Genomic DNA, 144,179 nt, shown 5'->3' with positions numbered 1-144,179 from the left:
ATGATGAATCGTGGTCAGCAGCATGTCGGAAGTTCCAAAAACAAATTGTAATGTCCATTGACCACAATATACTGGTCCTCTCTTCTAGGAGAGATTGAGAAATGTATTGGCGTTAAATTGGTAATGGATCCAACCCCAGATGTGTTAAACGAGTGGTCCCCCCTTAGTACATATTTTGGTTATGATTGGCCAGCAATAACATGTATTGGAGTAGATTGTGCTGAATAGCTTAGCATTCTATGTCATTTTAAAGTTCTCCCCAAATATGTTATATTTTTTCTTTATTTTCTTTTAGTCATTTTTTATTTACTTTATTTAATTTTTTCTGTTTTTGTCAAGGATATATGTGTCTATGCTGGATCAACATTCCAAGAAAATGTTTGATGTTTAATGTTTAATTTGACCGTTTGAAGAAAAGCACAAACAGCGGTCTGGGTGAAAGTCCTGTGTTTGTTTGACCCATCCACCACCACTCCTCCGACTCGCCTGTTATACTTAAGCAATAGCTCACGCATCAGATAGTGTCTGAATCATGGTGCTGCTGAGGTAGTTGTAAGTGTACATCTGCTGCATTCCTACTTGCATGCATATTCTGGGCAACATTGTGGAACCTCCTCTTTAAGCAGCACTGCATGTCATTTAGCAGGTTTTTTCGGGAGATGGGTACTGCTCAAGTTTAAAACTTCAATGTCAACATTTTGTAGCCTGTTATAGCAGCTAACTTATCTGTAACCTGTTCCACTGTTGGTGGAAGTGATCCCCCTTGACCCTGTTGCTAAGCAACCATTACAACACATTAGTCTACCGTATCTTTCTCAGACGCGGAGTGATACTGAAAGTGTAAAGACGTCACAGCAGTGGTATGTGGGAATGCTGTCACGGCTATGTACCAATGACATTGCTTCATTTAAGCTATCGGTATTATAGCCAATTCAATTTTCAATTAAATTTATTTTGTATAGCCCAAGATCACAAATCACAAATTTGCCTCAGAGGGCTTTACAATCTGTACACATCCTCTGTCCCGGGACCCTCACATCGGTACAGGAAGAACTCCCCCAAAAAAACCTTTAACGGAAGAAGCCAAGTGGCATTTAATAATAGTCACTGAATATACTACGTCACTTGCTCTGCGCGTATTTGTATCCGCAGTTTGCACATCACCAACATTCTTTCCTGGTGACGGTGCACAGTTTTTCTCACCTATGTCCTTTCATCTGTCTATTCTCAACTTCTTCTCTCAAACGGAGGAGGATGGCCCTGCCTGCGTCTTTGGTTATCTGTCTTATTTACCTATCGCTCATTCTTGGTGTCTACACAGAGCAGACTACAACGAAAAAATATATCAATTCCTCTCCAGAAAAGGATTTAACTGTGCTCCTGCATGAGGGTGTTGAATTTTAACCTTAAAAACCTATGCTGGTGGGGACACAAATTGTTTTTCTACACTAGACCGGAACAGTAAAACTAAAATGTCACTTTACAGTATTTGGTAATCATGGATGGATGTGCCTTTCATTTATCAGTATTATAGTTGCTATTTTCTGCGTAGCTGCTACTTAAAATAAAAGTGTAGTGTTGCTGTAGTGTAACTTAAATACCTCCCAATGAAAAGTAACATAAAGCTCCACTAGCAGCTGTTTCGAAGTAGCATCCCCAACATTGGAAAAAAGCGTTTTCAAAATAAGCTCAGCATAGTTTCAGTCCAACTGCAGCAGTGGCCAGCTGTCTGCATTATCTGTGGTTGAGGCTTCATCTTTCTGGAGTTACCCTGGTAAAGATGTCAGCAGGCCTCACAACACACAGGATCAGGACCAAACCCAGCCAGATGTCTGGCTCTGCTTTACTATTTATCATTACTTTCCATCTGCCTTTATGCCTCACTTCTTCTTTCGGCCCCTGCTAAAGCTCCGTACATGCATTCTTCTGTATGAAACAGTTTTTCTGCCTCCTAGCTATCCTTATCATTTGGCACAATGAATGCAATAAGTCACCTTTCCAATGTTAAGACAAAGTTCTTGAGTCAGGGATATATCAATGATATATCAATATACTTATGATTACTGTCATATCGATATACAGAGATTAGTTCCCTTCACTTCTCTCTCTATCTTTCTGTGCCAGCTATTTTTTCCTCCTTACAGCAGTATTGTGATGGTAGAAAGCTCTGTGGTTTTTGATGAGTATCTACTTTAAAGGGAGGCTCTGGCTTCACACACCATTTCAGATGAGACATGCCTTCCAAAATAAAACTGACTGCATCCAGAACACATTGTGACCACAGTCTGCTCAACCATTTCAATAAAACCTCCATTCTCCACTGAGGCAAACCCATCTAAGGCTTATAACTGCTCTTTAACGCATATTGAATTGCTTGCATTATCCCCTCCACCCTAGTGCTTTTAAGCGGTATTATTGTTGGCACTGCTGTTGATTGTAGATTATCAAAGGGATAATGAATCATAACAGATCATAACAGCATGGAACCAATGTGTTTTTAACTGAATGGTTATGGTGAAGCGCTGACTGAAGATTTGAAGTTGCCGTGGCCCACTCTTACTCTCACTTAGTTAGCATAAACCAATCATAAATGTTGAATGGACTTGGTCTATCGCACCTTTCTAGTCTTCCGACCACTCAAAGCGTTTTTACACTACATGTCATTCTCCGAGGTACACCCACTGATGGCAGGCTAGAGTACAAGGTGCCACTATCCATCTAACTAAGCATTCACAACCATTCACACCGATGGCACAGCCCTTGGGAGTTGTTTGGCACTTAAACCCAAAAAGTTAAAGTGCAACTAACATCAACATGGACTATAGCGGAGCCGGGGATGGAAACGGCGATGTTCTGATTGATGGATGACCCACTCTATCAATGAGCCACATTCACCCCAAACCAAGATTCCTTAAGAAGCCTACCTCTTTATTGCAAGTTGTACTAGCTTACAGTATATGCCAGAAATTGATTGAATTCCAATACAAAAATGGAAATATAATCCACTATACATACTGGTATAGAGCAGCTACAGATATAAAAATACACCGGTGCTAGTCAACCCAAGTTCTCATTCCCATCACACCTTATTTCCTCTCTTGTAATACAGCTGTGAAATAAATATGTCCACATATCCTGCATTCATTGAGACCAGGGACACGTGATCATGTGGCTGGTTGTCAGAAACTGTCAACCTCCATGAGCAACCTGTTCTAAATCCCAACTCCTCAAATACCTACACTTGGTCATCACCCCTCAGCATCTAAAACCAACGTGCCGAGGTACCCTTTATGTTCTGTATGAGGCGCACCTGGCTTTCAACTAATTCCAATGTTAACCCATTCATGTCATTCAAAAATGGGCAGAGAAGCTAGTTGTGTAAGAGTGTAAAGTCCTCAAAGCATGGCTTGCCTCAAATTATGACCAAGCTTCTCTCTTTGAGGAGCTCGGCGTGAGAATGTGTCGCTATTGGGAACATCATCTTATACACTTACAAAATGTTCTGGATTCTGCCTCACTTGCCCTCTCTCCTCACCTCGTACAAGTCTTTCATATTACAATAGGCGGTCAATGTTTTATGTCCATATTAAGAGTGTATGCATTTCTCTTTTTTTCTTTCTTTTAAGATGTAGATGTAAACAAATGTAGCAAACTGCAGTCTAATTTACTCAAATATTGTGCTTTGTTAGCTTTTGAATGTAATTTGAACAGTTTTTATAACAGCATATAAACATGTGCAAACACACAGATGTTTAGTGATGGTTGAGTTTGAGTGAGAAAACAGTTTGTTGAATGCATTAAGTGTCAAAGCCACATGCTTCCAATGTTGTCAGGCGATTGAATGGTTATCAGCGGTTATGGGTTAGAAGGGGTCTGCTACACCTACTAGTAGGTTCAGAAGGCCGTTATCATCTATTCACATGATTGATACTACTGTGGCTGCCTGACACCCACTGCTAATCCTAATATTATTGGTCACATTTCTATTACTATAACTGCTTTTATTATGTCCAAGCACCGGACATGGGTTCCCTCTGGAACTCTCTCCCCAAACACATCCGAGACTGCACCGACCTCTCCATCTTCAAATCACAAATCAAAACCCACCTTTTCAGAACTGCTTTTAGTGTGTGACCAATATTGTGTGTTTGATGTTTTTAATGTAAAGTGTCTTTAAGTATTCTGAAAAGCGCTATATAAATAAAATGTATTGTTATTATTATTATTATTAATCTTATATATCCACTGCTGATTTCTTCTGCTATTCTTAGTATTACTACTACTATCATTTCTGTCATATGACTATGTTTTAATTCTATAATGATGTTCATTCTGTACCCATGACATCTTTTGCACTTTTGGCCATCCTGATGGAGGGATCCCTCCTCAGTTGCTCTCCCAAAGATTGATTCCGTTTTATTTTTGCTGTTACATTTTCCAAGGAAGGAGAATGTTGTCTGCTGTACAGATTGTAAAGCCCCCTGAGGCAAATTCGTGATTTGTGACTGGGCTATACAAAATAAATGTAATTGATCACTAATACGCATACAAGTCTTCTTGTGGATGTAGTAATTATGAAGGGTGCGAAGGTGAAAGGCAGCTGGCATAATATAAAGAGCGACGAATCCCACAAACAAACACGGGACAGACTGGTGTGAAACGTGCCCCGTGTGAAACAAAAAGTTATTTGACCATACTCCTGTTACGTAATGTTAACACCAAATTACATAGGTTACGTAATAAGCATACTCAAACCACAATCTTATCCAAAACATAACTCCAAGTAGTTTTGCTGCCTAAACCTGAAGTTATTTTGTTTCAATTCACAGCGTTAAGTGTCACTTTCACAGTGCGGTTAGGTACAGTTTGGCCCGTCTGAGGTATTAGAAAGGAGTGATAACCACTGATAATGCCCATTCAACTGGCTGATAACATTCAAAATGGGTGTCAAAGCAATGACAAATGATCAACAGTTTAGTCAATATTTACTTCTGTTGCGTTGACTGTGTCAAGAGTTTTGAAAACCTTAAAACAATTACCTTTTAAACCATACCTCCTAATTTATTTTGTTAGCCGACAGTTTCACGTGTAATAGCGGAGCAGGCTTGATTTCTGTTCTCATCATCACACATGCAGATGGAATCCTCCTCTCTTTTTTCTACGTTTAGAGGGAAGCATAGGCCGAGAAGCCTGTATCACTGCACGTGAGGCAGAAAATCCAGGTCTCAGAAGTTACTCAGGTACTGTAACACTATGCTGGTATGGAAGCTCACCTCTCCTCTGTGGCTCATCGTATTCCCTTTTGTCACTTACTCCACTGGCTGTACACAATCAGTACTTCACAATTGGAAGGGTAGACAAGCCCGTCAGCTGGACTGACGTCAGTGGGTTGTTCCTCCATTTCACTCCTGCAGCTCCACACCCACTTCAGTTGAATGCAGGTGTTGAAAACAGGCCTGTCTGGAAATACAGCATCATCCCTCTAGGCGTCAAACACTGCGGATCAATGCTTTTTTAGTTTCAGCTGAGATGCCGGTTTGGCTGGGTGGAATGTTGACAGGGATGATTTTACAGCCCCAGAATGTGAAGAGGGAGTATTTATGGTCATGCTGACAATTCAGTCTATTTGAGTCCCAAAACAGAAGTAATTTATAGAAGACTAAACAGCAAGTGTTCCCTTTAAAATATAACCATAAATCACATAGAAACAGGCATTAGTGAGTCACAGTAGTGTCCAGTCGGCCCTCAGTCCAAGAAGTAGACCTGCACCAAGGGCTTGTCAATAATACATCCATTGTCTGTGCGTGTTTTGACAGCTTGCTTATTAGATTCAACTTTAAGAAAAGTTACAAACTTAAGAAAGTTGATGTCACCTTGAATGTGATTTGCCTGTCTGCAGGAAAACAGCTCCACTCTCAACGCATCTGAATCCTCAGGGAGACCTAAGAAACTGTTTTCAACTGCCCCATCGCTGCTGTTGACTGAGTAACAGTTATCAGTGTCAACACAAGAATCTCACAACAATGACTTCTTTTTAGACCTTTTGATTTACAACTAGAAAGGTGCACTCAGTAGACTGCAGATCTTCACCAGGTGTGTCTGCATCAACCACTTTAAATTAAATGAATACAAGCCAAAATTGAGTAAACTTTCTGTAAACTTGTGTCTCAGATGCGTCTTACGGGCTTAATATATGTGCTCTTGTGTTCTTGGGTTGCAGATTTATCAAATTTTTTAATCTGAAAAGCACTTTGAAAAAGGCCTATATAAATACAATGATCATTATTACTACACTAGTTTGCCACTTTGAGAAATTGTGAGTCACTGCAATCACGAGAGGACCTTGAGCATGCAGTCATCAATGAGCACCCACAATATTATGCAGTTTGGTGCAGCAGTTTGCAAGATTAGCCGTGGACAGACACAGTGATGCACACAATCATACTCACTCACAAACTCACACACACACACAACCATCGTCTACAGAATTAGAACCAACCATTACAGCGAGTGGAAGGCTGTGTGAGCAAAAATGCTTTAATGTGGATTTGCCTCATCTCTGTTTGCCAGCTGTTTGGAAAAAGATGGTCAGAACTCCACATACACATGCACACAGGCTTCTTATGTGAAAAACAGATGTTGAGGCCTCTAGGTGATGATGTAACTGTCGAGAATTAAAGCTGAACTCTTATGTGTGGCAATATGTGTTTGAGTGCTTGATTGTTCAGCCAGGTAAACTGATGATTTGTTTTACAGCTGTTAGCCCTATGGCAGTGTATACGCCCTGTATGTGTGTGTGTGTATGCATTTGGAGCGGTTTCAAAAATACTCGACACTGACAAGTCATCAAACTGAGATATTGTTATGCATGCATGTGTTTGCTCATAGCGTCCATGACATTTGCAAGCAGGACTTTGTGTGTGTGTTCAAGAAAAAGATGAGTCAGACAGCCTGAGCAGAACAAAATAAAGGGCTCCAGCCTTGGAGGGATGGAGAAAAACACAGATATAAACCACAGTGTATATACTGTATGTGAGTGTGAGTGTGTGTGTGTCTTGCTCAGATGAAAAAGCTGCATGATAAATTAAAAAAAAGGTGTCAGGACTTCCGGTGGTGAAGGATATGGAGTAGTCGCACTCTCCCGTAACTTTTTCAATTATCCCTCTTTTTAGACCCAAAAAGTAAATTAACAGCTTGCGCAAAGGCAGGTACTGTCCTTCTGCACCATGACCAGCAGAACTAAACTGAACAAGAGGGAAGATGCTACAAAAGACGAGCCGGCGCCCCAAGCTAGTCAGGTTAGCATGTCTGACCTGACTAACCTGCTGGAGGAACACCGCAAGTCCATATCATCGGCCCTCTCTACAGAACTCAAAACTGCGTTCGCATCTCTCGAAACCAAACTAGATGTGACTAGTGACTGAAAATGGCGAGCGAATTGCAAGCCTTGAGACCAACGCCAACTTAAACGAGGATCGCTTTCAGGCCCTCGAAACCTCGTGCTCTATGCTAACCGAGCTATGTGCTAAGCTCAAAGCTAAAAATACCGACTTGGAGGGACGAAGCCGACGAAACAACCTCAGAATTATCTGGCTGCCGGAATCCAGTGACGGTCCCAGACCCACAAACTTCTTTTCTGATGCCCTGGTGGAAATACTCGGCGACAAAGTGCTTGAGGCCCCCCCAGAGTTGGACCGGGCACACCGCACATTTGCAGCTACACCACGGCAAGGAGACAGACCCAGACCGGTGATTGTGTGCTTTTATCGACATCAAACCAAGGACCTGGTGATCCGAGAAGCCCGAAAGCGAAGGAACGACCTCAAATACAAGGACATTCCGGTACGCATCTATGAGGACTACTGCCCCGACGTCCTGGAACAGCGTGCGGCCTACCGCGACATCATGGCGGAGCTATACAACTTGGGCCTGCGACCAGCTCTGCTGTACCCGGCAAGACATCAAATTACTGACAAAGAGGGTAATAAGAGACGTTTTTCATCAGCCGAAGAAGTCACCACCTTTGTCAGAACACGACTGGACTCATAATGGTGTAAAAACCCACCAGAGCGAGGCGCAGACCTCGGTTTGTTGGAGCAGCTAGTTAGCCGGTGAAAGTTAAACTCAATCAAGCCCGGGTTATGGCGGTAAGAGTTTTGTTATTATAAATGTGTTCGGTAATTAGAGGCAAGTTGTCCTCCAAACTTAAGCTCTGATTTTTGCTCTGTTATTACTTTACACTGTTGTTATTAAACCGTTAATCACTCCAGCACGTCATGACACTTTGAAACTTTCATTTTGTTTATACCAATACTTTGCCTACAATCTATGCCTGCACCTGCTCAGGGTAACACTGTGAACTATGGGAATTGCGACCAAAGAGACAGGTAGTATTATAAAAACAGGTAGCCTTAGAGGATCTGGGAATTGTTACTGTTCCCTTATTTTATGGGTGTGTTTTATTTTATTTAATTTTTTTATTTTTTATTTTTGTGTCCCCTCCCCCCCCCCCCCTCCGGCGTCTCCGTCACACAATTGTCATGACCCATGTGTAGCGCCATTACATCTACAAACAGGGGCTGTCATCTTGTCTCATGGAATGTTAAGGGAGTCAATGGCGCTGTCAAAAGAGGCCAGGTGTTGTCACACATTCAACAGCTTAAAGGGGACATTATCTTTCTTCAAGAAACTCATCTTAAACCTTCCGATATCTCGCGCATCAGGAGACAGTGGATGAATCTCATATTTCACTCCAAGTTTTCAAATAGATCAAGAGGGGCAGCTATTATTATCGGTAAAAATGTAACATTTGAACTTTCAAAATGAGTCAAAGACCCTAATGGTCGCTTTGTAGCAGTCTTAGGTAGGCTATTTAATACCCCTGTGATATTAGCAAGTATTTATGCACCTGTCTGGGACAACGTTATATTCATCACCCACCTCTTCTCATCTCTCCCCGACATAGACAGCTGTTACGTGCCGTGCCGTGTTTGTGCTCTCCCTCTGTTTATCCTTAGTGTCCTCTCGGGTTCCACCTTCTGTCCCGGATGCCAGCTGCAGCGGCTGATTGGACACGGCTGCGGACAATCGCGATTAGCGGTGGCTAAAAGGAGAGGAGCTCCTCATGGACAATCCCTTGGGCAGACCACAGTAGTGAAGCTGTGTGTGTGAGAGTCGGTGTGCAGCTGAGAACCTTGGGCCGAACCTGCAGCTGAGACGCTGAGAGGAGTGTGCTGTGGATCACTCCGAGTACAGCCGTGTGGGCTGGTGTCACCATTGTACTTTATCACTTTGTGTCGCCCTCTGATTAGCAGAGGGTAGTTTTCTTTTGCTGCCGTGCGAGCTGCTAACTATTTATCCAGAATTCAGAACTCACTCTCTCTTCCCCGGGAACATTAACACCATTACTCCCTGCATCCCTTAGATGCCAAAACGGGGAACGTAACAGTTGGGGGCTCGTCCGGGATCTGAAAGAGCTGATTGGGTAATTGTTAAGCGTCTGTTTTTTAGGTGCTGAGTGCCTCGTGGTAAGTGTTGATGTCTGGTTGTCTGGTATATTGTCTCTTTTAAGCAAAATATTCCGCAGCTTCCTCCGGATAGACAGGTGAGTGTCCAGCTGGGCTTAACGGTCTTTCCTTCGGGCACTCTTTTATTATTTTGCCTTTCTTATTTTCGGAGTAATCCTGGGTGGGGATCAGTCCCTGGTGGAGGTAGGCGTTTCAGGGTTTCGGCCGCTGATGTTTGCCTTTAAAGTCGCCTCGAGCCCGGCACGCTCCAGAAGATAGACAGGTAAAGGTTTGGTTAGGCAGGATCTGAGGAAGTTTGTTGTTTTTGCTGAGAGGGCAGTGAACACTGTGTACTGGTTGTGTATGGCATCTGGTATCAACATTTATCATGTTGGTCACTTGTGAGTATAGCCTACTTGTGTGTACAGGTCAGCTGTTTGTAGCTTGTGTGCTGTGGATCACTCCGAGTACAGCCGTGTGGGCTGGTGTCACCATTGTACTTGTCACTTTGTGTCGCCCTCTGATTAGCAGAGGGTAGTTTTCTTTTGCTGCCGTGCGAGCTGCTAACTATTTATCCAATAAACCATCCTTTGTTAAAACCTCTTCAGAACTCACTCTCTCTTCCCCGGGAACATTAACACCGTTACTCCCCGCATCCCTTAGATGCCAAAACGGGGAACGTAACAACAGCCATTACTTGATCCTGGGAGGTGACTTTAATCTTACTCAGGATCCCAATCTTGACAGATCTTCCTCCAGACCATACACCATCTCAAATTCTGCAACAGCAGTGAAGACATTTACAGAAAAACTTGGCCTCAGTGATCCATGGCGATCCGCTAATCCATCGCCAAGGGCCTTTTCCTTTTTCTCCCACGTTCATCACACGTACTCAAGAATTGACTTCTTCCTCATTGACAATAGACTTTTACACTGGACCAACTCCAGTACATACATACCAGTTGCTATCATATGTGACTATTATATTATATTATATTGCAGACTAGTATCCATGACTAGTAGGGACATGGTCTGTGATCTCAGACCATGTCCCTACTTCAATTGACATGTTTTCTTAATCATAGCTTTTTATCAAGACAGTGGAGGCTATCTCCCACAATGCTATCTAACACACAATTTAAAAGACTCTTTGCAGAAGAAATTTCAAACTTTTTACAGATCAATGACACCCCCGACATCGCTAGAGGAGTTCTCTGGGAGGCATGTAAAGCGTACCTACGGGGCCAAGCTATCTCTTACACCTCATACCTGAAAAGATCACAATCGGCTAAGCTGGTAGAGATATCAGACCGACTACAGGAGGTTGATGTGGAATATGCTAACACTCCTACCCTGCACTTTACAATCAACGCCTCAAGCTCCAGGCTGAGTATGACCTGTCAACAGCTAAGATCAAAAAGCAATTGCTACACTCAAAGCAACATTATTGTGAAATGAGAGATAAGGCAGGTAAACCTTTGGCTCACCAGACCAGGGCTAGGGTGCTGTCGAGACTGATGCCTAGGATTAAGTCCCCCTCAGGAAATGTGGTTACTGATCCTAAGATCGTGAATGATGTTTTTTTGAGTTATTATTCAGATCTTTACTCATCAGACTGCCCACCTGAAGTGTGGAGGGGGCATAACCCTTTGGAATCGATCCCGTTCCCCAAAATCAGTGAGGACATACCTAATAATCTTGGAGCTCCGAACTCGACTACGGAAGTGCAAGAGGCAATTAAACTATTACAGAATGGCAAATCACCAGGCCCGGATGGGTTCATAGTAGAATTTTACAAAACATACTCCAACCTAGTCTCCCCACTGCTGACAAAAGTATATAATGAATCATTTACAAAAGACGGCCTACCCCCAACACTATCTGAAGCCACCATTTGTCTCCTACTGAAAAAAGACAAAGACCCTCTATTATGCAACAACTACAGGCCCATATCCCTTCTGAATGTTGACCAGAAGATCTTAGCCAAGGTTCTATCTACACGTCCGCAGAAAGCTCTACCATCTCTGATCTCTGCAGACCAAACAGGCTTCATGGCAGGACGGAGTTCCTCATTTAACACTAGGCGGCTGCTTAACATAATCAGCTCCCCAAATCAAGACACCCCTGACACAATATTATCTTTAGATGCTGAGAAGGCCTTCGACAGGGTCGAATGGAAGTATCTATACTATATTTTGGGAAGATTTGTCTTTAGCTCAGACTTTATAGCCTGGATTGAGTTGCTCTATAATTCTCTGACTGCTTCCATTCTCACTAACGGTGTAAAATCCCGCCCTTTCACTTTATGCCGTGGCACCAGACAAGGTTGTCCCCTCTCACCCCTTCTGTTTGCTTTGGCCATTGAGCCTTTAGCCATCTGGCTCCGGGAGGAAGGGGGATTCGAGGGTATATCCAGTGTAGTGACCGTTGCTTCCCAATAAAAAGTCACTACGGTTGCTGAAATGTTTGTTCTGACGCGTGCCATAAATAACGAATTCCAGTTTCCAATATAGGCATTTTATTTCTCACATAATCAGAGTTCCACCACTTTCTCTTCAGTTATCCATTTTCTCCATAAACCAATAAATCATAACATTTACATTCGTTAAATGTGTACAGTCAAAAACTGTTTGCTTCTACCTATTAGCAACAACCTGTATCCAATGACCCCACTGATTATATTACCTGTGCTGGGATTTACACTGGCACTACGCCCCCATGTGGTGGGAGGTTGTACAAAAACAACAAAATGGCTCTTACACACCGGCCCCTAATTGGTTCTGGCAGCAGACAATTATTTATACGTTTTACGTAAGGAGCCATTACATTAGAAACAAAAAATGTACTGTTTTAAACAGTCAATTTCATAAAAACGTCCTACAATCGATAAAGTATGTTTCCATGTCTTGAAAACATGGTTGTGGGTTTTCACCATTATTCTTACACGTCAGTCGCTTCACAATGCAGACAAATCTTTGTCACTGGTCTTTCAATTATGCTGGTCTTGGTTTGCAGACGAGCACAACGCACTAGTCCTTTCCTATCAGGAAATGTCTGTAGTATCTTTCCAAGTATCCAGGATCCACGAGGCGCTGTTGAATCAACGACGATATGTCCAGGTAAAAAAAATATTTTTTCCTCGTTCCATCTTTGCCTTTCTTGCAGCAATGATATGTATTCTTGTGTCCATCTTTTCCAAAACAGATCAGCCAAATACTGAGTCTGTCTCCATCTCCTTTTTATATACAGATCCCTTTTTTCAAAATCCAGGTGGCAAAACTGGGTTTCCTTTCATCAAGAGAATGTGATTTGGCGTCAATGGCTCAAGGTCATTAGGATCATCAGATAACTGTGTAATAGGCTGATCATTCAGTATGGCCTCCAGTTCACATAACATAGTGTGAAATCCTTCCTCATCCAAACATTGCTGATGAAGAACAGTGCTTAAAATCCTCCTGACGATACGTATGATGCGTTCCCACACACCACTATGATGGGATCCAGCAGGAGGGTTGAAACTCCATCTAATAGCTTCCTGTGCCATAGTATTTTGTATTTTACTGTGATCTAATGAAGCTAGAGCTTCTCTAAGTTCTCTTTCAGCTCCCACAAAGTTAGTTCCGTTGTCTGATCGCATTGTAGAAACTTGTCCTCTCCTGCAGATGAATCTTCTCAACGCATTAACACACGAGTCTGTATCAAGCGAGTAAGCAACTTCCAGATGGACTGCTCTACTTGCCATGCAAGTGAAAAGTACTCCATAGAGCTTTAGGATGATACGACCTCTCTTCACTTCAATTGGACCAAAATAATCCACACCAACATTTGTGAATGGTGGGAGATCAGGAACAACTCTTTCAGAGGGTAAATCTGCCATTTTCTGCTCCCCCACCTTTCCTCTGTGACGCGTACAGAAGTAGCATTCAGTTATTACCTTTCTCACTGCTGAATTGGCGCTTGTAATCCAATACCTTTTCCTTAGTTTGGAGAGTATATGATTTCTGCCACCATGGCCCAGTTGTTCATGAATATGACGGAGTATAAGAGTCGAGATATGTTGGTCCTTGGCTAGAATGAGCGGGTGTTTTCTTTCTTCATGCATGGAAGCTTTGTTCAGTCTTCCTCCAACTCTCAAAAGACCTTCATGACTTGGGTTCAGTTTGTAGATGGTGCTGTCTTTTTTTACTTTAGATTTCCCAGATGCTAGCGCAACAATTTCATTGTGGAATCTTTCCCATTGGCTGAAGCGAACAATAGATGTCTCAGCTTTGAAGAGGTCATCTACAGACAACCTTTGTCCTCCTAATGTGGCTTTGAATTTTTGCATCTCCAAATTGACATCTACTATTTGACGTCCATTGCCACTGGCATTTGCAGAAATCAGCTGCTTCCTTTTCTTACTTAAAGTCAGCAAATTCATCTTCAACATGAGAATCCAACCTACTGCAACTTTCAGTCTTTTCCAACTGGAAAAGTGAGTAATCAGTTTATGCGTGGGACTTGAATCATCTTCAGTGACAATTGCATTTACTGTGAAGTTCCTTTTAACTTCCGGGTACTCGGCAATCCAAATCCAAGAAGTGTGCTGGCCACTCATTTTCTGGTTTCCACAGAAACTTTGGACTTTCAATCCATCTCTTTTGAACCAAATGTTCAATTTTCAGTCCCCTTGAGGCGTCATCTGCTGGATTTTGTGCTGTAGGAATGTATCTCCACTGTGAAGTGTGAGATGCCTCTCTAATGGTTGATATTCTGTTTGCAACGAATGTTTGGAACCTTTTGTCCTCATTTTTGATGTATTTTAGTTCTGATGTACTGTCGGTCCAGAATTGTGACTGCTCCAAAGGAAGCTGTAGCTCTGATTGTAGCTTTTTGTCCACTTTAACAGCAAGAGCAGTTCCAAGCGAGGGATAATCACTTGTTTTAGTGGAGACACCCTGGCTTTGCCAAGCATGAAAGCAACATGTACTTTGTTCTTGTTGTTTTGCAACCTGACGTATGTAACAGTTCCATATGCATCTTCACTGGCATCAGAGAAGTGATGCAATTGAGCAGATGCTGTGTATCAAAAGTCTTTCGGTTTGAAGCATCTGCTGACCTTGAAACTTTCCACTCTTTCTAGATCTTCCAACCATTTTTTCCATTTCTGTTGAAAGAATTGGGGTACTGGATCATCCCAACCACATTTCAACCGACAGGTCTTGCAAAATCATCTTAGCTGGGATTGTAAAGGGGGCTAAGAAACCCAAAGGATCATAGACGGAACTGATCATAGATAACATCTCACGTCTTGTGTGTGGCTGTTCTCGGATGTTAAATTTGAACTTGAAGGTGTCCGTCTCAATGCACCATTGTAGTCCAACGAGCAATTTGTCTCTGTCAAGATCCAACTCCTTGAAGGTCTTGGATCTATGTTCTTCTGGAATTACCAATAGCACCTCACGACTGTTGCTGATCCACTTGGTCAGATTGAAACCTCCCAACTTGCAGATAGCTGTGAGGTTCTTGACCATTAGAGTAGCATCTTCTTTGTCTTGGATCTATGTTCTTCTGGAATTACCAATAGCACCTCACGACTGTTGCTGATCCACTTGGTCAGATTGAAACCTCCCAACTTGCAGATAGCTGTGAGGTTCTTGACCATTAGAGTAGCATCTTCTTTAGAAGGCAAACTTTTCAAAAGATCATCCACATAAAAACTTCTTGTGACCGTGTCAATTACTTCTGCTGGAAATCTGTTTTGATTATCATCAGCAATTTTCCTTACAGTATAACATGCACAACTCAGAGAAGATACTGCTCCAAATAAATGGACAGTCATATGGTACTGTACAAGTTCTTGCTCCAGGTTCCCTTCTGGCCACCACAAAACCTCAAAAAGTCTGAATGTTCTTCTGCAACCTTTACTTGATGGAACATTGATTGCACATCAGCCATGATTGCTACAGGTTCCTGCCTGAACCGTGACAAAACTCCTAACAAAGAGCTTGTCAGGTTTGGTCTTTGCAGAAGCTGACTGTTACGTCCCTTCTCTGTAGTCCAGGGGAAGGATGTAGGGACTAACACAAAACAACCCAAATGAAAAACAAATAGCTCCTGTACCAAACAATTTTTATTATGCTCACTTACAGTTAAAGATGAGCGAGTCTCAACACAAGATTGGGAGAGGATGGGACAGGTGTGGTCGTGCCAAACAATTGAAACAAAGATAACAGAACTTGGCCTAACTAACTAACCTCTGAAATCAACAAACAAAATGGCTTCTCTAACTTATCTAAATGTGCTCGACCAAAACCCAAATACAGATGAGGCACCGACCAATAAACCTAGTGTATCTAGACACAGAAAATCCTACGTGTGTGCCAATGTACAGGGTACCCCAGACTCACCTACTGTCCGCAACCTCTCACCACAAATACTAACAGTTTAGTTCTCAGAATTGACAGGACCATAGAAGACCAGCCTCCGCTGAACTCCTGAGTCTCCGTTCTTATCCGTGGCTCTCCCTCCACCGATTGGCCAGCCTGCCGCTGGTGCCACCTGTTGTGGAATATTTCTTATGACTAGTCGGGAGAAGAAAGTTGAGGTTTTCTATCAATATAAAGTAAAACAGAGTTTTGATGAACGATCAAGGTTTGTAAAGTCAATTTATTTGCTTGCAAGCAAAGAGAACAGTCTCACAGACACATTGCAGTGATCTGTATGAGTGCTCTGCATAACACTCACAATGCATGGACATTTATACTCAGACAGCTTCCTGTTATCTGCTTTAGCTAACAAGAATACACAAAAAACACAGTTAAAGGCAGGTCATCCTTCGAGCCTTAGTATACTTCATTTAAGACAGTCAGGAAGATGCTTTATCTCCTGTTTGCAAATCCCTTTGTTCACAGTTTGCTTTACAATAATCAGTTTAAACTCACAACAGATGCTTCCTTTGAAGCCACTGTGACATCGTTAAAATGACCATTCCAGAGACAGAATAGACATTCTTTACCCTCACACATCATATCTGCATGCAAAGGTTTACGCCTTTACAACTTCAGATAACGCGTCACAAAGGAAGTCAAAAGTATTTCAAACAGAGGATCTCTGTTAATCAAGGCCTCTCTGTGTCTCTGTCTTACGAAGAAGAAAGAAACAGTGCACAATGATAACAGATAACAAGACACCTGGATACTAAACTAATTAAAGTCATCTACTGAAACTACAGTTTGGTGTCTGCATTTTTAGGACTTACATTCTTTAAACCTGTACATGAGACTATGACAAAAATATGTTATAAGACATTTCAATAACAACAGAAGTATTACCCCAAAATGTGAGATATCTGAAGAAAAACTGTTTTTGTGAGATAAAGGATCTCTGGTTGTTTGAAGTCAGCAATACAATTCAATAAACACAAAAGAATAAAAAGATAAAAACCCCAAAAAAACTGTCTCTAGACCTGAGCATCAAAATCATCATAGGAGTCAGTGTCGCTGTCGAAGTTGTCCGCACAGTCAGTAATAGGGAACAGGTCAAGTCGTTGGTCATTAGTTGCCACACGAGTATACATAGTCATCTGTTTGGCGAAGAGCTGAGAGATCATGTTTCTGAGCAGTGGGATGACGCAAAGTACAAATACAAAGAAAGCACATAGGATAGTGGCGGCCTGTATCAAAATCCCCTTCCATGAGTACCATAAATCTGTAAGCCAGTCTGGAGGCGGAGTACCATCTTTAACCATAGCTTCCTGTATTTCAGTGATGTTGTGAATCGCTTGTGCAATGATATGACCATCAGCGTCGTTTTCTGGAATAAAAGTACAACAGTATTCCCCAACAATAGCACAAACGCCACCCTGTGGTGCCGTCAGTTGATCTAAAACCATTCTGTTTTGCATAACCATGAGGCGCAGGCCAGTCAATTCTTCAGTGGTTCCTGTGAACGCCGCAAGAGTGTAGTTCAGGAAGCTCTTCAGTCGGTAATCAACAGTTTCTAAACGTAATATGTTCTTTGCCACGCCTACCCAAGGGAGTATTGACATGCCAACCTTGGACCCGACGTCCCAGTGTTTGAATTCGTCCGGGACGTCTGAACCCCAAATCGAGTCATGTTTTTTGAATACTAAGTTGCGAGAAAAACGTGTTTTAGGCGCAGCTGATATTATTACTGTGTGGTCGGATATTGATACTGGAGCGCAAACTCCATCCCAATCTGGAGGAAGTACAACATACACTGTGTGACCGCAGAGCCACCACCCATCTGTAACCGGATATGTTCCGTCTTTACCGGGAAGCACTGTGTAATGGGCTAGAGAGCATTTAACTCCCGCTGGGCAGTCCACTGTATCTCGTGCCACATATTTCCACCCATCGCATGAAAACCGTTTTAGGTCAAATGGAACTGGCGTGCAGCCTTTAACTAGTACGCAGTCCTCAATGTTCCCTAGTTGCATGCACCTCCTTATGGATGCAGCTGTTATATTACCTGAGCTATTTGCACACGAAAGACGGTAGAGCGCACTGTAATCGCCCTCGGGGGTGTCATCCAAGGTGGCAGCTGAATGATTGGATGTGTCGCCGAATCTGGAACAGTCTTCGTCCTGAGCAATCACTGCCCCTATGAAAGTCACGCTGCACATAGAAGGGTGAAGTTGGCCTACTGATTTTGAGCCATTACACGCAAAACAAAATGTAAAGTTCAAGTGTGGTGCATACTGTACGTGTGAAGCTTGAAATTGGGACGAAGTAGAGCTACTTCCGCGGTATCTCTGTATTGTATGTGTCTTTGCGCACATAGTACTATTTACTGAGGCCCATGCTGCATAAGGACTGTAATACCCTAAAACTGCTTGACTGACGAAACAGCCCTCTGTAGGACCTAGAGACCTAGTCGCTAATATACGAGGTTGGTGAGATGAGGCTGGCATCATTGAGCAGACATAGCAGTTAGTGCGGTTTTGTTTGCGGGCTGAATGGCGTGCGTACCGCCACCACATATTTGATGAATAGACGTGGATTAATGCATCTGGGTTGTTGTCGAGCCAATCATATTTCAAGTTTATTACTGCGGTGCGTCTGGTACGGTTATGCGTTGTTGAGTTGTCATTGTCTGGGTCAAAAGTCGTGTTGTTGCGCTGGTCGTGGTCGCTCTTCATCTGACCGTGCTCCTTTTCTTATGTTTGTTGGCATAAACACGTCGAGAGGGCTCTTCCAGCCGTCTTTCTTGCGTGGTATCAGCGTTGGGACAGTTAACACAGATCACGCAAGCGTCTGTCGGTCAACTGCCCGTTGTGATTCCGTCCGTGATCACTGCATCTCCTCTGTTGGTGGCTCCGTCTGTCCTTCCTCCCTCGGTGGTGCCTGTTGGCTGACACTTGTTGTAGGTGCGAGCTCACCTGTAGCTTCAGTTGGTGCATCTCCTGGTTCTGGAACCTTCTTGCAGTGGGACGCGTGGACCCAAGTTGCCCTCTCAGCTACTTTGACAGCCGTCTGAGTGACGAGGAGGACTTGAAATGGACCCAGCCAGCGTCGTGAGTTCCAGTGCTTCCTTCTGAAGTCTTTCACCACCACGAAATCACCAGGTTTCAGCTTGTGGAGAGGTCCTTCAGCTGGCCTCGGGAGAGCGGCAGACACCTGTTGTCTTATGTTAGATAAAGCAGAGGACAATTGTGCACAATATGTTAACATTTCATGTTCGCATAAGGCGGTTGAGGGAAGTGGTGCCCCTGGTGCTTCAGTTCCTACATGAGGAGGAAAACCAAACAGTATCTCAAAAGGACTCAGATTGCTTCGTGTTCGTTTTCTCATTCTCATGTACATCAGCACTAGAGGCAGGGCTTTTGTCCAAGGCAGACCTGTGTCAGCACAACATTTTGCTAACTTGGTCTTAAGTGTACCATTTTCTCGTTCAACAGCACCACCACTGGCTGGATGGTAAGCACAGTGTGTTCTTAAGTCGATACCCAAGTATGCGCTTAGTTCTGTAATGGCCTGATTGACAAAATGAGAACCATTGTCACTTGATATTTTAGTAGGAATGCCCCAACGGGGAATGATTTCAGAAATCAGAGCCTTTGCTACTGTTGCAGCAGTTTGTTTACTCGATGGAAAAACTTCAACCCACTTGGACCACATGTCTACCATCACTAGACAGTGTTTCTTACCTTCAGATGGAGATAGCTCAACAAAATCCATCATAATGTGCTCAAAAGGGCGTGTCGGAGGCGGATGTGCAGCCTGACTGGACACTGCCACGGGCCTGCCTACATTGTGAGTAGAGCAGGTTACACATGCAGAACAGAATTTTTGTGCATATGCTGTGAATCCCTTTGTGAACCATGTCTCATTTAATGCACTCAACATTCCCCCTTTTGACACGTGGTCTAACCCATGTGTCAACTTAGCATAATGGCTGAAATAATGCTTAGGCAGACATGGTTTAGCATCAGGCCCTAACCACAGTCCATCAGTGTATGTGCAACCTGAAGCTGACCACAGCCTACATTCTTCCGGAGTGGACAACGTCTGCATAGCTGTAAGAGAAAAGGGAGCTGAGACAAATGAGGACATGAGAGCAGAAGAAGTGGGGACTGGAAGTCGAGCAGCAGCTTTTGCAGCAGCGTCTGCACATGCATTTCCTGTTGAAATGACGTCAGTGTGTCCTGTATGAGCAGCACATTTGCAAACAGCAATTGCTGTTGGCAACAAAATGGCCTTTAACAGTTCAGCAATGAGAGTGTGATGCAAAACAGGTTTACCATCAGACTTAAGGAACTTTCTGTGTTTCCACAGACTACCAAAATCGTGGACGACGCCGAATGCATAACGAGAGTCAGTGTGAACTGTAACAGTTTTACCTTCAGCAAGTTTACATGCTTCGGTGAGCGCGATGAGCTCAGCTGCCTGGGCTGAGAGGTGACATGGCAGAGAACCTGAACACAGCACTTCTGAGTCCGAAACAACAGCAAAACCCACAAGATTAGTACCAGTATGATCGCGAGAGGCAGATCCATCCACATACATTACCATGTCGCTATTGGGCAGCGGAGTGTCCATCAAGTCAGGGCGAGGAGTGCACTGAGCTTGGAGCTCAGCTAAACAGTTGTGCTCCTCTCCGTCACCAGGAATAGGAAGTAATGATGCAGGGTTAAGATTAGTACAGCGTTTGACCATTACGTTTGGCATGACTAAGAGACATGTGTGATAACGCAAATATCGCGCTGCAGAAAGGTGAGACGATTTCTGTTCGAGGAGAATCAAAGACACCGAATGAGGAACGAGCAAAGTTAATGGAGCGTATCCTACTATGTCACGTGAGGCAGTGAGTGCCTTTTCAGCCGCGGCCACTGCACGCAAACATTGTGGCAAGCCTGAAGCGACAGGATCGAGTTTTGCGGAGAAATACGCAACAGGTTGTAGTTTATCACCATGTGATTGTAGCAACACAGAGGTCATGCAGCCCTGTCTTTCATCTACAGTCTGAGTGAACGGTTTGTTCGGATCTGGCAACCCAAGAGTTGGAGGTGTTTGCAAAGCACATTTCATTTGTGTGAAAGCCGAATGGCCTTCTTTTGTCCAAATTATTTTGTCATGTGCTGTGAGATTTTTACCGTGAATCAAACTTGATAATGGCTGCTCCATTTGTGAGTAATTAGGTATGAACGACCGACAGTATGAACACATGCCTAAAAATGACATCATCTGTTTTTTAGTGTTAGGTTTTGGTATCGACACGATTGAAGCGATTCTTTTAGGAGAGAGAGTTTTCCCTTCCCCTGAAATGTCATGACCTAAGAAATGTACATTTTGCATTACAAACTGTAATTTAGATAGGCTGGCCTTGTGGCCTTCTCGTGCTAAATGTTGTAGCAGTTTTATTGTGTCTTTCTGACACTGTGCCTGAGTAGGAGCTGCGATTAAGCAATCATCTACATATTGCAGGAGTGCAGAGCCTGGTGAGAGAGTTAGACTTTCTAAGCTTTCTCTGAGTGCATCATTGTAGATGGTTGGAGACTCGGTGTAGCCTTGACACAGACGGGTGAAAGTGTATGGCTTACCGTTGAAGTTGAACGCGAACCAAAATTGGCTGTCCTTATCGACCGGGACACTGAAAAAAGCATTTGACAGGTCAACCACAGAAAACCATTTAGCTGCAGGAGGAATCTGAGCTAGAATAGTGTAAGGATTAGGCACATTTGGTGCACGTGCATGAACTGCAGCATTTACTGCTTTCAGGTCTTGCACGAAACGCCATTCAACAGGCTTGCCTGCATCTCTGATCTTTTTAACAGGAAATATCGGTGTCCTGACTGGAGAGTCTGGACAGGGAATAATCACACCTGCTTTCAGGAGTGAATCAAACACAGGTGTAATACCGTCAATGGCCTCTTGGCGCAGAGGGTACTGGTGCTTGTGAGGCCGAAAATCAGAGCGCGGAGTGATAACGACAGGCTGACAGTTGTTGATCAGGCCCACGTCATATTTGTTCGCCGCCCAAAGTGTCTGTGGAACAAGAGTAAGGGCGGGAGAAATAGATGCAGGTTTAGTTAAAAATGTTTGAATTTCTTTGTCAAGCTCATGAAACACATAGACTGATCTGCAGGCTGGTGATAAGAGCACACAAAACGTTCTGTGGAAGCCTGTAGATTGTGATCGCAGGACAAATGGATCCAGCGTCTGTTCCCAGTCGGTAAGCGCCTCGCATTGTGCAACGAATGGACCCAAATCCCGCCACTCATCCTCGCGTCCTTTTGACAGCGAGATGTGTGGAGCTGAATCTGGAACATCAAACAGTTCTTTCTGTGATGGAGTCAGAGAAACAGATACAGCAGATCAAAACAAAACAGTGTGGAACAGGCAATTGCATCATTGAGGCCTTCAAAAAACTTGTCCTCATAGCAAACATCTTGTCCTCTAGAAATGTGTGAGGTGCAGTGTAGATGTTTGTAGTTCATGCGGTCGGCATGTGGTGAGACACGTGCGTCTACTGTGTGACAAAGTCGTTGTGCGTCATTAACAGGAAGCCACCATTGATAGGCAAAAAGTGACAGAGAGGGAGTCTGTATCATTTGGTGTACGGTCGGCATGTGGTGAGACACGTGCGTCTACTGTGTGACAAAGTCGTTGTGCGTCATTAACAGGAAACCACCATTGATAGGCAAAAAGTGACAGAGAGGGAGTTTGTATCATTTGGTGTACGACTCTACGCCTAAGCACTTTAAGGCCATCAGAGGATGACGTCAGTCCTATCCCATAAGCACACATTAAGTCTCTGCCCATTAAGTTGATTGGACAAAGCGTCGAAAGTAGAAACGAATGTTTCACTTTAATGTCAGGATCGTGGTCAGTCTGGTCGGAGTGTACACTCGTCATAGGTACAGTAAATTTTTCAGTTACAGTTACCCCAGAGGCCCCCTGTGAATATACAAAACGCCCACTCATCTTTTGATGAGGAAAATGTTTCTGTTGAATTACAGAGTGAGTAGCCCCAGAATCTACTAAAAATGTTAATTCTTTCCCTTCCACAATAACCTTTGTAGTTGGCATATTTTTGTATGACTCTGATGAAAACATTGAATAAGTGTGTGGTTGTGGTGTAGATGCATTCACTTGTTGTTGCTCTAAGTGTGAAATGACACTGAGGAGTATGGATTGTTGTTCTGCAGTGTGCGTGCGAGGAAGCGTGTGTGCGTTGCAGCAAATGTGCGCGTTGTGTGTGCGTACTGAGTCAGTGTGTGTGTGTGTGTGTGTACTTCTCTGTTCCGGAGTTGAGAGGGAGTCAGCCGTCTCCTGCCCACGTGCATTACCTCGCCTCCCCACATCGCGTCAGTCAGAAGTGCCAAATTGTTGATGAAAGTCACCCCCTCCGTCTCCTCCCTGCTGTCGGCCACGTGGCTGTCGTGATCCGTTGTGTGCATTACGATGTGGGCAATCTCTGATCCAATGTCCTGTTTCTCCACAGTAGAAGCATTCATTGTCTTGTGTCACACGTGAAACTCCTCTTTGGCGGCCATCTTGGAAACGCCCTCTTACATCTCCACGGTGTTGTCCTCTTCCACGCCCCCTTTGCTGACCCCGCCCAAAGTTGTTACGTGGTTGGGTGGGTTGTCTTTGGCCTCCCTCAACTCCTAGCGTCATCTGTTTGACAGCTTGAAGCATCGCAAGTTGAGCTCTTTCTCCAGTTTGTTTGGAGAGCTTTTCCTGTCTAGCTTGAGTGTCATTGTGCATTTTGCAGTTGTGTCGTGCGTGTTTTACCACTTCATCAAGTCTTGCGTCCTCCAGGCCAATCACGGAGCGTTCGGTGGCTGTTTTGATGTCTGGCAGCAGCCCGTTCACGAAAGCATTCTTGAGATGTGTTTCCCACACTGACATTGCTGTTTTGTCAGCCGGTTCTTCAATACCGCTGTGTGTTTGGAATGCAGACATGAGTCGTTGGTGATATGATGTCACATCTTCAGTCCTACCTTGCTTGGTGCTATTAATCAATGCCATGTTAACTTTCGAGGGGAAAGCTGTTTCTATAGCCTCGCAGACGGCTGTGATGAAAGTGACATATGGACCGTTTTCCATTGCTGTCCAGACAAGCTTGATCTGGCGGGTGTCATGGCCAGCCCCTGTAACTGTGGCCCTGATTTTGCTAAAGTCAGTTGGGCCAACATGTTTTACCAGCAATCGATGCACTTCTGGGCCGGTCGGCATAAATTCTTTACAGAATATCAGGAAGTCTTTCGCGAAAGCTGCGCCATTCTGGATGCTTGGCAGATGCAGTGAGGCCTGCATAATGTCAGCTTGAGTCCAGGCTCTGAACACGAGACCCGGGGCACCATCAGCGGGTCCTGGAACCTGAATCATGGGCCCCTGGAAAGCTTCGGATGTGTCGAGGTTGAAGGCTGGTGTGGGTGTGTCGGGGTCGAGCCAGTTGACGACAGCGCCGGCTGCACCCCGCCAGCTATGCGGGTCTGTGTAGGACCATGGTGAGGTGGCAGGTGTCGATGTTGCAGCCGTCAGAGGAGAGACAACCGGGTTGTGGTGAGGTGAGGCTGGACTCTGTCGGAGCTTCTCGTTTGCCAGGCGAGCCTGTTCTTGCTGTTGAGTGTGGAGCCGGGTTGCTGGTCTGCCCACCAGTGGTGCTTCAGCGTATGGTGGAGGAGGTGGTGCTTGTGGTGGTGGTGGTGCTTGTGGTACGCCATCCTGTGGGGAAGGTCGGCAACACGTGTCCAGGAGGGGGCCGCTCGCTCCTGTGAGACTCGGATACATAGCAGAGGGAGACAATAATGGATTATGTGTGTCTGGAATCAGTTTTTCTTCTTTTAAACACGTCAAAGATTTCATAAGTTGTTTTCTGTCCCTAGTTTCACACTCATTTTTCCACTGTGTCAAACACCTCTGGTTTTTCTCTAACATTTCCAAGTCTTTAACTTTGACTTTCTTGCCATTTTTCATCTGTTTCAATTTACCTTCTAAATCCCCTCGTAACATTTTTAGCTTAGCGGCGCTCAATGAGCCGTTTTCAGGAAACCCAAACTCCCTTGACCAGTACGTGAGGCATTCTAAACACCCGTCTCCGTGTTTCTGTCGCATCATATCCACTATCGGACCCGAGGGTTCCCTGCTTTTACTCTGCTTACCACCCATCTTTCAGGCGTGGACACGTTAACGTTATCTTAAAAACAATATAGTCGTCACTATAAAGCGTAAGTTTCTTTACCGAAGGAAAAAACTATTGCAAAAACCTTATTTGAAGTTCACGTTAAGTTAGTTTATCACGATTCTTATCCTATCAGTTTCGTTAGTAGAATTCACGTATTGGATAATTTAACAACGATCTTACATCAAACCTATAACAATTGTAGTCAAGCGATCTGTGTTACGATCTCAAAATGTTTTTATTCTGAGTTAAATCATCACCGTATAACACAATCCTGTCTCCTACGTAAAAGCGTGTAATAGTGATACGTCAGAAAACGATAAAGGGAGTCTACATAAACCATTCGTAAAACAAAACCACAAACGTCAAAAACAATTGTGTTACCCAAATAATAATGACTACTTGATCATTCATCTGTGTCTGTTAAATTATACGATCTTAGTACAATTTTACAATTACTTTTACAATTATTTTTACAATTGGAATTTTAACTTCCTTACCCGATATTGTAGAAATTAATTCTTTGTCGTTGAATTCGCGTGCCGCCAATCAGAAACTCCTCGGTTTCCGCCGGCTCTCTCTTCTCTTGTCTAAGGAGGTATTGAGACAGGAAACAGTTATTGAACCTGGAAAAGGCCTTTTCTCCGGACGGTCCCCCTGGAGCCTGATAGACGGTCAGCGACCCCAGCCGACAACGCCAAGTTGTTGTGGAATATTTCTTATGACTAGTCGGGAGAAGAAAGTTGAGGTTTTCTATCAATATAAAGTAAAACAGAGTTTTTATGAACGATCAAGGTTTGTAAAGTCAATTTATTTGCTTGCAAGCAAAGAGAACAGTCTCACAGACACATTGCAGTGATCTGTATGAGTGCTCTGCATAACACTCACAATGCATGGACATTTATACTCAGACAGCTTCCTGTTATCTGCTTTAGCTAACAAGAATACACAAAAAACACAGTTAAAGGCAGGTCATCCTTCGAGCCTTAGTATACTTCATTTAAGACAGTCAGGAAGATGCTTCATCTCCTGTTTGCAAATCCCTTTGTTCACAGTTTGCTTTACAATAATCAGTTTAAACTCACAACAGATGCTTCCTTTGAAGCCACTGTGACATCGTTAAAATGACCATTGCAGAGACAGAATAGACATTCTTTACCCTCACACATCATATCTGCATGCAAAGGTTTACGCCTTTACAACTTCAGATAACGCGTCACAAAGGAAGTCAAAAGTATTTCAAACAGAGGATCTCTGTTAATCAAGGCCTCTCTGTGTCTCTGTCTTACGAAGAAGAAAGAAACAGTGCACAATGATAACAGATAACAAGACACCTGGATACTAAACTAATTAAAGTCATCTACTGAAACTACAGTTTGGTGTCTGCATTTTTAGGACTTACATTCTTTAAACCTGTACATGAGACTATGACATATTTTCCCATTACACACCCACCAATCGGGACAACCGGCCCCCACAGGTGGAATCCAATCGCCTGATTGCCAGGATAGGAGACTGAGGGAGAGAGAAAAAAAGGAAGGGCAGGAGGGGAGAAAACACAACACATAACACTGACTGTTAAGTGAGACTCCTTTAAATTCTGCTCCACAATCAAACACAACACGTAAGCTTCTTTTATGTGGATAGTATAGACCAGAGGTAGCCAACACGGTGCCCGCGGGCACCCTGTCGCCCGCAGGGACCACGTGAGTCGCCCGCAAGGCATGTTCTAAAAATAGCACTAGTCACCATCGAGCTCCGTCTAAAATTGTAGTTTCTGTTCTTTTTGAATCAAAAACGCTTGCATTAGTGTAGATTTTAAAATGACAATATTTCTTGTCATAAGAGAGTTCGGTACCCAGAGGCGCACGGCAGACAGCCAGGACGAGACTGCTGCACCGCACTAGGTTTTCAGGTTCCGAATGGCGGGCGCTTCCCGTTGGCGCCAGACGCGCGCCGCGAGCGCACCCCGTCGTCAGGTCCGTAAATCCTCGGAACAGGCCACGGGGCAACAACTCGGGGTGGGTGGGGGGGGGGGGGGTAGAGGCGAGGCAACGCAATCCGACCGAAAAGGCCCAGACTAGAGGTTTGAACGCGGGCCCCCAAAGACGCTCGCGCGCCTCGGAGGTTTGGATCCCCCGCTCGGCTATAGACGAGACTGTTTACTAGTTTCTTCGTGGAGAAAAAGGTACCATTGGAAAAGCTGGTGTCGGTGACAACAGACGGGGCTCCCGCGATGACGGCTTCATTGCGCAATGTAAAGGTGACCCAGACTTCACAAAATTTCTACATTACCACTGGATCATTCACCAGCAGGCGCTATGTGCAAAAGTAACCGGCTTTGATGTGATGATACAAAAATATCAGAGATGTGATACCTCTGACTTTCAAATGTTGAAACAGATTAACAGAAATAAAAGTTGCATGTTTAAATATGTATGTGTAGCTATACCATCATTGTTTTGGAAATCATTATTAATAATTATTGTGAGGAATAATTAACTGACATGTGATCAAACAGTCTCTTCACATATATTATTATTATTAAAGTGATCTGTGCAACTTTGTTATTCAGGAAGTTTGTATTAAACAAGTAGCCCTTCGTACTACTCGGTACCCTTGAAGTAGCTCTCAGTTTCAAAAAGGTTGGTGACCCCTGGTATAGACCATGACCACTGTGACCCATTGTACGTAGATTAATCTTTGTTTTTCTTCCTTTGATGTTCAGCCTTTCCATTAGACTTTCAGAACAGAAAGTGTCAGTACTTTCCGGATCCAGAAATGCATATGTTTGTACAATTTTGTTTCCCTTTGTACACTTAACATTGACAGGTAAGATTGAAAGGATGCTGTTACTGCCCTCGGCCTATAGACAGCCGTGCCACTCACCGACAGTTCCTTTGGCTGATCTTCGCCTTTGCTTCTTTCCTTTTTTTCAATGTGAAGAATGCTGGGATGACTTTGGTTGCAATCTTTGCAAGATATGCGTTTATTGCAATCCTTGCTTGTGTCCTATGCGCAGGCAACCAAAGCAAACTCTTTTCTCTTTCAGAAAGTCCAATTTGTCCCGATGTGTTCTTTTTTGCAATTGTGGACAATGCTCCAATGCGTGTCCATGCATACAATACAAACAGGAAACATTTGAAATTGTAGGTGACATACTTTGTGTTTGAGTCTGAATGCTTTTCTTGATTGCATTCACAGCTGGTTCAGTAGACATAAGGACAGTGGTTGCAAAGCTGTTTCTTTTGAACTGCGATTTTTGCTCTAACTTGGCCTTGTTGCCTCCTTTAGTTACACCACCTTGAGTGTCTTGAATGTTGCCAAAGATTGGATCCGAAACGATCTTGACTTGGTACTCGAACTTGATAATGTCTTTAAAGCCAGATCTGCGACCTTCGGTCCCTCTCCATTTCTCTCTGAGCTTGTAAGGAAGTTTCTGCATTATTGTTTTCATGTTTGCAGGCATATTGAGTTCATCTACATATTGCAATTCCTTCATAGCGTTGCAACACTCTCGTAAACACAATACATATGCCTGTAGCCCTTTAATATCTTCTGCCTTAACAGCAGGCCATCCAATGATTTTATCCACATAGGCAGCTGTGACCTTTATTTCATTTCCAAAATGTTTTCCAAGAAGGTCTTTGGCCATAGCATAGCCTGTCTCTGGAGCCATGTGCTGGCAGCTACGCACCAGATCTCTAGGCTGCACCCTAGTGAATTGCTCAAGATAATACAAACAATCTCCTCTGTTGTTTGTTTTAGCTTCCACACAATGTTCAAAAGCTCTGATGAATGATCTAAACTTGAGCGGATCTCCGTCGAAAATAGGTATTTCTCTGTGTGGTAGAAACTGAGAGTTCTGTGTCTGTGTAAGGAGTGCTGTTACTTCATTTTGTCTTTGTAACAGACTGTAGAGATCTCCACTTGAGGATTGCCTTGGGATTGTTTTGCTTGCTGACCACCAGGATTTATATCTGCTTGATGTGATTTATTCTGCTCAGAAGTTTGCCACTTGAAGTTTCTCTGCATAGTCACACTTTTACTTTCATATTTGTCCGCTTCCATTAGTTTTTCCACTGTTGTCTTATGGTTGGTAGACGAATATTTCTGCCGAGATGATTCTTTTTGCAGTGGGTTGTATTGTTCAGCATGAGGATTGAGTTTTGCTCCTTTTTTGAAATAGGATTCCATTCCATCCGAATGTGCATTTGAAACACTGCCATGACACGAGGCATTCAATACTGTTGGTTTTGCTGTAGTTGCAGCTATCTCAGTGTCCATTTCGTGTTGCTCCTTTGTCCTCCTCAGCTGTTCCGCTTATGTTGTGGCAAAATGACGTTGCAACCAGCGGGGAGTCTTTTAATACACACTTGCCAACATATTACAAGTTCAACAAATCCAAATAAAATCCCAATAAAAATCCCCCGTATTACATTTCACAGATTACTTTTATAGTCAAACTTTACCCCCCTTACATCACTTTCCACCAATCAAACAAGTGGGTTGAACCACAAACAGAGCACATCTGATTTCTTCACTATGTCATGCTCTCCTGACTTCATTTGAGTCAGGATAACCTTTTGGCAGAACACACGATTCGTTTACGGGAAATGTTTGGATACAAATAGGGGTGATCGATTACAATTTGTCTGGTGCTTTAATCTCTTCCTAAGAATGTTATTATGAAACCCAGTGTGTTCAACATAACAAATTATATAAACTGTTTACTTGTGAATCCAAATGTGTTCAGTTCAATCCTGTTATATGATGATTTTCTTCAACATATCCCCCCTTTGGGAGTCACTTGACCCCCAACCTAACTTCATATAACTTTTGTCAAATAGGTGGAACTGTAACCTAAAGTTTTGATCCCTCACAGCATTGCAACAACATAAGTGATTAAATGGATTATACAGAATCAGAGAATGATCCTGCCAAATGATTATGTCAATTATATGTGCTTGATTATATACCAATACAGAACATTTGAGCTAGTAAGATAATTCAAATGATATCACTCAATACTAAGGTTCACTTCCACATAAGGGCGAAAAAACCCGCAGGTTGCATTACAGGAAAAACTCCCTTACGGTCCTTCCCCGCCGAGCGACCGCCTTTCTGGCATGAAGTGAACCTGTTCTTGATTACAAACATATATTAACTGATACATCACACATTTTAGTTTCTGCTAAATATTGAACAATATATCGGTATTCATTAGATGCAACGTCTAAGATCAAACTATGTATTTATGCTATAATACTTGTACACAGACTATATGAATCATGACTTTGAATATATGTGAATGTAGAAATATCTGATTATAATACATTCTATTTATAGTGAAACAGTTTGGACAGATAATAGAACATGTGACGTGATGTCTTTTGGACGTGTATGTACTTTCAACAAAGTTCAGGCTCTCGTTTTTATGCTGAGATGCCTCCTAGTCCTGTTTCCTCCATGTCATCTGAGTCCTCCAGATAGTCCGGAATGGGAAACAAGTCCGGAAACAGGTCCGGTCGTCCAACCACCATTTGAGTGAACTGGGCCTTTGTCCCTCGCTCAATCGTCATCATGTTCATCATCTGAGCCAGTTGGAGATTTGCCATGACAACCATCTTTTTGTCCATGCTCCTCTGGCACTGTCTCCTCAGGATGGGTACGATGCAACATGCTCATCTGATTCATGGTGTCTGGCTCTCCTCCGAAATCAGAAAGCTCATTAGTTTTAACATGTGTTCCAGGCTCACCTTGTTTGTCATTTTCTTCTGACTATACACCATCCTTGGTTTTGTCTTGGACCTTCGTGCAATGACTCAAGTGATACCACGTTGTACTTCCTTCGACCTGGACAGCTGTTGGCGTCCCTCGCACCACTCTGTATGGACCTTCTCACCTTGGCTCGTGCCACTTTCGTCTGAAGACTTTAATGTATACCTGGTCCCCTGGTACCACTGGTTTCTCGGGCTTCTGGTCGGAACCCGGCTCCTTTCCCTTCTCCTGTAAATAGATGGATCTATGTATGGCAGTTAGTTGCTTCATATAGTCCTTTAACTCTATTTGCAGTTGTTCAAGTGAGGGTCCTTTGTAGGGCCCCCTCAGTTGAGGTGCTGGCATAGGTCTGCCTGTCATGCGGTGTTAAGTGCGTGAGTTTGCATGCGATAGCTCATTAGCGCAAGTGGCAATGCATCTACCCAGTTTAGCTTAGTGCTTGCACAGATGTTATTCAACTTTGCCTTTAGCGTTCCGTTAATCCGTTCCACTAAACCTTGGCTTTGTGGATGATACACGGCCCCCAACCTCTGTTTGATTCTCAACTGTTGTAAAATCCCCTTGGCCACTTTCTGCACAAATGCTGAACCATTATCTGAACTTATTTCTGATGGTATGCCAAATCATGGGACGACTTCCTGAGTCAGAAATTTGATAACTGTGTCAGCTCCTAGGTTCTTTGATGGAGTTGCTTCCACCCAACGACTGAATCGATCAATTACCACGAGCATATATCGCTTTCCATATGCTGATTTTATCATGTCTACATAGTCTATGACTAAGTGTTTAAACGGCCCTTCTGGTACTGGGATGTGTCCCACTGGTGTTTTTATGCTTTTGCGCACATTGTTCTGAGCACAGATTTCACATTGGTTCAACACTTCATCCACCATTGCTTGCATAAATAGTGACCAGTACCCTTGTCTCCCTCTCTTGACCTCCCCCCCTCGAACAGTGATCATCAATGTGCGATTCTGAAATGAGAATAGTCAACAATGCAACAGGTGCTACCAACAATCCTTGATGTGTTCTCCACAATCCCTTACCATCAATTGTTGCCCCCCTCTGCACCCACATGTTATGTTCACTTTGGTCTGCCTTTTGTTGTATCTGGATTATGTCTTCAGGCGTGACAACAGGCTCTAATGACACCACTGGTGATAGAATAGCTACCTTACACTTGGAGGCTGCTTTTGCAGCCTCATCTGCAGCATTATTTCCCCTTATAATGTCATCATTCCCTTTCCGGTGTGCCTGACATTTAATGATCGCAAGCCTCGTCGGGCCCATCATTGCTGATATCAGGTCCATTATCTGTTTTTCATGCTGTATTGGACTTCCGTATGTTTTTCTGAAACCTCTCTCTTTCCACAATGCTCCAAAAAGTTGTGTGACGCCTAGTGCATAATGGCTGTCAGTGTAAATGTTTGTGTCAATGCCTCAGTCAATGCTTTTAATTCGGCTAGCTGTGCTGAACACGGCTGATCACAACCTTCAGCTTTCACTGTCACAAAGTCACTGCCTATTTGCTTATATCATGGCAAATCCAGCATGATTACCTAAGTAGTCCCTGTAGCAAGACCCATCCACAAAGTACGTTACATCTGCGTTCACTAATGGAGTGGACTCTAGGTCAGGTCGCAACTTGGTGTATCTCATTGGCTCTGCCACACACTCATGTGGCTCTCCTTCAAATTCAAATGGAACAACATTTGCTGGATTCATAGTTGTACATTTCTTTATTGTCACATCAGGATATGTCAAAAGTGGCGTGTACTGCAAACACCTTGCCTGTGTCACCACAAACTTTCCTTGGTTTATCAACTCAGTGATTTTATGATGTGTGTGTATGATTACAGGGTAGCACATCGTTACCGTTGCTGCTTTCTCGTATGCATAATGCACTGCTGCCAGCCCTTGATAACATGGAGGCCATCCTTGTGCAACATTGTCCAGTTTTGTACTGTAATATGCAATCTGTTGTTTTGGACGACCACTACACGTTTCTTGCATCAATGCTGCTGAGACGTACATGTCCTGTCGATTAGATACATAGAGCAGAAATGGTTTGTCATAATCAGGTGTTGCAAGAGCCGGAGCTCTCTGCATCTCTTGTTTAATTGTTTCAAACGCACATTTAACATTTACATTTGTTAAATATGCACGGTCAAAAACTGTTTGCTTCTACCTATTAGCAACAACCTGTGTCCAATGACCCCACTGATTATATTACCTGTGCTCTGATTTACATCGGCACTACGTCCCCCATGTGGTGGGAGGTTGTACAAAAACAACAAAATGGCTCTTACATCCAGGATGGGAATCACACACAAACTGTCACTTTATGCGGATGATCTCTTGTTATATGTCTCCAATCCTGTCACATCCCTTTCAGTTGTCAAAGATATTCTACTCGAATTCGGAAAATATTCTGGTTACAAATTAAACTTTCATAAAAGTGAACTTCTCCCCATTAATGCGTTAGCCAAGGCACTACCACAATCTCTCTTTCCATTCAAGGTGACCACGGAAGGATTTAGATACCTAGGGGTGGTCATCATTTAAAGATCTCTTCGCCAAGAACTTTCGTCCTCTTGTTGACAACTGTAAATCTGATATAACCTGCAGGTCCGCTCTTCCCCTGTCCCTCATTGGTCGCGTCAACCTCATAAAAATGGTAATTCTTCCCAAATTCCTATATCTGTTTCAACATATTCCAATCTTTATGAAAAAAAATTTTTCGCCAACTAGATCAGACTATCTCTTCATTTCTGTGGGTTAATAAACCCCCTCGCATTAAGAAAGCAATCTCACAATTTAGCTCTACCCAATTTAATCCAATATTACTGGGCCTGCAACATTGAAAAGCTACGTCACTGGATGGATGATGGGCTAAGAAATGGCCCCTTGTGGGCCCAAATGGAACTATCCTCTTCCAAGATTTCTCTTCAATCCGTCATCACAGCACGACTGCCACTTAAAACCCACGGGATCTCAGAAAATCCAATAGTTACTAACTCTCTCAACATCTGGATACAATTCCGTAAACATTTTGGACTGGACAAACCTTCTACTTTGGCCCCAGTCTTTAGAAACCACTTATTCTCACCTTCTGTGTCTGACCCTACCTTTTGTACGTGGCGCGACAAAGGCTTACGTAAAATGAAAGACCTTTATAATGATGGAGACTTTATTGATTTTGCAGGACTGTCATCTAGATTTGACCTGCCTAAATCAAATTTTTTCCACTTTCTTCAGATTAGACACTTCATTAAATCCGAATATCCTCAATTTCCTAATCATCCCCCTGGATTTCTGAGTGACTCCTTGCTTACTCTAGATGCTGCACAAAAACGCTCCATCTCAACTATCTATGGCCTCATTGACTCCCTTAACCCAGACCAGACATCTCATCTGAAACAGACCTGGGAAAGAGAAATTGGTAAACCAATATCCAATAACCGTTGGGTTCGCATTCTGGCCTTATCCCACTCCTCCTCTATTTGTGCGAGACACGGGCTGCTGCAAAGCAAGGTTTTGTTTCGTGTACACTACACAAATGCCCGTCTGGCTAAAATCTACCCGAATATGAATGACAGCTGCGATAGGTGCAAACAGTCGCCGGCCAACCATAACTATATGTTTTGGTCGTGCCCAAATTCTTTTTTTATTTATTGATTTTTTTTTTTATTGATTTTGCAAATACTTTAGACCAGAGGTCTGCAGTACCTAATCTGGCAGATTAGGTACTGCATTAGGTGGTCCGCAAAATTTTTGATTGATTAGACAATTAAAAAAAATTTAAAAATCTTTTTCTCTATACATGAATGTGTCCATTATTTTAATAGTTCAGTATTGTATGCAAGATAACAGGTATGTTTATGCATGGCAGTGGCACTAATAGGCCATCACTCATTTTTCGTTTCCACATTTATGTTTAAAATAAAAACGTCAATTTGAATAGCTTGTATGCATGATTATCATGCAATTAACAGACAATGTTGATATTGGCATTGGTATCAGCTGATAAGGTATGTTTATAAATGGCAGTGGCACGGCCTCCCTACTCACTGTACCATGTTTAAAATAAAAACATGAATATATGAACCTGTGTATTAATTGAATAACTTAGTATTGAATGCACAATAAAGAGGTATGTTTATACATGGTACTAGGCCCATTTAATATAAAACACAATTTTATACAATGTATATAGTCGGGGGTCCCTGCTCACTCTCTCTATCAGTTTGGGGGTCCTTGGCCTGAAAAACGTTGAAGCCCCTGCTTTAGACAGGTAGAACAGGACTACCCCCAAAAAAGTTGGGATATACAGGATATTACATTCAGTTGCAAGTCTCTTGGAGGTAGTGTAACTGTGACAAACTGCCACTGAATACAGAAATTACAAATACAACGAACAAACAAACATGTTATTATGTTATGTTTGTCTACCTGGGATGTGTTGACTGATGCAGAGCGGGCACGGACATCTGAGGCTTTGCTAGCTAAGCTGCAAAAGCAACATGCTCAGAAGATGTTGGTTCTCTTTCCAACAATCCAGATCCAGATCCTCTCTCACTGACCATTACCTGTCAGCTGTCCTTCACATCTCACCTCAGACATTCAACCTGACTTCAGTGCACTCGTTCACTGAACTGACAGAAAATGAGGTCATTGGACTACAAACAGTAATAAAATAGCTAATGTTTCAGAAACATGGTCCTTGTCAGTGTTTTACTATTATATATGGATATGAGATATGTAAATTAGTTTGGATCATTATTCCTGCTGCAGATGTTTTAGGTGGAGCTCATTTTAACAACTGTATACACTGTTGTTCAGTTTAGGTAGTTAGGAAAGGTTTGAAAAATGATATTGTGCAAAGTAACTAAAGCTGCCAGACAAATGTAGTGGAGTAAAAAGTATAATATTTCCCTCTGAGATGTAGTGGAAGTACAAAGTTGAATAAAATAGAAATACTCAGGTAAAGTACCAGCAGCCTCAGCCCGACAATCTACAAAAAGTTCCCTAATCCTTAAATCATTCTGAGCTAAACAATGACCGAAGTGATTATCTTTCTTTGATTACCCTGTTCTTCTGATCAAACTCTGTATGACATCACTAACGTTACCTGATGGCTGCTCCACAAACAGATTGATGTTCTGGTTGTTGGTCACATGTTGTGATAAACTGCTGCTGCTTCCTCTCTTACTTGTGAGGGTTTTATTGTGAAAACAGATTCATGAAAAACATGCAGACCTTAAAACATGTCCTGTGATGTGAAGGGATCATTTTATTCTACTTATCGACACTTCTAGTAAAAACAAATCTCTTTAAAAACACAAATATATAGTTTCCTTCTTTAAAAAAAGGCTCAGTTCCTTCAAAAAAAAGCTGGTCGATTTAGTTTTCATCAAACACACTTTATGTTGTGTACTGATGAGGTTCATGCAGATCCAAAGTGCTTCAACATTGTCTATGAGATCCTGTAGCTGCCGACTCATACATGTAACCACAGGTGTCCTCAGTGTTAGCCAATTAATCAACAAACAAACCAAAATACTACATATAGTAAACAACATAATTAAACTAAACAAATAACTAACAATGTTTCTGTAGTGCAGTTATGCACCAGATGAACAACGACTTCATGTACTGCAACAGGCTTGCAGTACATGAAGGCTTGCAGTATCTTGTACCGGCCACAAGGTGGCGTGGTTCAGAATCAGAATCAGCTTTATTGGCCATGTATGCTTATGCTTACATGGAATTTGTCTTCGGTTTCCACTCCGCTCTCAATGTACAAACACAAATTTACAATAAACAAGAAAAACAGGTATAAACATTTAACAGCTATATCAGAATCAGAACCGTTTATTGCCAATGTATGTAACATACAAGGAATTTGTCATGGGAGGTGGTGCATAACATTAGACAATAACATTGAACAATAAACAACAATCAACAGTGCAAGAAATAGAAACATATTAAAATTTACAATAGAATTTAAAATAATATAAAATAAAGTGCACGACAAACAGATGACAGGACTGTTAACAAGTGTAATGTAAAAGTGACAAGTGTATTTAAATATGAAGGGATGTGCAGGGGAGTAGTAGGGAGGGAAGGAAATTGTCCTGGGGATGACAGAGTCAGTGGGGGACCCGGGCTCTGTTAATGAGCCCGACTGCGGACGGGAAGAAGCTGTTCATGTGTCGTGAGGTCTTGGTCCTGATGGACCTCAGCCTCCTACCAGATGGAAGGGGCACAAACAGTTTATGTCCAGGGTGAGAGGGGTCGGCTACAATCTTTCTTGCTCGCTTCAGGGTTCTTGAAGCGAACAAGTCCTGGAGGGACGGCAGATTGCAGCCAATCACCCTCTCGGCAGAGCGAATGATGCGCTGCAGCCTGCCCTTGTCCTTGGCTGTGGCTGCAGCGTACCAGACCGTGATGGAGGAGCAGAGGATGGACTCAATGATGGCTGTGTAGAAGTGCACCATCATTGTCTTTGGCAGGTTGAATTTCTTCAGCTGCCTCAGGAAGTACATCCTCTGCTGAGCCTTCTTAGTGATGGAGCTGATGTTCAGCTCCCACTTGAGGTCCTGGGTTATGGTGGAGCCCAGGAAGCAGAAGGACTCCACAGCGTCGACGGGGGAGTCACACAGTGATGGGGGCCGGTGGGGCTGCGTTCTTCCTGAAATCCACAACCATCTCCACTGTCTTTAGAGCGTTGAGCTCTAGGTTGTTCAGACCGCACCAGGTCACCAGATGGTCAGTCTCCCACCTGTAAGCGTACTCATCCCCACCAGAGATGAGTCCAATGAGGGTGATGTCATCCGCGAACTTCAGGAGCTTAACGGACTGGTGACTGGAGGTGCAGCTGTTGGTGTAGAGGGAGAAGAGAAGAGGGGAAAGAACGCAGCCTTGAGGGGAACCGGTGCTGATGGTCCGAGAGGCTGAGACGTGTTTTCCTAGCTTCACGCGTTGCTTCCTGTCAGACAGGAAGTCTGTGATCCACTTGCAGGTGGAGTCGGGCACGTGCAGCTGGGAGAGCTTGTCGTGCAGCACAGACGGGATGATGGTGTTGAAGGCAGAGCTGAAGTCCACAAACAGGATCCTGGCGTAGGTTCCTGGGGAGTCCAGATGCTGGAGGATGAAGTGAAGGGCCAAGTTGACTGCGTCATCTACAGACCTGTTGGCTCTGTAGGCAAACAGCAGGGGGTCCAGGAGTGGGTCGTGAGGGTTTTAAGGTGGGACAGGACTAGGCGTTCAAAGGACTTCATGACCACAGAGGTCAGGGCGACGGGTCTGTAGTCATTAAGTCCTGTGATCCTAGGTTTTTTGGGGACGGGGATGATGGTGGAGACCTTGAAGCAGGCTGGTACGTGGCATGTCTATAGGGAGCTGTGGGGGATGGAGTCAGGACTGTCCCATTGTTGGTCAAAGCGACAGTAGAACTCGTTCAGCTCGTTTGCCAGGCGGAGGTCGTTCATGGAGTGGGGCGTTTTAGGTTTGTAGTTGGTGATCTGTCTGAGGCCTCTCCAGACAGAAGCAGAGTCATTTGCTGAGAGCTGGTGTTGCAGTTCGTTTAGCGTTCCTCACCGCCTTACTAAACCTGTACTTTGACTCTTTGTATAAGTCCTTGTCCCCACTCCTAAAAGCCTGATCCTTTTGCAGTCTTAGCTGTCTGAGTTCTGCTGTAAACCAGGGTTTGTCGTTGTAACACACCCTGGTGCTTGATGGAACACAGCTGTCCTCACAGAAGCTGATATATGAAGTCACAGCCTCTGCGTACTCATCCAGACTGTTGGTAGCAGCCCTGAATACATCCCAGTCTGTACAGTCTAAGCACGCCCGAAGATCCTCCAGAGCTTCACTGGTCCACTTCTTGAATGTCCTCACTACAGGTTTGCAGAGCTTGAGTTTCTGCCTGTATGCAGGAATCAGATGGACCATGACGTGGTCAGAGTGACCCAGTGCAGCACAAGGGACGGCGTGATAGGCCCCACTGATTGTTGTGTAGCAGTGATCTAGAATGTTCTCTCTAGTTGAGCATTTAATGGAACGCGGAGTCCGGTATTGATCCACAGAGCCAGGTCTCAGTATATATATATATATATATATATATATATATATATATATATATATATATATATATATATATACATACATACATACATGTGAACATAAACCTATAGACAATGGCATGAATTGAGGTGATAGTGCAATTGGTGGTAATAGTGCAGTACAAGTTATTTATTGTTCAGAGTGACGGCCAGTGGAAAGAAGCTGTTCCTGTGTCTGGTGGTTTTGGCGTACAGAGCTCTGTAGCGCCTACCAGAGGGGAGGAGATTGTGTCCAGGGTGTGAAGGGTCTGCAGTGATCTTTCCAGCCTGTTTCCTGACTCTGGTTTCCTCCAGGATGGAGGTCAGGCTGGAACCAATGATCCTCTCTGCAGACCAGACAATCCGTTGCAGTCTGTTTCGGTCCTGTTTGGTGGCCGATCCAAACCAGTACAAAGTTGAGTACAAAGTTGAATAAAATGGACACACTCAAGTAAAGTACTTTGAAGTTGTACATAATAAGTACTTAAGCAAATATACTTTTCCATTCCACCACTGGTCATAATATTCACTCTTACCACTCGCAGCTTATCAAAACCATACAATTGTATCGGTTTATAAAGAGGTGGAATAATATAGAGCAGGATTGAGTTCAGTCTATTGTCCTGCCCTCCACAACAGTCCCCGTTTCTCATGTGGGCCCCTTGGGAAAAATAATTGCCCCCCCCTGATTTAACGTGATCCTTGACAGAACTCTGTCGTTAAGATGACAATGGTTTCCAATTTGGGGAGCTCTGACTAGTAGTTCATTTTCAGGAAAAGGAACATGTTTCATTTATTTTTCCAGAACACAAGATCTTTCAGGACTTATTCTCAAATGTTTTCAATGACTTTTAAATGGAAAACGGTTTTCCAGGATGCGAGAACCCTGAAATCGTTCAGAGATGAGGAAATCGTCACTGCGCTACAACGTCCTTTGAGGCGTCTTTACCTCAACAGCAGCTTGTGGATTTCTGCTGCCCATTGAAGTCATTTCATCATTATATCCAACAAAAAGCTTGTGAGTGAACCGTGAGGAGATAACTGAACAAAAGCACAACACCGTGTTGATTATGGAACCTTTTATTTGAAACAAAAGCATAAGAAAACACATTTCACTGGGGTGACAGTAGTCTCTTTTCCTTATTAAAATCCTTTGTTAAAAACATCAATAACAATACTTCACTGCATCAACAGAGCGCAGAGGTCGAGAGGACATCAACCAATCACACGGGTGGAGGGAGGAAGAAGGCTAGGCTAACACGATTGCTAGCCTTAGAAAAACAATGCATCACCTACGTGCAGACAGTAAATGTCAGAAAATTAAATACGCGCCGATTTTAAAAACGAGCACAAGTATTTACACCAAGACCCACTGAGAGAGAAAGCAGGACAGCACCAGTTCACCTGTAATTGACCCCACTAGGCCCCGATCAGCCCTCCGTGTGCTCTGATCCCTCCGCAGGAAGATACTCATTTCTGATTTCATTAAGCGAGCCTTATTAAAAATATATTGACATGGTTAAACAAAACAAAAACTAGAACATTATCTGAAACCCGCCAATATGATACACAACACTTTACATACAGAGAGAAGCCTCGACGCCGACACACCAGTTTATCGAGGGTCGTGACGACGACTTTAAAAACCGGAGTTTAAGTTCAGATTTGCTTTTGAATCCCGACTGATCATATTTAAAGGTCTCCGTCATGGTACGGCCAAAGGCAGGAGGGACACCCGGCTTCATCCAAATCAGTCTTCATTTGTTCCAAGTGGCACCTCACCAGAACGAGAGGATCATTTGTGCCTCTTCAAACGCCCATAGCAGCAGACCTCTGGCCCTCTGATGACGAGTCACTACAGCGTATTCAGGCAGAAGTTATCAGACTAACATGAAAACAGTTCATTTTTACTATTTGCGGGGCGTATTCTTGCTCTTCATTATATATTACAATGGTTTAGCAGCTGGCTAGTTTGGTTCCTCGGTGTAAAGCTGTGTTCTACCACAGGTCCAGGTTCTCAGTGATGGTGAAGCCGGGGTCTGTGTGCAGCTTGTAGTATGTTCCGTTGCTCAGCCACACCTCTCTGCCAGCCTCGTCCACAGATTTCCTGAGTTAACGGACGAGAGAGAACTGTTGCTGTCGGCAGTCAGAGGAAAAACACTTTGTTTTTGTTAGCAATATTAAAAAATTAAAAGATAGTTTGACATAAAAAAAATAAATAAATAAAAAAGATATTTTCTGAGAGTTGGATGAGAAGATATCATTCTCATGTCAGTAATGCTAACTATGAAGCATTAGCAACAGCAGCTGGTTAGCTTAGCATAAAGACAGCTAGCCTGGCTCTGATCAAAGGGTAACCCCATGTGATCAAGCTATTCTCAGACATTAAACTAACAAATGACATGTTTGGCGAAATAATCGAAGATAGTCGTTTTTTATTCTAAATGCGTTAAATAACTTGCATTAACAAAAAATAAATTAAAAAAAAATAAAAAATAAAAAAAAAAATCACAATTTCAATGACCGTCACGTTTGAATGTCTGCACAAAGATGACGCAGCGCAGTCGCTGGAATGTTGGCGTGGTGAATGTTGCCGTTTCTTAATCAAAAATGTGTTTCATATCAACATTTCTACATGTGTGTATATCAGCGTTAGTGTTGGAACCGCTTGTGCCGTACATTCATTCCCAATTGCGTTTAGGTTTCAGCAACAAACTACTTAGGTTTATTAATAAATCATGTTTTGAGTTGAAACAAGTCAACGTTATTTTTAGTTTCACACGGGATATGAACACCGGAAATATTTCACATATTTGACCCATCGACCCACCTACGCAGACTTTGATTAAATGTATTTGTGATACGTCAAATACAAATGTAATACGGGAGGGAAAAACGTTCCCTTTAAATATAATTGAAAATTGAAAAAGTGTAACGTCTACCCTCCAGTTCACCCTCAGGTTGACACTGCTCTGTCAACAGAACCGTTTTTGAAGTCGCAGCTGTTGTTCACCAGTCGCCATGTTGAGAGCCATGTGGAGACAACCCCTCAATCATAGAGAAGTGAATAAATTAAAATAAGCGAGTCGTTTTGTGGGGAGGTTATCTGCTGGACTTTCTTTTTTTTGGTTAGGCACAATTACTTCTTGAAATCTTGTAACCACCATGAGGTCCCATCACTTGAGGAACTCTAAAATATTATTGCAATAGGGGGTGAGGCAACATGCGGGTGAGTAGCAATGTGCATTGTGAAATCCTCCTCACCTGAAGAACCTGGGGATGTGCTCCTCCCCTCTCTTGGTCATCTCCTTCCTTCTCTCCCTCTGCTTCTCCTCCACTTTGTCCTTCATTTTATCTGCTTCTGCTACCTTGCCCTCCTCCAAGAGCCTGAGGGAGAGAAGAGGGGCACAGATTAAACAACTGGTCAACATGGAAGATGGCGAAGCCATAAAAAAAGATGATAACAAATGCTTCAGCTTAAATCAAGTTGGTACCTCTGGTCTGGTCTGAAGCGCGTGTCTGTAGACGGGAGGACTGCTTTCAGCTCGGGTGCCAGCTCGTTTAGTTCTCTGGCGTATTGGGAGAAACCGTAGAACTGAGCGTAGTCATCGGGCTGCACGTCTAAACAGGAAATGACATCATGCATATCAAGACTGAGGACATTAGACAATGTGGAAACGTAAGAAGAGTGATTGTAAGATGTCGTAATGTTGTACATTTACAAATACAAATCAAATCCCAGTCAGTGGTGGCCCGGGTGGAAAATCAGCATATATTTAATTACAATATGACACCGACACCAGAATTGGTCACGGCCTTTGGGGACTCGACTGGATGCTACTCACTGGGCTTCCAGATGCACTTTGGTGTCGACATGGTATCACAGAAAATGCCCTCATGCCAGAGGCCTCCAAAGCGATGAACCACCTCTCCAGTCCGGTCCAGGACCACGCCCTGCACCTCGTTCTTACCGTTGTCTGAGCTCCAGTAGCGAGACTGGAATATGTAGAGCAAAAGAAAAGGTCAAAGTTCAAGAGGTTCAACGGAGAAGGGGACAAGAAAAGTCCCATGTGCATTATTCTGACTTCTAAGTGAACTAGCAGTAACGAATGTAAACATTAGGTTAGAGGCTGGTTAAATGGGGACATCAGTGAGTGAGTGCGTGCTGACCTTGACAAAGGTGATCTTGCAGGTGCAGGCGTCGCTCTTTGTGTTTTTGATGACCACCTCACCGTAGTGCTCCAACCAGCGCTCCTGACTTAGCACGTTGTGGATACAAGTCACTGCCTTGTTCCACTCGTAGTGGTCACCGTACCTACACACAAAAACACTCAATATTCACCATCACTTCCTCATTTATGCCTGTTCTTAGACTATTTTAGCTGAAATAAGTTTAGCTCATCTCAACATGTCTACAATGTTTGCAGCTAGTTTTGGGTTGATGAACACAGTACTGAACACCTCCAGCAGGTGGCCATAGCACATTACAGAAGCAACCAGGCAGCAACCTCTGGTTCTGGAAAGTGAAGCCAATGCTTTAGTGCCTTAAACTAGCATTCTCTCTCTTGGCCATAAGAATATAGAAGTCTATGAGAAAATGACTCTACTTCTCTCTTGATTTATTACCTCAGTAAACATTGTAAACATGAGTTTATGGTCTCAATCTCTAGTTTCAAGTCTTCTTCAATACAGCATGATGTTCATTTAGTAACTTATGGTCCATTTAGAGTCAAACAGACCATAAAGCAGGGGATGCTTTAGGGCGGGGCTTACTGTGACTGACAGGTTGCTGCTGCTACCAGAGCTGAATACGGCTCTGTTGTTCACTCGCCCACAGTCCTAATATTGTCACTTCCGTTCACTGGCCAGACTCAAGGCTATAAAACAGCAGTCCACAAGCCAACGGTTCATAGAGTCACCACGACTCTATGAAAACAACGGCTCCAAGGAACAGATTCCTTCTGTGGTAACTCCATCCAGAAACACTCAACGAGCTCATGAAGTGGAAATATATAAAAAATATGAATATATATATAAATAAGATTTATACAAAAACATCACTTGATTGAAATACAGCTGATAATAGTTTCTCGGTGTGATCCGTTGACTATAGTGTGTTTGGTAGAGCACCTTGTGTCCTGTTCATAGACCGTATACAAACATGGACGTAGTCAGCCTGACGTCACCCGTTGGTTTGTGGACTGCAGGGCGGTTTGGCCGTCGCCATTTTGTTTTCTTGGAGCGAGGTACAGCTAGCGCTAGCTAGGTTAGCAAGGCGCATTGTCATTTACGTTAATTGGGATGCTAATTTTTGCTTGCAAATAAAATGTGCCCAACGTAAAAAACGCATCTTAACTTCAAGCCTTCATTTTAAATTGAACTGGCGAGTGTCACAGCGTATCCCCTGTACTGCGCTCATGAACGTGAACATCTCTTTTGTACCAGACTGTAAACATGTTTATTTCTGATGTAGAATGGAGGTTCGTGGGGATCGTCACTGCCTCAAGTTGCCATTTGAGGCAGTGCAGATTGCCACTTCCTTTGGCTTCATTTTTCAGAACTGGAAGTTACTGCTGGTTTCTGTATTGTATGAGCAGTTTTACTACTGTATGGTTCTCTAGCTGTTATCTGCTCCATGGTGTGACTGGTAGTAACTGAAGCAGTGGCTCACTTGGGTAGGGCAACATTGACCAGTCCAGAGGAGAGCATCTCCATAGACTTCCCCCAGAACTTGTTCTTCCATCTCTGATCTGAGACAGACAAACAAACGGAGCATTAGGTTCAAGTCCTCACACACAGTACAGGTGGATCCAGCACTCGTCTCCAAGCACGCAGCTCCTACCTTGCCAGAAAGTGAAGTTTTCGGACTCGGCGTGGCAGGCAGAGACGGGCGGGTGATGGCTGACCTGAAAGCAAAGCACATAACGCAGCATTGCAGTACGTTTCCAAACTCCGATATGGAGGTTTCAGCTAAATACATCTCTGCTGGTCACCTGCTCACTGGTGTAGTGGAAGGCTCGGTCTTCTCTGTGACTCTCGTACGTTTCTCCCAAAATCGGGTTGAAGGGCTTGTAGCGATTCCTCCAGGACGCCCAGGCATACCCAGAGATGGAGAATGCTGCCACGTATACCTGGGAACATGCAAGTTTGGTTCTTTAAATGAATCAAAGGACTTGCGACTGACCTCAACTGAATCTCAGCAAACTAAACTCACCATTCTCTCATACGGATCATCCGTGCGGTTGGCGATGTCCAGCAGCTCCGAGTACTCCAGCTCTTCGCTGAGCCTCTGCAGCAGCGACAGCGGCTCGTTGAGATCTACCGGCATGGAGATTCTGGACAGGTCCTTGCCGATGTTGTTGTACAGGATGCTCATGATGCCGATGTGGCTGTTGTCTGTTCCCGAGGCGGGGAGGACAGTGCGACTACCTGGAACACAGAGACACGCATCAATGCAGCTGAAGGACAGCCAGACATCCCAGAGGGACAACAAGGCAGAAAAAGTAGTCCCCAATCTGTTAAATGTGCATCGTGCCACTACTCTAACCTTTTGACCTGATGAATGTAGTTAATGTAAATGTTACCTTGTATATATGTTTTCTGTATTTACCGTGTTAAAAATCAACAATAAAAATAAATAAATAAATTAACAGATCAACCTTAAGACTCCAGAACACAATCTCATTTAGTCTTAAATCTGGCACAAACTACAACCAACCCTGGTCAGAGCACCGAGGTCCGTCGGTCTCTTCTTAGTGACATTATTAATTACATTTGCATTATTCCATCGCTCCTGAAGGAAAACAACCAATCAGAGCCAAGGAGTCTAACGCAGCAATCAGTCACTTCTCAGGAAGTTCCATCACGATGAATATGAATCAAGATTCTGTTACTGCATTTCTGTTGACATGTAAAATGAGAACGGTTGTGACCCAGCCAGCATGTTGAAAACAGTCCAAACTAAACCAAGCACAGCCTCATGTGCTGCTGTCAGGGTATAGTGACAGTTGCCAGCTGTGCTACAGGGCTGTACTACATCAACCACTTACATGCACCATCTGCAGGAATCACATTTCTAAAGAACATTAAATAGAATATTCCATAACTCAGTAAAGCCAGTTTCCATACCTGCAGTAGGAGATGAGAGAAAGCGGAGTTAACCTGCTCTCTAAAGGGATGTTTACATGCGAGCATGTGCATAAGAAAGATTGAATTTAAAATGATTTAAAGCAAAGCCCGCTTACAAAGCATTGCTAACGGGTCTAAATGATTCCGTTTGTACAGCTGAGCCATCAGGAGGCAGCGTCTCGACCCCCCCGCGGTACACTGTAAACATCACTGCACTCATTCACAGTAGAAATGGTGAACAATGGTGGTATTACCGGTATTGGAGGGCACTGGGCTGGGTACTTCAGGAACGTTGTTCAGACTGGCGCGGTAGTTGAGGGTGGCGGTGGCTGAGGGGGAGAGAGGACAACGTCAGTTCATCTGGTCGGTGGGGCGGTGCGGCCTGTACTGCCAGCTACCCACTCACCGTGTCCTTCATCCGGCTCGGAGTTGCTGGTGGTGGTGATGTCGCTCAGGCCCGACTCATCCGACGCCTCGGCCTCCGACGAGCTCTCGCACCCGATCACCTCGCTGGCGTCGAAATACTCGGCCATGGAGTCCGCCACAGAGGGCGCGCGGTGGCAGGGATGGCCCATGGACGGTGTCCTCTGAGAGGGAGCGCAGAGAAGAAATAATCAGTTTGTATAAAGGCGGTGGAGCTAGAGCGTTGGCCGGCGTGCGTGTGTCAGACGTATTGCAAAAAACACGCAGCTCTCGCCGCCCACACAGAATGTCCACACCCATTGTTGTGCTCCGTCTGAACAGCATGAAGTGACCGACCGGAGTCACGTCAACCTCATTACAGCATGGTCAGTCATGCAGATTCCCTGCTCAAGTCAAGATGTGCTCTGCTGTGATGGCGTCGGGAGAATTGTCAACATTTTCTCAGTGATTTTTAACAAATTCCATATAAAAGATGAAGATGAAGATGAATGCAAATGAGTGACAGCGGGATAATGAAGAGACTCCTTCACACACAAACAATCTGTGCATCGTTGGTTCTTTGGATTATCCGTTTCAAAACAAAAACACTGCCAATTATAGAATTTTGCAAGTTTTAAAATCGGAGTCGGTTTTCAAACTGAGCAACCAAAGAACAGACGCACAGCGCGGTACACACCTGGTCAGGACGGACAGTGCAGAAGGATTCATCAGTAGAGTCAGAGGACAGTGAAACCGAATGGACTTTGGTCAGACGGGACTGTATGTCAAGCTACACGCACACGCACACACACACACACACACACACACACACACACACACACACACACACGAGAAGAAAGAAATGGTCAAAACATGTCATGCTGACTCCAGAGCAGTCCCACGGCGTGTGGTGCTTATCAATGTGTTGCTCTATTATTTAACCGTGGACGAGGCCGGAGGCTCAACAGATATTAGTGCATCAAAATGGGCACAATAATTATTACATCGACTTATCGTACAATATATGATATGAACTGATCTATGTTTTTAGGATATTATTGTTCACATTCCAATTCAATATGTTGGAGAATTTAAAGTGAATTGCTCTTTTAAAAAGGTTCTGCTTGAGCACTTCCCATAATGCAACTTAATGGTATGTTCCATATGCATCTGTCCAATATGTCTATGTAGGCTTCCTGTTATAAATGTGTTGTGCCCAGGCTGATCCATGAACACATCATCAGGGTCACTCCTCCAGATCAACAGGTTCCACAGTTATCATCATCATACCAGAGTTATGTATTCCTGCCTTCTTTTCAATACACCAGTAATTACCAGGAATGGATTTACTTCTGGTCTGTTGTGTGTTGTAGAGGGAAAACCCAACTGCCAGACAACCAGCAACAAAATAAAGCCCGGTCACATGCAGCACCGACATAAAGGAGAAAGCTCATGCAACACCAAACAAAAAAAAGGTTTTCTCAGCGCCGGCGGTTTGACAGCAGGAATGAACGAGTTACTCGACCGACAAGACTGTTTGGTTTCAGTGTGTGACAACCATCCTGTTATTTCTGTCTTTGTGTGCGGAAACAGAGAGAAGAGACTCGAGGTGTGTTCCTGTGATAACTTGTACCTTTCCTGCCTAGAAACAGCCCAAACCTGCTGCATAGTTTCACCTCACCAACAGACTGAGGGCTGGGCTGCCGTTGTCTTTTTACAGGCCGGCGTTAATATTTTAGGTCAATCTGTGTATTAAATCTGAGACTCCGGTGGAAAAGGGTTGGGGGCGGGGCACAGAGCGGGAGGAGGGCTAGACAATACAAATAAAATAATGTCTTTGTTGTCATCCGATTTTCATATTCAGGAAGAGTGAGGATCGTTTTGTTTCTACGTAGCCCGCTCTGCTCCTAGTGCCTGTGTGTGAGGGCGCATGCACGAGGGTGTGCGTGTTACCTCAGACAGTGTGTTGCAGAGTGTAGCGAACTGCTGTGACGTGTTGTGCCTCAGGTCTGGGCCGGTCCAGGCCTGCCTCAGTCTCTCTCTCTCCAAGGTCAAAACCTCATGAATGGACTTGAGAGACGCATGAACTGTAAAACACAGCGTGCAGAGACAAAGTCATGAATACACGGTGATCTGTAATTAAGACATGTGGCAGAGCGCAGTGGGCGTTAGGCATCGCTTTCACTTTCAAATGAATTATAATTTAGAAAATGTCAGAAAACCCGGACTAACATGAATTAAAACCTTAAAAAAAAAAGCTCATTTTTGGAAGCCAACAATGTTTTGCTTCCATTAATAACGTGACCATCGAAGCTGCAACTTATTAAAGCCATTATGAGGAATTTGATATTTTGGGTTATTGTTGGGTGTTGCAGAGAATCCGACTCGATGAAAAAAATATTGACTATTTCTATTTAATTATTGTTAATGCCTGATGGCTTTGTTTACTTATGTAGGTCATGTAGAGGCATCAGCATCACATTAAGACCGTTTCACAACCAGTTACAAGTTCCTCACAGTAACTTTAAGTTAAGAAAATATTTCAGAAACTTAAACTGACAAACATCATCAAGCCAGTCTGGAAAACAGACGGCTGTCATTTGAAACCAGCTCAATTAAAGCTATAGACAGAAACACAGCTGTGAGGTGGGAGGCCGCACCCCTCTGAGAAGACGTGCAGATGTCCTGGTGGAGCTTCTTGGCCTCTGGCGAGGAGACCTGAGGGTTGGACAGCTGAGAGTAGACGTAGTCGGGGATGGACTGAACGGACGGCCCCAACCCGGAGCTGCTGTTGGTGCTCGGGTGGCTGGTGCTCAGGTGGCTGGAAGTGAACTGGAGTAGAAGAGACACGGTATGATACCGAGCTGAGGATGCAACTATTATACAAGAACATAATGAGGATGCACACAAAGCACACGTCAGTCCTACCATCCCCCCCATGGCTTCAACGCGGGACAAAGTCCTGGAGTGACCGAACCCTTTCCCCGTCTTCTTCTTGGGTTTCTCCAGGGACAGATTCTAGAACAGAGACCAACAGGGTTATGGCTTTTTTCCATAAGAGACAGCCCTTAGGGATCTACAAAGTATTACATTATCTTATTAAAATCAACATTCTGACAGTTTATTCATAAATAAAACTCATTTTTCCCCCAGTAAAGAATCCCACAGGCGCACAGTTGTTACCGGAGCGCTCACCTGCATGCTGATTCGCATCTCCAGGTCTGTGTTGGTGATGGGCAGGCCTCCCTCCAGCCAATGGAGCCGCTGGATGAGCAGGGCCAGCTCCGTCATCTCCACCTGACAGCGAGCCAGGTCTGACAAACAGAGGGTCAAAAGGTCAATCCAGTCCATTTAAGAGAGCGGTAAAAATATCACGTCAAAGTTAACGTGTCTGGGTTTTTTGTATGTCAATATATGTGACGAAATATGATGAAGACGGCTCTCACCGTTGGAGGTACCGTCGATGTCGTGGGTCTGCTGCAGCCACGCCGACACCTTGCTGGTCACCCCCGGGTGAGAGGAGACGGCGGGGGCGGGGCTTTCCATGTCTGGGTCGTACACCGACGCTAAGCTGGCGTAGTGAGCGGGCTGCGTGATCAAATACAAGGAAGGAAGGAAAGATGACTCAATCAATCACAATGCTGACAACCAGTTAAAAACACCAAACATTCTTGAACTGAAAATCTGAATTTTTTTTTGACAGAATCAAGTGATTGATCAACACTTAAAACACCAGCTATTCAAAAGCCTAGCGGTGACCCCTTGAGAATTTTACACATTCGTATGAGGAACCTGAGAAATGGCTTCTATAAGAGTTTTATATGTAGAGGGTTAGTATGAAGACTTTGGTTGTATGAGTAAGCGTACAATGTACTGCTGGTTAAAAAATAAAGAAATCTGAATAGAGCAGATGCCATGACACGATCAGGCGGATCCCGCAGTGCTTTGTGCTGGTTACCACAACAAACAGTCAGTGGAGGAGTGGCATGTGTGCTGTTGTTTTAACAACTTTACGATTATACTTGTCTTCTCAATGGAACTTTTGCTTTAGTGTTGGGATGTAGTGGTCAAAGAACGGCTATAAACGGTGGATAAGCACATTACATTTCCTATAAATTCTTCACGTTACATTTGCTGCTTACCCTTCCTGTAGTTTTACTACTTTTTTTAAATTGAAGAATAGCTGCTAACACAGCTCTGCTAACTGTGATGAACACATGCTCCTGAATTTAAGAATAAAAGTCCTCAGTTTGTTAATTAAAAGCTTTTAAGCAAAATCTAGTAAAGTTAGGTTTTTCATCAGCAGTAACTGAACACCTACATTTTTGGGATTGTGTCCACATCTAACTGAGATCAGAAGTCAACGCGAGCCAGACCAACTCAGCATGTGGTCCCAATGACAGCAATGTCCTGTCTCCGATCATGACATGGCATTGAGTGTCTAGTCTGTGCGTTCAGACGACAAAAGTCACACTGAAGTGAAGAAGGGTGTAACCGCGGCCTGTTAGAAGATGCGTGACGTTAACCTCAGCGGGAGTCTCTACTGACCATCTCTCTGTTGGTCTGGGCGAGAGTGGCCGCGGTCGGCAGGTTGCTCGGGCTCAAGGAGAGAGCGTGAAGGACGCCATGATGGACACTCATCGCCTCGTTTTTCCTGAATACACGATGGGCACACAGCTTGGTCAACCAGATGTAGAAGATGTCATGGCTCTTTGCCTAACGAGGGAAAGGAGAGAAAGAGTGTTTGGTTCACTGCAGGCTAAAGCATATCAGCATATCCACGTCTGTCTGTAAACGTCATTTTAACCCCTTAAGATTTGACTTATGAGAGTTTAGTTTTTCAGACGCCAATGACGTCTGTGTTGATAATGATTGCTGAACTCTGCTGCGTGGGTTACCTTGAGGTGGTAGATGTTGTCCCCAGCGTCCAGGTCTAAGCCTTTGGTCTTCTTGTTGATGGACATGACCGCCAGGCTGACGTCCAGAGAGCCGTGGAGCTTCCCTCTCTGAATCTAAGACACAATTTGAAATGATGCAGTTCAAACAGAGCCGTTAGCAGCACTCGGGAGTCAACAGAATGAACCCGACATGAGTTCATGGCGGTTGCTCTATCACTGCTCTGAGTGACTGACAGTGAATTGTGAAACAGCCCCATTTTTCTTTTTACAACTTACATCTTGCTGTGTCTTTGAGTACTTGAGAATTCCTTTCTCCAGCAGGAAGTATCTCTGAAAGAGCAATGACAGTGACGAATTTGAAAGAAACAGGAATTGCGTTATGCCGACGGGTAAAGACGGTCTAACCGTCACGACGATGGTTTAAACCTGGGTAAACTGAGCGGGACAAAGATCCGCGGCACCATCACTGCTCACCTTGTGCCAGCCTTTGAGCGGGTACTTCCTCTTCTTCATCAAGTAGCCCTCACAGATCCCAGGGATGCTGAGGTCCACAGAGGAGCCGGGAACAGAGTACATATCCCGCTGCTGCAGGTCGTCCATCACCTCCCAGTCACGAGACTGAGAAGAGGAAACGCGCAAATCATTACGAAATAAACCAAATGACTGATGGAAAAAGAAAAATCAAATATATCATCGGCATTTCGATCGGCAGCCGATCATTCGGTGCATCTCTAGGCTCTACTGGTCAAATCCATACCGGTGTACTTCCTACACCTCCCACCTGTGGGTCTCCTTACCTGCTTTGATTGTTTGGAGGAGCCGGTGCTGCTGGTCCGCGAGTGGCCGGGCTTGAACACGCTGGCCGGGGATTTGTCCACGCCGCTGATCACCGACAGGCTGCTACTCAGAGGCAGCGGACACACCTGAGGGTCCATTGGCAAGATGTGGTGAGGAAAGCGTTGCATGGAGCGAAAGGTGGGCGTTCACGACAAGCCGTGTCTCATGGCAGAGTGAGCGGCACTGAGGAGATCAATGAAAAAGTGTTAACGGCACGGGGACAAAACTATCGGGAAGACGCCGAGGAATAAAATAAGTGGAGAGTATTCAAAGCAAAATGATCAGCTACAGTCTGATGATCTTCTTACTCAACTCTGAGATCAGATGCACTCACTATATGGGAAGGATCGATATTTATAAAGCTTGGTCGTCTTGTAAAATTCATACGAACATTAAACAGAAAGGCCAGTTGTGTTAAACAACAACAGGATGGACACTTCACACATTTATACAACCACTCTAAGAACTACCATCAGTGGCAATGAATCTCTCTCTCTCTCTCTCTCTCTCTCTCTCTCTCTACACAGGATAGATCATTAGACCCGAGGCCCTGAATTACATTTGGACAAGGAGACTATAAATGCAATGATACGAGTTTGTCCATTCATACTGCAGTCAGTTAGGGCTTTGCTGTCAATGTTGTGTACATTTTTACATCACAATATACTGTATATCGACATATACCATGATGTGCAATTTCATATAAAATGCAGCTTTTACCCATAGCGCTCACTCCTTCACTGAACATAAACCTGCACAACTACAGCTAGTGGCAATACTGACAACAAGGTCCAAGAAGAAACCACACACCTGTGTTGGGCTGAAGTCTAACAGGCTGCTTCCCAAACAGTCCACAGGAAATTCATTAAACTTTCCACTCAAGATGAATTGTAGAGCCGCAAGAATTCCCCTAAAAAGTTCATGAAACACCAAAAGAAAGCAATGTTCCTAGGAACGATCCTTCAGCATCGAAATCCTCTGAACTGCTGTGTTGCGCTGAGACCAGTGTCACACCCGACCCGCTCGTCAGACTGGTGCATATCTAAGGCGGCGGGTATCTGGGCGGGGCTGAGAGACACTCGACGTGACCGAACAGGCCTGCCGGCTCTGTCATCACAAGATCTGCAACAGATTTGCAGTCTTCAGATGTAGCCGACAATAGAAACATAAGAGCTCTAAATTGCATTCAATTATCAGATTCTGGCCGACACTAAAGACAAACTACAGCAACTACTGGGAGGTGATTTAAAAAAAATAAATAAATAAAATAAAAAGTGTGAAATGTTTAAGATCTGGCCACTTGGGATGAAACAAAAGCTCAAACTAAAGCTATCTGTATGTAGTCTAATGGTTAAGCTTAATTTGCCAGATATTCTAAAATGATTTAGAACTCGTCTGCTGGCTGAGACACAGCAGCCGCTCTACCAGCAGCGCATGCAGGCAGTGCATCAGCAGAGGAAGGCTTGAATTCTGCATTCTTGACAAACTTCACTCGGCAATGTTACTCATTTTATTGACATTTTCATATGAATTATATGAATGACTTTATATGGTGACTTTGCAGTTGTAAACATTACTGTTGCTGCTCTAGAAACCAGAAAACATTTAGCCTCGTTATATTCCATTCTAATCCGGTTCTCACTTTAAAGAAACCAGGCCGACATGGGAAACGTCACACTTCAATGTTTGTTTATCTCCAGTCCTATGTCAGGACGTCTTTTCTTAGGGACATTGCATCAAAAGAAAAAGGGCTTAGGAAGAAGTCTGCTGGTGCAGCATTACGTCATAGTTGGCTTGCTTGATAAAGTTTCATAGTGTCCCCATAACAGTACATGAAGCAGCACCCTCTAGCAGTGACCTCCTAGTAGCCAAACATGCAGTGAACGGTTTGGTTCCCTCCTGTTGGAACCAAAGAAGAAAGGAGCAGAAAGAGCGAAGGCCACAACATTCCCTGAATGCTTTGCACTATGCATCATTGCGTGATTACAGACTCACGGTATCACATGTTCCTAACAGTGATAAGTGCTCTGGTATTGTCGCAGTACGCCCATATGAGGGACACTGTTGACGGAATTGACATGCCCTTTTTTCAATTGATGAACCATTTGTTCAATTATAATGTTAGCTGCTATGACTACATCATCACATAGAAGAAAAGCAAAACTGGTTGTCTGGTTCATTATCAATAAACACATTTACTTCTTCTAATGGTATTCAACCACACACATGGTACAGAACTATCCGAATGAGTAGACAACTAGAAGTCGGATCTAACCCTTTAACCCTCTGAACCACTAAACCTGCCAGCGGGATTGAAAAGCATACTTTCTTTCAACAATCGCCAAAACTAGTTCATCCTAACCAGAGGTTGTAGAAAGTGTCATTATCATCAGCTTTTCCTCTTTGCGACGGTCTTTGAACAGGTCAAGTGCAACAAACGCTTCTGTCAGCAAAGCAACAAAACAAAGCTTCAATTATGATATTTCATAAAAAACATTGTATTGTGAATAAACCTTTTGCTTTAACCAGATACTGTGAAAAACATTAAATTCTGCGCTCTTTAGTGCAACTAGGAAGCCATGATTGAGCCTGACACCAACAGTCACATGACAACTTCGACTGAACTGCAATCTGCTGAGCACAGAGAGGCTGTTTAGGGCATTTAGAACTCAGAAGGGCCGTAATCACCAAGGACTCAACTCTCCCAGCAGTGTTGTAGTTAAGACCACCTAAAACCAGGGGTCGGCAACCTGCGGCTCGCGAGCCTCTCTGTTGTGGCTCCCCGAGTCTACATCAGTGGTCCCCAACTGGCGCACCGGATCCGGACCCAGGAACTAAAAACCGATAGATAATTTGGAATTATACATATTGGGCACCGGGTTTAAATTTGAACCGGCGCATCTTATTCAGCCGTTACGGCACTTGTTCGGCGGTGCAGGAAACACACCGACCAATGCATTTTAAATCACATCAGGTGATCCAGCTCAGCCAATCAAATATGAGTATTCTGACAAGTTTCCTGTCTCGAGCAAGGTTTACACACACGTGACACACGGGGCTGAGACAAGGAAATAGAAAGAAGAGCAGGAATATCGCGCTAATCGAAGAAGTTCTCACATGACTCTCTCCAAAAAGAGAAACATGTTCAGAGAGAATGTAATTTATAAGCAAGAATGAACAGAATCTTATTTGTTAATTATTCCCACAGGCAGTTAAATCCTCTACTCTTGTCAAGCGCTTTTCCCTGCAGGTGGCTAATCATGATTTTCAGACCCCCGCCCTCTGTTATCCATCAACGGATAAATCCAAAAAAAGAAAAGTCACGGAGGAAAATAGAGTTTAACTCTGCGTGGACGTCTTCATTTGCTTTCACTGCCAACGATGCTGGCTTACCTCTATGCTTCCAGAACAAGCACACAGCATGTGCTGAAAAGTGTCACGCTGGAGATGAGCGACAAAGAGCGAATTCTCCTCTTCATAAGAGTTTGATATTGTTATATCTGGTAAAATTGCAAAAAAAATTCAAGAATTGTCTTTATTCTTGTTCTATATTTTCATAAACACAACAAACTATAGTTTTTGTATATATATATATATATAACTATATATACACAACTTTATAAGCTGTGATATCAAATAGCTTTTTCAGACGAATTTTATTTGGTGGAAAATAGAGCAAAATGGCTCTTTGGATAGTAAAGGTTGCCGACCCCTGACCTAAACGGAAACCAAGTCAAGACCAAGACCACTGAGAGTCCCACACTGCACTGCGACATTTTGTTGTGCAGCCGCTCTGAGCTAAAAAACGTCACCGTAGAAAATGGATGAGACAAAACACCGAAAAGTCCATTTGTGGGAGCAGATCGGCCGATCAAGCGGACACTGAATGTTGCTGGTGATTGTTGTGCTTTTACCACCGCACGCCTCCTCTCCACAAGGAATCAGCCTCCTTGCTGTTATGTTATGGCTGTCAGATTCAAAGAATGAGGTCAAACATTGATTTTAGTTGTTTAGTTTAGACAGTTGAATGTCAGCTTTAGAATTGTAAACACCGGCAGTATACAGTTGTGTGAAAAAGTGTTTACCCCCTTCCTGATTTCTTATTTTTTTGCATGTTTGTCACACTTAAATGTTTCAGATCATCAAACAAATTTAAATATTAGACAAAGATAACACAAGTAAACACAAAATGCAGTTTTTAAATGAAGGTTTTTATTATTACGGGGGAAAAAAAATCCAAACCTACATGACCCTGTGTGAAAAAGTGATTGCCCCCCCCCTGTTAAGGGGGGGGGGCAATCACTTTTGGTAGTCACTTTTGGTAGACCAAAAGATCCTCAAAAGCTAGACATCATGCTGCGATCCAAAGAAATTCAGGAACAAATGAGAAACAAAGTAATTGAGATTCATCAGTCTGGAAAAGGTTACAAAGCCTTTTCTAAAGCTTTGGGACTCCAGCGAACCACAGTGAGAGCCATTATCCACAAATGGCGAAAACATGGAACAGTGGTGAACCTTCCCAGGAGTGGCCGGCCGACCAAAATTACCCCAAGAGCGCAGCGACGACTCATCCAAGAGGTCACAAAAGACCCCAGAACAACATCCAAAGAACTGCAGGCCTCACTTGCCTCAATTAAGGTCAGTGTTCATGACCCCACCATAAGAAAGAGACTGGGCAAAAATGGCCTGCATGGCAGAGTTCCAAGACGAAAACCACTGCTGAGCAAAAAGAACAAAGGCTCGTCTCAGTTTTGCCAGAAAACATCTTGATGATCCCCAAGACTTTTGGGAAAATACTCTGTGGACTGACGAGACAAAAGTTGAACTTTTTGGAAGGTGTATGTCCCATTACATCTGGCGTAAAAGTAACACGGCATTTCAGAAAGGGAACATCACACCAACAGTAAAATATGGTGGTGGTAGTGTGATGGTCTGGGGCTGTTTTGCTGCTTCAGGACTTGCTGAATTCTGCTGTCTGCCAAAAAATCCTGAAGGAGAATGTCCGGCCATCTGTTCGTGACCTCAAGCTGAAGCGCACTTGGGTTCTGCAGCAGGACAATGATCCAAAACACACCAGCAAGTCCACCTCTGAATGGCTTAAGAAAAACAAAATGAAGACTTTGGAGTGGCCTAGTCAAAGTCCCGACCTGAATCCGATTGAGATGCTGTGGCATGACCTTAAAAAGGCGGTTCATGCTCGAAAACCCTCCAATGTGGCTGAATTACAACAATTCTGCAAAGATGAGTGGGCCAAAATTCCTCTACAGCGCTGTAAAAGACTCATTGCCAGTTATCACAAACGCTTGATTGCAGTTGTTGCTGCTAAGGGTGGCCCAACCAGTTATTAGGTTTAGGGGGCAATCACTTTTTCACACAGGGCCATGTAGGTTTGGATTTGTTTTCCCCCTTAATAATAAAAACCTTCATTTAAAAACCGCATTTTGTGTTTACTTGTGTTATCTTTGTCTAATATTTAAATTTGTTTGATGATCTGAAACATTTAAGTGTGACAAACATGCAAAAAAAGAAATCAGGAAGGGGGCAAACACTTTTTCACACAACTGTAGGTTGTCATCAATCGACAGTAGACATATGGTATATATCATGGAACCATAATCTCTAAAGGCCATTCTTGACTCAGGTATTGTTAATATAATAATGTAATATCTGTCATGGTGGCAGGTGACCCAAACGTTTACCTGTAACCTTTCCCCGTTTTTGGAAGGTGCTCATTTCATTCCAGCCGTCCTCCATCTGAAGTCATATCCCAGGTATGACACCAACATGTTGAGTCATAACTAGGACTGGGGAAGAAGTTTAGAACAACCATGAGAGGTATGTGGTCTGACCAGTAAACCAGAGAGAAAGCAGGAGCTGAGATACAGCCCTGAGAGCAGTATTTAACACCCTGCCTAGAGCAGGAAACGAGGCCATGCGTCAGTTGTAGAATTTGGTGTTTGAATTCTGTGAACGCATTCAACAACATGTTTCACGTAAGTCACTGCAGGTACGACGGTGCTGTCACAAACAACATCCTCAGCTTCAAAACCATCGCTTTAAAACATTGCTGCATCGTGGCTACAATGGCTACATATTGCGTCACTGGAACATTCCTGTTATTTATGGTCCATTGTGTTTTACCCAAGCAGCAGCTAACAAGGCCATTACCTGCAGTCTAGGTAGGCCTGTCACAGCTTCATAGTGAACCGTAGACATGTTTACACGGGTGGGCACCGTGGGGTCAGACGGCCCAGGGTGAAAGTGGCCCGAGGCTCCGGCTGTGAGAGCACCATCACTGTTTTCTGGGGTGTGGTCAGCGCTCACAGAGCCCTCTGTGGACGGGGCTCCCGGGTCTGTCGGCACTGACCCGTCTTGAAACACAGAGCCTGTGTGTCGTGGGTGTGACTTTTTTGCTTTGTCATCACCATGATTCATACAACCAATTTGTTTATGATGTTTACAAGAGAACAACATTTTTAATCTGTCCTCTTAATGTTGCTCAAATTGCATGACGCATGACCAACATTTAGGACAATTATTCCTGTCATTTTTCAAATCGCAATGTACATCACAGAAGGAAAATAGCAACGTCCATTTTTTTCAAGATTGTACAGCCCTAGAATGATGACCTAATATATTCAGGGCTGTATTGCAACATTGTGCGGAATGGACATATTCAACATGTGCACTACAGTGATAGCCACCGTGTTTGTATCACGCTACAACCAAATAGATTCATAAACAGATGCAGACTGTCGTGGTGTGGTGTGTACAAGAAGTGCTGTCCAGAACAATCTGTTCTTTCACATGCATGTCAGTGAGATGTCAACTCAAGACCTGAACAAACTGGTTATCTCGCTGTCCTCCATCTCTCCAGGAATGTGCCAGAGCAACGTACGCTGGCTGTTTGGCCACATGTGACTGACGGGAGCACTTTTTAGGTGAACAACAGTGTTTACAAACAAACGCTACAGTTGTGGGTGCAGTTTAGTCCCAATATGATGAATAAGAGGTAAAGTCAGGTTCTTAAGGCAGTCTAAAGGCCTTTACACATCGGATGCGTGGCGGATTAACAACAGGAAAATGCGTAATACTAGCTTGCAAATATTACAGGGATCAATTGACCCAGTCTGTCTAAAGGTAAACTAATGTATAGTTTAAGCTACTGTGAGCTATTTCATTAAGCTAAGCTAAGCTTCCTCTTTGCGAAATGCTCCAAGCGACTTTGAGTTCACTCTGGTTAACAGTTATGCAGCGTACATGTCCAGGGCTCTTACTGTGAAAGGTAATAAAACGAGATGAACTGGTATTAACTGCCGTTGTAAAGACTAAAAGAAATATGTCCACTCCACACATGTGATTGGTTGATGCCTTCATACGAGGTACGAAAGCTCAAGAAGAATTGACCTCATTCTGGGAAAAAAAACAAAAAGTTCAGCTTTTTTCGCCATTTAATATTTGTGTTCTGTGCTCAAGTACTCATGATTAAAGGACTTTGACAAATTGCAGCCTATTGACATGCAAACAATTTGCACAAATGAAACCCCCCAATGTGTTGGCCTTATGAATGGGGATGTACTTCTACAGCACTTGTCTAGTCTTCCGACCACTCAAAGCACTTTAACACTACATGTCATCATTCACACACCAACTCTTTGGCCCCTCTTCATCTTCCTCTTCTTCTACTCCCTCTGGTATTACAGCAAAGACAATCAACAGAAACAAACTGCCGATATGAATTCCCACAGGAGCGTAATGATGTACTGCATGTCAGCTCAATATAGAAAGAGCACTCTCCTATGTCATTCACCATTTATTTCTACGGTTTTTGTGACAGTATCGTAACTCTTTTTCTACCACCACCTACACCACAGTATGGCTTTAATTAAATGCCATTAAATGAAAACTAAAAGGTCTGATTCATAGTTTCACTTTACATCAAGTCATTAGAGCTGGGATTCAACCTCTATCTTGATGCGTGTCTTTAGTGAAAGGCTCTATGAGCAGCCTGTCTGTTCCTCTCATGTATTAACATCACATGCATCACAGAGCCAAGCATGCAATCTTCCTTCATTTAGTTTCCCCTTTGAAAAACGTAGAAGACTAACCATCTGGACAAAAGGATTTTTCACCCGTTTCCCAAGTTGCACCTGTTTTCCCTTATCGAAACAAAGATGGCAGCCATAAATGCCACAGCCCATCTCCTCACCCAGTATGTTCCACGCGAACACAACTGTACTGGTGTACATCGAGGTTTCTAGCCAAGATTATACTATTTCATACACAACAACATGTATAGTAAATACTTTGCGTTTTGGAAAAAGAAAACAAGCGTATAATTACGGGCCACCTGGATCAGAATTTTGTATTATTTATTTCCATGTTTTGAAGAGACTTTCAGGCTCCTCAGACCCCTCCACATCAGTGATACAGGTTTCAAACCACCAGCTGGGTTTTTACAAAAGGTCACTGGGTATGTATTGTCAGTCAAATGAGTCAATAACGTTAAGCTCTTTGATTCTAATGTAATGTTAGTTAAGCAGCAGCCTACAAACAAATCGGAGTAATAATAAAAAAAACGCATCAAGACAAAAACAGCATGTTTTAGTGTGAATTCAGCAGCAGTGTAGAAATGCACCAAACACGACTACACACCCACCTGCGTGCGTGCGTGTGTGCGTGTGTGTGTGAGAGACAGGTAGGAGGCTTAACAGGTTTGTGAACAACACCCTAAACACCGCCATAGGAACAGCGTGAGAAACAATGCTTCTGGACGATAAGGACATTTTACATTATTCTCCGACATAGTTCATGTTAACGTTACTACGTCACATTGTTGGCTAGTTTCACGCGTAAAAAAAACTAAAACGTTACACGCCGAAAAGGCCGCCAAAAGTCATTCCTGCGACACCCAGTCACAGTTAATTAGACGTAAAGACGAAAGCGGAAAGGTGAAAAAACATTCGTCATTTTAATTCACCTTACCTACGAAACGAACCGTAACGACGCGCGTGAACACAAAGCCCCCTTTCACCAAACGAACCGTCAAATGATTTCTTAAAAACTTCTTCCGAATGAAAACTAAAACTGTATCAAACATTTTCACTTCGGCGTCCATTGTGAAGCGATACAACAGTCAGTGTTTCTTCCGGACTCACCTGGTTTAGAAGAGGCTCGACTGGACCCCACCGGCTGAGCTGACGAGGCTTCTTCTTCTAACTTCTGGAGCTTCTTGTTATCTCTGAGCGCGCGTGGCACACACCCAACATCCAGGAGCGCACCGACGGGACAGGATGCATCATGGGAACCCTTTTTATTCTCCCTTTGATTTTCTTCTTCTTCTTTATTTTCAATTTTTAAACAGAACATTTCGAATTCAAATTTAAAAAAATGCCGGGGAACTAAAAAACACAGTGTTGCGGTTACAATAAGCTGAACCTTATATTTGGACATTCTATCTATATTAGTTTGCATTCCATTAGAAACCGTTCACCTTCTGACCCCGGAAAGCTCTTTCCTCTGTCCTCCATGTTAACCATGCTGACCCATATGAGAGAACGACCAACCATTAAGGAGACCAGGGCCCCTCAAAGATGACCCATATTCAATGGCCAGGCCTCCCAAAGACACATGGGCCTATCTTTAAAAACAGACATATCATTACAGTTACTGATTATCCTAAAAGCTAATAAACAAGGTTATCCACAACCTCAATACTTTTGGTCCCCAGAATTTATTTGAAAATAGGTGATTTTTCCCCCCCTTAAATCTTATATAATTTGCAAAAAACAGCTGACACTTGATTTTGGTGTGTCAGACGAATTAAAGGTTGAAAACGTTGTGACAATGCCATGTAAAGTAAATATGGATTGACTTTACATGGCATACGCCATTTATTGTGGAGACAGGGCCTTTCTGGGACAAGTAGCCCATTATAATCGCTGAACACCATGTTTTTTATTTTGTTATTAATTGCTTTATGCAAAGACTATTATGGTGTGTTAGCAAATACTTATAAACTCAGTGTCCATATATAAATATATATATTTATATATTTTTTACAGCAGCTATTACACAATAATTTATTCACTTCAGAGGACAACAATTTTGTTCAATAATTCAACTGCGGAATATATATATATATATTTATTTCATTTTAATTCTGTACATTTAAACTAATATACTTACTTATATTATTCTTGCATTTCTTTTACACACTTACTCATAGATGCGATTTTCAGCATTATTATTTGCTGTTATATATTGTAGTATATGCTGTATATATATACTGTACATACATATATACATTATATATACACCTGAGCGGTTTCATATAGGAACTACTGTATGTTTGAAAGAAAACGTTCCTGCATAAAACTGCTCACAACAAGGTCTGTGGATTATCTTGAGTAACCGGGTCATGGTTTCTGGAGAGAGACAATGCTGTTGTGTTTTTCATATGGATTTTTTTTGGCCCTTCAAGCACCACAACCAGAGTGCCATATAGTCCCATTATATTAGAATGCAGACCCACCAGCCCTCATCACCATGTGTGACTCCCTGGTCGCTGCTGTGGGCTCCACCATAACCCAGGACCTCAAGTGGGAGCTGAACATCAGCTCCATCACTAAGAAGGCTCAGCAGAGGATGTACTTCCTGAGGCAGCTGAAGAAGTTCAACCTGCCGAAAACAATGATGGTGCACTTCCACACAGCCATCGTTGAGTCCATCCTCTGCTCCTCCATCACGGTCTGGAACGCTGCAGCCACTACAGACAGACTGCAGCTCATCATTCGCTCTGCCGAGAAGGTGGTTGGCTGCAATCTGCGGTCCCACCATGACTTGTGTCCCACCATGACTTGTTCTCCTCCAGGACTCTGAGGCGGGCAACAAAGATTGTAGCCGACCCCTCTCACCCCGGACACAAACTGTTAGAGTCCCTTCTCTGGCAGGCGGCTGCGGTCCATCAGGAACAAGACCTCACAAAAAGTTTCTTCCCTTCTGCAGTTGGGCTCATTAACAAAGCCCGGGACCCCCACTGACTCTGACATCCTCAGGACAATCACTGCACAACTCTACTCTTTAAATACACACCTGCCACTTTAATATAATACTTGTCTTAACATACTTTTTGTCATGCAAGCCTAATTCCTTGTATGTGTAACGTACTTGGCAATAGACTGTTTCTGATTAGAGAGAAGGCAGACATCTCTACGGCAGATAGCTTCAACACTTAGCAACTCAAAATACAGCCAAGAGTAAAGAATAATTACTTTTGATTCTGGGATGAACTGTTTCTTTAGGGCACTTTTGCACTTTTCACATACCTGCAAACTCATGAGGGGTGAAAAGGGTGACAAGCCCGAAACCCTGCGGCGGGGGGGGGGGGGGGGGGGGGGGGGGGGGGTGCGCTCCAAGACTTTTATTTTAAATATGAGCTTTACAATGTAGCATTCTGGTGTACTCTGAGAAGAAAATTAAGTGATAAGACATTTACTTAAAACAAATTTATTATTCAGTTATTATTCACTATTTCCAGCTCTATTATTATTAACCTTTATTTAGACACAAACCATTGAGACCGAGGTCTCACTTTCAAAAGTTTTGCTCAAATAAAAACAAAGATAGCAAGAGTAGCGAGAACCATCGCCTGTACAAATAAAGTGATTCGTTTTCATTGATAATATTAATATTAACTTCCACTGTTACTGTAAATCTGTTAGAATTGTGGCCCATCTTCTATTTGCAATTAATATGCATTCAATCCGTTTTTTCCTTCTAAATCGCGATAATGACGAACGTTAACAGTCGACAAAGTTCCGCATGCAGTGGACGTTAACTTAACCCAGCAAGTCTGAACGGTAACGGGACATAACGTAACTTAAACTGTAACGGAGGGAAATGAAGACGCTGTACACATCTGAACGCTGATTGGCCAAGACTCGTCACATCAAAGATGTTCTATTGCGAAGATCACATCACCTTTTCTCCTCGTCTCACTCCAATCTGAGAAACGCTGGCTGGCCAGTTGACCCCCCCCGAAAAAAACTCTACGGATCTACACGATTCACGTGGATGATATATTTTGATTCAAAACGGCTAATTTCGCCGAAAAGCGACAAGTTTGCAGGCATGTTTTCAGAAGCGCAGGTTGCCGCGTCCATTTCTTCCGCACGCCGGGATACTCGCCCGCGTTCCACTGTGGGCTCTAGGAGGGAGTTTTGACTAGCCTCTGTAGTACCCGACCTGGAAGGAACCCATCCTACCAAGGAAGCATCCTAGGCTTTAAGAAACGTAGGGCTCATTCGCAAAGCCATAAAAAACAAAACAAAAAAGTCCGGTCTTTTTCTAACCACTTTTCTTTGACCTCGATGGAAAACGTCACGAGGTCGAGGACAGATGTGAAGGAGGATCTACAGAGCGGTGCTAAGAGAATCACACTGCACTTGCAAGACGGCAGATGGTATTTTATTTTTAGCAATTTTATTTATAACATAGAAGATGAGAAGGCCACAGTGACAAACTCCATGCCACCCCAGTTGATGAGGGTCCAAATGAAAAGCTGTTAGATTCCCACTGTGCTGCTTCAGCTTTTAAATAAAATAAACTGTGGAATGAAACTAAAAGCTAGTGCTGGCTAACTTCTTTTTGTATCACATGACAGTGGGTGTACAGCTACAAGAACAACAAGAACAAATAAAAGAAGAGTCACATGTATCAGGACTGAACAACATTTTATTCTGTACTTTTCCAGAATTTCTGCACAATACCGACATTTTCTCAGACCTGGAAACGATCACTTCTGTCAGTAATCCAGGCTTTTTACAGAGCCACAGAAGAACCCGCTGTAAGCACAAACACAACACAAACCAACACAGGGATACCATCGCTTCACTTCCACGCTGGGGAACGTTTGATGCAATGGAGGTTTTGGCGATCACATGTACTCTGCTGGGAGACGAGAGTATAGAACCATTCTAGAACATAATAAAACAAATAAAAAGGAATGCCCTACTTTAGTAATCCCATTCCAACGTAAAACCTCTGCCAGGTGGACCGGGGGTTTGGACAGGACAGCAGAAGCGAAGCGCTCCTCTCTTCATCCACATGGCTGTGGAGAGCTAAACACTGGAGGACGGCAGGAAGCAAACACGACAACGAAAGACAATATCTGTCCGACCCCTTGTTGAAACGATTGTTAGAAAAAAGCGTACGAGAATGGTGTCATGTGTTATTTTTATTCCCTTTCTGGCGGAGAGGTTAATGTGAACATTGATAGCACTCATGTATCAGCTAGCTTAGCTTAGCCTGCCACGGTCTAAAAGGTGACAATGTCCTTCTACCGGCACCTCTAGTGCTCACTTATTAACACGTCATGTCTTGTTTGTTTAATCAGCGCAACAACCAACATTTTTAAAAGCGGCCGATGGTTTTATCGGTGGGTTGTGTAGCGTGGCGCATAATCCCTGTAGAATGTCATTTTAAACAGAGGAGATATAGTGCGTTAGTTAGTGAGCTTCGCAGGTGCTAGTATGTGGATCTGGTCACTTTCAGACGGAGAGAGGCGAGCTGTATCACGATGGACTTGATAAAACCTGTCCTTCTGGAGTGTTTTCTCCGCTCACAGCACCCTGCTCCCTCTGTGATCACACCGTCAGCGAGTCCGCTCATTGTTACGTCCTCTTGTTGGCGAGTGAAAGCTGGCGGGCTGCAGATGGAAAAGCACGCACCGGAAAACAACAAATGAATATAGAGCGCAAAATAAGTGATGATGTATTTTTGTAGACGGGGAAGTTAGCAATCGCTCTGGTTTCCTCAACAACAAAAAATAAAATAGAATTGATTTTATTATTTATTGCAGAAAATAAGTGTTGATGATACTTACTCGTTTTGTTCAGCAATATAATCTTCACAAAGGAACACCACTTTTATGATTTTCAAAGCGTGATTGCAGTCGCCAGAAGTAAAAAGCTAACATTGGGCAATAAAAGGAACTACGCCACTACATCACATGACTCTGCGTCACCACCACTAAGCTAAAGGAGGACTAGTGTTCTCGTATAGACGTTTGTCAGCTTCCACCTGTTTTTAAGACGCAGAACAGATTCAAAAATCACGAGAGGGATATTTATTGATGTATTTCGTATCGTAGAACAAAACGGAAAAATCTCACAGACCTTATTTCGGGCATTTTAAGATTAAGAAAAGCCCATTGGCTTTGAGAGGAGGGAACAGGAAGTGCAGAAAATGCTGACTCATGTCTAGGTTGTAGGTCATTCCTGCAGCTCTCTGTAGGTCTACGGATAACCGGAGTATCGGTTTCTTTTGAACAAAATCTCAAAGTATGAAATCAATCGATGTAGAAAGCGATACTAAAGCGGAAGAGGCTTGATTTACCTTCTGTGCATACACGCGTACGAAGCATTAGAATGGAAAGTTACTTTTGCCTCCATTCCTTCCCCCCCCAGAGCCCCGGGGCGGATGTAGCTAGAGCTAGCAGGATGGTCCGGAACCACCAGAGCCAGCGACCCAATGAACGGCAGGGTTTCCAAATAAACAATGCACCCTCCATGCTGCAGAAATGAAGCATTAGTTTCAGCACAACAATGAGAGAACAGCACAACACAAAGGGGGATAAAGGTCAATGAGAGGTGACATTTCTCTCTCACAGCTTCTTTTCTGGTTAACAGGTTTACCGTCGACTCAACAGCACGATTAGAACCGAAAGCGAAGCAGAACTTGTTGTGTAACACACAGGAACTCTGCTGCTGATGTTTTAAGTGGCCTGATGATGGAGTCCTCGACCTCGGCTCTTTGTCCAACTACGCTCTGCTTGTTAAAAGGTCCTTTTTTCCCCAGGATGTAGTCCCAGGACCCGATCCCCATCAGACAGTCTTTCCTAAGTACGGAGTATGTGAAAGAAACTGACTGGGCTCGTGGGTCACGGTGGAGCAAACGCCTCTAGAACGCTGCAATATCTGCATTCAAAGGCTCGAGCCAACATCTATCAGGCTGTTTGTTTTCTATCAAACAGGACATCAACATGACAGCTGGTTAGCTACACAAGTAGCGCATCTCTCTCTCTCTCTCTCTCTCTCTCTCTCTCTCTCTCTCTCTCTCTCTCTCTCTCTCTCTCTCTCTCTCTCTCTCTCTCTCTCTCTCTCTCTCTCTCTCTCTCTCTCTCTCTCTCTCTCTCTCTCTCTCTCTCTCTCTCTCTCTCTCTCTCTCTCTCTCTCTCTCTCTCTCTCTCAAAAGGGCCCTTTTTCCTTAAGTTCTTGGCCCGGCTCTGAGTCCAGCACTGTCTGGGGGAGTCAGGGCTGGGAGCTGCCCTGGCTGTCGGGGTCCGTCCCCGTGGAGCTGGTGTCCGAGTCTGAGTCCTCGTCGTTGTGCTCGTCCTCTGCCAGGCTCTTCTCGCGTACCCGCCTGTGGGTAGCGCTGAGGCGAGCCAGCAGACCCTGGTAGTCGAAGCGGCCTCGCTTCTCCCCGAACGGGTCCTGGGCAGAAAAAACCCCAGAGAGGTGAGCCGAGTTTGGGCATGCGTGTCCCTCAGAGATAGAGCTTTTAATGGACCATGCATTTGTCCTGATGAGTAGGCTGCAGTAAAGGGTGTAACCGTCCATCTGCATCCGTTCACATCAGGGAAAACATCCGTATTCATTTTCTGTATTAAGCCGTTTTACACGTACTGAGACTTATCTTTAAATGGATATATTCCTCGACGTTTTAAACAAAAATTGTCTACACTAAAACGACTCGCCGTAGGTGGCAATAAAGACGACATCAACGACACCTGAAATACCAGAGAGGGGCGACTCCTCTGGTTGTATAGAAGTCTGTGAGAAAATGACTCTACTTCTCTCTTGATTTATTACCTCAGTAAACATTGTAAACATGAGTTTATGGTCTCAATCTCTAGTTTCAAGTCTTCTTCAATACAGCATGATGTTCATTTAGTAACTTATGGTCCATTTAGAGTTATTTTGAGACGTTTCTTGTCTACTGTCCGGTCACCGAGGGGCCATCCGGCCAGGAGGTAAGAATAAAGACTTGTGTGGGACATCTGTCAGCTTTATCCTGCTCCCAACAACAACAAATTTATTGACAATGAACCTCGCCGAGCGATTGAGCACGATTCTACCAGCAGACTGTCCACACTACGGGTTCACTGAAGTCTGCTTAATGGGTCAGCCGGGCCAAAACAACCACCAAAACTACTGCGTTTATCACAGCCAGAAGATGTAAAAACTGTCATAATCGTCGGATTTCCTTCAACACATCATGTGTGACGAACGCTTCCATCAGAAAACGCAACCAAAATTAGGCTTAAAATTGTGATATTTTATCAAAAACATTTCATTCTACAGGTTTCATTTAAAATTCCGGCCCAAATAAACTGTTTACTTTCACCAGATCCTGTGAAAAACATTAAATTCTGAGCTCCTCAGCGCAACTATGAAGCCATGACGGCACAATGTCCTTACATTCACTCAATGTCGGATCAACGTCGAGCTTTCAATTAATAAAGCTGGAGAGTTAAATGAATAATAATTTATCATATTTAACTATACAGATTTTGTGAGTAAAATCTAAATCTGCAACATCACTCCGTCAGATAAATGTATTAGTACAATGTTCTCCTCAGAAGTAAAGTACACAGTAAGTAGTATACAGCCGAGTTAAAAACTATTTAAAGATATCTTGGGGTATAATGAGTTAGATTAGTAACAGTTTTCATATCTTATAATAATACAAATGATAGCTGTTTGAGACTATTTTAGTTATTGTCCAGTTTCAAAAAAAGGATTTCCTTAAATCGCTAAACACATCATGACAACTGATCTACAAACGGACAATTTAAAATATAGATGTGCATGGATTAGAAATAACAGGAAATATAGTCACCTGCATGTTCTGTCCCTGTAAATGCAGTCTCTCCTTGCAGACGCCCTCGTAGAAATCATAGTACTCTAGGAAGGACTTCTCCATCACACTCCTACACACACACACACACACACACACACACACACACACACACACACACACACACACACACACACACACACACACACACACACACACACACACACACACACACACACACACACACACACACACACACACGAGGAGTGAGAGATGGAAGAAGAAGAGAAACAAGGCTTGGTTGAGCAGCTTCGTTGGGTCTCACCACAGAGCTTCAGGACACGGGACTTTGCCCTCCAGCATGTCACACACAGCCACCCTCATGGTTTCATGGCGGATGCACTCGTTGTAGTTCTTACTGTCCCCTGGGTGGCGCTCCTGAAAGACACAAATCAAATTTGATTCTCAAATCAGATCTTTAAGACAGACTGTCCGAACTGGAAGTGATCATATGGGATTTGTGTGTCCAGAAACTAAGTAAGAAGCTAAATAAGTTTGTCATGTTTACATCTTTCTCCTCCAGAAATGTAACAAACCACATCACAACGTGTTCTCCTCTCGTTCCCACTGCTGAGACAGTCCTGTTCAAGTTGAGAAAATTCCACAAATGTTTTGTTTGGTGCGCTGTGCTAGGTTTAGCTATCGGAGGCTCGTGCTAACGCTAAACTAGCATCTTGAACAGAAGCAGCTGCTTTATCAACACAACGTGATTAAGCGTATCTGCGGCACTCCCCCTGGTCTCAGCATATTGTAATTTTAGCGGTGGGCAGTAGGTGGACAGATAACGTCAGAGTGTCCCTGTGAGCATCTGTTTCCAGCAGCTGGGCTAACGGTAGCTAGAGTGAACGACACATCCCTCCACCATGTAGATCAGGTCCGCATATTACTTCACATCAAGGCCGTCAGACTGAAGTCCAATGTGGGGAGATTGGGGAAAACGTTTTACACTTATTCAATAACGTTACATTTTGAAGGTTACAGCAACGTTAATTAATTGTTGACTCAGACAGGTTTGTTTTCCCTAACAGGACGTGTCATGATGCCTCCTCTCCTCTTCCCTCTTGTGTGTGAGAGTGTAGCCGTACATCAAAAGGTCACATCTGTAAGCCGTCTCCCCATATCGGCAGCGATTTTGAGGCTGCCGTCTCCGCGCAGTACGCCTCCCCCAGCAGCGCCCGACACACACGATCTGGTACTTCTATCTTTGTGAGGACACAGATGTAATTCATGCCCTGGTCCATTACCCACAATTATACATGTTGCATCAGAGACACCTAGTGGTGTAGAACGTGATTGCATTGTTGTTCTTGTATTCATCCCTCCTCTCTTGACGTACTGAGGACATGCTGCAGTTACTTTACTACTTTATATCTCTGCGATATATTCTCTGTGTTTTTGCAGTTTTAGTCTAACATTTGTCTTATAGTCATAGATGCTAATCGCGATTAGCATTTCTTCATTAATGTTAAAATTAGCTTACTTGTCAGGCAAACCTCAGGATAATGACTGCTTATTTCCTCTTGCATGATGGTTTATGCTAAATGTAAGATTACATATTCATGTATATGGGCAGTTTGTAAGGCCATATTCATAGGTTTCCACAATTTTACAAAGAAAAGAAAGATCCTCACTAAAAGCCCTCCACTAAACTACGGCTTCCTGGTTCATCTGCTAAGCTTACCTGTACAAAGCAAGAGCAGAGTATTAACCATCCCAACTAAAGGCCTGCACCCAACACAACCCCTAACCATCCCAACTAAAGGCCTGCACCCAACACCACCCCTAACCATCCCAACTAAAGGCCTGCACCCAACACCACCCCTAACCATCCCAACTAAAGGCCTGCACCCAACACCACCCCTAACCATCCCAACTAAAGGCCTGCACCCAACACCACTCCTAACCATCCCAATTAAAGGCCTGCACCCAACACAACCCCTAACCATCCCAACTAAAGGCCTGCACCCAACACCTAACCATCCCAAATAAAGGCCTGCACCCAATACCTAACCATCCCAACTAAAGGCCTGCACCCAACACCTAACCATCCCAACTAAAGGCTTGCACCAAACACCTAACCATCCCAACTAAAGGCCTGCACCCAACACCACCCCTAACCATCCCAACTAAAGGCCTGCACCCAACACCACCCCTAACCATCCCAACTAAAGACCTGCACCCAACACCACCCCTAACCATCCCAACTAAAGGCCTGCACCCAACACCTAACCATCCCAACTAAAGGCCTGCACCTAACACCTAACCATCCCAACTAAAGGCCTGCACCCAACACCTAACCATCCCAACTAAAGGCCTGCACCCAACACCTAACCATCCCAACTAAAGGCTTGCACCCAACACCTAACCATCGCAACTAAAGGCCTGCACCCAACACCACCCCTAACCATCCCAACTAAAGACCTGCACCCAACACAACCCCTAACCATCCCAACTAAAGGCCTGCACCCAACACCTAACCATCCCAACTAAAGGCCTGCACCCAACACCTAACCATCCCAACTAAAGGCCTGCACCCAACACAACCCCTAACCATCCCAACTAAAGGCCTGCACCCAACACAATCCCTAACCATCCCAACTAAAGGCCTGCATCCAACACCTAACCATCCCAACTAAAGGCCTGCACCCAACACAACCCCTAACCATCCCAACTAAAGGCCTGCACCCAACACCACCCCTAACCATCCCAACTAAAGACCTGCACCCAACACAACCCCTAACCATCCCAACTAAAGGCCTGCACCCAACACAACCCCTAACCATCCCAACTAAAGGCCTGCACCCAACACAACCCCTAACCATCCCAACTAAAGGCCTGCACCCAACACCTAACCATCCCAACTAAAAGCTTTTTTGGAAGCCTTTTCGACGTCAGTCACTCGTACGTCTCACAGAACAGATACGCTTCCATGATATTAACTGTATCAATCCGCACTGACGCGCGACTGACTGACACCAACCGCGTAAGTATATTGCTGTTGCGTTTGGTGAAGCATAGACAGCTGTTTAAGTCACACTGTATGCTTGTTGTGAACCTATTAACCGTATCTACGTTGATTGTGAGCTCGCCTGTTTACTGCAGGCGGAATCCACTCACTCGCTACGTGGGAAATAAAATCAATGAGTCACTGAAAAGTACTTTGGTTCAGTAACTGTCTGAGTAAAACAGGTACACAGACAGACAGAGTACCTGTTCAAAGCCAGGTTCATTGTGATAGGGGTTCTCCGTCATCAGAGACTGGATGGAGATGAGGACAGATGAAATACTCTGGGCTGGGCTCCATGCTGGGCCTGTCCATGTCCTACACACACACACAGACACACACACACACACACACACACACACACACACACACACATACGGTAGTTTATAACTCTAAGACAGAAACACTAACTGTCTCCCACCATCCTAAACGGGTCCCTGTGCAGACAAATACAACCAAATGAGAGACGAGCATGCGACTCACCCCAGGATGCTGAGGCAGACCTTGCCGTTGCGGTAGAAGTTGGGGTTGAAGCGGACGGTGTTGTGTCCGGTGGTGATGAGCTTGACCCGCGGTGGGTGGATGGGGTAGTCGGGGGGGCAGCGGAACAGGAAGAGGAAGAAGCCGCCCTCGTATGGCGTGTCGAACGGCCCCGTGATCAGGGCGTGGATCTGCACAGGAAACGAGGGGACAGAAAGGAGGCGGCTTAGAGCAGTGGGTCTCCACCTTGTTTGGGGCCAGCGCCCCCTATCCACTGACAAGATCCATTACTGCCCCCATCAATTAAAATGGGAGGCTCCCCTTGGCTACCCTGAATATTAATGATTAGTATTTCTATATAAGTTAGAAGTTATATCATTACAAAAACATGTCATTAATTGCCAAATATTAGATTTGATTCATCTGGATAGTTGGAATATTGTCATTAGTTTCCCAGGGAGCAAAAAAGCCGTGTGAATAAAATTATATATTTCTGAGTCTGTCAGTCAATCTGGTGAATTATTATGAGCCAAATTGTGGAGGAAATGTAATGTATATTAATTAAAACACCAAATTCAGGCAGCATTTATCCATTTATCTATATTTACATACAACAGATTATAATGCAGCAAGGCTCAGGCATTCTGTGGTGCTTTCAAATATGACCTCTTTATACAGTATGTGCATCTATTTAGCACCCTATGATAAATGAATGCATTCCTTCATAAACCCATACACAGATCAGCATTCTCTGAGAAGTTAAATATAAAGCTGTAATATTACCAGAATTAAGCCATGAGGGGAAGAAACTACCTGCCCTATAGTAGTGAATAATGACTTCACCTCCTCCAATAGAGATTCAGAAAGAAAGAAAACCAAAATGTTTTTAGCAGGGATAGGTATATATACAACTGATGTTTAAGTAAGGGCTATTCATGCATTTGAGCAGGGAGGTGATCCTCTGAGTTACACACGTCTCTTTATCAATCCAAGTCTATGGGAAAACAGATTTTGTGGTCCGTCGGCATCAGGTGACTGACCCGAAAATTGTAATTCCACCTTTTGGCCACTAAGTAAAACCTGCTTCAAAGGCCGGCAATCATGAGGAGGTGCACAAAAGGGAGCGATGGATGCTTGGGGATGAAGATAATCTGACCTAGAACTCAACTGATAACATCCACATCAGAGCCCCCCCCCCCTGCCTGTGAGGAAGAAATGTACCAATGAAAACATCAGGGTTCAGCAGTTCCACGACTTAAAAACGTCTCTCCTTCCCCCTTTTGTCAATGGTGGTTCCCGGTCTGGGTTAGACTCGTGTTGGACCAGAAGCCCCATGTCAGGGTGTGAAACTAATACGCATACCGGCACACAATATTACAGCGTGTGCACAATGGAACGAGTGGATTCAACTGTATTCTGTGTGTCGCTGCCATGTAGACAGGTGGCAGATATCAGGCTGGTGTCTGCTCCATCTGTGCTGAAAGTGATTATCAAAGCCAGCTTCTCTTAGTTGAAGCAGCCAGCGACTGTCCCCGGCTGTAATAATTAAAGTAATAATTAGTGCTCCGACAGTGCTGTGAACGCTACGATTAATAAATGCATTCTTTGATTTTTTAACAGTAGCATTCCTCCGATGGTCCCGCAAATTTGGATAGTGCAACTTAGTCCACGCAGAGATTTAATCACGCACACTATGGAGATTGATTTGATTTCAAATTGTATTAACAGTATTATTAATAGGCTGGTATTTAAACCAAAACAGGCCATAAATCATGAATTATTGGGGAAAACCAAGCAATTCCATGTAACATCAGACATTCAGCAAACCCCATATAGCCCGAATGCAATGTTTCATAGCCACACTATTCCGCCTCTGGGACTGTGGTATTCGTAGTCGGATCAGGCTCCTGAGAATCAAATAGAACGATCCATTAATCAAAGTAGCGTCTCGGCCCAGATAGGACAACTATCGGATACCAAAAACAGTTACGGTCGGATTGCAGTCTCAGCGCATTCTTGCCGGAATTCTGTACAAATGACATCTATTGCACGTCTGTCCATCCTGGGAGAGGGTTCCCTCCTCTGTTGCTCTCTCTTATTGTGATTGACAAGTCACTGCCGCTACCATATACGGCGTCTCTACGTCACTCCTTTGCTTTCCAAATATGTTAACTCCCGTTCATTGCTTGCGAAAAACACAACATGGAGACGGCAGTCCACAAACCAACGGGGGACGTCACGCTGACTACGTCCACTTCTATACACAGTCTATGGCGGTTACCAAACAGCTTCCGGTACATTAGCGCCTTCTGGACTGGAGTAGAGCAGCAAAACCAACCCGCTCAGCTATCAGATTTGGTCCAAGGGGGGACATCTGTGCGTGGCTCAGTGTATTAAACCTCCTTTAGATTTTTATCTCCACACAAGACGATTTGAAATGACGAGTGTAAACGGGGTCATAGCCTTTTTTACCTTGGTCATGTCTTGAGGATCGGGGACGACAAACATCCCTGGTGGAGGTTCCTTGTAGATGGACATGATATCCCTGCAGAGACAGACGGACAGAGGGAGAAAGATGAGGTTTTAGGAAGGACACTAGAGATGGAGATAATCTTACTTTCAGCAGAGATCTGCAACAGAGATCATTTCATTCAATATGCTATATAGGCATGAATAAGGACAGTGTCAAGTAATGACTAGATTATAAAGAAAAAAGAAAAAGAAAAAAAAAGCGTACGGTGCAACTAAAAAATAAAATAGACGACAACAAATAATCCATCCCGTGTGTCCCTGGCCTACCCACAACCTTCCTGTAAACATTGTTCTGGGGATATTTTCTTTGGTGGAAAGTAGTTCCAGAGATCTGAGTATTATCTTCTGTACCAGGTAAACCCCAAACTATCTACTTGGCTAAACAACACACGGGGGAAGTGGAATATTGCAACAGTGAAAAATAATAAATAAATGAAATGTGTTTTCCATGGTTAAACACACTAAAGTGATGACCCTGACATCTCTCGCAATCATATGTTCTGCATATTGTAGTCTAAATTACAGTAACTACTTACGTTTCCGGTCATTTGTTAAGAACCCATATCTTTCCAGTGATGGTAGAACACTTTATGCAAAACTTCCACTTTCGATTTGTACTCACCTCATTGGGATTTTAGGTCTGAACATAACCTGAAGCTATACAACTGTGACAGTGACTGTTTTCATTAGGCCCACCTCTTTATCCTCAGGATGCACTGCTGGGAAGCCTTCTCGTTGTCCCAGTCCGTGCTGAGGGTCGGGTCCCAGGAAGTGGCGTGGATGTGGGACAGAAGGTCCGCTCCTGCCACCCCGCCGAGCCCGAGCCCAACACCGGGAAGAACCGAGGAGGCGTGTACAGATGGAGACACGGCCACGACCGGCAGTAAGGAGCCGGGGGTGAATGAGTTGCCAAAACCGGCTGTGGTAGCGGGGACACCGGACATGGGGGGCACCAGAGCGGTGAGGCCACTTTGCGCGGCCGCAGCGGGAGGTGGGGAGGCCGGGTTGGAGCTGGTGTGAGCACCGCTGGTTGCCGGGTGTCCCACCGGTAAAGAGTTGGCCAAAGTCGGCAGCAGCGAAGCTCCGCTACCCTGTCCGGTAACGCCTAAGCCATGGGCACCGCCACTGGACTGCTCTCCGAAGCTGTCTGCCATGACTCGCAAGCTAACGAGCGCTGAGTAAAACCGTCGGTGTTTACTAATGTATAATGCTAGCTGCTAGCTGCTAGCTGCATCGGGCAGCTGAGTGCGAAGTTACCTCTGCTTGTTTTTGTTGACCAGCGGGATCAGAGAGCAGGCGAGCGGGATTGAGGTGAGCTCAGAGGCGAGGCCAGAAAACACGGCATTTCTTCCCACGACATAGTGGCTACTTATCGTTAGCTTAACGTTATGTGTTTTCCCCGAGGCCTCCAAAAAAGTATGAAGTCGTCGGCAAAATGACCTCGTCCCCCTTCCCAAGGCGTATGAAGCCGACTCACTGTCCGTTGTTATCGGCTTAAATCAATATGGTGTCCGAATATTTGGGTTTGGAATCGACCACATCCCCTCCACTCCATTACCTCAACGCAACTTCACGATCTGATTTCTCACCAGTTAAGCTGCGCTGAAATGATAAAAAACGGGACATCCGCTGGGAACTTCAAAATAAAAGTCCTCTACGCATTTAAAAGTGGCACAATGAAAATTAAGCATTTCATTATTAAATCAAAAATATTTATGGAGGAAAAAAACTTTGAATCAATTAAAATTATTTTTTATATAGTTTTCAAGGTTACAAGGTTTTTATTTGGTTGCACAACGATATTTAGACTGTAGTCCCAATTTGCTACATAGGTTAAAAAAAGTATATATATATATTACATATGTAGGGTGGAGGATGAATAATTAGTTGATTAATCCCATTAATGAATTAATCACAGCCAGAGGAAATAAGGTGTTTTGAAGGTGGTTCGGTAGCTGATACTTCTGTACCTCTTTCCAGACGGAAGCAGGTGAACAGGTTGTGGCTGTTGTGGGTTTTTGTCCTTTAATATCCCCTTAGCTCTTCCCAGGCTCCTCTTCTCACCAATGCCACTGATGCTCAGTAGATGGGTACCAATGATGTTCTGAGCGGTTTTAATCACCCGCCGTGCACATCCCATACCAGTTTGTACTGTTTGCAGTCAGGATGCTTTCTATTGCTCCTCTGTAAATGTGGACAAGAACTTGGCACAGGAATTTTGCGTGCGTCTTCGCCTCCTTTTTTCTAAAATCAACAATAAGCTATCTTGGTTTTACTGACGTTGTGCAGCAGGTTGTTCTCTGACCTCCACTCTGTAAGGTTGTTATTTCCCTCTCCCAATGAAGTCTCATTGTTGTGTGTAACCCGGCCGATGACGGTAGTGTCATCTGCCAACTTCACAACAGAGTTCTCTTCATGTTTGGGGTAGCAGTCATGGGTGTGCAGTGTGAACAGGAGAGGGCTGAGCACACGGCCCTGGGGGGCTCCGGTGTTCAACACCAGAGTGGAGGAGGTTTGGCTGCCAATCCGAACTGCCTGGTGAGGAAGTCTATTAGCCAGCTGCAGAGTGAAGCTGCAGAGTGAAGGTCTCAAGCCCAGAGTGCTACATTTACCAATCAGTTTCATGGGGGAGATTGTGTTGAAGGCTGAGCTGAAATCGAGAAACTAAGCCACAGACCTGCTGATGTCAGACAGCGGGTCTGGGAATAACCTGTTAGTTTTCAACCAGCTTTATATTGTTACAATGTGGGTATAGTATATGCTAGTGAACGATGTTGAACTCCCCTCCATATTGACAGCACCCAAGGGTCCCTTCTCCACCCGTTACTACTGTGAATCTATCTAACAGGATTTACAAAACATACCTGTTTAAGTTTGAGTTAGTTGCTGCACCGTGTGGTAAGATTGTTAACATCAAGCATCCTAAACACCCTTTTTTGTATTTTTTTATGGAGGCCTTGAATACCAAAATTGATCTTGTGCGTTGGGACATCCAGAGCAGTAACTTTTCACTGTAAAGACCTGCACAATATTAAGTCCTAAACTAAACTTATGAGAGACAGAATCTGGTATAACCACCAATACTGTAATATAATTAGATTTGTAGTGTAAATAGTCTACGCCTTAATTCAGTGCCAGTCAGGTTACATGACTCCACAAATGTTTTTTCATGGCATACAGAAGGAAAAGCTTAACTTTAATTTGTATTTAACAGGCTAAAACATTCAAAACATGGAAGAGGGGTCCTTCTAAAATAACAGGTAAAGACATGAAAGTACATTTTGATACTAGACGATTAGATTTACATTTAGATAAGTCTTCTAGCTCATGTAAAACCCTTCAACCGTTTCATCGTTAAGTTGGGTAAACGTCATTAAGCGAACAATATAAGCCCAGGTACAACTTGAGTCAAATAAAAAACCTAAAAGATCATTTTTGCTTTGTGACTTTTCTCCAAATAAAGCAGATTTGTAACAAAGGGACACTGTGAGCCAATCTGTCAATATTCAGTTATCGAAGCACATGATTGACAGGTGCCTGCTGATCTGAAGAAATTGCAAAAAAATGTGAATTTAATATCACAAGAAACCTTTGTTGTACATTACTGATGTTGGTATACTCCATTGCTAACATTCAAGTGCTTGCTGTATTGCCAGAGATATGTCAAGACTTTAAAATAGTTTATCAGACCACATGTCCAACAACAACTTTAACTTGTTTTGGAATCGTCCCAGCCTCTACGCAAGAGACGGTTTACACTTGAACAAAGCTGGCGCTGAAGTACTAACAGCCAATATTCAGTACACTGTTCACTCCTATCCACATGATTGACTGTTTACACCTGGCACACATGATCCTGGATCCCCTGTCCTGTCCCCTGTCACTCCTCCTCTACGTTCATTCATCAGCCGCATTCATCCCCTACAAGCAACACTAGCTCCCCCTGGCGGCATGGAGAGTCTCCAACTACTCTCTCCCTAGCCTCTACCGCAACTTCCACTCCACGACCCATGAACATTCCCGTGAGAATCACAGACTCGCGCTCACGCCCTAGTTATGGTCGGGTTCGAGGTGTTGCACGAGTGATCCGTCCTATTGCACATACCCCCAAAGCTTCCTGTGCTGATGACGACACAGTGTCTTCCCCCATCAAAATGTGTCTGATTAATGCACGCTCTGTAACAAACAAGGCTCACATTTTAAATGACTTGTTCACAAGTCATAATTTGGCTTTTTTATTTCTGACTGAAACCTGGCAAAGGAATATGGAATGCATCCATTTCAATGAACTCTGCCCTGTGGACTGTTCTTATGTTGGGACACCGCGTTTGACAGGCCGCGGTGGAGGCCTCGCCGTGGTCTGGAAGAATCAGTTTTCCTGCCAATTGGGGAGCACAGAATCCTATGCTACTTTTGAACTACAGCTGACTAAAGTGGGCCGGCTAAAGCCGTTTTACTGTTTTTTAATTTACCGACCTCCAGGTCCTGCAGGTCAGTTTTTGTCAGAGTTCACAGACTTTCTCACCTCTATTATCAAGCTAGACAAAGTGCTTCTGGTTGGTGATTTCAATTTGCATATCAATGATACCACAGACTGCAGTGCCACTGAGTTTCTCAATATTACTGAATCTTTTAATTTCACGCAACATGTTTCTGGCGCCACTCACAGGGGTGGTCACACCTTGGACCTTGTGTTCTCCCTGGGTCTTGATATTGATAATACCCGTTGTGAGGACCTACTGATCAGTGACCATAAATGTATTTTCTTTGATCTTTCTGTCAATGCTGACCCCTTGTGTCTGAAACAAACATTCCACTCCCGCATTATTACTCAGCGTACAGCTGATCAGTTCTCTATGCACTTCTGCTGTGATATTAATACAAATCTCAATGATGTTGAACTCTTGATACAGTCTTTTAATGAACATTGCACCACTTTGCTGGATAAAGTGGCACCCCTTAAGGAAAGGACTAGGGCTGCCTACAACACTTCTCTGTGGATGACAGACGCTGTCTGCAGCTTGAGACGGAAGTGTCGCAGGACAGAGCGGCTATGGAAAGCCACTGGGCTAGAAGTGCATCGCTCATATCTCAAAGACCTCAGAGTTTCCTTTAATGCTGGAGTAAAGGAAGCTAGAACTGCTTATTTTGCCAACTTAATCTCTTCCTCAAAGAGAAATCCCAAGATTTTGTTTGACACAATTAAGAGAATTGTTTCACCGTCTGTCTCTACATTACCATGCTGTTCTGTTGACGATTGCAACAAATTCCTTACCTATTTCAATGATAAGGTAACAGCTATTAGGTCTGGCATTCAGCCTGGGATTTGTTCATCTACATGTAGCTCCTCGCAATCTCCTACTGTTCTGGACTCTTTCAAGCCTATCAGCCTTCATGACCTGATGGACTTAATTAACAAAACAAAGCCATCATCTTGCCCTCTGGATATAATACCATCCTCTCTATTTAAGAAAGTTCTGCTAATTATTGGCCCTGCAGTAACATCTACTGTCAATTCCTCATTGTCTACAGGAATTGTCCCTTCCTATTTTAAACATGCCACTATCCAGCCTATATTAAAGAAACCAAACTTAGATCCGGCATTGCCTATGAACTACAGGCCCATATCAAAACTGCCTTTCCTGTCCAAAATTGTAGAGAAAGTGGTGGCCAAACAACTTACTGCTGCACTGGAGAGGCACAACATGTACGACGAATTCCAGTCTGGGTTTCGCAGACAACACTCTACTGAAACCGCTCTCCTGAGGGTTTCAAATGACATGCTCATGTGTTCTGATGCAGGTGACTGCTCTGTGTTCGTTCTTCTGGACCTCAGTTCTGCATTTGACACTGTAGACCATAACATCCTGATTAAGAGGCTACGTGATTGGGTGGGCATATCTGGCATAGCGCTAGACTGGTTCACATCTTACCTCAATGACAGAAGTTTTAATGTCTCTGTGGGTGATTTTGTGTCCGTTACCTCTCCACTGTCTTGTGGCGTACCGCAGGGCTCGGTTCTGGGGCCTCTGTTATTTTCCCTTTATCTGTTACCTTTGGGACCGATTATACAAAGTTATGTGTCCTATCATTTATATGCAGATGATATCCAACTCCATCTGTCATTCAAACCCAGCGAGGCCTTCACATTAACTAGGCTCCTGGACTGTGTCGATGCCATCAGAGACTGGACTGCAGAAAACTGCTTACAACTCAACGACACTAAGACGGAGGTCCTAGTTATTGCTCCAGATGAGTTTGTCCCCATGATCAGGCAGAGTATTGCTCCACTCTCCTCTGTTGCCCATTGCAACCTGCGCAATCTAGGGATTTTCTTTGATCGATCCATGTCATTTGACCCCCATGTTAAGCAGCTGTCCAGATCATGTTTATTCCATCTAAGAAATATCAGTAAACTGAGATCTGTAGTATCAACACCTGAACTAGAGATGATCATACACACATTTATCTCCTCTCGCATTGACTACTGTAACTCACTTTTCACATCACTCAGTGTATCTGCTCTTAACCATCTGCAGGTAATCCAAAACGCTGCCGCCAGATTACTCACCAGGACAAATCGACAGTCTCACATCACCCCCGTACTCCGATCTCTCCACTGGCTCCCTGTAGCATTTAGGATACACTTCAAAATTCTCACCATCACTTACAGAGCACTTCACGGTCAGGTTCCTACTTATGTAGCTGATCTACTTCACCCATATTCACCCGCCCGCACTCTCGGGTCAAACGCTCTAGGTCTTCTGTCAGTTCCACGCACACGATTTAAGACCCGTGGTGACCGAGCCTTTGAGGCAGTGGCACCGAGGCTGTGGAATGCTCTGCCCGAGACTCTACGCCTCGCAGATTCTGTGAATACTTTTAAAAAAACAGCTCAAAACCCACCTTTTTTAGGCTGGCGTTTGAGTAAAAACCCATGTCCTAGACCTGCTCTTAAAATATGTTTTAAATTTATTTTTATTTTTTCTCCGTGTATGTAATTTATTGACCCTATGGTCACTTTGTTTTTTTATGCTTTAAAATTTCTGCTCTGTTAAAGCACTTTGATTTTTTTGTCTGTGAAAAGCACTCTATAAATAAATTTAATTATTATGTAGCATCAATACATAGTATGTTCATTATAGTCGATAGTTTGTTTGCATGCAGTGCATTATACTGTTAAAAAGAACTGTATGTTTATCTATATATTTTTTTAATCAACACTACACCTGGTGGGCTAAAAAATTAAAAGTGTGGTGTGGACATCAATCAATTCATACTTTTCATGTTATGTTAGTGCACCATATGTAGATTTATTTCATGCATTTGTAGATGAATAAAATAAGGTTTTAACCTTAAATTCACTTTAAACCACCTGCTCTCGTTAGGTCCACTTCACTGTTTCAATCCAGAGATTTCACTTTGGAGTCAGTCCTCTCCAGTTTTGACCTCCATAAATCAAATACCCATATGTAAATATCAGTGACATAGCAACGGTCATTTCCTTCAGGATACGCCTAAATTCAGTTCTCTTGCCACAGTCGATAATCACTTTTCTACAGTAGGTCAAAGAGGAACCTTTCAACCGTTCATTTTCTTGGCAATAAAAACCAAACAAAAATAAAAACACTACAGACTGTTCTCTTAGTTATCCCAACCATTTATTTTGGACAGATTTCAACTGAAGGGAGGTCTTACATAAAACTTTTGAAAAACAAAAATAAGCTTAGGAACAAAAAAACAAAACAAAAAAAAAAACAAAAAAAAAAAAAGTACGATTGGAGGTTGGTTAACCTCAGATGTGAAAATATATATATATAGATATCTATAGATATCTATATATATCTATATAGATATCTATATATATATATATATATAGATATCTATATATATCTATATAGATATCTATATATATCTATATAGATATCTATATATATCTATATAGATATCTATATATATAGATATATATAGATATAGATATATATAGATATATATATATATAGATATATATATATATTTCCTTTTGGAATACCCCATCAGCTCATTCAGAGTTACCGTTGAGGAACACACCCCCCTCCCTCCCTCCCTCTCCAGATGGAAGGAAGAGAGGCAGGGAGGAGGGAAGGAAGAGTAGACTGGGAGGAAGGGGGAAGTGATGGGAGCGGAGCCGTGGTAGCGTTATCCAGGTTTTACATGGCGAAGAGGATGAGGAACGCCACCATCAGACAGAAGAGACCCATAGCCTCAGACAGAGCGAAACCCAGGATGGCGTAGGAGAAGAGCTGCTGCTTCAGGGAGGGGTTCCTGTGGGGGGGGGGGGGGGGGAGGAGCACGGTCAGACAAACGGCTGATTAAGGTACCTTCACTGCAGCAACAACATAAAAAGGTCAGGCATCTGTGTCTTGCAGGGTGGACACAAAGCTTCAAGAGTTCAAAATATTGTCGACCCAAAAATGTCAGAGTGAGAGGTTTGTATGCCAACGCTGAATTGAAAATCACTGCATTTCCAAGATTGAACTCGTTTAAAACACCACACGAGTTATGATTAAACCAACACGTGGGATTAATACACAGGCCTTCACACATGAATGCGTTTTGAGGCAAGATGGAGGGTGAACCGCCATGCAGAGAAAAGGTCACGTATTGCACCAGTTCTCAGTGTTCTCTCCATTTTGGTTTGCTCAGATTGGGAAACCAGTTCTGACCCACCGTGAGTCCCTTCTGGGCCACATCTTCTGGTTATTTATACATGAAGGGTTTCTGTGGGTGTGCTTTTGGATCAGCCTATGAACTGAAAAAAAAAAGTAGCTTGCTCGTTGCGAATGAAGTAGTTGAAACTCTCTCATCTAAATAATAGAACATTTAGGGAGACGTGCACATTTGCTTTCTTGTCCCTTCCATGTTTACAGTTTGATAAGATCCCATCTGTAAGGTAAACGGGCATCTAGAGCCAGCAGCCGGCTAAGTTAGCTTAGCATAAACATTGTACAGACAGGATACACATTAGTGACCTTTAGAGGTGTTGTTGGCTGATTTCGATACCTTTGGACCGAGCCAGACTAACAGTTTCCCAACAAGAATGTCAAACTATTCATTTCATTGGATACGTGGATCTTTCTGAGGCGCATCCTGTAGATGTACATTGTTACAAATTACTTTCAAATCCTGAGGGAATATTGCACACCAAACGATAACTATTAAAAGATACTTCTTTTAATCTGTGTGCACAAAATATAAAGTTATTCCAACAGGAACTTCATATTAATATTGTTAGGTTATCACTAATCTTGTTACAATGGGAAAATTGGAGATCTCCGCCTACCGATCATCTGGATTTATAAATGCTAAATTGTTGCTAGACCGGCCGCCAACAAACCTACGCCTCTTTTAAGTCCAGAATTCAGACAGGCCAACAGCCTGTCTACATGAGAGGATAACCCCCGTTACTGGCCGACGTCATGGCTCAGGGGGAGAGAGCCTGAGGGAATGAAACCTGCATCTGTGAGTCACACTCTGGCGAATGAATATTTACATTTCTTAAACTTTGAACAGCAACAACGAGTGAACGTCTGTGTTTGCCCTTTAGCAGAGCAACTCCATGTATGCATTTCTGGTCTACAAGCACATGACGTTTGGCTGCCAATCCGAACTGCCTGGTGAGGAAGTCTATTAGCCAGCTGCAGAGTGAAGCTGCAGAGTGAAGGTCTCAAGCCCAGAGTGCTACATTTACCAATCAGTTTCATGGGGGAGATTGTGTTGAAGGCTGAGCTGAAATCGAGAAACTAAGCCACAGACCTGCTGATGTCAGACAGCGGGTCTGGGAATAACCTGTTAGTTTTCAACCAGCTTTATATTGTTACAATGTGGGTATAGTATATGCTAGTGAACGATGTTGAACTCCCCTCCATATTGACAGCACCCAAGGGTCCCTTCTCCACCCGTTACTACTGTGAATCTATCTAACAGGATTTACAAAACATACCTGTTTAAGTTTGAGTTAGTTGCTGCACCGTGTGGTAAGATTGTTAACATCAAGCATCCTAAACACCCTTTTTTGTATTTTTTTATGGAGGCCTTGAATACCAAAATTGATCTTGTGCGTTGGGACATCCAGAGCAGTAACTTTTCACTGTAAAGACCTGCACAATATTAAGTCCTAAACTAAACTTATGAGAGACAGAATCTGGTATAACCACCAATACTGTAATATAATTAGATTTGTAGTGTAAATAGTCTACGCCTTAATTCAGTGCCAGTCAGGTTACATGACTCCACAAATGTTTTTTCATGGCATACAGAAGGAAAAGCTTAACTTTAATTTGTATTTAACAGGCTAAAACATTCAAAACATGGAAGAGGGGTCCTTCTAAAATAACAGGTAAAGACATGAAAGTACATTTTGATACTAGACGATTAGATTTACATTTAGATAAGTCTTCTAGCTCATGTAAAACCCTTCAACCGTTTCATCGTTAAGTTGGGTAAACGTCATTAAGCGAACAATATAAGCCCAGGTACAACTTGAGTCAAATAAAAAACCTAAAAGATCATTTTTGCTTTGTGACTTTTCTCCAAATAAAGCAGATTTGTAACAAAGGGACACTGTGAGCCAATCTGTCAATATTCAGTTATCGAAGCACATGATTGACAGGTGCCTGCTGATCTGAAGAAATTGCAAAAAAATGTGAATTTAATATCACAAGAAACCTTTGTTGTACATTACTGATGTTGGTATACTCCATTGCTAACATTCAAGTGCTTGCTGTATTGCCAGAGATATGTCAAGACTTTAAAATAGTTTATCAGACCACATGTCCAACAACAACTTTAACTTGTTTTGGAATCGTCCCAGCCTCTACGCAAGAGACGGTTTACACTTGAACAAAGCTGGCGCTGAAGTACTAACAGCCAATATTCAGTACACTGTTCACTCCTATCCACATGATTGACTGTTTACACCTGGCACACATGATCCTGGATCCCCTGTCCTGTCCCCTGTCACTCCTCCTCTACGTTCATTCATCAGCCGCATTCATCCCCTACAAGCAACACTAGCTCCCCCTGGCGGCATGGAGAGTCTCCAACTACTCTCTCCCTAGCCTCTACCGCAACTTCCACTCCACGACCCATGAACATTCCCGTGAGAATCACAGACTCGCGCTCACGCCCTAGTTATGGTCGGGTTCGAGGTGTTGCACGAGTGATCCGTCCTATTGCACATACCCCCAAAGCTTCCTGTGCTGATGACGACACAGTGTCTTCCCCCATCAAAATGTGTCTGATTAATGCACGCTCTGTAACAAACAAGGCTCACATTTTAAATGACTTGTTCACAAGTCATAATTTGGCTTTTTTATTTCTGACTGAAACCTGGCAAAGGAATATGGAATGCATCCATTTCAATGAACTCTGCCCTGTGGACTGTTCTTATGTTGGGACACCGCGTTTGACAGGCCGCGGTGGAGGCCTCGCCGTGGTCTGGAAGAATCAGTTTTCCTGCCAATTGGGGAGCACAGAATCCTATGCTACTTTTGAACTACAGCTGACTAAAGTGGGCCGGCTAAAGCCGTTTTACTGTTTTTTAATTTACCGACCTCCAGGTCCTGCAGGTCAGTTTTTGTCAGAGTTCACAGACTTTCTCACCTCTATTATCAAGCTAGACAAAGTGCTTCTGGTTGGTGATTTCAATTTGCATATCAATGATACCACAGACTGCAGTGCCACTGAGTTTCTCAATATTACTGAATCTTTTAATTTCACGCAACATGTTTCTGGCGCCACTCACAGGGGTGGTCACACCTTGGACCTTGTGTTCTCCCTGGGTCTTGATATTGATAATACCCGTTGTGAGGACCTACTGATCAGTGACCATAAATGTATTTTCTTTGATCTTTCTGTCAATGCTGACCCCTTGTGTCTGAAACAAACATTCCACTCCCGCATTATTACTCAGCGTACAGCTGATCAGTTCTCTATGCACTTCTGCTGTGATATTAATACAAATCTCAATGATGTTGAACTCTTGATACAGTCTTTTAATGAACATTGCACCACTTTGCTGGATAAAGTGGCACCCCTTAAGGAAAGGACTAGGGCTGCCTACAACACTTCTCTGTGGATGACAGACGCTGTCTGCAGCTTGAGACGGAAGTGTCGCAGGACAGAGCGGCTATGGAAAGCCACTGGGCTAGAAGTGCATCGCTCATATCTCAAAGACCTCAGAGTTTCCTTTAATGCTGGAGTAAAGGAAGCTAGAACTGCTTATTTTGCCAACTTAATCTCTTCCTCAAAGAGAAATCCCAAGATTTTGTTTGACACAATTAAGAGAATTGTTTCACCGTCTGTCTCTACATTACCATGCTGTTCTGTTGACGATTGCAACAAATTCCTTACCTATTTCAATGATAAGGTAACAGCTATTAGGTCTGGCATTCAGCCTGGGATTTGTTCATCTACATGTAGCTCCTCGCAATCTCCTACTGTTCTGGACTCTTTCAAGCCTATCAGCCTTCATGACCTGATGGACTTAATTAACAAAACAAAGCCATCATCTTGCCCTCTGGATATAATACCATCCTCTCTATTTAAGAAAGTTCTGCTAATTATTGGCCCTGCAGTAACATCTACTGTCAATTCCTCATTGTCTACAGGAATTGTCCCTTCCTATTTTAAACATGCCACTATCCAGCCTATATTAAAGAAACCAAACTTAGATCCGGCATTGCCTATGAACTACAGGCCCATATCAAAACTGCCTTTCCTGTCCAAAATTGTAGAGAAAGTGGTGGCCAAACAACTTACTGCTGCACTGGAGAGGCACAACATGTACGACGAATTCCAGTCTGGGTTTCGCAGACAACACTCTACTGAAACCGCTCTCCTGAGGGTTTCAAATGACATGCTCATGTGTTCTGATGCAGGTGACTGCTCTGTGTTCGTTCTTCTGGACCTCAGTTCTGCATTTGACACTGTAGACCATAACATCCTGATTAAGAGGCTACGTGATTGGGTGGGCATATCTGGCATAGCGCTAGACTGGTTCACATCTTACCTCAATGACAGAAGTTTTAATGTCTCTGTGGGTGATTTTGTGTCCGTTACCTCTCCACTGTCTTGTGGCGTACCGCAGGGCTCGGTTCTGGGGCCTCTGTTATTTTCCCTTTATCTGTTACCTTTGGGACCGATTATACAAAGTTATGTGTCCTATCATTTATATGCAGATGATATCCAACTCCATCTGTCATTCAAACCCAGCGAGGCCTTCACATTAACTAGGCTCCTGGACTGTGTCGATGCCATCAGAGACTGGACTGCAGAAAACTGCTTACAACTCAACGACACTAAGACGGAGGTCCTAGTTATTGCTCCAGATGAGTTTGTCCCCATGATCAGGCAGAGTATTGCTCCACTCTCCTCTGTTGCCCATTGCAACCTGCGCAATCTAGGGATTTTCTTTGATCGATCCATGTCATTTGACCCCCATGTTAAGCAGCTGTCCAGATCATGTTTATTCCATCTAAGAAATATCAGTAAACTGAGATCTGTAGTATCAACACCTGAACTAGAGATGATCATACACACATTTATCTCCTCTCGCATTGACTACTGTAACTCACTTTTCACATCACTCAGTGTATCTGCTCTTAACCATCTGCAGGTAATCCAAAACGCTGCCGCCAGATTACTCACCAGGACAAATCGACAGTCTCACATCACCCCCGTACTCCGATCTCTCCACTGGCTCCCTGTAGCATTTAGGATACACTTCAAAATTCTCACCATCACTTACAGAGCACTTCACGGTCAGGTTCCTACTTATGTAGCTGATCTACTTCACCCATATTCACCCGCCCGCACTCTCGGGTCAAACGCTCTAGGTCTTCTGTCAGTTCCACGCACACGATTTAAGACCCGTGGTGACCGAGCCTTTGAGGCAGTGGCACCGAGGCTGTGGAATGCTCTGCCCGAGACTCTACGCCTCGCAGATTCTGTGAATACTTTTAAAAAAACAGCTCAAAACCCACCTTTTTTAGGCTGGCGTTTGAGTAAAAACCCATGTCCTAGACCTGCTCTTAAAATATGTTTTAAATTTATTTTTATTTTTTCTCCGTGTATGTAATTTATTGACCCTATGGTCACTTTGTTTTTTTATGCTTTAAAATTTCTGCTCTGTTAAAGCACTTTGATTTTTTTGTCTGTGAAAAGCACTCTATAAATAAATTTAATTATTATGTAGCATCAATACATAGTATGTTCATTATAGTCGATAGTTTGTTTGCATGCAGTGCATTATACTGTTAAAAAGAACTGTATGTTTATCTATATATTTTTTTAATCAACACTACACCTGGTGGGCTAAAAAATTAAAAGTGTGGTGTGGACATCAATCAATTCATACTTTTCATGTTATGTTAGTGCACCATATGTAGATTTATTTCATGCATTTGTAGATGAATAAAATAAGGTTTTAACCTTAAATTCACTTTAAACCACCTGCTCTCGTTAGGTCCACTTCACTGTTTCAATCCAGAGATTTCACTTTGGAGTCAGTCCTCTCCAGTTTTGACCTCCATAAATCAAATACCCATATGTAAATATCAGTGACATAGCAACGGTCATTTCCTTCAGGATACGCCTAAATTCAGTTCTCTTGCCACAGTCGATAATCACTTTTCTACAGTAGGTCAAAGAGGAACCTTTCAACCGTTCATTTTCTTGGCAATAAAAACCAAACAAAAATAAAAACACTACAGACTGTTCTCTTAGTTATCCCAACCATTTATTTTGGACAGATTTCAACTGAAGGGAGGTCTTACATAAAACTTTTGAAAAACAAAAATAAGCTTAGGAACAAAAAAACAAAACAAAAAAAAAAACAAAAAAAAAAAAAGTACGATTGGAGGTTGGTTAACCTCAGATGTGAAAATATATATATATAGATATCTATAGATATCTATATATATCTATATAGATATCTATATATATATATATATATAGATATCTATATATATCTATATAGATATCTATATATATCTATATAGATATCTATATATATCTATATAGATATCTATATATATAGATATATATAGATATAGATATATATAGATATATATATATATAGATATATATATATATTTCCTTTTGGAATACCCCATCAGCTCATTCAGAGTTACCGTTGAGGAACACACCCCCCTCCCTCCCTCCCTCTCCAGATGGAAGGAAGAGAGGCAGGGAGGAGGGAAGGAAGAGTAGACTGGGAGGAAGGGGGAAGTGATGGGAGCGGAGCCGTGGTAGCGTTATCCAGGTTTTACATGGCGAAGAGGATGAGGAACGCCACCATCAGACAGAAGAGACCCATAGCCTCAGACAGAGCGAAACCCAGGATGGCGTAGGAGAAGAGCTGCTGCTTCAGGGAGGGGTTCCTGTGGGGGGGGGGGGGGGGGGAGGAGCACGGTCAGACAAACGGCTGATTAAGGTACCTTCACTGCAGCAACAACATAAAAAGGTCAGGCATCTGTGTCTTGCAGGGTGGACACAAAGCTTCAAGAGTTCAAAATATTGTCGACCCAAAAATGTCAGAGTGAGAGGTTTGTATGCCAACGCTGAATTGAAAATCACTGCATTTCCAAGATTGAACTCGTTTAAAACACCACACGAGTTATGATTAAACCAACACGTGGGATTAATACACAGGCCTTCACACATGAATGCGTTTTGAGGCAAGATGGAGGGTGAACCGCCATGCAGAGAAAAGGTCACGTATTGCACCAGTTCTCAGTGTTCTCTCCATTTTGGTTTGCTCAGATTGGGAAACCAGTTCTGACCCACCGTGAGTCCCTTCTGGGCCACATCTTCTGGTTATTTATACATGAAGGGTTTCTGTGGGTGTGCTTTTGGATCAGCCTATGAACTGAAAAAAAAAAGTAGCTTGCTCGTTGCGAATGAAGTAGTTGAAACTCTCTCATCTAAATAATAGAACATTTAGGGAGACGTGCACATTTGCTTTCTTGTCCCTTCCATGTTTACAGTTTGATAAGATCCCATCTGTAAGGTAAACGGGCATCTAGAGCCAGCAGCCGGCTAAGTTAGCTTAGCATAAACATTGTACAGACAGGATACACATTAGTGACCTTTAGAGGTGTTGTTGGCTGATTTCGATACCTTTGGACCGAGCCAGACTAACAGTTTCCCAACAAGAATGTCAAACTATTCATTTCATTGGATACGTGGATCTTTCTGAGGCGCATCCTGTAGATGTACATTGTTACAAATTACTTTCAAATCCTGAGGGAATATTGCACACCAAACGATAACTATTAAAAGATACTTCTTTTAATCTGTGTGCACAAAATATAAAGTTATTCCAACAGGAACTTCATATTAATATTGTTAGGTTATCACTAATCTTGTTACAATGGGAAAATTGGAGATCTCCGCCTACCGATCATCTGGATTTATAAATGCTAAATTGTTGCTAGACCGGCCGCCAACAAACCTACGCCTCTTTTAAGTCCAGAATTCAGACAGGCCAACAGCCTGTCTACATGAGAGGATAACCCCCGTTACTGGCCGACGTCATGGCTCAGGGGGAGAGAGCCTGAGGGAATGAAACCTGCATCTGTGAGTCACACTCTGGCGAATGAATATTTACATTTCTTAAACTTTGAACAGCAACAACGAGTGAACGTCTGTGTTTGCCCTTTAGCAGAGCAACTCCATGTATGCATTTCTGGTCTACAAGCACATGACGTTTGGCTGCCAATCCGAACTGCCTGGTGAGGAAGTCTATTAGCCAGCTGCAGAGTGAAGCTGCAGAGTGAAGGTCTCAAGCCCAGAGTGCTACATTTACCAATCAGTTTCATGGGGGAGATTGTGTTGAAGGCTGAGCTGAAATCGAGAAACTAAGCCACAGACCTGCTGATGTCAGACAGCGGGTCTGGGAATAACCTGTTAGTTTTCAACCAGCTTTATATTGTTACAATGTGGGTATAGTATATGCTAGTGAACGATGTTGAACTCCCCTCCATATTGACAGCACCCAAGGGTCCCTTCTCCACCCGTTACTACTGTGAATCTATCTAACAGGATTTACAAAACATACCTGTTTAAGTTTGAGTTAGTTGCTGCACCGTGTGGTAAGATTGTTAACATCAAGCATCCTAAACACCCTTTTTTGTATTTTTTTATGGAGGCCTTGAATACCAAAATTGATCTTGTGCGTTGGGACATCCAGAGCAGTAACTTTTCACTGTAAAGACCTGCACAATATTAAGTCCTAAACTAAACTTATGAGAGACAGAATCTGGTATAACCACCAATACTGTAATATAATTAGATTTGTAGTGTAAATAGTCTACGCCTTAATTCAGTGCCAGTCAGGTTACATGACTCCACAAATGTTTTTTCATGGCATACAGAAGGAAAAGCTTAACTTTAATTTGTATTTAACAGGCTAAAACATTCAAAACATGGAAGAGGGGTCCTTCTAAAATAACAGGTAAAGACATGAAAGTACATTTTGATACTAGACGATTAGATTTACATTTAGATAAGTCTTCTAGCTCATGTAAAACCCTTCAACCGTTTCATCGTTAAGTTGGGTAAACGTCATTAAGCGAACAATATAAGCCCAGGTACAACTTGAGTCAAATAAAAAACCTAAAAGATCATTTTTGCTTTGTGACTTTTCTCCAAATAAAGCAGATTTGTAACAAAGGGACACTGTGAGCCAATCTGTCAATATTCAGTTATCGAAGCACATGATTGACAGGTGCCTGCTGATCTGAAGAAATTGCAAAAAAATGTGAATTTAATATCACAAGAAACCTTTGTTGTACATTACTGATGTTGGTATACTCCATTGCTAACATTCAAGTGCTTGCTGTATTGCCAGAGATATGTCAAGACTTTAAAATAGTTTATCAGACCACATGTCCAACAACAACTTTAACTTGTTTTGGAATCGTCCCAGCCTCTACGCAAGAGACGGTTTACACTTGAACAAAGCTGGCGCTGAAGTACTAACAGCCAATATTCAGTACACTGTTCACTCCTATCCACATGATTGACTGTTTACACCTGGCACACATGATCCTGGATCCCCTGTCCTGTCCCCTGTCACTCCTCCTCTACGTTCATTCATCAGCCGCATTCATCCCCTACAAGCAACACTAGCTCCCCCTGGCGGCATGGAGAGTCTCCAACTACTCTCTCCCTAGCCTCTACCGCAACTTCCACTCCACGACCCATGAACATTCCCGTGAGAATCACAGACTCGCGCTCACGCCCTAGTTATGGTCGGGTTCGAGGTGTTGCACGAGTGATCCGTCCTATTGCACATACCCCCAAAGCTTCCTGTGCTGATGACGACACAGTGTCTTCCCCCATCAAAATGTGTCTGATTAATGCACGCTCTGTAACAAACAAGGCTCACATTTTAAATGACTTGTTCACAAGTCATAATTTGGCTTTTTTATTTCTGACTGAAACCTGGCAAAGGAATATGGAATGCATCCATTTCAATGAACTCTGCCCTGTGGACTGTTCTTATGTTGGGACACCGCGTTTGACAGGCCGCGGTGGAGGCCTCGCCGTGGTCTGGAAGAATCAGTTTTCCTGCCAATTGGGGAGCACAGAATCCTATGCTACTTTTGAACTACAGCTGACTAAAGTGGGCCGGCTAAAGCCGTTTTACTGTTTTTTAATTTACCGACCTCCAGGTCCTGCAGGTCAGTTTTTGTCAGAGTTCACAGACTTTCTCACCTCTATTATCAAGCTAGACAAAGTGCTTCTGGTTGGTGATTTCAATTTGCATATCAATGATACCACAGACTGCAGTGCCACTGAGTTTCTCAATATTACTGAATCTTTTAATTTCACGCAACATGTTTCTGGCGCCACTCACAGGGGTGGTCACACCTTGGACCTTGTGTTCTCCCTGGGTCTTGATATTGATAATACCCGTTGTGAGGACCTACTGATCAGTGACCATAAATGTATTTTCTTTGATCTTTCTGTCAATGCTGACCCCTTGTGTCTGAAACAAACATTCCACTCCCGCATTATTACTCAGCGTACAGCTGATCAGTTCTCTATGCACTTCTGCTGTGATATTAATACAAATCTCAATGATGTTGAACTCTTGATACAGTCTTTTAATGAACATTGCACCACTTTGCTGGATAAAGTGGCACCCCTTAAGGAAAGGACTAGGGCTGCCTACAACACTTCTCTGTGGATGACAGACGCTGTCTGCAGCTTGAGACGGAAGTGTCGCAGGACAGAGCGGCTATGGAAAGCCACTGGGCTAGAAGTGCATCGCTCATATCTCAAAGACCTCAGAGTTTCCTTTAATGCTGGAGTAAAGGAAGCTAGAACTGCTTATTTTGCCAACTTAATCTCTTCCTCAAAGAGAAATCCCAAGATTTTGTTTGACACAATTAAGAGAATTGTTTCACCGTCTGTCTCTACATTACCATGCTGTTCTGTTGACGATTGCAACAAATTCCTTACCTATTTCAATGATAAGGTAACAGCTATTAGGTCTGGCATTCAGCCTGGGATTTGTTCATCTACATGTAGCTCCTCGCAATCTCCTACTGTTCTGGACTCTTTCAAGCCTATCAGCCTTCATGACCTGATGGACTTAATTAACAAAACAAAGCCATCATCTTGCCCTCTGGATATAATACCATCCTCTCTATTTAAGAAAGTTCTGCTAATTATTGGCCCTGCAGTAACATCTACTGTCAATTCCTCATTGTCTACAGGAATTGTCCCTTCCTATTTTAAACATGCCACTATCCAGCCTATATTAAAGAAACCAAACTTAGATCCGGCATTGCCTATGAACTACAGGCCCATATCAAAACTGCCTTTCCTGTCCAAAATTGTAGAGAAAGTGGTGGCCAAACAACTTACTGCTGCACTGGAGAGGCACAACATGTACGACGAATTCCAGTCTGGGTTTCGCAGACAACACTCTACTGAAACCGCTCTCCTGAGGGTTTCAAATGACATGCTCATGTGTTCTGATGCAGGTGACTGCTCTGTGTTCGTTCTTCTGGACCTCAGTTCTGCATTTGACACTGTAGACCATAACATCCTGATTAAGAGGCTACGTGATTGGGTGGGCATATCTGGCATAGCGCTAGACTGGTTCACATCTTACCTCAATGACAGAAGTTTTAATGTCTCTGTGGGTGATTTTGTGTCCGTTACCTCTCCACTGTCTTGTGGCGTACCGCAGGGCTCGGTTCTGGGGCCTCTGTTATTTTCCCTTTATCTGTTACCTTTGGGACCGATTATACAAAGTTATGTGTCCTATCATTTATATGCAGATGATATCCAACTCCATCTGTCATTCAAACCCAGCGAGGCCTTCACATTAACTAGGCTCCTGGACTGTGTCGATGCCATCAGAGACTGGACTGCAGAAAACTGCTTACAACTCAACGACACTAAGACGGAGGTCCTAGTTATTGCTCCAGATGAGTTTGTCCCCATGATCAGGCAGAGTATTGCTCCACTCTCCTCTGTTGCCCATTGCAACCTGCGCAATCTAGGGATTTTCTTTGATCGATCCATGTCATTTGACCCCCATGTTAAGCAGCTGTCCAGATCATGTTTATTCCATCTAAGAAATATCAGTAAACTGAGATCTGTAGTATCAACACCTGAACTAGAGATGATCATACACACATTTATCTCCTCTCGCATTGACTACTGTAACTCACTTTTCACATCACTCAGTGTATCTGCTCTTAACCATCTGCAGGTAATCCAAAACGCTGCCGCCAGATTACTCACCAGGACAAATCGACAGTCTCACATCACCCCCGTACTCCGATCTCTCCACTGGCTCCCTGTAGCATTTAGGATACACTTCAAAATTCTCACCATCACTTACAGAGCACTTCACGGTCAGGTTCCTACTTATGTAGCTGATCTACTTCACCCATATTCACCCGCCCGCACTCTCGGGTCAAACGCTCTAGGTCTTCTGTCAGTTCCACGCACACGATTTAAGACCCGTGGTGACCGAGCCTTTGAGGCAGTGGCACCGAGGCTGTGGAATGCTCTGCCCGAGACTCTACGCCTCGCAGATTCTGTGAATACTTTTAAAAAAACAGCTCAAAACCCACCTTTTTTAGGCTGGCGTTTGAGTAAAAACCCATGTCCTAGACCTGCTCTTAAAATATGTTTTAAATTTATTTTTATTTTTTCTCCGTGTATGTAATTTATTGACCCTATGGTCACTTTGTTTTTTTATGCTTTAAAATTTCTGCTCTGTTAAAGCACTTTGATTTTTTTGTCTGTGAAAAGCACTCTATAAATAAATTTAATTATTATGTAGCATCAATACATAGTATGTTCATTATAGTCGATAGTTTGTTTGCATGCAGTGCATTATACTGTTAAAAAGAACTGTATGTTTATCTATATATTTTTTTAATCAACACTACACCTGGTGGGCTAAAAAATTAAAAGTGTGGTGTGGACATCAATCAATTCATACTTTTCATGTTATGTTAGTGCACCATATGTAGATTTATTTCATGCATTTGTAGATGAATAAAATAAGGTTTTAACCTTAAATTCACTTTAAACCACCTGCTCTCGTTAGGTCCACTTCACTGTTTCAATCCAGAGATTTCACTTTGGAGTCAGTCCTCTCCAGTTTTGACCTCCATAAATCAAATACCCATATGTAAATATCAGTGACATAGCAACGGTCATTTCCTTCAGGATACGCCTAAATTCAGTTCTCTTGCCACAGTCGATAATCACTTTTCTACAGTAGGTCAAAGAGGAACCTTTCAACCGTTCATTTTCTTGGCAATAAAAACCAAACAAAAATAAAAACACTACAGACTGTTCTCTTAGTTATCCCAACCATTTATTTTGGACAGATTTCAACTGAAGGGAGGTCTTACATAAAACTTTTGAAAAACAAAAATAAGCTTAGGAACAAAAAAACAAAACAAAAAAAAAACAAAAAAAAAAAAAGTACGATTGGAGGTTGGTTAACCTCAGATGTGAAAATATATATATATAGATATCTATAGATATATATAGATATCTATAGATATATATAGATATCTATAGATATATATAGATATCTATAGATATCTATAGATATCTATATATAGATATCTATAGATATCTATAGATATCTATATATAGATATCTATAGATATATATAGATATCTATAGATATCTATATATATCTATATAGATATCTATAGATATATATAGATATCTATAGATATCTATATAGATATCTATATAGATATCTATATATATAGATATCTATATATATCTATATAGATATCTATATATATCTATATAGATATCTATATATATCTATATATATATCTATAGATATCTATATATATATATATCTATATAGATATCTATATATATCTATATATATATCTATATATATCTATATATATCTATATAGATATCTATATATATCTATATAGATATCTATATATATCTATATAGATATCTATATATATCTATATAGATATCTATATATATCTATATAGATATCTATATATAGATATAGATATATATAGATATAGATATATATAGATATATATATATATAGATATATATATATATTTCCTTTTGGAATACCCCATCAGCTCATTCAGAGTTACCGTTGAGGAACACACCCCCCTCCCTCCCTCCCTCTCCAGATGGAAGGAAGAGAGGCAGGGAGGAGGGAAGGAAGAGTAGACTGGGAGGAAGGGGGAAGTGATGGGAGCGGAGCCGTGGTAGCGTTATCCAGGTTTTACATGGCGAAGAGGATGAGGAACGCCACCATCAGACAGAAGAGACCCATAGCCTCAGACAGAGCGAAACCCAGGATGGCGTAGGAGAAGAGCTGCTGCTTCAGGGAGGGGTTCCTGTGGGGGGGGGGGGGGGGAGGAGCACGGTCAGACAAACGGCTGATTAAGGTACCTTCACTGCAGCAACAACATAAAAAGGTCAGGCATCTGTGTCTTGCAGGGTGGACACAAAGCTTCAAGAGTTCAAAATATTGTCGACCCAAAAATGTCAGAGTGAGAGGTTTGTATGCCAACGCTGAATTGAAAATCACTGCATTTCCAAGATTGAACTCGTTTAAAACACCACACGAGTTATGATTAAACCAACACGTGGGATTAATACACAGGCCTTCACACATGAATGCGTTTTGAGGCAAGATGGAGGGTGAACCGCCATGCAGAGAAAAGGTCACGTATTGCACCAGTTCTCAGTGTTCTCTCCATTTTGGTTTGCTCAGATTGGGAAACCAGTTCTGACCCACCGTGAGTCCCTTCTGGGCCACATCTTCTGGTTATTTATACATGAAGGGTTTCTGTGGGTGTGCTTTTGGATCAGCCTATGAACTGAAAAAAAAAAGTAGCTTGCTCGTTGCGAATGAAGTAGTTGAAACTCTCTCATCTAAATAATAGAACATTTAGGGAGACGTGCACATTTGCTTTCTTGTCCCTTCCATGTTTACAGTTTGATAAGATCCCATCTGTAAGGTAAACGGGCATCTAGAGCCAGCAGCCGGCTAAGTTAGCTTAGCATAAACATTGTACAGACAGGATACACATTAGTGACCTTTAGAGGTGTTGTTGGCTGATTTCGATACCTTTGGACCGAGCCAGACTAACAGTTTCCCAACAAGAATGTCAAACTATTCATTTCATTGGATACGTGGATCTTTCTGAGGCGCATCCTGTAGATGTACATTGTTACAAATTACTTTCAAATCCTGAGGGAATATTGCACACCAAACGATAACTATTAAAAGATACTTCTTTTAATCTGTGTGCACAAAATATAAAGTTATTCCAACAGGAACTTCATATTAATATTGTTAGGTTATCACTAATCTTGTTACAATGGGAAAATTGGAGATCTCCGCCTACCGATCATCTGGATTTATAAATGCTAAATTGTTGCTAGACCGGCCGCCAACAAACCTACGCCTCTTTTAAGTCCAGAATTCAGACAGGCCAACAGCCTGTCTACATGAGAGGATAACCCCCGTTACTGGCCGACGTCATGGCTCAGGGGGAGAGAGCCTGAGGGAATGAAACCTGCATCTGTGAGTCACACTCTGGCGAATGAATATTTACATTTCTTAAACTTTGAACAGCAACAACGAGTGAACGTCTGTGTTTGCCCTTTAGCAGAGCAACTCCATGTATGCATTTCTGGTCTACAAGCACATGACTTCTGCATGGCACCGCCCCAAGATGAGGGCCAGCATCTTCAGGTGGGTTTTTAAAAGTCCAGTTGTCACCTTTACCTGGCGTAGCCGATGATGAGGCTGCCGAACACCGTTCCGATTCCAGCTCCTGAGCCGGCCACACCCACTGTGGCAGCGCCAGCACCGATGAACTTGGCGGCGGTGTCGATGTCCCGGGAGACGGCGCTGGTCTGGAAGGACCGGCTCAGGACTGCAGACTGGCTGACTGGCAACAGGGCCTGGGAGAGGAGGGACCGCAGAAACAGCTGCAGTAAATATGATGCCTGACTTTTTTTTTATGTTGTTTATGTATTCCATTTACAAAAGCCCCGATCGCAGTTTTGCTGCTGATACAGATTGCCGATGAGCCATATCGGTCATTGTGTGTGTTGTGTTACAGCAGCTGGTATACAGGGCTCAAGAGGAACATGTTTCACCACCATCAGGGAAAAGACAAGAATTTAACCTAATTTCAACCAGTCTTAACTTTTTATGTCGTTGTCGTTATGTCGTTTTATGTAAAAGTAGTCCTTTGCATAAAAAAATTTAAATGATTAGGAAATAAATAATTGTATTACTATTTTAACAACAATTATGTGTTAAAGGTCGGTTAGAGCTGGTGTTAAGATTACATTTTAACACGTTATAATTGACCTCTGCCCAATACTCATTTTTACCGAGTAGAGCATGAACGCAGCATAATGCTACCTCTGTGAACTGTTGGCTCCTGACGGTGCTGCCCACAGGCCTGTTGTGTTTCGGTAGCATCTTCTGGCCAGTGAACGAGGTGAGAACAGAGTCGTTTCTCTCAGGCGAGTGTTATACCACACACGTGTAGTACTTTTCTTACAGATATTTAGCCAGAATATGTGATCAGCCCAGTTATCTCACATTGATTTGGGTGAAATGATACAATATCCAGAGACATGTTTTTCTCTATACTGAGGTAGCTATCCATATACGAGGCCAAAAACAGTACTATATCCAGATGAATATCAACATTGCAATACAAGAGATGGACTGCAACAGATCATCTTCAGCCATCCATACACACGCCCCAGTATTTGTCAGGCGTATTGAGGCCGTTCAAACATTGGGTGCAGGATGATTGAAGGTCAGAGGACTGACCTGCTGCTCCACTGTGGCTTCAGGTCTGTTGAAGAGGGAGACGGAGACGGGCCGGGCGAGGACTCTGGACCCCCCACGCAGCTACAGGCAGACAAAACTACATTAGCACCGCTTCAACAGTAAGTCACTCTTAAACATCTTCTACTGCAAAGACCAAAGTACATGAGACCAATAGTAACCATCTGAACATTTCACTTTTACGTTAAACTAGTAAACTATGGAATTTTTGGAAAAAAGATCAGCTGCAATGTACGGTACATTATGGGCTTAAAGAAATTGCAATTCTGCTGAGATTGTTTAACACTGCAGCCTTCTGTCAGTACATGACATCGACGTCAAAGACTAGGAGTCGAGAATAAACCATCAAATTAAATAAATCTAGTAAAACACAACAGTGGAATTTAAGTGGAAACTTATGACACATTAGAGCTTTAGCACACGGGATTCTGCTCAAATGATTAACAGCAGACAGAAACAAAATAATACTTCAAATCTGACAAAATCACCACACTTGATCAATATTATGATTAATATAATTATAGCAAAATAGCCACTGTTGCAGCATAAAATGTTCAAGTTTCACACAGGTAGCTTTAGATATCAGTGTAGCGGGGAAATGCAGCTACTTATATACACATTCAGAGACGATAGCCATCCGACACCCTGTAGAGATCTCCCCGTGTCCACCATGGCACCTTTAATCTGGTGTTAAAGAGCTCATAGCAAAGCAGTGAGCAGGACTGATTGAAAGCATTTCAGTATCCACTTAGCTCACCCATAGAACTGCACTACTCAACAAGCACTCTGGAGATGTCCTGCATGGAAATGTGGAACTTTGTCCTCCACATCACCTCCATGACTGAGATGACCTACATGCTGAAGGGTCAGCTAACATGGCAATGCCACCAACTGTGCGACCGTTATAAAGAGCACAGGCGGAACATGACTGCAAACTACTGTGTCCTTGAACGCAAACCAAGGATGCCAAAAGCTCACGCAGCCATGGAGCTGAATGTGCTGTAGGGATCTGTAGTCATGTAACCGACATTTAAACTATTTGGTTTCCACACGTTGGTTTATACTTCTCTTCACTGATGTAGCTTCACAGAATAAACATACGTAGCTGCATTACGGTTAAAAGCTTCACAATTAACTGCTGATGCTCATATCAGTACTTTTACATGTTTTAAGCAAAGTAATGGCAGTATTACAGCTGACGTACCACAGCAGGAGAGGTGACGAACTTGGCGCAGGCATACATGGCTGGGAGCTGGAGAGAAAAAGAACAGTTTAAAGTCAGTGTTCTCACGCACAGGCGGACACTTGCAGTGCATCAAGCAGCAGATTCAGATCGACTGCTTTAAGGCCGTTTCAGGAACGCGCAACTACCGCGCCACCAAAAGCTGTCAGGGGTTGAGACAAGTTGTATATAAAGCCTATGTGATGAAATTGATGGTCTGCAATTCTTGATAAGTGTCATCTTAATGAAAAGATGCAAGCAATAAATCCACCTACTTCCCAAATAAACAGGGATTCATAGTTTGCCTAGCAAAGTCTCCAAGCACTGGGATTCACTAGCAGGCTTCAGCTCGGTGCCACAGTTTGTTCTTCACTGACCTGCAGTTCTGACAGCTTGGGAAGTTACCGTAGGTCCACAGCTCAGGGTCAAAGCACACACTGGTACCAATGCATGCAAGTCTTCCATGTGAAATAAATCCGTAGCAAGGTTAAAAAACGAATCACTGGAGGAAATATCTTTGCAAAAGGTCAAGTCTAGCAACAACTGGATCGAGAAAAGCAGTCCTGGTCTGTTGGTCCTGGTCAGCTTTGCCAGAAAGGCTAATCCAAACGCATCGACTACTGCAAAGGATCAACTCTAGATAACCCGCTATATGTCCACACATACTGCAGAACGGATAGCTTTAACGCTCCCCAAATGCAAGACGCCATTAGCTGAAACCTGGAGGACATTTCTTCTGGGAAAGTTGTGCTGCAACATGTGGGCAAACAGCAGCATTTCACAAAAAAACGCCATAATGATTGTATTCTCGCAAGTCCAAGGTTAGCTCGCATGAATGAGTCACCTTTTCATACCAGAGTTTGGTTGACAGTCCTCGTAATAGAAGGGGGGGGGGGGGTTAGCACAGGAGCTAAACTAAGCTGCTAAGCTAACCAGTCTGCAGACTTGAAGGTCAAAAAAGAGCCACAGACGGTCACATTGGGCCTAGAAATCAGACACGGTGCACTCCCCCGTTACAATGAACCTTAACCGTGCTGTAGTGCAATGACAAGGGGCGACATGACACCACGGGTCCCCCACGGGGATGTCCTTGTAGCAGTGGATTGATTCAGAGCACGGTAGGCCCACAGTGTCAGACATTTTACGTTCAAGCGTCTAATGAGCGGCCGCGCTGAGGGTGTGTGACCCGCTGCTTGCACCGGCAGTAACTTGACAATAACCACAGCGGCTGGCCGAATCGAGCTGCTCGCGTTACTACTGCTCCATTACCCGTCGCAGAGACACACGGACTCAGAAGGCATTTATAGGAACCAATTCATTGAATGGCCGACCTAGCTTGCTAGCTACCGAATGTTAGCAATGACAGCTAGCTTCGCAAGCATTTCCTGAGGACACACACGGTGAAGTTTAAAATGCGAGACGCAAATGCATTAACAACACGGACCAACGTGAGTGTATATTCAGTGTAGGAGATATGAAAGGCAAACATTACCGGTTTGTTACGGCTTTCGGAGGGTCCGGATTAGCGGCTATCGCACACAGTGGCAGTCAGTGAATGTAGGACGAGACAAACTGTCACCTTGTACTTTATAAGATCAGCGTCTACGTCCTAAACGCCCATTGGTTAACGCCAACCCTCCTTCATTTAGAATTGGCTTATCACCATGTGATATCCGTCACTCTAGCCTACTGGATAGAGCGTTATTTAACTACAATGTTTTTGATTGGTCAGGAGGTTTATAAGGGCGGGACTAAAGGAACGTTCATTAATTCAATTGGACAGAGTTGCCGGGAATGACGAGTTTACAAAGGGGGAGCAGCCTTACAGTGGATGCAGCGAGGGAGCAACCTTTCAAAGCACATCCAGTGTCCTATGTACCAATTGGTTGGTCTGTGGGAAGTCCCGCCTTTTTAATAAGATCCATGAAGAGTGTCCTTAAAGTCAGAAAGGTTTTTGCATTGAACACTATCTACACATGTATGTAACACATTAAGAACACATTACTTTGTTGTCAAAAGTTGTATTTTGCCAACCTATACATCCACAATTAGCCATGTTTGACAACATGTAATAATTACTAATCAAAAAGCTAAAAATCAAAAGCTAAATTCCGGTAGACCTAAAGACAAAAAAATGCCCCATTTCATTAAGGATTTTAAACCAGAAAATATCTATCTTTCGCTTCTTATAATATAAAGAGACACATTTTAAAAAATAGAAAAGACTACATTTTTTAAATATCTGAAATACTGAAACGGTTGAAGTAATAGTTGAAATGCAACAAACATGGGAAGTCCTTGAGCATGCTGCCATAACTGGGCACACAAAATATGAATAATGCAGTAGGATGTGAGATTAGCCGTGGACAGAAACAGACACAGGTGCTCACTCAGTCACTCACTCACTTACGATGAGGGACATGATCTCCCTTCCGCAGATAGTAATAATGAAATAAGGGTTGTGGAAGGAAGGCTGAACGTACAGAATAAATGAGGATGCAATATTATGTCATGACAGTGAGTGGTGGCTGATTACAATAAACCCAGTGAGAGACGGACGCAGGAAGTAGATGGGTTCTGTTTTGTAGGTGACAGCGCTACTGAATGGTCAAATGAATGTAGCGGAGTAAAAGGTATATTATTTTCCAGCATGCACCTTCTGTTAAGAGGTGAAACAAACATTTATTTTTACTAACATTTTATATGGTATATCTTCATGCTTTGACAACTTGGATAGATAAAGTTTGATTCTATCTTTTTCTTTAACTTTAACATTTTGACAGCCTTGGAGGAAGAGACACTATACTTCCTGTCTTAAGGAGAAAAGTTTCACTGGGATGCTTTAAAAAAAAAAAGTCTACACCTGCCAATATTAAAATAAAATCATCCAATTAAAATAACATTTTATTTTACATTTGTGTGCACATGATGTATGACATCATCTTAAAAATTACAAACATGAAAATAGAAATGTTCAAAATATCAGGAATATATTGTAAAAAAATAAATATAAAATGGCCATTAAAGAAGCAATTTCCTTTCCATCAGAAATTAACTGACAGCAGAATATAATTCACATGCAAAAGTCCATTCTGCCCTTTTTGCCTGCAGACCGCCTGCATCTCCATGGCCAACACGGCTAGGAGCAGCCATACAACTGAACATCACCACACAAACCTGAAAATGCAAGAAATCCAAAAGTATGCATTTTTGTCCGATAACATGAAGGAACAAACTAAACATTTAGTTTCGCCTTGACTATCTTCATTGAAGCCTTTGCACAACCAACAAATAAAAAATACAAATCTCCACCAATTATCTAGAAAAGTTAAGAACAGAAGAGAATGGAAACATTTTGATGCCGCTGATGTCAACATATCCTCATACGATGGTTTATGGAGCTAAATCCAGGTCAAATGTTTTGTTCATTTGAAAAAAAAATTTGAACCTGAACATTGAAAAATACAGCAATGTATTCAAAATAAAAATAAGTGAATGAAAAGTTTTTTTGGGTTGAATATAATTTTGATTCAGTTCTGGAATTTTTTCGAATACATTTTTTTTTTTCAGTTTTCACTTTCATATATATTTTGATATTTGAGTTCTTATATTTTTCAGTTTCAGATTTTATATTTTCAGATTCAAATCTTTTTTTTTTTCGGTTTCAAATCTTTTTTTCACTTTCAGTTTTTTTTTTTTCAGTTCAGATCGTTTTTTTAAACACCGTAACTTATAAACACCGTAAAATCCCACACCTGGCGGGCGGAAGTGGAGGTGGATGGGTCCAACAAACAGCAACCTTTCAGCCAGAAGATCGCAGGTCGTTCCTTTGGTGTGAAACGACAAGTCAGCGTCGATGTTTTTGTCACGTTACTTGCGTAATTCAGTAACGGCACTTCTGAGGTTATTTAAACCAGAGCGACGATCTTTTCCTGAACCTAACCAAGTAGTTTTGTTGCCGAAAGCTAACTGAGTTTCCTGTGAAGACAGAAGTTTATTTTGAAAAGACTGTGTGCATGTTACAAGTGGAATTGACACGCTTTGCTGGCTTCCGTAAGAAAACACACGAAATACAAGGAGTTCCTTTTCATGGTATATCATACGAACCATTATGGAGCTAAATCCAGGTCAAATGTTTTGTTCATTTGAAAAAAAAATTTGAACCTGAACATTGAAAAATACAGCAATGTATTCAAAATAAAAATAAGTGAATGAAAATTTTTTTTGGGTTGAATATCATTTTGATTCAGTTCTGGAATTTTTTCGAATACATTTTTTTTTTCAGTTTTCACTTTCATATATATTTTGATATTTGAGTTCTTATATTTTTCAGTTTCAGATTTTATATTTTCAGATTCAAATCTTTTTTTTTTTCGGTTTCAAATCTTTTTTTCACTTTCAGTTTTTTTTTTTTCAGTTCAGATCGTTTTTTTAAACACCGTAACTTATAAACACCGTAAAATCCCACACCTGGCGGGCGGAAGTGGAGGTGGATGGGTCCAACAAACAGCAACCTTTCAGCCAGAAGATCGCAGGTCGTTCCTTTGGTGTGAAACGACAAGTCAGCGTCGATGTTTTTGTCACGTTACTTGCGTAATTCAGTAACGGCACTTCTGAGGTTATTTAAACCAGAGCGACGATCTTTTCCTGAACCTAACCAAGTAGTTTTGTTGCCGAAAGCTAACTGAGTTTCCTGTGAAGACAGAAGTTTATTTTGAAAAGACTGTGTGCATGTTACAAGTGGAATTGACACGCTTTGCTGGCTTCCGTAAGAAAACACACGAAATACAAGGAGTTCCTTTTCATGGTATATCATACGAACCATTATGGAGCTAAATCCAGGTCAAATGTTTTGTTCATTTGAAAAAAAAATTTGAACCTGAACATTGAAAAATACAGCAATGTATTCAAAATAAAAATAAGTGAATGAAAAGTTTTTTTGGGTTGAATATCATTTTGATTCAGTTCTGGAATTTTTTCGAATACATTTTTTTTTTTCAGTTTTCACTTTCATATATATTTTGATATTTGAGTTCTTATATTTTTCAGTTTCAGATTTTATATTTTCAGATTCAAATCTTTTTTTTTTTCGGTTTCAAATCTTTTTTTCACTTTCAGTTTTTTTTTTTTCAGTTCAGATCGTTTTTTTAAACACCGTAACTTATAAACACCGTAAAATCCCACACCTGGCGGGCGGAAGTGGAGGTGGATGGGTCCAACAAACAGCAACCTTTCAGCCAGAAGATCGCAGGTCGTTCCTTTGGTGTGAAACGACAAGTCAGCGTCGATGTTTTTGTCACGTTACTTGCGTAATTTAGTAATGGCACTTCTGAGGTTATTTAAACCAGAGCGACGATCTTTTCCTGAACCTAACCAAGTAGTTTTGTTGCCGAAAGCTAACTGAGTTTCCTGTGAAGACAGAAGTTTATTTTGAAAAGACTGTGTGCATGTTACAAGTGGAATTGACACGCTTTGCTGGCTTCCGTAAGAAAACACACGAAATACAAGGAGTTCCTTTTCATGGTATATCATACGAACCATTATGGAGCTAAATCCAGGTCAAATGTTTTGTTCATTTGAAAAAAAAATTTGAACCTGAACATTGAAAAATACAGCAATGTATTCAAAATAAAAATAAGTGAATGAAAATTTTTTTTGGGTTGAATATCATTTTGATTCAGTTCTGGAATTTTTTCGAATACATTTTTTTTTTTCAGTTTTCACTTTCATATATATTTTGATATTTGAGTTCTTATATTTTTCAGTTTCAGATTTTATATTTTCAGATTCAAATCTTTTTTTTTTTCGGTTTCAAATCTTTTTTTCACTTTCAGTTTTTTTTTTTTCAGTTCAGATCGTTTTTTTCAGTTCAGACTTTTGACCCTGATCTAACGTGGGGGGCGTGGTATCAACTGAGAGGGGCGTGTCATCATGAGTGACAGCATAACAACGAGGGCTGAGGAGTTCCTCAACCACGTTGCCTTCAGGTAACGTGGGCACCGCGAGCATTATGATTCAACACTTTCTATACACCATATTCACGTGATTGGAAGTAAAAAAAATTACGCTAGTGCCAAAATTCTGTTTAGCAAGCTGTTTTAGCCTCTACTTGGGACGAATCACAGTAAAAGAGCAATAAACTATGCCATATTGGGCCGTTCAACTACCACACTTTAATATCTGACGTTTCGCACTTCCACACACAACTGTGAACGCAGCATAGTATCCTTGCGATGGCGTCCGCTCCACCCGGACCGCCTGCTGGCGCCAGCGCGCAGGTAAGAAATCGACTTTATTTTTTTATAGATACCAGAAATTATCCTAAATATTAGAATGATGATTGTAAGATAGCGTCATACATAAAGGGAGAAGATTTATTTAAGTGGGGATTTCGCCAAAGCTAGAAATTAAGCAACTAGCTTAATGCTATTAGCTAGTGTTTGTGAATTTTTCCCTCCTTACACTGTCCAGCTCAAGTCCTTTAATGTGTGTTGTCTTTCGTAACAGAATGTCGACTATAATTCGACAGTGGCTGCAGCTGCACAGAGCCTTATAAATGTTGCTTGGCGCCAATGCTTACAGAACTTTGTCGTTCATCAGTGTGGATCCTCACATCGTTATCACTGTGGTTATCTTTATAGTTATAGTTCTTGGTGTGGACAGACCTTTAGTTTACACAGCATAACCTTTGCAGTCCTCTTTATTGTTGTATTCTGATACGTAATTTAGGCTATGATAGACGCCTTCCAAGTTGGCTCACTTTGCATATGTTTTAAGTAATAACTTGCATGCTGTTTGTTTGTTATATGTATGTCTGTAACTTAAAAGATGTAATCAAGCCAGTAAAATAATTTGTGTGTGTTTTTTCTAGGACCAACTGAAAAGGGACTTTCTTCAGAGACGACTGACTAAAGTTTCCCAGGTCACTCAAAGACTGCCCCTAGATGTGAACTATTTGCGGTTTGTAGTCAACCAGGAGATGGCTCTTTTTAGGTCATTGTCGGGCCAGGTTCAGATGCCAGAGGATGTCATTAATGCTTTGACGCAGTTGTCAACACTTATCAATGTAGAGGACTCTGATCCGACCCCTAGTCAGGTGCCAGTGTTGCAAGGAGAAATGGGACGGCCAAAATATGTTGTGTCTCCTCAGCAACTACAAAGCTTGATACAAATGTCCTTACCAGTGTCATCCATTGCAAAACTTCTGGGTATTTCTGAGAGTACAGTGAAACGGCGCATGCACGATAATGGCCTTTCCATAATGCAGTTCTACACTAGCCTAACTGATCAACAACTAGACAATTTCATGAGGTCAGTGAAAGCCAGGACACCACACGTAGGATGCCGAATGATGAAAGGAATGCTGCAGGCCATGGGCCACCGTGTCCAGTGGAAGAGTGTTTTCTCTTTGTTCACATTAAAACAAATTAAATGATACTATGTTGATACTTGCATCAGCATAGTATCAGTTACGTTCACATGTTGATCTATTTAAAATCTGCTTACCTTTATAGTTTTACTTTATGTCCTCTGATTTCTATATGACAAATGTTTAATTAAGAAATCTGCTTTTTTTTTTTGTTTTTAATGAAGGCAATCGAGGATGCAGATCTTGATTTCAACAGTGCCAGTGAGCAAAATGCGACCAGTTCTGGAGTGATTCTTCCACCCATTGCATGTCCCCTATGTGAGCAGGATATGGCACGCCTTAGGGCCGCTATTGATGTTGCTAGACCATCTGAGTCCTACGGCCGAGACATTTATTTAGCTGTATTGAACTATGTACTAACTCATGTACAATAAATGCAAACGTTGTGTTTCAAGGGTTTTACCACTTTAACACCAACAAGTATACAATGAATGTGTTTTAAATGTTTATTTGTTGTGACTGGCAACAGTGAAGCCACATGTAAAAAAAATGAATAAATCGTATAAAATCTTTTTTTAATTCCAAACCTTAACATTTTGTTCTCTTTTATAAACATTCAACACAATTTTTGTGTTTACGGAACTCATTTTTCAAAACAAGTATTTTTAAATATTACAATTAAATACTTTTCTTTTCTCAGAACATGAGAGTATTAAAACAGCAGTTTTTGCTAAACATGAACAGAGGCAAAAAAAAATAAATAGAGGGTAGAGAGAGAATTGTCTACACATCGTGAAATTCCTGCCCGAGATGAAAAGCCTCCATCATAACCTTTTTGAACTCGACATATGACCTCATATGTCGTACGGGTAGTGCAATTGTCTCTGTACTTGCTGAGACGACAGGGTAACAGATGCTGTGATGCCCAAAGTCTGCACTGCAGTCGTGGTTAAATCTGAGCATCACAGCAAAATCCTTCTTCTCGGATGGGAGAAGTGGGATGTGACCTTGGCCCGTGATCCACTGCAGAAACCTTGCAGGTGTGATGGACCGTGGGCCGTCTTCGTCCTCTTCATGATCTTCAGCTATGAAGCAAAGACAAGAAAAAAAAAAGAAGTTATGTGACAGTTTAAAATGTAGTTTTCCTTTTTTACTGCAATGCAGGTCTTTAATTTAAAGAAGTGAAATAAACAGAGGTACTCTCGGTCACAGAAGAACAGCTGATCCAAAACAAATGTAATCAAATGTGTGTGATTTCCTGAGGTTTGGAGACATTCCACTATTTCGGCCAAGCACAATGGTTATAAATGGCATTCTGTGTTAACATTAAGTCTTTCTACATAGAATGGAGATATAGATTGGCCTTTGTAAAAGTTCTCATTAAGAACTACAGGTTTAGGAAAAAATGTATTATTTGTATGTATAATGTATATGCAGTTGTGGAGTGTAACTAATTTAATTTACTAACTTTACTTAAGTACTATTTAAAAGTACTTGTACTTAACTTCAGTATTTGCATTCCATGCTACTTTATACTTCTACTCAACTATTTCAGAGGGAAATCTTGTACGTTTTACTCGTTTTACGTTTTACTTGAGAGCTTTAGTTACTGGTTACTTTGCAGATTTAGATTATTAATACATATTACTAAAATTAGTTCCACCTTCAACAGCCGCAACATTAAAGTGATCAACATTAATGCATCAATAATTATAGTCCAATAACATGATATATATATATATATATATATATATATATATATATGATACTGAAATGGGCCATTCTTCAAAATGACTAATTATACTTTCGCTATATTTTGATGCTAATACTTTTGTGCTTTGACATAATTAAGGTTTTGAATGCAGGACATTTACTTGAAACGTTTTTTTACAGTGGTATAGCTACTTTTACTTAAGTCAAAGATTACTTCTTCCATCACAATCTATATGTATGCTTATTGTGATAATGGCTTTGCTCAGCCAAAATAAATATTGTGAAAAAGAAAAATATTGAAGAAAAGCCAAACACTAGGATGAAGTTGCATGTTTTAAATATAAACAATTGTGCAATTTGTAACTAGTATGTTTTCTTTATGCAATACCTCTTCATGGCCCATATCCCTGGACATGTTGAGATGTCTTTTTCCAAGTCCTGCCTGGGCAAGGTCAAACTCTTCAGAGGAGGTTGGGGTTGTCTCTGCATTAATGTTCAACAGGTATGCATAGAAACTAAAAGGCCTCCAGGTCTTTGTGGATGCTGTGCCACAGGTCTTTAGACTCTGCATCATTCGCTTTCCACGGTTACTTTTTCTTGTGGAAAACCCAGGGAAAGATCTACATGATTTTAAAAAACAATTAGATTAAAATATGATGAATATACATATGAACTAGTCAAACTACCATTAAATGAACATGAAAAATGAAATTCCATAAAAACTAAAACCTGGCCATGTCCTGTTCTACAGAAGACGATGGCTCTTGCTGCGTTCTTCCTTGCTCTTGCTGTCCCTGAGAGAGGTTCTGTGCGAGCACATTTATAAGGCTCTGTGCAGCTGCAGCCACTGTCGAATTATAGTCGACATTCTGTTACGAAAGACAACACACATTGAAGGACTTGAGCTGGTCAGTGTAAGGAGGGAAAAATTCACAAACACTAGCTAATAGCATTAAGCTAGTTGCTTAATTTCTAGCTTTGGCGAAATCCCCACTTAAATAAATCTTCTCCCTTTATGTATGACGCTATCTTACAATCATCATTCTAATATTTAGGATAATTTCTAGTATCTATAAAAAAATAAAGTCGATTTCTTACCTGCGCGCTGGCGCCAGCAGGCGGTCCGGGTGGAGCGGACGCCATCGCAAGGATACTATGCTGCGTTCACAGTTGTGCGAAACGTCAGATATTAAAGTGTGGTAGTTGAACGGCCCAATATGGCATAGTTTATTGCTCTTTTACTGTGATTCGTCCCAAGTAGAGGCTAAAACAGCTTGCTAAACAGAATTTTGGCACTAGCGTAATTTTTTTTACTTCCAATCACGTGAATATGGTGTATAGAAAGTGTTGAATCATAATTCTCGCGGTGCCCACGTTACCTGAAGGCAACGTGGTTGAGGAACTCCTCAGCCCTCGTTGTTATGCTGTCACTCATGATGACACGCCCCTCTCAGTTGATACCACGCCCCCCACGTTAGATCAGGGTCAAAAGTCTGAACTGAAAAAAACGATCTGAACTGAAAAAAAAAAACCTGAAAGTGAAAAAAAGATTTGAAACCGAAAAAAAAAAGATTTGAATCTGAAAATATAAAATCTGAAACTGAAAAATATAAGAACTCAAATATCAAAATATATATGAAAGTGAAAACTGAAAAAAAAAAAAATGTATTCGAAAAAATTCCAGAACTGAATCAAAATGATATTCAACCCAAAAAAACTTTTCATTCACTTATTTTTATTTTGAATACATTGCTGTATTTTTCAATGTTCAGGTTCAAATTTTTTTTTCAAATGAACAAAACATTTGACCTGGATTTAGCTCCATAATGGTTCGTATGATATACCATGAAAAGGAACTCCTTGTATTTCGTGTGTTTTCTTACGGAAGCCAGCAAAGTGTGTCAATTCCACTTGTAACATGCACACAGTCTTTTCAAAATAAACTTCTGTCTTCACAGGAAACTCAGTTAGCTTTCGGCAACAAAACTACTTGGTTAGGTTCAGGAAAAGATCGTCGCTCTGGTTTAAATAACCTCAGAAGTGCCGTTACTGAATTACGCAAGTAACGTGACAAAAACATCGACGCTGACTTGTCGTTTCACACCAAAGGAACGACCTGCGATCTTCTGGCTGAAAGGTTGCTGTTTGTTGGACCCATCCACCTCCACTTCCGCCCGCCAGGTGTGGGATTTTACGGTGTTTATAAGTTACGGTGTTTATAAGTCCTCGTTCACGATTACGTGGATAACATGCGAAAAAATTCACAGGATGTCTACATTATTTGGCATTATTGGCATTATACATTATCCAGCCCGCTGATGTATTTGTGCATGCTGCAGATATGGGTACTGATCTTTGTTTTTTTCATTACTATTTAGAGGGGTGTGTTTTCCATATGTTAAGCATTCTTTTCTTATTTTTTAAAAATCTTTTTTTTATCAATTTTGTTTTGTGTTCAAAGGTAAGATGTAGACCTCATTTATTTACACTCAGCAGAGAGCGCCAGAAGATAAGACGTCACATATAGGCTGCTTTAAGTTTAGTTTCCTGTCAAAGTAACCTACAGCAGAGAATCACAGGATATGATTGCTGCATGTGCAGCCTCTGAAGTGCAAGAAGTAGAAACTGCGTTTCAAAAAACTGAAAGCATGTACAGTGAAGCCAGCTTACCTATTAAAAGTGTGCTCATGGTGTTCTCTTTGATTCTGACTTATTACACTGATGCTGGGTTGCACCTTCAAGGATAAATCTGATTAGCTCTTATCAGGGTTTAGCTAAACTAAGTTTAAAGTGAATAAATTCAGAGTTAAGTTTAAGGCTCTGTTACAAAATTCAAAACTCATGTCCATTTAATAAATCTAAGTTTAAAACATAATCAAATAGGGTTTAATCAATATGGAGAGGCTTGCTTACCCAAATTAAAGTCCAAGCGGTCATTTGTGCCAAATTTGAAGAGATTCTCTCCAGGCGTTCCTGAGATGTGGTGTTCCAGAGATTCGGCGTTCCAGAGATGTGGCGTTCCTGAGATGTGGCGTTCCTGAGATGTGGCGTTCCTGAGATGTGGCGTTCCAGAGATTCGGCATTCCTGAGATTCGGCGTTCCTGAGATGTGGCGTTCGAGAGATGTGGCGTTCGAGAGATGTGGCGTTCCTGAGATGTGGCGTTCCTGAGATGTGGCGTTCCAGAGATGTGGCGTTCCTGAGATGTGGCGTTCCAGAGATGTGGCGTTCCTGAGATGTGGCGTTCCAGAGATGTGGCGTTCCTGAGATGTAGCGTTCCTGAGATTCGGCGTTCCAGAGATTCGGCGTTCCTGAGATGTGGCGTTCCTGAGATGTGGCGTTCCAGAGATGTGGCGTTCCTGAGATGTGGCGTTCCTGAGATTCGGCGTTCCTGAGATGTGACTCAGTTGGCTTGAGTCTGTCCCTTAGCCTTCTTCAGAGAACTTGTTTATCTTGCTCAGTCCATCTCACAAAGGGATCCATTTTAAAATGGAAACCTTGGTGGAATTTTATGATCTTGTAATTGTCAGACAGACTCATCAAGTTACAGAGCATACACCTGCCCACTCCCTTCATGCTTTGCTGGACAAGAGGAACCTTCCGTAACACATCACAAGCTGCAGCCCTGAACACCAGCAGATCCCTCCTGCTCGTGGCCATCGTTCTGTCATTATGCAAAACTTGGCTCCTGTGTTCTACTATGATGGAATATTAGTTATGTATCGGGGCTTAAACAAAAAATGTGGAAAATACATCTGGAAATAATTACATTTTTATAACTGAGATGACACAAGGTTTTCAAAAAGAAAATCAAAAACAAGTGTTTTAATACATTTTATTCTCACTATTTTGTTAAAAGTCAGACCGGGAATTGAAAGTGATTACTTCTCCACTGAAAAATAGTCAAATCATTCTCTAACTAAAGTCCATCTGCAGATAGGATACAGTGGTGAAGTCAGGAGCTCCACATATGCCCAGTTTGCAGAATGAATGCCTTTTGCTCCGTGCTGCCTTCTAACCGTCCCACGGCCGTCCACCAGATGCCCTCCTAACCACGGGCTGGAGCAGACAACGGCTCAATGCGCCTTTTTAAAATGATGTCTACACACAAGGATTCTGGACGGACCTTGAACATTTAATTGGGAGAAAGACTGAGTGAGGGATAAAGACAATATCTTTGTTTTGTAAGCAACGCGATGGACAGAGATGATATTTTCTTTGTGAGATTGTTTTACTGTGGAGGGAATTATACATCCATCAGAAAGTGAGAATGACAGATAACTACATAACAGGAAACAGTTTTGTTGACTATTCTGTTAATTATAAATAAATAAATAAGATATTGACTAAAGCACTTGTTTACGGCCTGCCTGGTGATCTGCTATCTCATGTCTGACGCCGTGTTCTCAGATTGAAACAATTACATGTAAGCACAATATATAATTAGATAGGACTACAATATAATACTAACATCGTAAACACGCATTTTTCTTTTACAGAATCAGGCCATAATTCAATGCTGTGTTTCTGAATGGCCTCAGGCCTACTTCCCCTTGTTTCAGCCTGCTCACCACAAACTCAAACCCAAGCCCACCAACCTAAAACACAACTTATTTGCATAATGACGAAATGTCTTCCTTCTTTTATTTATTTATTTGGGCAGTATGTACATAAAAAACCCCACACCAAACCAGCAGCATATCCTTGGTCCTTCATCAGTCTCACACATGCTGCAGAGTCAAACAGGGTTCCAGGAGATACTGGATTATATTTCAACTTCAGGCAATAAGAACGTTTGTGACCCGGCCGCCCTGCTGGAAACAGTGGAGCCAGAACTAACCAACCAGCGCCGGGGATCTTGCAAATGTCATTAGTGTCACTAAAGAGGCAGATTGTTTCACAGGTTATCTGTCTCATGTACTACTGCCAGGATATAGTGACAGTTTGAGCAATGATGACAAAAAGTTCTTTTTTATAAACTGCCGCTCTAATAGGCTCCATATAGGGATAGGAACCAACACGTCCAGGTGTTGTTCCCAAATGATGGCTACTTTTAGCACTCGCCCACACAGATGTTGCACCAATCAAATTCCAGTACCGACGTCTTACATACACTAATGTATGTATACGCTGTCACTGCACAAAAATAAATCAAACACACAAACCCAAACATACACACACACACACACACACACACACACACCGAGACTGTCATCTTCATTAGTGCTGAGTGCCAATGTGGCCTCTGGATTTATTGGCAGGCAGAGGGGAAGCAGACATGTACACACACACACACACACACACACACACACACACACACACACACACATGCGCACACACACGCGCACACCTCCTCAGCATTCCACTCCACAGTAGCCTAGTAATAATGACTAACCTCAGTGGGATCAATAGACTGGAGACAGATGAGCCTGGTTAGCACTCACACTCTCTCACACACACACACACATTCAGATCTTCATCGTGCTGGTCTGGTCTGAGCTCAGGGAGATGGATAGCTCTATCCACACTGCAATTAATAATGCTTTTACAAGACTTATAGCAGAGTGTGTGTGTGTGTGTGAGAGAGAGAGAGAGAGAGAGAGAGAGAGAGAGAGAGAGAGAGAGAGAGAGAGAGAGAGAGTGTGTGTGTGTGTGTGAGAGAGATCTATAGCACTGCTTCTCCTGTTTATGGTGACGGGGTTCTGGAGCATATCCCAGCATGCAGTGGCTGAGAGGCAGGTGGTACTCATGTCCTAGGACGTGGAAGACACAGGACATGGCAGCCTCAATTGTCCCTCCTGTGCCACTGTATGGTTAGTTTGTACTTTGGTAAAAGTTAGTGAAAGGTTGCAGTTTTGTTTTAATGTTAATAAAGTAAACACACCAGGCCTCACGCTCACATCCCTGTTTATTCTATTGAAAGCAGACCACAATCTTTCACTGACTTTACAGAAATAGTTTGACATTTTGGAAAATAACATTATCTCATTTGTTTAATCTGTAAAAGAACATGTTGTGGTTTTACAGGGAATTATGTGTCAGACTATTTATTTTCTCCAATACACTCATTCATTTAACTTTATGCATCACTATGAACATTTCGATCTGTTCTAAGCATTCAAGCCCCACCATAAATAAACCGAACCCTAACCCTCCAGCCGGCAAGTCTATTTTAAGACGTTGATCATATTGGCATCAATTTTGAGTGAGTTTTTGTGTCTTTTTTTAATTTATGGGGCAAATATATGCTATTTTCCTGCTTTCTAGTCGGGGCATTGCTGCTGTATTATGTGCTTGATGCAATGCATCAAAACCAATGTCATGGCTAATCACTGACAGAAATCCTCTGAACAATTGCTTGCAGAAAATAATTCAAATTGTATGTGTTTTTTTCACGAAAAACAACAGCGACACCATATAAACATACTGGCATTTAAAGGGTTCAAATTCTGGAAATGAATTAACATTTGGTCGTTAAGATCAGGACTGAAGTTTGTTCAAATATTAACTAAAAAAAATGTGTGAATATGTAATTTAATGGCAATTTTGCTGACATTTTTGTCCTCTAAGGAGCAACTTTTTGAAAGGGATGCACAAGAGTTAACCTGTAAATGAACCGTTAACAAGTAATGTATATCTATTTACTGCAAAGCAATTTGCATTTCATTATATTGTAATGGGTCTTTTTTGCCTACTTAGACATGTCTGCTCTAATTCCATTATTATATGAACTATGGAGCCTTTTCTATATACATGTGTGTCTGTGTGTGTGTGACTGTGGGATGTGTTCTAATAAAGTCTTTGTTGGGTGGCTGTCTGACTCTGATGACACCAGAGGCTACGACACAGAACATCAGTGCCTAATAAAGGGAGCTAATAAGACACCCAAATAGTCTCATCATCAGGCATCGGATTAATTCACAGCCAAAAACTGTGAATGAGAAATTGCCACGTTAATAGAAATTTGATGACCTGAACAAAGTCGGTGTCAGAGGAAGCATGCTTGATGTAAGCTGTGGAGCAGAGAGACTGGTTTTAGGCTACATCCACATGAATATGTTAAAACCATCTCCATCCACATGTTTCAGCATTGTTTTCAAAATGATTTCCGTCCAGACTAGCACGCCTGAAAACGAATATCACATGACTATCCTCGTGTAAACAGGAAGTAGATTTAATTTTTCAAACTTATGGTGCGTTCACACCAAACGCGGCGCGAATTATTTGCGCGAGTAGATTACATACAAAGTCTATGCACAGACGCGATGAGACTAGAGTGACGCGAATTTGCGATGGCGCGGCGCGATTGACGCAAATTTGCGCGGTTGGTGTGAACACGGCATTAGTCACAGCGCTGCAGGTCTAAATCAAAATGTACTAGATTATGGGTCAATACTTGTGGTCAACACACGTGTCTCACTTGTTTCCTCTCTGGTTCCTTGTTGTCTGTTCTCACTCGTAGCTCTGCTGGAGGTCCCTGTCGCACTGGAGAGCATTTATGCTTTTGTTCATTTACAGTTTCTTTGTGAAATTAACTATAGTTGTGCAGAACAAAATTAGCATTAATAAGAAAGTCCTCCGTTTTGTGTTCATCGACATTTTTGGGGGGTTAAAACTCTGGAGTAGTGTGGACGTGGCTGTACGTTTTAAAATGGAAACGTAGTAGTGCGGATGTAGCCTCGGTCTCATCACTGCGGGACGTACAAACCAACTACTCTGACCAAAGACAGAAAGGGAGCGGCCGCTGTTGTAATATAATGCGAGTAATTACTCTGATGGAATACGCTTTTGTTTGCAGAAAAAGGAGACAGTCCCAGTGGGACACTCCACTGCTGTAGTGCATGCTGGCTCCCTGCATGCCTTAGCCGAGCACGTAGATGGAACAGAGCCAACATGAAATGTTATTGGTTTCACATGTGCTTTGCCTGAGGCTTGGTATCGTTTAATACCGGTGCCATTATTCAAACTTCATACAGTGCAATGTCAGTTTAATTGATACCCACTGCGAGGAATATCAAACGGGACACCGATGTTCTCAAACAGGACGTCTACAACATGATTCTGGGCAGCTCTAAACAATTTACAGAAAGTCTGCAAAATAAGATTGTAAACGCAGATGATGGTCCACTGCTGATATATCAATGTTAGTAGTTGGCGAATGGAGATAACTCCAGAAGCTAATTCTCTAGTCGGTGCCATCAGACCTGCAAAACATGATGGAACTATAACATTTCTCTTCTATTATTTTATCTTCTGCATTATTTTGAGGAAGATTACAGATCCACACAGATCTCATGTTTTAGGCTGCTGACATTTTTAGTTCTGGTCAAAGTCAATATATGATCAATTAAATCAACAGGGATTAGGATCATTATGATTTATTAACATACTAAATACAATTAATACACTCTCCTCAAAGCCACCAGACTCCATTGTCTGATCATTGTGAAACATAATTCAACCCCAAAATAAAACCCATCACAAGCGTCTCTGTTAGTCTTCCCACTGCTCCAACAATGTCCAACTCTGGTTTGGTCAAGATAAAATCTTAACTCAATATTAAATGCAAAAAGAAACAGACGTCTCCTCTAACCGACCAGACTCCACAGAAACAGTGATTCTACCTCTCTGACCATCGTAGAACACAATTCATTCAAACTCAACAGAAACAAAATACAACTGTCTCTGCTTATCTTTCCACTGTTCCATATAAATATACTATATATTTATATATTGTAACAGGAATGCACGGAGGACAGAAATTAGTGGCAGCGCAGCAATCACAGGCAGAGTCAGTATTGCAGGTTTTTAAGGGTTTTTAATCCACCAAACCTCAACCAACACAAAACAACAGAAAACGTAGCTCCTTCCAGAGCTCGATCAGTTAACTCTATAACTAAACTAAACCAGCCGGGCCGCTAGCCGACTTACCGGCTCAATCTTGTTCTCCTCTGCTTCTCCTGGCCTTTTGTTCACCTCCCTGATGAGGAGATCCAGATCAGGTGTGTCTCTTCCCACACCTGATCTCAATGCTCTCATCAAGGAGAGGGTGGAGCCTTCTGGCAGGATTGTAGCAGCCAGCCACTACCCTGCCCCTCAGGCCCTTACACATCCCCCCCTTCAGTTCTGGCCTTGAAGGGGCGGCCATTGTCCATAGGGCGTCTCTTCGGGACAGAGCATCTGCATTCCCATGCTTGGCTCCCGAGCTGTGAACGATAGAGAAGTTAAACTCTTGCAAAGAGATGAACCATCTCCCTACCTTTGCATTGGTGTCTTTTTTATTGGCCATCCAGACCAGGGGAGCATGGTCGGTCACCAGAGTGAAGTGGCGTCCCCAGAAGTAATAACGAAGTCGCTCTAGTGCCCATTTGATGGCGAGAGCTTCCTTTTCAACAGTGGCATATCCTTGTTCCCTTGTATTGAGCTTCCGACTGATGTAGATTATGGGATGCTCCTCACCTTGAACTTCCTGGGAGAGTACTGCCCCTATGCCCGCCATTGATGCATTCATCTGAACGATCATCTCACGGCTGAAATCTGGGGTCACCAATACTGGCTGAGCACTGAGGGCCCCCTTCAGGCCCTGAAAGGCCTGTTCCGCTTCTTCTGTCCACTTAACCCTGAGTGGCTGTGAGGCTCTGGTCAAGTCTGTGAGGGGAGACGCTACAGCAGAGAAGTTTGGGATGAAGCGAGCATAGTATGAGGTCAACCCTAAAAATGTCTTTACCTGGGCCTTGGTGGATGGGCGTGGCCAGCCCTGGATCGCCTGGACCTTGCAGTCTTGTGGCCTCACATTGTCCCTCCCAATAGTGTAGCCCTGGGCATAGGATAAGCATCAAACTTTGAAATTTCATTTAATTTCCTAAAGTCATTACAGAACCGGTTGGTGGTGTCTGGTTTAGGGACCAGGACAACCGGGCTGGTCCACTCACTGTAGGATTCTTCTATCACCCCTAGAGCCAACATTTTCTGGACTTCTTGCTCAATGACTGCCCTTTTTGCTTCGGGTATCCTGTAGGGGCGCAATTTGACCTTCTGACCTGGTTCTGTGTTAATGTGATGTTCCACCAAGGAGGTGCGCCCAGGTTGTGTCGAGAACACATCCAAATTCTGCTGAACCAGCTCCCTGGTTTGTTGTAACTGTGCTTGTGATAAGCCAGGACCATATGCTACTTCAGTAACTTCACTGTCTGGAGAAGAAGGGAACACATCAGGGGACACACCACACAGGAGCGTATCTCGGCTGTATCACCTTTTTAGCAGGTTAACATGGTAGATTTGGGAGGTTTTGTGTCGCCCAGACTGACATACCTTGTAGTTGACTGGGCCTACCTTCTCTGTCACCTCGTAGGTTCCTTGCCAGGAGGCCAAGAACTTATGATTAGTGGTGGGGATTAGGACCAGCACTTTATCCCCTGGTTGGAACTCCCGAGGTTGGGCCCCCCTGTTATACACTCGCCTTTGTGCTTCTTGGGCTTGAGCCATGTGGTCCCTCACCATTGGCCACACGTCCTTCATGGGAGCCTGCATCTTCTCCACATGTTCCACAAGGCTCCGATGGGGACTTGGTTGTTCCTCCCAGGCTTCTTTTGCTATGTCGAGGAGACCTCTGGGCTGTCTCCCATACAGCAGCTCAAAGGGGGAGAAGCCAGTGGATGCTTGAGAAACCTCCCTGATTGAGAACAAGACATAGGGCAGAAGCTGGTCCCAGTTACGACCATCTTTATCAACCACCTTCTTTAACATTGACTTCAACGTCTTGTTAAAACGTTCAACTAACCCATCAGTTTGTGGATGATAGACAGAGGTGCGAAGCTGTTTTACCTTGAAGAGCCGGCAGAGGTCTTTCATTACCTTGGACATGAAGGGGGTGCCCTGGTCCGTCAGCATCTCCTTGGGGATTCCAACTCTGCTGAACAAGTAGATTAGCTCCCGCGCAATTCTTTTTGTTGTCATGTTCCTCAGGGGAATGGCCTCAGGGTACCTTGTTGCATAATCAAGTATAACCAGAATATACTGATGTCCCCTCGCGGACTTCGCCAGGGGCCCCACCAAGTCCATAGCAATGCGGGAAAACGGCACATCAATGATAGGGAGAGGTATGAGGGGACTTTTAAAATGGGGCTCAGGGCTCATCTTTTGGCATTCAATGCAGGTACGACAATAGTCTTCTACTGCTCTTACCACCCCTGGCCAGTGGAATCTGCTTGCAATCCACTGCCTTGTCTTCTCCACCCCGAGGTGGGCCCCCATGACATGGCTGTGGGCTAGGTGCAACACTGTGGAAACATACTGTTTTGGGATAACCAACAAGTCCCTTCTCTGGCCTTCTGTCTCTTTAGTATAGTACAACAGTTTATTTTTGATTGTAAAACAAGGGTAGGTTAGCTTACCCACACCTGGAGCTAGTTTCCCCTCTATTTCCATCACATTGCTGCGTGCCGGCAGCAGATTAGGGTCCTCCATCTGGGCCGTTCCGAACTGACCCTCCAAACTCGGCAGCAAGGAGGCTTCATCTTCATCCTCCCCCCCCCCCCATCTGTGCCTGGCCCCGACGGGAACACCAAGTTGTCCAGTGTCTCCTCTGCATTGGAAATCGGGTTATCCCTCCTTTCTTCAAGTGCAGCGCACACCACTTTAGGAGTATCCTGATGAGAGGTACTGATTAGAGTAGGCTTTTTCTCACAGCTTTTCAATTTAGAGCCAGGCTTGGTTCTTGGTAGACTCCTTTGGTTGTCCTGCCTCAGCTGGTAATACAGTGGGCAATCCCGGCCCACCAAGACGGGGACTGGGAGAGAGGGAACCACCCCTACTTTCAGCTGACAGCTGCCTTTAACTGTAGTGAGTTTGATGTGGGATACTCTTTGGTGTCCCCATGTACGCAGGAGACAGGCACCATCTCACCAGGCCGTGATGGTTCCAGAAGATGGGGTTGGACGAGGGACACCACACTGCCGGAGTCGACCAGGGCTTCTGCATCTCTCCCATCTACTTTGACCGGTATCATATGGGCTGGCGAGGTTTCCTGCACCCAGCAGGAGGCGAGCAAGTGACATGGTCTTCCACCCGATGAGTCGGCCGTGGGCATCGGTTCATCCTTCCCTGGACAGTCCCAGGATATGTGGCCTGGCTCGCCACATTGAAAGCAGCACCTTAGATCACCTGTTGAAGGTGGTCACCGTCATCTTGGCCCCTCCAGTTCAGGTGTCCTCCTAGTCTTTGGTACCTCGTCCCTAGATTTCTGGCTCACCTCAGGGTCCGCTCACGTTGATTTCAGTAGTTCGGCGGTAACCCTCTGGCTCTCCACCAGGCTAACCAGGTCCTCTAGATTGGCTGGATTCTGCTGACTGGTCATTTTCTTGGCCTCGTATGGTAGAGATCGAACGTATTTGTCCATCATGATCCTCTCCAAGACACTTAGTTTGGCTGGGTCAGATGTCAGCCAAGCTTTGGTTACCCGGCCGAGGTCATACATTTGAGCCCTGGCTGGCAATTCTGGTTTAAATCTCCAGTCATGGAACCTCTGGGCTCTCGCTGCTAAACTATAGCCGTACCTTGCCAGGATTTCCTTCTTCAAGACCGCGTATTCCTTGGACTGGTCTGTAGTGAGGTCGAGGTATGCCTGCTGTGCCGGGCCGAGTAGGAAGGGACCGACCAGATCTGCCCAGGAATCGTCGGGCCAGCCCTCCCTCTTAGCTGTGCGCTCGAAGGCTGTCAAGTAGGCCTCTATGTCGTCGCTCTCTGTCATTTTGGGAATAAAATTACTTGGATTTGGCTGCCTGGACCCGTCCCTTGGTGCTGGAGGGGCTGCCGCCATACATTTTTGGACCTCTGCATGGAGAAGGGCATTCTGCTGTTGTTGCTCTTGAATCATTGCCCGGTTCAGGGTCTGCTGTTCAGCAGAAATACGCACCAATTCTCGCACCAGGTCCTCCATTGTTTGACTGCTACGCCACCACTAGGGTCCTCGTGCCCATATTCTCCACCAGTGTAACAGGAATGCACAGAGGACAGAAATTAGTGGCAGCGCAGCAATCACAGGCAGAGTCAGTATTGCAGGTTTTTAATCCACCGAACCTCAACCAACACAAAACAACAGAAAACGTAGCTCCTTCCAGAGCTCGATCAGTTAACTCTATAACTAAACTAAACTAAACTAAACTAAACCAGCCGGGCCGCTAGCCGACTTACCGGCTCAATCTTGTTCTCCTCTCGTCGTTCCCCTCTGCTCTGTTTCTCCTGGCCTTTTGTTCACCTCCCTGATGAGGAGATCTGGATCAGGTGTGTCTCTTCCCACACCTGATCTCAATGCTCTCATCAAGGAGAGGGTGGAGCCTTCTGGCAGGAATGTAGCAGCCAGCCACTACCCTGCCCCTCAGGCCCTTACAATATATATATATATTTATATACTCGTCTACTGGCAATGGTCGCCTACTATTCATTTAAAAAACCTGCATATACGCACTCATTTTGTTGGAAAAGGGATATCAGATGGCAGGAAGTTCTTCAGATCAGGAGGAGTCACAGAGAGTCAAATGGAGCTGCATACTCAAGCGAGTATAACTTTGGAAGATATCCACTTTGATCTGTTTAACTGCGACTAATTAGGATTAGGATGCATTTTGGAGTATATTTTCTCCCATCACTTGCGTTGGAAGCACATTATGCAAGAAAGGATGTTTTAACAACCAGTATGCAGAGGAGGGATGATTACAGCCAGTGGAACATGTTTCAATGCTCACATAGACACCTGACCGTCGTTTTAAGACAGAAGAACAAATGTGAACAAACACTTTCAAGAGACAGGAGCTGATGTGACTGGATTGATAGGATTCAATCATTTGTTTGGTCGGTACCAAAAAATAACTATAAAAAAAGGTTTGACATCTTGTCATACCCACGTCTTTCTGTAACAACACATTGCTAGGGCCTGTGTCTGTGTGTGTCTGTGTGTGTGTCTGTGTGTGTGTGTGTGAGTGTACATGAGTGTGTGTGTTCATGTGGTGCTTGTTACACTGCCTCTGTATATGTGTGTGTGTGTGTGTGTGTGGTGGCTGTGAGGGAGTTTTACAAGCAATCTCTTTACTGCTTTGTGTGGTGCACACCTACTTTTACTACCCTACCACAGTGAAGAAGGAGCAGAACACACACACACACACATACACACACACACACACACACACACACACACACACACACACACACACACACACAGTTCTAATAAGCGCCATGTGAATGATACGGGCCGGGTGGTTTGGTATTGAGTTCTCTCCGGCTCAGTTTATGGGGAAGCTGCAGTGCGGGTGGGGGGTAAGGGGTAGGGGTTGTGGGGTGGGGGGCACACAGACATTAGTTTAATTGTAGTTGTGGTCTGAGACTAAAGTGAGACCTCATACAGCATTCATGTACAGTGCAGAGTCTCTCATCCAAACATACAGGAAATGAGAATAACTTACTTGACTGACTCTCACATCACCAACATTAGAAGCAACTATATCAACAGGACAGCAGTACAAGAGCTGATCAACCATGTTTAGTTAAGATGTCACTGAAGTCAGCACAACAGATCCAAGTCTGTCATGAGTTCCTGTGATGAGCAGAATGCAGATAGTTTGGGTTTCATTGTCAAGGAACTGAGATATCCATCTGGAATTTTATTCTGGAAAATGTGTCTCCCTGCTGTTCTAAAAAATAAATAAAAATCATCAACAATTTTGATAATCAATTAAAGCTAGGATTCGTCAGTGTTGCCGACTTTGCGACTTTCCTCGCTAGTGCTGCTACTTTCATTGGAAAACAGTTGGCAGCACTTGGCTGTGTTTTTCAGTTGGATTATCTGAGCACGCTCGCTAGATCCCAAGATTAACAATAACAACCGAGCTTTAATAACTGTCTATATATATTTAATAAATATCCGTTAATACAATATAAACATTTGGTGCTTTTCTCACTAAATTAAATATCATTTGGTTTTGGATGAATCAAGTTGTCTAAAGACATGTCCTCAGGCTGTGAGAGATTTGTTTTTGAGAGAAAAAAAGAATCATTAGATTAGTTAATAATGAAAATAACTGTTATAGACTAAGAATCACAGTGTGGGGGTAAATATTGCACAAACGCAATACTGCTACTGGGTTCCAGACAGTGATGTTGTTTTTCTATGACTGAAAGATAACTGGATCAAAACCAGCCTTTGTCCTGGGTGGTGTTCTACCCACGGCTAAAGTTAACCCATTACTGCGTTTCACCATGAAAACAGTGTCCACAGTCCAGTGTCGGAGTCCCTCACAGACTGATCACTGCAATCTCTCCAATCAGGGTCAACAACTCCCAGTCTAGTTTAAATAATTACATTCCCCTTTTTACTGAGTCACATTCATCTGCAAAACACAAGCGCCAACAACTCCATCCACAACCGCTCTGGTTGTAAAGTGAAGAGACGTATTCTGAGCCAGATCTGAGAACTAAACGTTAAAAAGAAAAACCAACAATATACAAATGAAGATAGAAGAGAACCAACTGCCTCCAAGTTAAAAGTATCTCCTGTTCAGGGACTATGTGTCAGCACTAACTAGTGTAATTGATGGGTGGGCGTGCAGTCGTATACTTCTGTCTGACTTGGTCTGTGTTGGAGTAGATTAGTGCTGCAGGCTTGTTAGAGAGATCATCTGGTTCGGTCTCTCGCACAGGAAAAACAAACAGCAAAGGGAACCAGGTCATAATGGATGATATACAAAAGACACACTACCACTACAGAACTTATCCCATGACACATTCCAAGTGAACATTATTGTTTACAATGGATTTATTAATAACAGGCCAATCAGTGACCAAGAACAAGACTGGTAAAGTAGGCGAGCGTGTACTGTGTGAATAGATGTGGAACTCTGAGTAGTTTGTGGTACAAACAAATAAATAACAGATTTGAATAATAAAAAAGAGTTTTTTAAAGAAAACATACTTACATTAGCCACAATATGAACTCTATTAGTTCCAAATTGCAGACTGCAAATTGTAAGTATTGTGTCAGAATGGCAGTAGGGTTACTGCTCGATGTTTGACCTTTTACAGAATTGACATGATTTTGGATGCTTTTGCTTCATTTTCCACAACAATGTGGTTTATAACCCAAACGACTGCGCCCACATGCAGGGCTTCAAATCTCATGCTAAATCAAATCTTGGGCAGAAAATGCACCATTTGTCCGGTTTATCGGAGCATCACAACGTGTACATGTTCGTTGTCGAACTGGATTTATTGCATTGAAAAATAAAATGGTCGTTGGAAATAATGCTGTCAAGAAATAATGAAATTGAGTGTGTGAATAAATAAAAAATAAAACAAAATAATACAAATAATCTGACTCTTACTTAGAAGTAAGTATTTGAAATGATTGACAGTAACACATTGTATTCATTGAATGCACTATATATACTGTATACTGTGCAGGCTTCAGATGTTGGTCTAATTCAAAGTAAATCCTACATTTATAGGCAAAGTGATAAATAAACTCGATTTCATTGCATCAGTTCACTTGTTTTCTGTTTCCTGTCGACCACAAAGTTTGTATTTTTATTCTCGACATGAAACATTTTTTTATTAAATGCAAGATAACATAATCAATCAAAAGTGCAGTAAGCTACAGTAATGTTGTAATGCAGGAGAGCATCGATTATTAAATAGAATCGAACAGAAACTCAGGACAGCACTTTGTGTTTAATACAAATTTAGGAAGTCAGTTTGGCTCATTTCATAGAGTCAAGACTCTTGCCCACTGAATCTTTACTAAGACAGGTCAGTAATATTCTATATTGTAATCCTGGTCAATTCTTCCGAATCATATTTCGGACAAAAGCATATTTTCACATTACCTTTGTGACATCCAGTCAAGCAGATATGGAGATATCAATCTGTGGGATTTTTGAATGGTATTCACTGTTTCTTAGAAACCTAAAAATAGAAAGAGCCGACGCCGCTTTGACAGACTCTTTGTCATGGAACACAACAATGAAGGGTGGAAGCTGCCAAAATTGAAGATGAATAAATGAGTGACTCGATAAATACATTAATATGCCATTAAATGTACCAAAAAATAGGATAAAAAAGAATATGCTGGCATTCATTTTCTGTTTTGTTATCTATTTATTTTGTATTTTGCAGCTTCCGTCCTCCATACACAACAGCACTGCACTATATGATACACTGTAGTGTATATTAAACAGGATCTCTTGTTTCCTGTTGTTTATTAATCCTCCTAATCCTTTCATTAAGCAGTTGACTTATTCATTGGTGCAGCTTTATTATTTAAAATAAACATGTGACATGTGTCGGCAGAGTGTGAGGTTTATGTGTGTGTGTGTGTTTACAGGACCTTCATGTGGCTTTGTGTTGCAGCACTTCTCTATCACGAGCTACAGTTATATCATTTTTTCTCCTTGTTTCATTTGACCTTCATTGCCTCAGCAATTAGCACCGACATACCTCGACATTTCTGTCCATTTCAAATCAAGCTGCACTGCAGCGTGACAACAGTGTGGGAGAGAAGGACAGCTCAGTCGCTGCGATCAAACCTGTGAGCGTGTGTACAACAGCTAGTTCACAGTCTGACGCCCTGAACATGATGTTTTTCTCTCTACAGAATATCAAAGTGTAAATCTGTGTAATAATCTGCTCAAGTAATCTTTGCTTAAAAAGAAAATTTTAAAAGTGCAAAATCTGGTTTTCAGGATGCATTGGGTGTAGAATTGGTCTGATTGTGAGCGAGCTCCATCATATATCACATAAACAGCTTGAGTTGAATGTGACATGGGTGAGCAGCCAATACAGATACTTTCCTACCAAAGGTATCACAGTGTGTGCTCGACTGTTTATTAAGAGTTTATTAACAATACAAAGGATCATATGAGGAAAATAACAGAGTTTAACAATGTATGGAAGCAAATAAGGGACAGAAGTATTACAATTTTAACAGCCACTATATAGTTCATTTTGATTGTTTTTTATTGCATTGAAATATTATATTTTAAAAACCATGTAAATATTTCACTTTAAAAATCATGTTTCTGAATTTATTTGTTCGGAATTCACCTCTTTGAAATTTTTTATTTTAAATTTCAAAAGCTGACTCAGAATATCATTTTAAATGTTCACACATTTAGATAAAAAAATGAAAGTTTCAAAGAACAACAAAAATTGAAATTTAAAACAATTTAGTAAAAAGAAAAATTCAAAAAGAAGCACAGAGCTCTGTTATTCTCACTCATCAGGCCGATTGTCTGTCCCGTCCTGTAGCTGGATGTTGCTATGGGACAGGTTGTTTTTACTTTTTGGCTCTGAATTTGTAAACATTTACATTTAAAAAAATACAAAATTGAGAACAAATACATTCAGGTACACAATTTCAAAGTAACTTCAATGCTATTAATTCAGTGCTTTTTAAATATCAATATTAAAGTTATAGTGGCAGCTATCATTCTAACACTTGTTTATTTTATTTGCCTCCATACCATTGCCTCTATATAGAATATTAGGAAATAAAAAAATCTATTTAAACAATCTGTACCTTACATTTCTCTATTCTCCATATTCTATACTCTCTAATCACAATGACTTTAGATTAGCTTTTATTTTAGTTTTTTATTATAATAAATAAACGGACAGCCATTTAGTTTTACTTTTATAATATGAATGCAACAGTTTTTAACATAGTGTGTTATTGTATGCAGTGTGATCTGGTTGCTTGGTTATTTGGCTGAATATGTGCGAGAAAACTGTTTTGAATTTCGAAAGATGTGGTCATTGAAAGCATTCAGTGCCAAAGCATGAGAAGTGATCAATAGCAGTGACTGGGTGCAGTCCAGCATACTGACCAACGGGTGGCAGTGTAGATATGTTGGAGCCCACAGGGTGTGAGCTGTGTCTGTGAGAGGACAGGCCCCCTCAAGGCCTGAACCCTCCTGGACCCTCGGGGACTTCACTGTCATCACCTGGTAAGTGGTTGAGTGTGAGAGGCTGTGAGGGCTTGAGATGGTGTAAACACTAACGGTGTATCACGTTACCATGACAACATTACGTACAATCGTGGGTATTTATTCTACACGTTTACTCTCTTATTTAAACGTCTTCCAGGCTCTGGCCTCATGAGATGAGAGATTAATTGTCAAATAATCTATTTACTCGTTTCAATACCAAAAATGTAATGTTTGATGAATAAACAGTTGTGCGATAATAGTCTCTGCTTTCATGTGTTTTTATGTTCCATCTTTAATCCTTAATGTTTATGTGTAAATTGAACATGTGCCGTCCTCTTTGTTTACCCCTTTTTTTTTAAACGTTCCGGCTTCCACCGTGTTTAATGTCACGTTACTATGAATTGTAGATAATTCCCTTGACTCAAAATGTCTGCGAGAGAGCCCTCAAATAATATTAAGAATGATCAATAATTTGTCAGGGGGACAGCCCAAACCTTTCATAGACTTTTATGGGAACGCGCCTCAAAGACCGTGAGTGTGGAGATTGGGATTGTGTCATAGGTTTGTTGTCAGGGGATGGAAGGGGGTGTCCTTATTGGTTGAATGAGGGACTTCCCTCATACAGTGTCCTGCTCCAACAGAGAGAGAGTTCTAGCTGCCCGATGGGCAGTTTCACTGTCTGCACATAATGAGTGCACATGGTACAGTTCAAAGTATTCAGCCAGCACTGCTAACATTTTGCTCAACTGATACAGCTAATGCTTCAGTGTAGTTTCTCTACCAGCTTGTCACACATGCGGTGACGTGCACAAACTCCTTATTCAGTGATGATCGTTATTCATTCGTTTCATTTTCACTAATATTCTTCTTCCAGTCATTTCAAAAACACGCCATGCACACAATGTATATAGTCTTTGTCTTTGGGTGCAGGTCTCTCAGCTCTGTATAAGATCTCGCCACACGTGTCAATTGAAGTGAAGTCAATTTTATATGTAATAAATCTAATTTGCCTCAAGGGGCTTTATAATCTGTACAACATACGACACCCTCTGTCCTTAAACCCTCAATTTGGATAAGGATGCAACATTTCGTGAGAGTAACAGAGGAGGGATCCCTCTTCCAAAACATTAAGAATTTATTCACAATGGACTTGAAAGACTTCTGCTTTACAACCGACCAACGGACATCTGATGTTAACCCCACCAGCATGGTCAGCTTAACTGCTCAGTGGCTGGATGAAGTCTTTGTGTTGAAGCCGGCTCTACCACACAGGAATTCTTTTGGATCCCATACAGCGGCAGTGGTATCAATTGTCTTTAAACAACCCAGTCAGTGGAGAAAATGTTGGCATTGTACATTTACGCAAATCAGGTGCTGCGTTGAACGTGGATGATTGTGAAACAAAGATAGGTTTCATAAATACGGTTCATATCAAGCTCGTATCATGCTTGGAAACATGAACAATGCTGTGAGATTAACGTACGACGATTGGTTAAGTTTCGACAACAAAGCTGCTTGGTTAAGTTTAGAAAAAAACATCGTGGTTGGTGTTAAAATGATATGGTTTCTATCGTAAATAAATACCAAACGGCCATAGCAGACTTTTTGCACGCAATGTTACGTAACAACATTTTATTAACGTTTTTTGTTAAAATAATAACGTAACAATGTAACATAACAACGTTACTAGCGTGAATAAATAACCCTTTGCGGACGCAAAGTTACATAACAAGCGTAACGAGCCCAAAGTCTACGTTTACTTTTGGTTTCAGACGGGACACAGATAAAGGCCTCTTGGGTGAAAGTCCAGTGTTTGTTTGACGCATCCATCTTCCCGCTCGTGGACTTACTCTAATTTTACCACATAACTTTCAATAACGCTCGCTCAATATACTACATCACTTGCTCTGACTGAGTGCAAAAACGTCCGCATTCAACGTATCCGGGGTTTGCAGGAATGTACAATGCCATGTACAAAAACATATGTTTCCCAGCTGTTTGAAAACATGCCTACAGTTACATTTGGCAAAGTGTTTCCAGCTTGAGCTGTTTGAACTTATTATGCCTGAGGTTGTTTTGGACTAAAAAAAAGCTTGACTGACGGGGTTTCCATCAGAAAGATGTGTTCACCTGCAGACACAGCAGCTGATGTGATCCCCACTGTGAAAGCGTTAAACCATTTCTGGGCCTTCCTCTAATGATGGGCATAGAGATATTATAAAGTAGGGTTGTTGCCTGGTGACAACTGCACTTCCATCGAGTGTGTGAGGCCAGTTTGGATTTGCTTGCTGTCTGCCAAATATTCTATGACTCTGACTATTGTCAGCTCCTTCAGCAACATTTTGTGACAATTATCAAAAGTTTACCGTTCAGTTTCTTGGTAGGAGAGCAGAGTTGGTGAGGAAGTGGAAGAGACCAATGGAGAAGGAAACCCCTTCAAAGTCTATGCGTTTTTGTAGTGTAGCACTTTGGACAGAAATCTCCACAATGTTAAAACCTCAAGAGCTCCACCACACATTTCCTCTCTTTCCTGCTGGCGATAGTTAAACTGTTAGACCTGGTGTGTAATTGAGTGTTGACCACACATCGCTGGCTCCATAAAGCATGCAAGATACAAGCTGCCAATCCTCTCTAAACCCTAAATGTATTTTTGAAAAAACACGTTTATTTCGCTCAGAAAGTATACCTTTATCTTAACTCAGATATGAAAGACACAAAGCTTGTTTGCACAAAGAACACTGGTTTGATAATTTGCACCCTACAATATAAGCTATCACTGTCATTGTGCAATGGAAAGATAGTGAAATATTGTTCAGGCAGAACATTTTGTTATTTTTCCCAAATGGCAACCATTTGTAATCACTCTGGAAGTTTTATTGCTCAATGTGTTTTCCAGTGTTTTTCAGAAATATTGGTCTGGGCCATGTTATAGAGACAATCATTACCTGGCTGAGGCCTACTGGTGTATTCTCAGTTAATACTTTTTTTTAATCCAGGTTATAAAATGAGCTGACACACAAACCTTTGATTCAAATTCTAAGTGCTCCAAATGACACCGTCCTTACCAAAAAGATGACAACAAGAACAATTCAACAATTGTTCTATACCTTAAACAACCTATACTTTCATGGCCATGTGAATTGACTGTGTTCCGTCAAAAGCAAACACAGTAGAGGCGTAACGTAGCACTGCAATAATTCTTAGGGAGGAAGTATAAGTACAACTGTGACATGGTCGAGCGCTGTTCACATCCTGTTTACTATCGACAGTCGACCGTGGTCTTTCCCGTTAATAATCAACTATATTAAATAATCTGAAAAGAAACCATGTCTCAACGTTTTGCATTTAACACCATAAGCGGCAACATTATGGATAAAGGTGAGGCTGTTAACTGTCTTTGCATAAAGCACCTGCCTTGCAATACCGCAACAACAAATCTGGAGGAGTACCCTGTTGAGGCATGAAGGCACCACAAATCAGTGGGGCAATGTCAACCCTACAACGTAGTTTAGGATAATGGTTGAGTTATGCTATGAAGGAAGTAGTTTGTACAACATGTTCGCTATTAAAGAAGACTCCGAGCCCTTTGAGGCTGAACTAGGCACAGCAGTGCTTTCAACTAAATGCTAACACCAGCATGCTAACATGCCAACTAACCGTTTTGCCAAAGTATCTGGGCTTCCTCTCTGCAAAAATAATTACATAACGAGACAAAATTTGTCAATGATAATTACAAATCTCATAGCGTGTCTCTTTCCCTTAGCTGATCCAGAAAGATGACCTGAATCCTGGTACCATATCAGCGTCAGTGGACACGACATGACATGTTCAGCCGTCTGGACGTACATGTAAGTGTTGCTCTAGGATTCATGAATTATGCAAGCTGTCGGGATAAAATCTACAAACCTTCTGGAAGACAGCTGGCGGTATTCTGTGGTCAGCATTTTCCTCAGCGACCGATGCGGATCAGTAACCTGTAACAAAGTCTCCTCCCAGATTGCCCTCTGTCACTCTGTAAAGCTGGTTTGGTTTCACATCTAACAGGCTCATTAAACAGCAAGGGAAAATGATTTGCTCAGCTAATTCATGCTAATGGCAGAGCCACCCCTAAATGCACAAGGGTAAATGTGACACGGCTGATTATTTGTACCAGTCTGGTAATTATACCAAATTACCAATGTTGTTATATGGAGACCTAGGGCAGCGCTCAGCCAGTTTTTCTGGATTTGTGTTGTATTTTACCTCGATGCCAATGTATTGAGGCTTTGAAATTAAACTTTTAACAAATGTGTTAGCTGCGTGTGTTCAAAAAATATTTTTGGCAAATATGCTTATTCATTTTCTTGCTGAGAGTTAGCTTGGCTTAACATAAAGACTGGGACCAGTAAAGAGTAAAGAGACTTATGTAAAGTACTTTATTGGTATCGGTTTCATTTTATGGATACTGTTATTGTTATCGTAACATTTTTAAACAATACCCACCTCTAGTGCTGATTGATTGATTTTTTAACTTTGGACAGAGCTGTGCTAGCTGTTTGCCCAGTCTTTGTGATAGCCTAAGCTAGCTGGCTTAAACTAGCTAACTTGCTCAAGCAACATATTTACCGGTTACAGGGTTCGTCTATTTCTCATTTTACAACACTGAAGTTGCACAATGGAACACACACAGAACATATGTACACATATTCAAATTATAATAGAATAAAATGAAATGAACTTAAACAAAACAATATACAGTTAGTTATTAGATACATACATAGACCACAGTTTATATAAGGAATGAGGGAAGTAGTAATGTACAAAACCAGCATAACAGAAAGTTATGTGTATGTCATTTATTAATGGTGGATTTGAGGTATCTTATAGCCAGATGAAAAAAGCTGCTCTCTAGTCTGGTAGTACGACAGTGGATACTTCTGTCCATCTTGTCAGATGGCAGCAGGGTGAACTGCTGGGTTTTGTCTTTCAATATCCTTTGGGCTCTGCGCAGGCACTTCACCTCACTAATATCACTGACGCTTGGTACATATATGAGTACCAATCATGTTCTGGCTGTTGTTTGACCATGCCGACGGTATGGATGGTATCCATCTTCACATCTCGTCAAGCAAGTAATGTATTTCCTAAACTGTTATTTCTTTAACAATAAGACAATGATATTTAGCAGTGACAATATTTAGTTTTCACAGACAGTCTGGTCAATTCTGTTGAGACGGACACAAGTACAACCAGCTGTTCGCAGAGCTGAGGACCTCCAATATGGCCAACAGACAGTATATTATGTCACACGAAAGCCCTTTATTCACTATAAACCTCCCCATATCCCACCCGAGCCAGTTCAGACAGGCCAGTCTGTCTTCCCCCTCTACTTATGCCCTTACATGATTATACCACATTATTATCCTGGCAGTACCCTCTGTGTGTCCCGCCATGCTAATCTCTGTTCAAACGTGCTCACCTGTAATTAACCCTTCTGTTTATTGTCCTACATTATTACACACAGCCTGCATAGAGCTGCTTCTGGTTTCAAGTATGGTCGTCGTGGTGAACACCTGTCCAGGTGAGTTGGAAATCAGCGCAGAGTGTCTGAGGTCTGCTGGCCTGGATTCAGCATTTAAGCACTGGGCTGCGCCGCTGTTTCATCTCTCACACACTGGTGGGACTCGTTGCCACATTGTCTGAACAGTATTCCCAACAAATTCATTCTGCTAAAGGATTACCTCACAAAACCTTGAGAGGAGATCATATGCTTCAGTTACTGCTTTGTTTGGATTTTGTAAACCTCATATTGATTTGTCAGTGAAGCATAACTGATGCCCTGTAAAAGCCCTCACAGTGAACACACCGTTTTATTATTCATATTCGTATTTGTTTATACGCCGACTTTTCCGACCGTAAAAATGTAAGGTCCGTCTTTGAAATGTGCATCAGTGTTGTCATGCAGTTTTTGTGGGTTGTTGTAAGCTATAAAATAAAGATGGTGTGGGACTGGTACATCCAATCCACTGCTGTGGAGCAGCACAGTTAAGCATTTGATTTGTTAGGAAACTGTAGTATTGTTTTATTTTCTTAAGATTAAATCTCACAAGGAAGGATAGACTACAGTGGAAAAGAGCTTGTTCTTGTTGCTTGTTGCCATTTAATCTGCAGGCGTGTGAGAAACAACATATTTTTAATGCAGCTTTAATACAATGGCAAATGATGTTACATTGGACACTGCTGTAAAAATAGAATAAACATAAAAATAGGTACTACCAAACAACACGACTAGGAGTTTCCTGATTTGAGCTACATGCTAACATTAGCATGCTAACATGCTCACAATGACAATGCTAACATGTTGATGTTTAACAGATAGAATGGTTAATGGTTTTACAATCTAAGTTTAGCACATTAGCATGCTAACCTTTAGCTTACTATCACAAAAAGCTGCACGCTAATGGAACTTTCATTCGGGATTTGGTCTTTGTATTTTGGTCTTTGTATTGGACAAAATGAAAGGTTGACCTGATGAAAAGTTATTACGATTAATTTTGAGCGGAACAAAAGAAGAAATAGCGTGGTTAAAAGTGCAATTTCGTTTCAGTCTAAGGCTGACTTTCACCGCAGGCCCTTTTGATTAAGCCCAGTTGTGGCTGGAGGCATACAAATATTACGGTATGGCATTATCGTGAATGTGATATCTCAGGAACGCCTGGAGGTGAAGAATGTGCCAATTATGATAATTCCACGCGAATGTCTAATAGGATAAAATGATGAAGTGATGACATTTTGGACAGACATGGATGTAAATTGCAACATGACTGATTGGCTAATTTTATCTTACTATGAATTTCTATTTATTTATTGAATATTGTATAAATTCATTACATAATGGATGTCTAATTTGGCCATTGCCATTTTGTGGATTGGAGTCTTTCACCTCCTTAAACTCATTTTAGCCGATTATTGATGGATGTGACCAAACTCTGTTCTGAACCACAATAACAACCCACCCAACCAGTCTTGATACACAAACTAAGTCTCGTTCACCATGCCTTGTGGGTACGACTTTCTCATCATGATTCACATCCATACAACCAATGTGTCTGATTCAATTGTTTAAAAGAGCGCAACACTGTTTCCAGGATCACAAATTGTTCATATAGCCTCTTAATTTTACTTGCAAAGTGCAAAAAAGTGCATTGATGCATTTACATATCACAGATAAAATACAATATTGCAATATCAGTTTTTTATACAATATCATGCAGCCCTCAAACAGAACTTCATACATGGACACAGTTTAACTTCTCAACGGTATAGAATTTTTCCTTCTCTCTCTACTTCTGCCTATTTTCTCTTTCTGCCTTGACACGCACACGCACACACACACACACACACATACACACACACACACACACATGCACACACACACTTCAATATTTTAATCAGTTTATTGCTTCAGTTGGAGGTTGCGTTTGACAGTAAAACTCCATCAGACCACAGAGAACTACTATAATAATCAGTGGTATCACACTAATATGAACCAGGTCAGAGAGGATATTTTATTTCACTGTGTGAAAATGGCACATTCGTTATAAAAGTGACATTTAAAGGTATGTTTCATTCTGGCTCTATAACTACATTTCGATCGAAGTGCATTATTACATTATGTTGCCTTATATATAAGTGAATGGAAAAAGAAAGTATTCTAAATGATTAAAGCAGCAAGGTATTGTTTTCTTTGGAGGCCAACTTTATGTTAAAATGTATGTACCAATAGAGAAAACATTGCATTAAAAGTACATACGGAAAACACTGACATCTGTTGGCTCAGAAATGCTGACATTCAACGTATGCCATGGTTAGCACAATTTACAATGTCAACATTTTTTCTGACAAGTGTGTTGCATTCTGAAGAGCTACAGTACCGAGTTGGCCGGGATGAACACTTGCCAAACAAGAGCCGCAGCAGGAGAAGTGGCATCAGGATCTTTTTCATCTTCTACAGCTAGAAACCTCATCATCTTAATGATTTCCTGTATATTCCAGAATCAAGAGTTTGAGTGTATTTCTTGTGTGTGTAGGTGAGTTAATTGTTATAAACCCTCAAATGTCAAGGAGCCTCCACCTCCAATGGCTACTCCACTTTCACATCAAACCTATTTTGGTTTTGCATTATTTCCCAGTTTAGTGCGTTCTAATTCTGTCAATAAACCTCCGGTTCGGACCAAACACCCAGGACTCAAAGCATATCCAGATAACCAATAAAATAAATAAAACAAATAAAACCCAAAATGGACCAACCACAGGATGACACATGATAGTGGGTATGTGATTTAAGCAACAATTCATAAACTAAAACACTATTAAATCAATCTTCTGGATAAATAATCTGTATAAGCAACTTCCTCATAATTAGTTTTCTCCATTTTACATATTGTGTGTTTTATTGCTGTTACGATGACAAATTTAACATCTTACCATATTGACAATTGAAAATGGGCCCTTTGGCTAACAATGCATGCAATGTCACAAAGGAAAAGGAATCTATGTTGCTCTTAATCAGTTATTTCTTCATAAGCTCTTTGTGACACCAGGGGTATAAAATGAACCTATAATAATGTATTTTATTTTCTGTTATTAACGCAATCTGTTGATTTGCGTGTATGCAAATACCTACTGACACCATGACACATTGTAAAGGATAAAGGTGGATAAACCCTCTTTTTATGGGTCTTTCGTTTGAGTTATGACTTGTTGCCTATTTGTGAATATTGTTTCCCTTTCACGGATTTAACAATAAATGTATTAAATAATTATTTGTAATAATATAATTGCAGTAAAAATGTGTGTAAAAGCTTTCACTAAATTCTGAGCCATTTTTCAAAGCGTTTTTTCAAAATAAAATATCAAGGTTACTTCTTAGTAGACATTTTTTAAATGTGGTAATTTTACTAACTAGGAAATATAATCAATTCATAATTAGGGAAAAGTGGTTTCACACATGATTTCTATTGCTTTATTTTGAGCTTAATTTATTTATATACTAGATAGTGCAGTCATTTTTGAATTGTGTTGATTCTTTAATAACCAATAATTCATGTAAAAGTGATGTATGTACATTCCTATAGTCAAGTCCACACAATGACATAACATCTGGCCATTGCAGTGTACAGTGGCCTCCACACTTTCTTACATAAGAACAGCTGCTTCAGAATGAAAGTATGCCCCTCTACTCAGCTGCCCGTCTGCTCACCCACTCCCGCACCAGAGACCACATCACCCCAGTCCTTCAAAACCTCCACTGGCTCCCCATACAGCAAAGAATCCAGTTCAAGCTCCTCCTCATCACCTACAAAGCCCTCCACAACCTTGCCCCTTCATACCTTTCGGACCTCCTGTACCATCACACTCCCAACCGCAACCTCAGATCTGCTGACGCCAACCTCCTTACCCCCCCTACTCTGTCCAAGCATCGGACCTGGGGGGACAGGGCCTTCTCCGTTGCTGCCCCCTCCCTCTGGAACTCCCTGCCCCAACACCTCAGACATTCTTCGTCACTTGCCACTTTCAAAACTGCACTTAAAACTCACCTATTCAAATCTGCTTTTAACCTCTAAAGTCAGTCATGTATGTTTTCTTTCTTTCTTTTCATGTTTATTTTATTTTATTTATTTTTTTCTCACTGTTATGTCGTATATTTTGTTCTTATTATAAATGCTTCTATTGTTTCTGTTTTTAACATGTAAAGTGTCTTTGAGTGCCTTTTAAAGCGCTATATAAATAAAATGTATTATTATTATTATTATTTACAAGAAATGTGAGTATTTGAAGAAAATCATTACGAAGAACTTTCTGGAATGGAACCCTTCATATCGAGAAACATCAATTAGACAATAGAGAAGTGAAAACCATGAAATATTCTAAATAGCCAAGTGTCCTTTCAACAAAATCTCAAATCATACAAATGTAGAAGTTGTGTGTTTGTATCTGTGGCTCTGGCTGATGTGTTAGCAGAGAGACAAACCTGCCTCTGTTCTGTTTCATGGTTTTTTAAGTCAACAGTTTATCCATTCACGACTGGTTTGGTGTCCGAGCAAAGCTCAGCAAATTGAAACAAGAGACATATTATTTAAAAAGATTGTTCTTATGATCAGTCACATATCAGGATTATTTTACAGTGAGCAATGACACAGAGGCAGGAGACATTACGGACATTTCCCTTATGATACAGAACATCTTCCATTTTGTTGTCCATAATCAACAACCAGAGACTGTAGAAACATTTAAGGAAACATGCCTATCCACATTCATTCCGAGAGTGAGATGAGAACTAGGAATTAGGATGTGGTTAGCCTAGCTTAGCATAAAGACTGGGAACAAGGGGGAACAGCTAGCCAGGCTCTGTCCAAATATCAATAATATTATTAGCAGCAACTCATTATGTGCACTCAAAGGAGCGCTGCAGTTCTCAGAAAAACTAGACTCATTCTGGCCCATAAAACATTGCACACACTGTATTGTTCATTTGTATTACCATATCTGAATTACTGTGTTGAGGTTATGGGTAACACCGACAGAAGCACCCTACAATCATTATGCATACTACGGAAATGAGTCATAAGGATAGTAAACAATGTAGGATATCTAGTACATGCATTAGAATTCAGGGATCTAGTGGGTTCTTAGAGCGCACAAACTATGTAGGAAGCAAGAAATAATGTACTTCCTGGCAACATACAAAAATGTTCTTGGACAGAGAGGGGACGTTTGAAAGAAGGTATGTTCGCACTTATCTTAAACGTATGTGCATATCATTTGTGGGATGATTTTTTTTAGAATGGACTGAAGGAAAAAAATGAAACAATGTGATAATAAAAGATTAAAAGATGTACAACAATTATGTTTTTGCGAGGTACAGAAATGAGGAAGGGGAATATAAAGGACAAAGATGGTGATATTGTTGCTATTGGTTTTCTTTTCTTCCTTCTACTGCATTTTGGACATAGAATGTTAAAATATGTTGCTTATTGAAAGTTGTATTTTTCCACCATTAATTTAATGTTTTTAATGTTTGAAGTAAAATATATTCAATTCAACAGCTCTTCAATCATGTTGTTCTGACTCCAGCTCTGTACTTAACCTGCACGCTCCTGTTTTATATCCAACTTCTCATCTCACTCTCAGAACGAAAGCATATCTCCGGCTGCAGTTACACACTTCCACAGGATTGCATGATAGTGTATTTAAACACTAATAAATAAATGCCTTCTGTCACGATCACACGACTGAAACTCTGACGAACACAACCCCTCATCCTTGAGTTTCATAGGAATTGAACACATTCTCTCTACTCTCCTATCGTTGCTACGAGGTAACTACATGTCAGTGAACGCTACTTCAAAGTTTTCAGTTGTACAAATAAATAAAAGCAGTAGTCATTGGTGTTACAGCAGAGAATACATTGAATATGTATTCATTATGTATGATATAAGGTATAATATGTACAATAAAGTCTTCACTTAGTGCAATTGTGCTTTAACAGACACTGACTTCAAAATGTCCCTTTGTGTTTGGGTTTTTACTTCTGAATCACAGCCACAGACTTAATATGGCTGTGAATTGTTTGTCTTTAGAAACAATGCCTGTGGTGAAAAGTGACAAATCTGAGGGTTTATACGATGTTTGGTTTACATTAAAGTGCAGAAATGCTCTAACAGCCAACTATTCTGAAGAGCTGACCAGCAGATGTTAGTATGGAAATGCAATCAAAAGCAGTGAGTCAGACAATGACAGGAACAAGACTGAATGGTGACAATTCGCAGACAGTTGAAAGATCCCAGTAGTTACCGACATTTCTCGATAACACCTACTCCCTTTACTTGTACAAATAACAGGAGGAATGTTTTCATGTACTGAGGACAAATCAAATTGACTGAAACAAAGCTAACTTCTCCACCTGGTAAGATAAGTGGTGAGAGGATATGCAAAATAACAGAAGACCATTGAAGAAATTTGAAGAGTAGCAACAAAAGATGTTTTAAAGGGGACATGTCATGCTCATTTTCAGAATCATACTTGTGTTTTGGGTTTCTACTAGAACATGTGTACATGCTTTAATGCTTATTAAACACATTATTCTTCACATAACCTCTGTCTGAATACACCTTTATCCTTTATCCTCTTTATCCTCTGTCGGAAATGCTCCATTTTAGCACCTGTCTCTTTAAGACCACACACCTATAAAAAGTCCAGTCTGCTCTGATTGACTCTCAAGAAAAAAGTGGCACAGCTTTGTGAAGGTGGTTGTTAAGGCGCTGATGGAGATACTCTGAAGGGAGGTGGTATATTCTAATGAGGGTCCGTATGACATAGGAAGGGGAGCCAAATCTGAATGGCTTGTTTAATCACATGTTTTCTCATCAAAACAGCCCGCAAAAAACTGACTGGGTTTTTCTAATTACACAGTTTGTGGGTTTGCTAGGCACCTAGATATATGTGCACAAGCACTAGGTTTTTCATGATATGTCCCCTTTAAAATTTCAGTTTCTGTAGTAAAAAAAACGGATTATTCCTAGAAAGTAATATTTTTTAAATCTTGACAAAACCTAAATGCTTGTGTTAGAAGTTAGCAGCAAAAACAAGAATTTCAATGTTATGTTACCTTTTAAAGAGTGGCCAGACTGAACACATAGCAGAAAGTCAATGGACATGGTGGCACAATCTGGATCAAAGTTGCATTCTTCCAAGTTAAAATTATTTCATCTGGCATAAAATATTTCTTTTGAAACCCAGGATGAATGTACAAAAACAATATCTGAGCAGCTAAAATGTGCTCAGTTGGTAGACTGGTTGTTTGGGGCGAATAAACGCGGACTGTACCTGCAGTCTAGTGGTCAAAGTCATTAAAGCATTTGCTCAGTGTTGAGTCTGATTGCCTCTCCAGGGTGCCAGTTCTCATGCTGGACATGCTACTGAAAAGTTTTGTTTTAGCCCAGTCGCCAGGAAAAAATAGGTTTTGCATTGTACGTTTCTTCATGCCACGAATAAATTGACTATTATTGAAAGTTACGTGTATAAAAGTTATGATGCATAATAACCAGTAGAACAAGCAAGAAAGTCTACTAATGGCGGTTGGGAGATGTGGAGGCCTTTCTCCAAACTGTCTGTGTCCCATGTGAAAGCAAAACTTAATGTTGACTTTACGCTTATTACATAATGTTGCTACGCTTGTTACGAAACATTACGTAATGCAGTCCGCTATGGTCGGTTGTTATTTCGTCACTACTTTAACAATAACCATGATCTTTTTCCGAACCTTAACAAATTAGTTCTCTTGTCTAAACCTAACCAACGTTTCACAATGTAAACCACGTGGCACTGTGTGTTTCTGCAGGCGAGATACGTGGTTGATATTAAACATATTAATTAAAAGTATTTTTGGTTCAGAAATGTTGACAGTGGTCAGTGGTTTGCAGAAATGTACAGTGGTAAAAATGATTCTGGGGACTGGGTTGATTTGTTTACAGGCTGACCAACAGAATTAGTTAAATAAAATAATGTTGTGTCACCTCATAAACATCTGGGTCCAGTTAACCAGCAGTGTCATGTGACTTGCATTGTTTTATATAAGACCTATGAAGTATGTGTTTCCAGGTCTTGGTTAAACTCTTATTACTATGCGACTTGGCAAGCTCCCCCATGCACAGAGCATTCATTGAAGCCACTGTGAGTATACTGCTGTTTGCTTCCAGCAGCTTATGTGACAGCAGTTTGACAGCCTTGGAGAGTGTGGAAAATTTGATTTAGTTTGATGGAGTTTTACACCATCTCTTCTCTCCGCTCCAGACCTGCAGGCTGTATGTTGGCCTTGGGACTACGGGGCTGGCTCAGTCCCAGTGCCTCCCCTCTGGCTTTCAGCAGTTGTTCTGGTCCCCAGTGCAGGCAGAGGGGGCAGGGACACGAGGCGGGATGGTGCAAGATGCTGGTTGAGGGGTAGAGGGCTGCTGTGCTCGGAGGCAGCCCCCCTGGTCTGTTGTGGTAGTGGGAGAGGCGGAGTGCGTCCAGGGTCCGCATGGGTGCGCTATAGCGGCTATGAAACGAGGATACTGGGGAAGAGAGAGCCAGGGGGTAGTGGTGGTGGAGTGGGAGGTGGGGCGGGATGAAGGGGTACGGCAAAGTGGAGCAAGGAGAGGCACGGCCCATCAGGAGCGCCCCCAGGGGGTCGACGAGAGGGTGGGGCCACGGCAAGGAGTGTCTCTGCCGTTTGTCCTTCATCCTCCTGTTCTGGAAC

General features: G+C 42.4%; 5 protein-coding genes across 7 annotated transcripts in view; all 5 read right to left on the bottom strand.

Moving 5' to 3' along the window:
• Nucleotides 1-40,035: 40,035 nt before the first annotated feature.
• LOC142940131 (oxysterol-binding protein-related protein 7-like) lies at nucleotides 40,036-61,497 on the bottom strand. Its single transcript, XM_076083044.1, has 23 exons — nucleotides 61,449-61,497; nucleotides 52,251-52,473; nucleotides 51,928-52,071; nucleotides 51,730-51,783; nucleotides 51,454-51,567; nucleotides 51,104-51,271; nucleotides 50,002-50,143; nucleotides 49,751-49,869; nucleotides 49,484-49,573; nucleotides 49,216-49,387; nucleotides 48,509-48,642; nucleotides 47,253-47,345; nucleotides 46,560-46,740; nucleotides 46,408-46,482; nucleotides 45,240-45,454; nucleotides 45,019-45,156; nucleotides 44,868-44,931; nucleotides 44,697-44,775; nucleotides 43,196-43,340; nucleotides 42,871-43,021; nucleotides 42,520-42,646; nucleotides 42,290-42,412; nucleotides 40,036-41,132 (listed from the first exon to the last, which is right to left on the bottom strand). The coding sequence occupies exons 2-23, from the start codon at nucleotides 52,416-52,418 to the stop codon at nucleotides 41,024-41,026; spliced, it is 2,805 nt and encodes a 934-aa protein (XP_075939159.1). The 5' UTR covers nucleotides 52,419-52,473; nucleotides 61,449-61,497; the 3' UTR covers nucleotides 40,036-41,023.
• A 3,508-nt stretch (nucleotides 61,498-65,005) lies between these two features.
• Nucleotides 65,006-76,513, bottom strand: ube2z (ubiquitin-conjugating enzyme E2Z). 2 transcript variants are annotated; one of them, XR_012950376.1, is made up of 8 exons: nucleotides 75,923-76,513; nucleotides 75,167-75,239; nucleotides 72,698-72,885; nucleotides 72,421-72,532; nucleotides 69,476-69,588; nucleotides 69,193-69,283; nucleotides 66,176-67,784; nucleotides 65,006-65,998 (listed from the first exon to the last, which is right to left on the bottom strand). XR_012950376.1 is itself a non-coding variant. In XM_076083043.1 (7 exons), exons 1-7 carry the CDS (start codon nucleotides 76,378-76,380, stop codon nucleotides 67,602-67,604), a joined length of 1,218 nt encoding a protein of 405 aa, XP_075939158.1. In that variant the 5' UTR covers nucleotides 76,381-76,513; the 3' UTR covers nucleotides 65,006-67,601. The 2 variants fall into 2 exon arrangements, 1 of the variants encoding a protein (XP_075939158.1); XM_076083043.1 differs by having other exon boundaries at nucleotides 65,006-67,784.
• Nucleotides 76,514-97,833: 21,320 nt separating this feature from the next.
• On the bottom strand, nucleotides 97,834-103,455 carry atp5mc1 (ATP synthase membrane subunit c locus 1). 2 transcript variants are annotated; one of them, XM_076083047.1, is made up of 6 exons: nucleotides 103,343-103,412; nucleotides 102,228-102,308; nucleotides 101,833-101,880; nucleotides 100,611-100,691; nucleotides 99,543-99,721; nucleotides 97,834-98,142 (listed from the first exon to the last, which is right to left on the bottom strand). In XM_076083047.1, exons 3-6 carry the CDS (start codon nucleotides 101,869-101,871, stop codon nucleotides 98,028-98,030), a joined length of 414 nt encoding a protein of 137 aa, XP_075939162.1. In that variant the 5' UTR covers nucleotides 101,872-101,880; nucleotides 102,228-102,308; nucleotides 103,343-103,412; the 3' UTR covers nucleotides 97,834-98,027. The 2 variants fall into 2 exon arrangements, with proteins under 2 accessions (XP_075939162.1, XP_075939160.1); XM_076083045.1 differs by lacking the exon at nucleotides 102,228-102,308 and having other exon boundaries at nucleotides 97,835-98,142; nucleotides 103,343-103,455.
• A 16,410-nt stretch (nucleotides 103,456-119,865) lies between these two features.
• Nucleotides 119,866-122,937, bottom strand: LOC142940136 (uncharacterized). The gene is made up of 6 exons (XM_076083051.1): nucleotides 122,835-122,937; nucleotides 122,476-122,718; nucleotides 121,238-122,266; nucleotides 120,846-121,120; nucleotides 120,019-120,747; nucleotides 119,866-119,910 (listed from the first exon to the last, which is right to left on the bottom strand). Exons 1-6 carry the CDS (start codon nucleotides 122,935-122,937, stop codon nucleotides 119,866-119,868), a joined length of 2,424 nt encoding a protein of 807 aa, XP_075939166.1.
• A 20,770-nt stretch (nucleotides 122,938-143,707) lies between these two features.
• The window catches only part of eve1 (even-skipped-like1), a 27,270-nt gene continuing 26,798 nt past the window's right edge, over nucleotides 143,708-144,179 (bottom strand). Inside the window, 1 exon segment of the mRNA XM_076083050.1 lies at nucleotides 143,708-144,179. This exon segment is cut by the window's right edge and continues 5 nt beyond it. Coding sequence (XP_075939165.1) covers nucleotides 143,708-144,179 — 472 coding nt within the window.

This window comes from Anarhichas minor, unplaced genomic scaffold (genome assembly GCF_050575085.1).
Source record: "Anarhichas minor isolate MPS153535 unplaced genomic scaffold, ASM5057508v1 ptg000116l, whole genome shotgun sequence".
NCBI lineage: Eukaryota > Metazoa > Chordata > Actinopteri > Perciformes > Anarhichadidae > Anarhichas > Anarhichas minor.
This window is presented reverse-complemented; position numbering and strand designations above follow the sequence as displayed.

Coding starts and splice junctions, on each gene's coding strand:
- LOC142940131 (XM_076083044.1), bottom strand. CDS start 52,418: ATGCAACGCTTTCCTCACCACATCTTGCCAATGGACCCTCAGGTGTGT. Junction 51,568..51,729: donor ACTCAAAGACACAGCAAGAT/GTAAGTTGTAAA, acceptor ATTGTGTCTTAG/ATTCAGAGAGGGAAGCTCCA. Junction 45,157..45,239: donor ATGATCCGTATGAGAGAATG/GTGAGTTTAGTT, acceptor GCATGTTCCCAG/GTATACGTGGCAGCATTCTC.
- LOC142940136 (XM_076083051.1), bottom strand. CDS start 122,937: ATGATACCGGTCAAAGTAGATGGGAGAGATGCAGAAGCCCTGGTCGAC. Junction 120,748..120,845: donor ACAGTGAGTGGACCAGCCCG/GTTGTCCTGGTC, acceptor TCCTATGCCCAG/GGCTACACTATTGGGAGGGA. Junction 119,911..120,018: donor GTAAGGGCCTGAGGGGCAGG/GTAGTGGCTGGC, acceptor TCTCCTCATCAG/GGAGGTGAACAAAAGGCCAG.
- ube2z (XM_076083043.1), bottom strand. CDS start 76,380: ATGGCAGACAGCTTCGGAGAGCAGTCCAGTGGCGGTGCCCATGGCTTA. Junction 72,533..72,697: donor GTCTGCCTCAGCATCCTGGG/GTGAGTCGCATG, acceptor GTGTGTGTGTAG/GACATGGACAGGCCCAGCAT. Junction 69,589..72,420: donor ATGAACCTGGCTTTGAACAG/GTACTCTGTCTG, acceptor TGTGTCTTTCAG/GAGCGCCACCCAGGGGACAG.
- atp5mc1 (XM_076083045.1), bottom strand. CDS start 101,871: ATGTATGCCTGCGCCAAGTTCGTCACCTCTCCTGCTGTG. Junction 99,722..100,610: donor AAGCCACAGTGGAGCAGCAG/GTCAGTCCTCTG, acceptor CTCCTCTCCCAG/GCCCTGTTGCCAGTCAGCCA. Junction 98,143..99,542: donor CTCATCATCGGCTACGCCAG/GTAAAGGTGACA, acceptor CCCCCCCCACAG/GAACCCCTCCCTGAAGCAGC.